Source organism: Acomys minous (genome assembly GCF_964271855.1).
Source record: "Acomys minous genome assembly, chromosome: 17".
In the NCBI taxonomy this organism is placed as follows: Eukaryota; Metazoa; Chordata; class Mammalia; order Rodentia; family Muridae; genus Acomys; species Acomys minous.
In genome coordinates this window covers 8,034,226-8,156,121 of record NC_140500.1, presented here as the reverse complement: position 1 = coordinate 8,156,121, position 121,896 = coordinate 8,034,226, and the positions used below count along the sequence as shown (strand labels likewise).

The window sequence follows — 121,896 nt, the reverse complement described above, 5'->3', positions numbered from 1 at the left end:
TGGAGATTCACTGGAGAGTCACATGCTGGACCTCTGCTCCCTAAGCCCTGCCTTCCTAAAAGCGGCTAGGGAAGGCCAGGGGCAGAGTTAATCTTCTCTGAGACCAGCGACTGGCAGCTGTGCTAATTCAGTAAATTGTGGACTAAGAGAGTCAAATATGGCTGCCTGTCAACTAAAAATAAAAATTGTCTCCGATTTCTTTTTCTCCTCTCAAAAAAAAAAAAAAAAAAAAAAGGATTGCTTTTTTGTTTTGATGTTGGACCATATATAAAACTTAACCTCTGTTAATCAACTTTTAGATAAAAGCAAGTTTCATTTTATTGTATCCTGGTTCAAAATGTTTCTTATTTCAAGGTTATATAGGTCTATTTCAAGATTATGTTTTTGTTTCTAATTTATGTCTTTACTATTTCCTAGACAAGTAAATAAATGCTGTTCCTTCTGTAACCGTCAACCACTCTGGATTCAACTACAGGCTTCCTGGCTGATGGATTTGATACAGTTTCTAAATTATTTTATAATGTTCTGCTGTATTAACATTTATTTGTTTACAATGTTAAAATTTAAATCACTGCCTTAAAACACATTTAACCTAAAATACTAAATGTAACGTTATTGATTATACAAAAAAAAAAAAACTGTTCTGCTGTCTTTTTGGACTGTGCTTACTTTTAATACTCCAACTTAACAGTGATAAAGCCTAAAGTCTCAGTCTTAACTATTAAGATAAACTACAAACAAAGTTTGTTTATCTAAATATTCTTAAGATAGACAAGATTGCGGTCTCGATTCCATCTTAACTGAAAGGCTGAGGATGTTTCCTGAACCCTCATATAGGAACTGGTAAATGTTTAAAACCCGAGAGGAGTGTTCTTCACAGGGTTTAGCCACTACACCTGAGGGAAGAAAATAGAAGTCTGCAACAACCCCTTCTGCCAGTGTCCATCCTGAGCCAGCTCTGTGAGGACCTGTTTCAGATGCAGCCAAACAGGAGACACTCCTTTCACAGCTGTTGCATCCATAATGGGACACGAGTCCCATGGCCTTGACTGTTGGTAAGATGCTCACATGCGGGCTTGTCCTCTGTGCCTAGCCATTGGACTTTTAACCAGCACAAGAGCTATAGATACTTCTAGCCTTCAAGCTCCTTGGCCTAAAAGTACAGATGGCTTTTAGATTTAGCAGCCTTGTCAAACCCAGGGTAATGCTACAGATCTGTTTTAACCGCATACTTGGGCTACATAGTCACATGACCAACTTCTGTCAGGTGAGGCTTCAGATACCTCCCCAGCCCTCTTCATATGCAGGAGCGCAAACTTTTAATTGTCATGTCTAGATACAGTCTACCTTGCTACCATTCTTTTAGCTAAAGGACAGTGACTACTTACAGCAATTTCACCTATGTCTTAAAGCTTCCAGAAAGATGTCTTATGAATGCTAGAAGGTCTAAGAAAGTGTTTTAAGTTGGTAGTTGCAAATTGTAAAGGTTATAATGTTTAAAATATGTTTTGTTTCTTCTTGATATTGTTGTATTAACTGTTCAGTGTTGACACTGATCAATGGAGCTCTTATTTATTAGTCCAACTATGGTAAAATATTCCACTATATAATGCTACCATAGTTCCAAGCTCAAGATTTTAAATTTCCTTTTTTTTTTTTTTGTCTTTTTCTTAAAACATTTCTCATTGTGCTAAAGTTATATACCTCCAATCTTTCATGACGTGTAGTGATTCTAAGGTGAGCTTTTGCCTTCTGCTTTACAGGAGGTTTCTGTCCTCCCTTGTGTTTCACAGGTGTCACATAAGTTCCATAAGGCTTCTCCCTTTCCTAAGCTCACCTCAAAGAGTATTTGTGCTTTTAACACTAAGTTCTTTTCCCAAGCCTCTGCTATGCTGTATGTCTACTGCCTTTCCCCCCAATGTGTATATGTCTAACAATGGGTGTTTTACTACAAATTACAAACAGTGACGATGCTAACATGTCTAAAATTTATCTCCCTTTATGAACTTAGAAGTTCATAAAGTTCTCAGGTCAAATGGAATCCAGATAAGTACTGCCAATCCACAGCCCACGTTTCTCACCTATTGCCTATCTCTAAGGGTAGGATTCCTCCCCATTTCACAGGTTTTGGGAGTCCCCTCACCTAACTACCTGATTACCACCTTTCTTCACCCAACACCAACTGAATTCTCCCTTCCTAGTCACATAAATGCTTCCCTTTGTCTGAGAGGCTGTTGATACCTCTCTGGTTCACTGGGAGCGAAGTTACCCAATTCCAGTCTCCATGACTGTGGCTGGTTCTTCTTGCTGACCTATAATTAGGACAGTTCCAACTGACACAGTTGACTCTGATACAGCTTGGCCCCGAAATATTCCTAGTGTACTAGGTAGGTTGCTGTGTCCCCAGGCTAGCCCAGCAGCAGAGCAGCTGAGCTCTTTTGGTTGCTGCCCAGTACTGAGGAGTAGCTGGAACAGTCTGTGCACCTGTTCTTTTAGTCACTATCCATTCTGGGGACATGCTAACAGATTATTGGCTTCATCTCCCTATGGAAGATGTCTAAATGCCTGTTCCTCTTAGCATGCCTTTGGGATGTCTTTTAGAGAATTTCAAATCCCTATGCACACATTAAGGGCTGCTAATCTTACATTCCTCTGCAACCAAACTTAGACAGATCTGAAACTAAACCATTTTAATTATTGCCAACAATCAGGTAAATTGGAAGGAAGTTCCCCGTGTTAAAACTTTTCTTTGCTCTCCCAAAATTTTCAAGTATTGACAACATTGTCTCTCACATTACTTTCAAGCTTTTTCTCTTTGCTCTCCCAAGAGTTTCAAATGTCCACCTAGAGGGAACTATCTCCCTAACCGATTAACTTTGTCTTCTGCTCACATATATGTTCTAGAATCCTGCTAGACTTCCTACATCTAGGACATTGACAAAACAGCTACCCACAAGTGCTCCAGTCCAATCTCACAGATCGTGACAGCTGGACTTGTATTGTTCCTCCTACCTGGGCCTGCATTGCCCTTCCTAGCCACAGATGTTCTTAGACCCTGGACAGTAAATGCAACAGCTTGTTCTTCTATAACCTGGCCAATATTTCAGCCTTTTAATGTCCTGTTGCCGCCCTACTGTCAGCAGGAAGTAGTTAAGATGATTACTTTCCCCTTTTATCCATTTACAAAAGACTGAAATGGTGTGCTCCAGACCAGGGACAAACAGTGCCAACTTCTCCCAGAACTCTTTAGGCCCTACCTGCTGCAGAACATGGCTGACATACCCCATGCTCTACCCTAAACTGTCAGGGAGAGGGTCTCTTTCCTCTTCACTATATAATATGGATATTTTGTTGCTATTCCCCCCTCTCTTTTTCCCCCTTACCTACATTTATATATTTAAACCTACCTTACATAAAAAAAACAATCCAACATCCTAATTTTTTAATTATAGGAAAAGGGAGGCATGTTGGTATTCTGCTTCAGTCTGCCTACCGGTGATGTCATTGGCTACCTGTCATGGGAGCGTGGCCCAGCCCAGGGCTATGTAAAAGGACAGACCCTTCTAGTGGCTCTCTCTCTCTCTCCTCTCCCTCTCTTACCCTTACTTTCCCTCTTACTATTCCCCTCTCTGTCCCTGTCTGTCTGTCTGTCTGTCTGTCTGTCTCTCTCTCTCTCTCTCTCCCTCCTTCTTTCTGTCTCTCTGTCTCTGGCTTTCTCTCTCTTTTCCTGGGGTACCCCTCCCCCTTTCCTTCTCTCCCTATGCTCATTTAATAAATTCCTCATCTAATATCATATCTGCTGCCTTGTACCTTATTATTTTATTGTCTTATATCTTCTCTTAACCATAAAAGTTATAATTGACTTTTATTACAATGATACACTTGCCTAAAATGTGTGAGAGGCCCTCTGAGAGGCCCCTATCCTTACAAAGTACCTTTGAAAGAACTGACTTTCCCAAATACTTGCTCTTAAGAAAGAGTTTTGGCTGGGCATGGTGGCACACATCTGTAAACCCAGCACCCAGGAGGCAGAGGCAGATGGAGCTCTTTGAGTTTGAGGCAAGCCTGGTCTGTAAAGTAAGTCCAGGACAGCCAGGGCTATTACACAGAAAAACTATGTCTTGAAAAGTGAAAAACAAAACAAAAAAGTTACATGACCACCTTTGAACTGATAAGGAAACTTCCATCAATCTTTGCTACATTATTTTTTAAACTTTTTATTGATTCTTTGTGAGTTTCACATCATGCACCTCAGTCCTACTCAGTTTCTTCTTCCCTCATATTTGCCCTCATCCCTTGCTACCTTCCCTGCAAATTAAAATACACACACACACACAAGCAAATAAAACAAAGCATAGGAAACATCTCATCATAAAGCTGTAGTGTATCACGGTATGTCCCACAACCTGATTAATTCGGTCAGTGCTCTTAACAAAATGATCAATTGTATGACAATAGTAATGAAAGAAGGGATTTTCAATGACACATTAATGATTAGAAGTCTAATCTTGGAAGCATTATGTCTATAATAAAACAAAGAGAGTTAGCAAATCCTAAATAGATAAAGACAGATGCAGATGTCTTGGACATAGAAAGAATAATTATTCCATTGTGGCACAACCAGGATGCTTATTTTCAGCTCTAAATACCTCCACTATCAAACCATAACATCAGTAGAATTAACTAGTGTTTTGTGAATAGAAAAAATTTAAAGCTCTTTGAAGTTATGTGAGGAACACAGACTTCCCTTGATTGAGTTAAAAAAGAAAATGGTATTTGAATATGAAGGCTGTTTTACAGGATAGTGTTATAGTTACCATGGAAGTCTTTCCTTAGAAAATCTTAAGTTCTACCCCAAAGTTCTGAAAATGCTATCAGTAGCTATTTTTATCATGAATAACATAATTTTGAGGTCCTTAAAGAAAAGAAAATATTTCCTCTAATATCTCTCATGATTCAAAGCAAGTGAGATGTACATTCTCTTCATGGGTTTGCACAGGTCAATAGAAAACTCACTATAGTTTGGTTTTCAGTTCTCTGACATTCTCAACCTCCGGACTTTTGTGCACATCCACACATTTGCTTTCTTTCTCTGTGAGCTTCATCTCTGTAAGTTCAGTTTCTGAAGAGTTGATTTCTCCAGGGAGTTGGATCTTCTTCATAAATCTTAGGATGAAGAATGCTGGGAGATAGCTTGATCCTTTTAGTGCTGCAGGTACCCCCAGGTAAATGCGCCTATTGAAAAGAATTAGTTGAGTTGGGCATGGTGGTGGTTTATGACTGTAATCCTAGCAATTGGGGAGGCAGAGGCAGGCAGATTTCTGTGAGTTCGAGGCCAGGCTGATCTACAAAGAGATTCCAGGACAACCAAGGCTTTACAGAGAAACCCTGTCTCAAAAACAAACAAAAGCCAAGAACAAAGAAAAGAACTAATCTGTATTAAATCTTAATGTGTTTAGTGAAAGCTAATTTTGTATATTCTTACAGATCCTTTATTCTTTGAAGAAAAACATCTGGTGATTATTTTTCCCATGTACTTTACATAATCTTTTTTGGAGAGATAATAATTACGTTTGTTAAAAATGCCATAAAATGACTTCTACCACCAAAGTTTAAATGCATTTTTTCATGTTGGTGATACCAAGTTTCCATTGTCGACCTGACTGGATTTAAGACCATACAGAAATACATCTTGGGGGCATCTAGGAGGATGGTTTAGAAAGGTTTAGCTTTAAAATATGGTCTGCTGCATAGTGATGTCAATTTTAGACAATCTAGAATTATAGGCCACCAGGCTATGTGACTACCTTAAGGGTGGCAGAGGTGAGAGTCACAAGGCTAGATGCAGGCCCATAACAGGGAGGGAACAGCTCTATTCCTGACAGTGTCATGACAAGATTTTCAGGTTTGGATACATCTTGAACTCACTCCTGCTCCAGGCCAGCTCCACCAGTTTCACAGTTCAGCTGTCACAATTTTAGACATACAAGGGTTTCAATATCACAAAACAATCTATTTGTGGAACACAGCATATCAATATTTTTTAAAATACGTCCTTTTTCTTTATAAGGGGAATGTCCAGCAAAGCACCTAGAATGCCTCTTCATGCAAATGAAACATTCCCAGCACCTTGGTCCCAGCCAATGATGTACCCTCACCTTGAAAACCCCTATCCACTCACCAAGGTTTATAGAGTCCTTGTCCTCCCTCCAATAAACAGAGCTCTTTCAGTAAAAAAAAAAAAAAAAAAAAAAAAAAAAAAGTCTCCAGAGGTTATTTCTTTCAGCACTCATGCCAACCAAATCCTGTGTCCACCCACCTGGCCCAGCTACTCTTCAGCGCCCCCTAGTGCAGCCAAGTGTGCAATGTGCCTGGATACCCTTAGTGGAAAAGCAGACCTGGGCTGCATAAAATATGTCCTATTAGTCACTGTCATATATTAGTAGATTTGAGTTGTTCATTTTCATGTATAATTTTTCAGGTTTAAGCATGAAAACTGTACAAGCTTCCTGAAATGAATTAAGTAATTGTTCCTTTTGTGATTTTTTTTCAGTAACTTATATACTGTTATAAGGTACCTATTCTTTGTAAATTTGATAAAATATGCCTTAATGATTTTGGAAGTAGTGTGTTTGGAAAATAGGTGTTTTTGACATGTGCACATTTCTAAATAACTATGAAAGTCTTCCTTCATGTTCACAACATATTTATAGTAAAGTATTGTGTCCTGTCAATATACAATTTAGAATATCCTGGAAAGGATGTGTGGATTATACTGACTTGTGAAAATGACCATGGGACATTTTCTGATTACATTAATTGAGGTGAGAAGATCTAGACCACAGTGGGAGGTAACACTCTTCAGATACAAAATTCAGGACTATATAAGAATAGAAAATATTCACGGCTATTTTTATGGAAGGAATATATAATTACAATATATATGTATAGATGCTCAAGACTTTAGATATAACAGTCTAGAAATATAATTGTCTTTTTTTTCTAGATGTATAATAGATTAGGAAATATCTTAGTTTATTTCCTTGTCACTGTTATGAAAGACCTTGATAATTTGTCTCACAATTCTGAGACAGTCCACCATTGTGGGGATGTCAAGGCAGCTGAAACTTTAACACAGAGATACACTGACTGCACTTGAGTCCTTCTACACTGTTGCTATGGGCATACCAGGCCAGGAATGGAACCTCAGCTACTTCCGGACATACACACATTGGAACAGGGTATTAACCAGCACTTCTCCCTCTCTCGCCCACCAGAACTGTTCAGTATAATGCTCACCCTGAAACATCAGGTGGGAAAAATTCCTTTTGGCTGAAGAGGTTATAGAAGCAAGAAGGAGTCTTTGCTACAATACACTCTGTAACCAATTTCCTCTGCTCTCTTCATTGGGAATGCAGCCTTAGAGAGCAACAAGGTAACAGCCAAAGTCTTCTTCAGGATCAGCCTGTCATAACCCCTAGAGGTGGGGCAGCAGTGATGCCACACAGCTTTTTCAGTGTACTGTTAGTGAGGTCCCTGCTTAGCTTGGAAAGTGGTGGAAACCATGTAAATAATAGCTTTTAGAGCAAACAATAGCATGAAAACACCCACAATTGGATGTACCCCGATCTCAAATGGTGGGTACCCATGTGTCTTGATTCTTCAGGGTAATGGCTCCAGGTATTTCTATCTGTGGCAAACTACTCACTCTTGTGACACTCTCAGTGGGTTTTTTCTTTTTTCCCACAGTCCCTCTTCTGAGTTAAGTTGTGTTCATAAGCAGCCAACCACTAAGTGCAGTATAGCATATCTATAGGTTCACAGAGATGAGACTGTTGGTCAAACGTAATAAGTTCCCTTCTCAAGATAGGCTTTGCCTACAGCACCCAGCACAGTTTTTTAAGCTGCATGGCCCTGTACAGATTTCGGGTTCTCATCTAGTTAGGCTGCAAGCATGGGAGGGCTGTGAATTTTCCAGGAACTAGATGCCAGAACCATGCTGCATGAATCTTCTGAGAGTCTGTCTTCCCAACCACTGCAGAAGGGAAAAGTCCCTTCTCTCTGTCCATAGGTAAAGGGCAGTAGGAAATATGAGATTTTGTTCCCATCTGTATTATCCTTGCCCCAAGTCCTGAATCTTGTTCTTCTATTTATCTCTTGTGTTCTGCCATGCTAACTCAGCTCAAGATGCAAATTTCCCTTCTACTCCAGGGCCTCTATGCTGACACCTGCTCCCTTTCTAAAGTATTCTAAAGGGATTTTTAGGAAACCCACTCATGATTAAATGTATTAAGCATTGAAGAAATAATGTAAAAATATTAAAACATAAGTAAGGAAGTTATACCACCTATGTGCATTCTGAAAATTAAGTGAAATATAATTTTATCACTTTAGAAAATTTAGATGTGAATAACGGCATTTTATGCTACAAAACTTGATCTCAAAACTTATCATTACCTGAAGCGATTTATATCATACATCCTGCATGCCCCAGGCTCACCACATTTCAGAGTTCCCCAATGTAAACAGGTCCTGTCTACTAAAGCACCAAAGTAAACAGGTGCAGGAATGCCAGCTGCAATGAAGAGAGAAAAAAGAAATAAACCACACTCCAAACAAATCAACAACAACAAACTTAGCCTATTTATAAGAAGAAAGAAAGGAGAAAGAGAGAGAGAGAGAGAGAGAGAGAGAGAGAGAGAGAGAGAGAGAGAGAGAGAGAGGTGTAATTTTACTTGGAATCACATCACTTTCCATATTTAAAAAGAACAACATAACAATTTATGAACCAAATGTTGTAAACTTACTTTTAAGAACCATAAATTAATGGAAAGTTTCTAGATCACAACAAATGAGAGCTATATATAAGTTGAGAAGAATATATCATTGAGTTCATGATTATGACACTCATGCATTTTCTGAAATGTCTTCTATTGGTTTTCTGTATATCCAACTAACAAAATCCTTTCCAGCCCCCTTTCTCTTGAATCTACTAAGAAATGAAAGGCATAATTAGAGTCAGGTAAGGTCTTTAAAGACAAGGGGAAGCGTTTTTCATCTGTGCAGTTACTTCATTCTCAGACTAATTACAAGAAGCTTTTTCCAAACACAAGTGCTTGTACACTGACATTCAGCAAACACTGGGTAGAAAACACCCTCTATTAAAGATGCTACAAGGTCCTTGGATCTTCCTGGCTGTGGACAGTTGGGATAATGCAGATCCAGAGACAAATTATCTATACCTCTCATATTGATCATTCCTTGCCCCATCTCTGTGTCTGAACACATATCCGTGTCACTATCACATGAAGCCTTTGAGGGTGTGTTGACTGAAGAAGTCACTAGCCTCCACCCACACAAACCCTAAGAATGCCATCAGATAACATCTGAGCTTACAGCAGAAAATATTTGAGAAGTGCTTTATTCTTGGGTTCCCTTGTTCTCTAACTATAAATATCACTAAACAGTTCTTATATTGTGATGTGATATTTTGGTGACCTGAATCTGTGTACCCGTGTCATGGTCACTCGTGCTTGATTCCAGATAAGCCCTATTCCCTTTAAGGCTAGAGTTGTATTTTGGGTTGACAAGATAATTGCTTTCTTCTTATTTATGAAAAATTAATTGGTTTACTAAACACTTAATATTTGTCTTATTGTTGGGAAATTCTTCATACCAAATACTCTCATGCAAAATGTATGTAATCCAATCCCAAGTGACTTCTCTTCAGACTTGATGCACCTGAAAAATACATATATACATATGAACATACATACGTGCACATACATGCATTCCTACATACATACATACATACATAAAAGTTCATAACACAAATACAAATCTGCCTTATCATCCTCCTATGACAGTGAATGATAGCTCATGATTCCAATGCTTAAGCTTTTCATCCTGAAGTGATACTGGCACAGCTCTACCTCTGTTAAACCCACACAGGGGAAGGAGAGTAAGGACTTCTGAAAGCTGGCCTCTAACCTCCATATCTAAAGCATATATGAGCCCATTAACAGAGATTGTTGCTAACCTAGATTAATAGTTTCCTGGTTACCATGACAAACACCATGCCATGCCTACTACGATGGACCAAAACCTTTGAAACCACAGACCAGATAAATCTTTACTTTTCGAACGTTGTTTGCCAGCTTTTTCTCATGTTGATTAAAAAGCAAACACAGGTCACATAACAGTTCAAGATATGGTAAATACAGTCCCATAGATAAACAGAGAATGTACCCTTTATGTATGCTATGAAATTAAGAAAATGACTTTGCTATATGGATTTAACAACTTTAGAATTTGTCTGTTCTATTCCGCCTAAAAGAATAGATTTGAGATGGTTTTGATAATTACATACAAAGGGAGGCCTATAAAACCGTGAAGATAAAAACTGAAAAATATGCTTATAAGTTAGGACTATGGAAGACCTTTTAAAATGTGTTCTTTTTCCTGACCAAATACACCCTTAGGCAAGAAAATAATTATATATAACTGTTTGGATTTCATTTTAGAAATAATTCCATGAATAATATTTTAAACAATCATACATTAAAACTCATACAGCCACATTTTCTTAGACCCAGTTGAAGAGTCAGCTTTGAAAGTAAGATAACTGAGCAAGTGAGTGCGGGATGGAAGTGGGAGCAGGTGCACAGCAAACATGAAAGCGTCTCTCCAGAGCATGTTGGGAGGCTCTAACAGGAGGGTTCAGCTGCTCATGTGCCCTTCACCTATGACCATTCTCCTCTATGATGAAAAGTCATCCTTACCAACTGAGCATGCGACTTTGGAACTGAGGCATCAGGCGTAGTGAGGAAGAAAGGGGACACCACTGACCAACAGCAGCTGAGTCTGCCTGGCATGTGATGGGGTGACAGATGTCACAGCCAAATGTCCCTCCCTTGCAAGAACTTAAGATGTAAGAACTAGCAATACTTGGTGCCTTTATCTGTTCATGAACCTATGAACTGAAGCAAGGAATAACCCGCGTCTCCATTTGTATGAATATAAAATGAATACAGAAGGACATATGTCTAGCCTATTCTACTGAGGGTGTGTGATGAGCAGAAGCAGCTAAAAGAAGAACTGAGGAGAAGGGCAGGAGGAGAAGAGAGAAGAGGAGGTGAGGGGTGGGAGGGAAGGGGAGAGTAGGGGAGGAAAGAGAGAAGAAGAGAAAGAGAAGTGTGAGGGGAGAAGAGGAGAGAAGCAAAGGAGGAGAAAAGGAGGAGGAGGAGGAGGAGGGGGCACAAAGGGCCCGTGGGCAAGGAAACGAAAGAGCACAGGGAAAGGAAAAGAGACGTGAGAACCTTGGTGCAGTGTGTGACGACGATCATAGCTAATGCAACTTTGCTTCTGAATTCCAATGAGAAAAAAAAATGTAGAGCTGAACCTTTTCCCCTTGACAGTGTGTGTGAAGTTTGCTAGACTGGAAAGAACACCTGATAATAATAATAATAATAATAATAATAATAATAATAATAATAATAATAATAATAATAATAATAATAAACCTTTGAAATGCAACTTCCTCCGTTTGTGTTAGAGAGATGAATATCTACACTGCTTTCATGTACCTCCTGTTAGAGAGGATCGATTAATGCATTCATGTTTTCTGTTAAAGACAGATTGAGAGCAGAATGTCAAGGGGGCCTGGTCTCTTTTACACAGAAAGTTTCACACTGCCAGTCAGTTAGCTGAGCCATAGGGAATGAGTGCCAGGCAACTAGTGTCTAGCTGCAAAAAAAGAAGTCTGTTCACTTAGGGTCAATAAGGGGAGAAAAATGGACAAGGACAGGAAGAAAAATTTCAGTGAACTTTAAATTACTGTTAAATTTGGCAATGTTTAGCATAAGGGTCTTGATAAAGGTATCTTAAAGCCCTGATGTTCTAGGAATCATGACTCCAAAGGCCTTTATTGGGAAAGGTAATAAGATAAAATGGCCAAACATATCTAAATGACATCTGTGGTGTGGCTCAGTGGGTAAATGTCCTTACTCCAAAAATTCGATGACCCCAGTTCAATCCCCAAAACCCAGGAACAGATGTAAAAAAAATAAAATGGAGAAGTCCAAATCAGTGACATGCATCTATAATCCAGGCATTCTCACAGTGAAGTAGGAAAGAAAACAGAATTTCTTGGGACCTTGAGGCCCAGATAGGATGAGTACACAGGCAGCACATCAGCAGAAATACCAAGAGAGACCCTGCCACAGATAAAAAATGCAACTAGAGAACTGAATCGCCAGCACTGTCTTTTGAACCAGGAGCCCACATCCACATCCACACACACACACACACACACACACACACACACACACACACACATACACACATACACACACAAACACACACACACACACACACACACACACACACACACACATGCAAGCAGGCACACAGGCACGCAGACACCCACGCAGGCACAAATGCCCACATGCATGCACACACATATGCACACTATGAAGAAGGAAAAAGGAAAAGCTAAATGAAGGGGCTGGGTTACTTATTACCTCAGGAGAACCATGTACCCAGGTATGGCTGATAGAGAGTAGATGAAACTGAGAATTACTGTCAGGATTAAATAGTACTGCAGCATCTTAGCACAGTCAGGGCCCTTGTTACACAGCCCGAGGACAGCAGATGAATTTCCTGATGAGCGAATGCAGCTGCAGTTTTGAAACACCTGTCAACAAACAAACGAAAGCTAGTGTGCTATTGAAGGAAGAAAAATACTGGGACAAAACCTTCATAATTTTCTACACAGCTAGTTAGATTAAATGGAGAGTGTTGTGGCCAATGACACAGTTCAAAGGAAGAGCACTCATACAGTTCAAATGAGGACCCGTGTTTGACTACAAACACCATTAAATAATAATACTGATAAAAAGGAGGTTCCTTGTTTATTTCTGTGTTTCTTCTGCTATCTCAGAAATCATAAAATATAAAAAGGTATATATTTGAAAATAGTATTATTCTTCTCTAAGTACACTGAACAAATGTGCAAAAATTCATATTCTGAATTCACACCTTATTTTATTTTTATTTGTTTACTTGGTTATTTTTGTATCTATGTGTGCATATATGTGTATACGTGTATGCATACATCTGCATGAGTGTGTCTATGTGTGGATATGTGTGTGCCATGGCATGCATGCACAAGTCACAGAATAAGTTACGAGACTTAGTACTCTCTTTCTACAAAGTGAGTCCCAGAATATAATTCTGGTATTAAGGCTTAGTGTCAAATACCTTTACCCATTGCTCCAACATTATAACTTGCACATAATCTTTTTAAAAAGCAAAAAAATATGCATTTTAACCTACTACTAAGTACTCAAACAAAATAACTTTCAGAATGTTGATGGAATAGTTAGTTGCTTACTAATAAACAAAGTTATGTCAACAAATAAGTGTTTATTTAAAAAATAAAGTCAATTTTAAAAATATATTTCCACTAACTCTAAGTATTACAACATGTTTAAGTCAAGAAAACTGCTTGGCTCTTTATCTTGCTAAACTCTCATGACAAGCGCCGGGCAGGTGGAACAGTCAGTAAAGTCCTGCAGAAGCATAAGGACCTGAGTTCGCATCCCCAGCACACATAGGAAAATGCGTGCGCAGAGGATGTGCTTGCAACACTGGTGATCTGAAGGTGAGGACAGGTGACTTCCTGTGGCTCAGTTGCCAGATGGTCTAACAGAAGCCACAAATTCCAGGACAGTGAGATCCTGTCTCAAAAGCACCAAGTGCATGGGGCCTGAGAGTCAACAGCTGACGTTACCTTGTGGCCTCCATATGCACAGGCACCTGCACACCACTAAATAAATAAATAAATAATACATATTGTGATATGAAAACGTAAGTGTTCTGTCCACCTCAACTACACAGCAAGCTTGAGGCCAGCCTGGGCTTTGTAAGTTCCTACCACAACAAAGGTCAAGTTCTGTCCAGAGTAATTTACAGTTTCAACTTTAATGTGGATTTACGTGCATGCTCCTGGATCTGTGTGTACACAAACAGGTGCATGTGGGTGCCTGAGGAGGACAGAGGAGGGTGTCAGATGGCCTGGAGGGTGTCAGATGGCCTGTCCATCCTGCCCAGATATTTTAACTCAGATCACTTGAACAATGATCTCAGCTGCTTTGAAATTACAAAATAATGCTCAGACTCTGTCAAGGCTTTACATAATCTCTAAGAATTGTAACACCAAGTATGAGTATACGGATTAAATTGATTTGTTCACAAAAATATTAAACTATTTTAGGCATGACTATTTTTGCTTCTTAGCAGATGTAGGCTTAGATCACCACACACGTTAATGCAGTACACAAACATCAGCCCAAACACTGAAAGGGTGTTTACCATGTTGACTCCTGTTCCAACAGACTTCTCACAGCCCGCAAGGCAGGCTGACATGTACGCTATGCCATTGTCACCACACACTGGATCCCATGTTTTTGTTAAGCAGCTACACCTGGTGTTGCAGTCAGCAAGGACCTTATTCTCCACATGTAAAGGCTGCTGAGTTCTGAAATAATTTAAAATATTGTTATGGATACTGAAAACCCATTCAAACCTTTATTATTTTTCTTCATTCAGCATGTACACACATACACACAGAAAGAGAGAGAGAGAGAGAGAGAGAGAGAGAGAGAGAGAGAGAGAGAGAGAGAGAGAGAGAGAATCTTATTCTACCCCATAATAGAAACAAAATCATCCAAACAGTAACATGTGGTCTTTGTACTGTTTTTGGCACACAAATTATCTACTTCAGTGGTTGCATGACTCCTTTTTTCAATTTCGTTAAAAGTAAACATTAATTGTCTACACTATAAAACCCCTACCCAGATCTAGTCAATGGTCAGAACATTCTCCACAGTTGAGTAGAGAGTGGGATATGACTTTCTCACATACTCTGGTGCCTCACATTTGACCATGTCCCCTGGAGGGGGAGACCTGGTGGCACTCAGAGGAAGGACAGCAGATTACCAAGAAGAGACTTGATACCCTATGAGCATATACAGGGGTAGGTAATCCCCCCTCAGGAACAGTCATAAGGGAGGGGAATAAGGGGAAAATGGGAGGGAGGGAAGAATGGGAGGATACAAAGGATAGCATAACCATTGAGATGTAACAAAAATAAATTTAAAAAAAGAAAATATGATGACATTAAAACTAAATTGAAGATCACTAATCACACACTGACTGCATGATGGAGAATAATGAAAAAGCTGGCCTGAACAAAATTACTTATTTTATTTGAAATCATTTCAATATTACAGTTCTTAAGAATTTTGAATTTTTTTTTACTTTTAATTTTTTTCTTTCATGTGTGTGTGTTTGTGTAAGCACACTTGTACAACAGCACACATGTGGAGGTCAGAAGATAACCTTCCACCTTGCTGGAGGCAGTGTCTCTTGTTGTTCACTGCTGCAAATGCCAGACTAGCAGGCACATGAACGTTCAGGATTTTCCTGCCTGTGCCCCTCAGCTCCTCAGCTCACAGTAGGAACACTGGGGTCACACGGACCCCACCATGTCAAGCTTTCCACGGTTTCTGAAGATCTGAACCCAGGACCCCCTGCCAGCTCAGCAAGCACTTTACCACTGAGTCCTCTCTCTAGCCCTTTGAAAGGAACCTCCACATGTATGGTTTATTTCATTTCAATTGATTGTTTGATCTTATAACTATGTCCTATACTGTTTTAACATATTCATGCTAATATAGAATATGATCAGGGAACCCTTAAAATGTGAAATCCAAGACTACAGAGTACATGAGATATAACTATACCAGTGACATATATGTATATATAGATGTGTGTGTGTGTGTGTGTGTGTGTGTGTGTGTGTACACACAAGATAGGGGACGGAAGAGATGGCTCAGAGGTAGAGTACTCTTCCCAGCAACCACAAGGTGGCTCACAACCATCTATAATAAGATATGGTACCCTCTTCTGGCATGCAGGCATGCATGCAGGCAGAACACTGTATGCTTAATAAATAAATCTTTAAAAAATGAATACATTAATTGACTTATCATGTATTAGATTCAATTATGCTAAATTTGAGCCCATTGTGGAAACATATGAAGGCCTGCTGGCCTCATACTCAACTTTTAGTGCTAACTGTGGGAGTATAAAATACATGGGTAATGTAGGCTACAAAACCTAATTTTTTACACTTTACTACACTTTTTGTACACTTTAAAGCACAGTAGGATATCACCATGCTACCATCTGTATGCCTGGGAAGTCATAAACCTAATCACTAGCAGTTCTCAGAACTTGCTTACATTTGTATGAGCTGGTATAGAGTTTATGAGGGGAAAAAAACCTATAAGATAACCATGGATCACGCCATTGAATCATTATTAAATTATCTTCTTATATATAACTCTTGGAGAAGTTAGGCTAGCAATTGTGAAAATAATTTGCTCTTTATGATTAAACAACATACCTGTCATAAGAGGTAGTTAGGCCTGCAACAGGGAAATTATCACAGGTCAATATAAAGTTGCAGAGTGAGAGAAGAAGCTGAGAAATGGATAAGCAGAACGCTATGCATGCAGCTTTCTTGATAGTAATCTTGAACTTCTTCATAATAAAGCCACCAATTAAATATCCAAAACATACTGGAGGTAATGTGTAAACACCTATAAATGCAAGGAAAATTGTATTTAGAAAAGGCATCAGAAAATAAATATGTTATAAACTTGTTCAGTACATTTTAGGAAACTGTTTATCTTGAATATACACTGATTATAACCCCTACTCCCTCACATATTATATAAAAAGTTTTCAAATGCCCATAACCTAACTTTAAAAAACTGCTTAGTCAATTGCAGTAGGTCATAAGCACCTATTGAGTATTACACACACACACACACACACACACACACACACACACACACACACACACACACACACACACTTCATTTATTTCTTTCCACTCTGTTTATTGGGAATTTGACTTAGCTCCAGGTGATTTTAAAGGTTGTTGCCAAGTCCATGCTTATCAAGTGCAGAACATGTTTGCCTATTGTTGATGTTGACCAGCACTCTGCCTCCCTGACTCTCTTTCCACAGCTAAGATCAAAGGAAAAAAAGGAAAGGAAAGAGAAATTCTTGGCCAGGTTGCATTCACACAGTGTCAGCACCAAGCTTGGAAGAAGGTAACCATGCTTTGCAGCTCTACACCTTGACATTTAACTTTATATATCTGAGTGTGAGTACTGGGATTCGGACTTTCAGGAAACTTTATACAACACGGTTTCCGGCAACAGGTGACTCTCATTTTTCAAGAGTACAATGAACCCAGGAAAATTCCAAAGTTGCTTATAATCCCTAAGTTTAGTGCGCTAACAAGAAGAACAGACTATGGCTACAGAGACTCCTCAGACCCACCAGGGACTGAACAACCGACTTAGGAGGAATGAGGCAAGCAAGAACGGAAGCCCAGAGGTAAAATCTGGGAGTGAGACACAGAGTCCCAGGGAGCTGACTCTCCATCCCACTTTGAATTAGTATATTCCCACTCTGAAAATTGACCCATATGAGCTTCCCTAAGACTTCCATAACTGCGAAGATTTTTGTTCAGATTGAAGAGAACAGAGAGGGTAGTTCTGGCTTCTTCCCTTCCTTATAGATTCTTGATTTTACTGGAGACTGAAATGAAAAAAAAATTTAAAGAGTATCCTAAGATATACAAATTGTACTGTAGTCACCCTGTCACATTATCTTAGTGTTTATCATGTCCTTGGGGGTAGTTTTATCATGCTATTGTCTGAGCAGGAAGTGCTACTATGCAAATGATGGGAGCACATACCTATGAGAAAGATGGCCTCTGCATTCGACTTTCCATATTGCTGCTCCAGGAATTTAGGCATGAAGGTAAACGTACCGACAAATACGTTGATCTGTATCACACTTGTAAGAACGAAAAGCATGTAAATTGGGTTGCAGATCAGGCTCTTCATGAACGGCAAGAAATCTGAAACAAGGGAGTGTAGAGACTGTCAAGCTAACTTGCCCTTGCATTTTGTGTCCAGTGCTTTCCCAAAATCTTCTCACAGATCCTGTGCGGTAGCACAAATACATTTGACAAATCATTAGCCCTTGGGGATAAAGTTCTATATCATACTTTAAGTCCCTTGGGGAAGTTAGTGACACAACTGGCTACAAAAGAACCAGAACCCGATTGTGTCGGTCAAGCAAAAGTATAAGAAGATAGAATTGTGTCTTTGGCCATACATTTTCATTTCTTTTTCTCTCCTTTCCCTCTATTAGTATCCTACATTCACTAGAAGTGACTAGTCTGTTCTCTGGAATCTATAAGGGACATGCTTTGATGAAGTTTGAATTCAGACACTGATGCTATCACTCCTTTATGCAAAAAACAGAAAGTGTAGGAAGGCTCCAAGAATCATGTTGTAGTGCAGACAACCTCAGCATCTTGCCAGACTTCTTGGCAGAACAAGCATCAAAAGCACCTAGTGATACTTTTAAACATCTCAATAGGAAGGTCTTACTGTAAAGAATGCCAACCATTTGGTGTATATCAGGAACCTCACAACTCTTCTCTGTTTAAGAAGCCGAAAGTCACGTTTGTAGCCTGTCTCTAGTGATTGGATTGGATCTTATTGAAGAAAATTTGGCTGAAATTCACACTTAGCAGTATTTTTCATTTTCATGCCTTCATGGGTTTTGTCTTGATTTCTAATTTTAGAAATAGTCAGAGCACTTTAATGAGAAAAAAAGTGGACTCTAGTGCTAAAATCCATCTTTATGAGTGAGATGGTGGCAGTCAGAACTCCCGAGAGCTTTTGAACTCAATCTTGTTTGTTGACTCCCCTGTCCTTCTAAATGAGTCTCCACAGTGCTCGGTTACTTTCTGTGTGTCTTCTTCTCTGCTCAGCTCTGTCCTATCTTTGAAATCGTGTTGATCTGGCAGATGACAAAGTCACATAGAGGAGTGAGTATTGGCCCTTCAGGAGAATTGATAACATGATCATGATTCTAAGAATTGTTCAAGTCCCTGCAGTGGCTCCTACTGTGACTGGACCCACAGCCATGGTCTGTAGCATTCAGGGAAGACCTGTGACTACTCAGCGTACATAGGTGTGTAGGCTGTGAGTGGTGGACCACATAGCAATGTCATCAATGAAGTGCCAGGACACTCTGTTGTCCCACCGTAGCTTCTCACAGAGCCATCTCCACTCTGCATCATAGGTTGGTAATATCCCCACTTGTTTAAAACAGTCTGTTCTAAGGGACCAATTCTCCTGAAAACTGTCACACACCTTCAAAGGTAGATGATTATGTCATCTGTCATGATTCCTCTTGAAGTCATCTTGATAGTCAGTCTTGACTTCAAGCATGCTCACAGCTAAACTAACATTTTTCTTATCAAACCGGCTTTTCTTTGCCTTTATGTTTAGCTTGAATCTATGATTATTAATATTTTTAACTTGATTATTATTTCTTGTAGAATAGACATTTGAAACAGATGGGTAAATCTGTTTCTTCACTGAGTGCTCAGATTGACATGAAATTTTCATAAAGTCTAATGTAAGGTAAGTCAGGTTTCCTATCATGTCAATTGTTGCCAAGTGGTAGCTGTGGAAGAAGTTCATCACAGCTGATTAGGGACGATTAGTGACAAGCTACCTTAACTCAGCACAGTGTGACAAGTGCCCACTAACCACAGACCAGTTAAACCAAATAGAGTTTAAAGATTTCCTGTTTGCCTTTAGTGATTCCACGTTTTTCCTCCTTGGCTCTTTCTCTGTGCTTCTCTTCTCTGCCATTTTTAGTCTCATCCACATTGTCCTCTGGTCCTTCCTTTGGGAGAGTTTTGGGAAAAAAAAAGAAGGGGATGCTAGTGAGGAAATTCACTCCTGCACAGATCAGAAAGCCAATCCACCAGGCACCGACCCAGCGTGTGTCAGCAGGAGTTATGGTCAGGTCGTCTGTAAAGAAATGTAGATATTGTATTAGCTTGCATAATTCCTTTCTCTCTTAACTGAAGAAAATTATTAATATCCATAAATTCATCTAAACATAAAATTTGTACATCACTATTCACTATTCACACATTTGTTCTTGTTTGTGCCTTGAATTTGTTATCTTTTATGTCTTCCTCCCAAATTCTGGGATTACAAACATCTAACACACTACTGGACTAGTTCTTACTTGTAGAAAATCAATTTGGTGAAGTTAAAATTATAAGAAGAGAAGGTTCTAGAGCACTACATGGAAAAAATAGTTGAACTTACATTAAAAAAAAGACATATTTAAGAAAATAGCTTTAACCTGATATATTCCTGTCTCAAAGCATCACAGTGGGTGAGGAAGGGCCAGGAGAAACAGTTCAGGGGCCAAGAGGTAGTAATGCTTTTGTAGAGGTCCTGAGTTCTCTGGAACTCACAACTTCCTGTAACTATGATTTCAAGAGATCTGACACCCTCTCTGACTTCATCAGGCAACCTCTTTTTCCACACCAATACATAAATAAAAATAATTAAACAAAATACCTGATATCCTATTATTTTTTGGTTTTGTATATTCATTAGAAAACTATTTGGAGGAGGAGGTGGGCTTGGGAGCAGGAGGCATGAGGTGGGGAGAAGATGGAGAGAGACGGTGTAGGGAGAGACAACTGGATTGGGTGGAGTATCTGTGGGACAAGGTAGAAACTAGGACAATGAAAACTCCCAGAACAATGAAAACTCCCAGGAATCTATGAGAGTGATCCTAGCTAAGGTGTCTATAACGGGGGAGGGGGCAGTATGTGGAACCTCAACTGGCATCTCCTATAACCAGACAATACTTCTAATAGAGGACACAAATCAAGCCACAAAACCTTAGACTCACAATTTGTCCTGCTTACAAGATGTGCAGGGGTAAAAGATGGGGCAGAATTTGAGAGAATGGCCAAGTAATGACTTGCCCATCTTGACAGCCATGCTAGGAGAGGGCGTGCACCCTTGAAACTACTAATGATATTCTGCTATACTTGCAGACAGGAGCCTAGCATAACTGAGAGGCTTCACCCAGCAATGGATGGAAACAGATGCAGAGACCCACAGCCAAACATTCTGTGGAGATAGAAGAATACTGTGGAAGAGGGGTAGGAATGGCCAAAAACACAACAAGAAAACCTACAGAACCAACTAATCTGGGGCCCATAAAGCCTCATAGAGACTGAAGTGCCCAGCAGAGAGCATGCAGGGACTGACCCAGGCCCTCTGCACATATGTAACACGTGTGCAGTACAGTATTCGTGTGGGAGCTCCTAATGCAGGGGCAGGGCCATCTCTGGCTACGTTGCCTGCCCTTGGATCCCTTTGCCTAACTGAGATGCCTTGTCTATCCTCAACAGCCTTACTGAAACTTGATATTCCAAAGCTGGATGAAATACATGGGGAGGAACTCCCCTCTTCTTAGGAGAAGGTGAGGATGGGTGAAGGGGAGGTTTGAGAGGGAGGTGAGAGGGAATGACTGGAAAGAGAGGAGGGAGAGAAAGCTGCTCTTGGAATGTAAAGTAAATAAATAATAAAACTAACGAAAATACCTAATTTTATTTATCAGTATGTGGTGAGACATTTTACAACAGTAAATGATATTTTTATGTCTGTCATGTGGAAACTTTATAAATTGGTGTCCAGTACATAACTGACATATCTGTTTTGTTATCCACAGTGACTGTCTCATTGAAACTAACCTTTGTAAGTAACATTTTTAAACCAAAACTGTGCCTAAAATGTGGCTGGAGAATGGATTTTGCCACAGAAGGTGGCATTTTATCCTTACTCCTCTTCCCTTAGGTCTGCCATCTGTAAGTAGTGTTTACCTAACTGACAATCAAAGGAAACAGTGGCATAGCATTCCTGAACATTCTCCCATACTCTAGGGCCTGGACTGTATAAATAAATTGCATTGTGTTGTTACCTGTGTTCACAGAACCAATGTCTACATAAATCCTTGCACAGAAAGATCCCAATAAAAGTGCCATTATTGGGCCGAATACCTTTCCCATTTCTAAAATCCCTGGAAGTAAACAAAGACAAACATTTATATAAGTACACATGAGTTTTCATGCACAAAAGCCTTGAGATTGAATAATTTATAATCTTAGATTTCCTTTTCTTCTTTTTAAGAGCTTGGTCTATCAAATGCAATAGGCTAGGCAAGAGCTCTACTACTGAGCTACATACTCCACTACCTCAGATATTTTTACATATTCAACACATAAAGAAATTAAACTTTGTATCAATATTACATGTACATGTATATGCTATATGTACATATATATGTTACATGAATATGCACTGGTTTCTATAACTATTGAGAAAGAAGATGATCCTATTGTTTCAATATTGAAAGTTCCCAGAAGACGATATGTTTCAGAGTTGCTTCTCAGGATGGCTCCACTGCAGCTGGTAGAACTTTTCCTCTGTAGGGCATGGTGCTTGGTCTTTAGGTCACCTGGAGTAGATTCAAGGCCTCTTCCATGTTTTGTTTTGCTTTCCCATCACAGGATGAATAGTTTTACTACACTCATCCTTACACCATAATAAGCTGCCTCATGAGAAGCCTCCAAACTACACAGTCCAGGGACACAGACTAAAACCTCTGAAGATATGAGTCAAATGAATCCATCATCTCTGGAATTTATTAAAGGGAAAGAAAGTTGACTGACATGGAAGCCTCATTACTTAAAGCCACATTCCAAATTCTCTTTTCTGCTGAGTTAAAGGCAAGGCTGTACTCTCACAGGCAGTCCCATCAGAGCTATGATGTGAGAAACGCCCTTTGATGTTCCCACAGCTGTGTTTTCAAGTGTCCCTTTGATGGTTATCTTTCGTTGTCAACTTCACACACCATAAAATCACCTGTGAGGAGAATCTTAATAAAGTACTGTCTACCCTGGGTTTACATATGGAAATACCAGTAGAAGATTTTTTAATAAGGAAATTGATGGTAGAACACCCAGCCCACGGTGGGCAGCACCATTCCCTCGTCAGGGAGTCCTGAACTGTGGAAGAATGGAAGAAACAGCTGAGCACAACCATGCAAGCAAAGCATATCATGCACTCACTCTCTCTACTCTTGTGGGTGTGACCAGTTGCTTCAAGCTCCTGTTAATGCAACTACTTTGTTGTGATGGAATTGTAAGCCAAATGAGCCCCTTTCCTCCAAAGTTGCATTTTCTCATAGTAACAAAAACTGAAATAACCACAGTTTCTAAATGAATGTGTGCTTTAATGAATTTCTTTTAATGCATCCTCATCATGAGGCTCCACCCTTGGAACTTCTTCCATGGAAAGAATGTGTCTCCACTACAGCTCTTTTCTTTCATATTATCCTGGTCTTCATTCTTATCTTAATTATTTTACTTTTCTTGGTTCGTTCTAACCACACTTTGTTTCTTTGAAACCACCTCCAACATCTCCCAAATTATCTGCAGTTCACAGTCTCGCCTGAGTCACCATTACTCACACAAAGCCCAGATATGAACCACTTCAACTTCCTTCCTTCTATCCACTTTAAATTTTGTCTTTTCCTTTCTCCATGGTTTTTTGGGTTAGTCTCCCTTGTTCCCTCAAACACTCCCTTCTGTTTGATGCTCTGTTGTCAGATACATAAAGAAAAGTCATGGAGGCTTTGCTTGACAAAGTTCCAAAGAGCTACAGCAGATCATCACTGCTCTTAAATATTATCTATAGCACAGGTCTAATTTTGCCTAAAAACTACTTTGAAATCTGGTTTTTTCAACTAAAACTGCCTTCCTGTTTATTTTTCAGCCCAAATGAAATTCAGACTGGAATTTTTTTCCCACAGAAAAACTTGAAAGAAAGCATTTGGTGAAAGGCTTGAGACAATGAGAGAGTTTCGGCTCTGACTACTGTGACCTCCCAGGCAGAAACTGTTTGAAAAGAAAGTTGGGACTTTGACATACAGTACCTGGTTAGATATTGTTAGCTGTAGAAAATTTAAACTTGTTTTTTAAGAATCTGCTTTGAGAGCAACAGAAAGTGGTCATGGAAGGTCATGATTTACAAATATTTTACAATAGACCACCCCTTAGCTTAGGCTTTTATAAAGATGAATAGCACACTTGTTGGTTTGGGATGGGAAGTAAGTTAAGTTTTTTTCTGTTAAGCACATTTAGTTTCAAGCTATGTTGCTATGACATTCATCTAAACACAATTGCTTTAGCCTGGGGAAACTTTGATTGAACTTTCATGAGTATTGTTTTAGAAATAATAATCAGGTCATGTTCACCATTATTGCAGTTTATATAGAAACTTTTAGATTTTTTGTTAGATTATTTTCTTGCTCTGTTGATTTTTAAATGCTCTATTGATTATAAAAGAAAAAATGGCATAATCTGTAATGAAAAAAACTGAACTTCACTTTAAATAAAATACTGGAGTTGGCCCAAGGAAGATAGCAGAAGGAAAAATAAAGTTCTCCTGAGCTAGAAGACCCTTCAGTTTTGCACCACAATTTATTTCTGGTCATCAATATTTCTTCTTAATCTCACCTCAACAATTAATTTCTCTGACAAATTGTTCACCAACAGTTGTTCCCTTTGGCCAGCTGTTCCCTGCCTGATCAATTCTCCCTGCTGCAGAACCACCAGGAATTTCTCTTCTTTCTTCCTGAAGCTGGGATCCTGTATTCAATACTTCCTACAGGATTGCCAACCTCTACTGGGCTCTTTCTTGTCCTACATTGTCTACCTGGACTCCTTGGCTCTCATTATGTTCAGACAGATGCTTTCTGATTCTAAGATGCTTTCTTGGTACAACCTGTGTATTCTATCATGAATCACTTTCTCTATTTTTGATATTTATTCTCTTAACATATTTAACATTGCTGGCCAACTTCTCTTCTGTCAGCTTCCTCCTAACACCTTCTCCAAACTATATGTTTACAGTTCATTTTGTTCCCATAGATACACCTTGTTGATTTTCCTCCTCTTACTCTACCAGTTAAATAGAACAATCCCCCAGTGTGTGGATCTACAGATTCTTAGCACTTATATGTCTTACCAAGGCAACCTCATCTCTTTTTGTTGTTGTTGTTGTTTTGGTTTTTTTTTTTTTTTTGCTTTTCAAGACAGGCTTTCTCTGTGTAGCCTTGACTGTCCTGGACTCACTTTGTAGACCAGGCTGGCCTCGAACTCACAGTGATCCGCCTGCCTCTGCCACGCCTGGCTTGCAACCTCATTTCTTATATATTTAACTTATTGTCTAACATAAATAACTCTTAGTTTTTATATGTGTCATCTATATCTATTTAACTATAGAACCATATATCTTAGTTTAATTGTTTTATGGTTATTTGATTATGTACACAGACATGTAATATCTCTAATATATATAATTATATGGTTATTCACTTTAGAAAACTATGCTATTATGTACTAAACATAAGATATACCAATCATGTATCTTATTTACCTTAATATATTTTTATGTTTAATATGTTTATATAAATAATTTGTCTCTAGATTTTTTTTGATAAAGGGATCCATATTTTAAGATCTTGTTGTAGAAAAGTGCTTGTATTTTTCTCCTTAGATGTCTGTGAAAAGATCTAAAAAGAACAAAGGAACAAAACCTATTTTTAAAATTTAATTCATCTTCATTAATCCTAAGCCTCTTGTTTTCTCTTACCCTCTTTGATTTTTGTTTTTGTTGTTGCTGTTGTTTGTTTTTCTGTCTTCATTAATTTAAAAAAATCTCATATACCAGGTGCTTACAACATTTCTTATGCTGCAATCCTTTAATACCATTCCTCCATAAAATTATTTTGTTGCTACTTAAAAATGGCAATTTTCTATGAATCATAATGTAAATTTTACTTACATTATGTGTTTCATTATGGTTTTGTATGACCCCTGTGAACACTCCACCCCCAAAAGAGTTGCCAATCATAGGTTAAAAATTGCTGCATATGCAAAATTATGGATTTATAATCAACTACAGATTGATTTACTGAAGAACATGAACACATTATTCATTATAAATTCAGATCCTTTAGGAGAAAACATAAGAAGATGGACACTAAATTTCCCCTACTCTGGAAGATGCACAGATTTTTTAAAGATAATTTCAAGGACTATTGTAGTGAAAGTTTTGGTTTCTTTTATGTAATTTTTTTTTGTTTTGGTCCCAAATGTGGAATGTGGAAATGTTTTTAGTTCATCCTCAGTTGAAAACCAACTCATGAGGGGGCACATGATCTTGGTCAGCTAAAAACAGACTAAAGAGAGGCGTGTGACCTTTGTTAGCTGAAAACAGACCCGTGAGAGACATGTGATGTTTTACTGGAAGCTGTCTTGTGAGATTGCATGTGATGTTTGCTGAAAACAGACACATAAGAGTCCATATGATGTTTTAGAAATAAGATACATAGAAGCCCACCAACAGTGAGACAATGGCATTGCTTCAGTGATCTTCACTTTGCAGAGAAAAATGTGCCAGACAGTTTCTTTTGGTACGCCAGCTGATTCTGGCCACTTAGGCTCACTGGTGCCAATTTGGCAGAGTCCAGCTGTTTCTGCTGGCTCATGCCCCTGCTGCTGATTTGTGTTGCTGGTTGGTGTTTTCTATTTTACTCTACTGCTGGTAACCTGACAAGGAAGAAGTAATTGCTCCAAGGAACTACTTCTAAAAGGTCCACAATCCCCCCATTTCCTATTAACCATCTTTGTCCTCTATATCTGGTCAGTAGGTTAGAAGAGAGGAAGAAGTATTTGAGAACCCTGAATAAAGTGGGTTTTTTGAAAAATCTAAGCCTATGGAATACACCAAGCGAATGAATCCAGATATTTGTTCAAGTGATGATAAAACCTCTCTTGGCTGCAGGGTCATACGGAAGGACACTGTACCATTAACTTCATAGAGAAGCAGGGTGCAGAGCCCTGAGTAGGAAAATAGAGCAAATGGTAAATAGAAAAACTGTTGGTATGGTGAACATGATAAAGAAGACATAACTAAAAGAGTGTTTATTAAGGCTTACACTGCAATGCTTATGAGAACATTAGTAGAGAAAACTACAGGGCCAGCCAGATTGTTCAGCAGATAAAATCACTTGTTCACCAAATATGGTCCAAGGACCCCAGTTCAATCCCCAGGCCAACTCCCAAATGCTATCTTCTCACCACCACACAGACATGCAAGTGCACATATATGCACGTGTTGCACACACACACACACACACACACACACACACACACACACACACACACACGGGGGGGGGGGGGAGAGAGAGAGAGAGAGAGAGAGAGAGAGAGAGAGAGAGAGAGAGAGAGAGAGAAAGAAAGAACAAGAAGAAGAAAGAAAGAAAGAAAGAAAAGAAAAAAGCAAAAAAAACAAAACAAAACAAAACAAAAAAACAGAAAACAAACCCCAATTATATCTAAAGAATAATTTTCAGGAAATGTTGGTGAATCTCTCAATGGTTTAGAGACAATGTGACAGCATCAAAGAACTGGTGATATAAAGACAACAGGGCTCTCTAACAGTGAGATGCTGCTTGATGAAGTGGCCTATCTGGAGCTATTTGTCAATTCCTCTATTGAACAATTTTATGACCAATAGTGCTGTAGCACTCTGCTCACTCTTTTGAATATCACAAAACATCAAAATAAATCATTGGTTTCTATTTTCCTAAGGCTGAATTTCAAACTTACCAATGTATAAAGGGGAATTTTCTGATTTGGCAAAATCTTCTATGTAGGAAATACCCAAGGGTGTGATGGGAGTTTCACCCATTCCACGAATAATGTTTCCTACCATTACATAGATCCACATTAATGATTTAATTTTTTTCGTACACTCTGCATTAAAAAAGAAAAAAAACACATGAGTATTTGACAGTCAAGTGTTACTAACAATTAATTCAAAAATTTCTGTAAATGCTTCTCAGGTCAGTGTTTTATTACAGCAACAGAAAACTAAACTAGACCAATCACATAGATGACACTGTGTCTAAATCCATCTAAGCCATTTTCCCTGTGAGACTAGCTCTGCAGTGGTGTGGGAGTGGCTGTCTTTGGCTTATTTTTTTAATACCCACTTTAAGAAAGAAAGTCTTTGGGAAAGAAAATTCTTAAAATGTATATTCAAATTCAGGTTGGAGAGTATTCTAGGTTATGAGATAACTCCCTTCCCTGAGGGAAAAAACACATTTTGCTTATTTGTCTTCCTAATAAACCCTGTGTCATAGTCAAAGCCCTTCATAAAAGAGTATTCTGTGGCCGAGTCTGTGAGCAAAAATCAATGAGAAGCACGGATCAACCTGCTGGGTCCTGCGTTGGCTTTACGGTCTGAATTCTGTTTTCCACACACAAGAAGCTGTCTGAGGACAAGTTGCTTGCAGGTGAGATCGTTGTTTCATATTCATATCTGTGTGGACACAGGAAACACTCACCATAAGGGGCTGAGTGCAAAGGGAGCATTTGCAGATTGATGATGCCTGGTTCCCTGAAAGAATGCTATCCAGAGCCAGTAAAAACTTGTTTCGTCAGCAGTCACTTCAGTCATCCTCAATAATGTGATAAGGACAGAGTTCAGTCCAGTAACCCACATGCAAACACAAATGTGACACTCATGCATATGCACACATACACACAGGTATACACATGTGTACACACACAAATAAATAAATAAATAAGTAAATAGAAACAGGAATCTGTATCACCAGGCTGGACATGCAACTCTAGATTTAAGGTCTAGAATACATGAACTAAGTATGGTGGCCCATGCCTGTTTCACTAGATTGTACACTGAGAATACAAAGGCCAAAAAGAAAGGTCATTATGTTTTTAAAACTCAGCATACTAAAAGGCTGTAGTCTCCCTTTTCCTGGCTTGTAAGCCAAGTTTCTACTTCCTTAGCAAGAGCATAGAATTCTTGCCTAGGACCATAAGTTATATATATATATATATATATATTCAAGGTAGCTGAAAAGTGGCCAGTCCTGCACAATCATCTTTCAGTCCCTACTCAATCACCTGTTGCTCATTTTTATCCTCTCTTAAATATTTTATTCCACCTTAAGTATGAATAAATAACCAAGGCCATCAAGGGAACACTCTATGACAGTGAAGCCAAGGACAAACAAAAGCTACATTTAAAGGAGCCAGAGACAATGGAGGCAGATGAAAGCCACCCAGCAAAAGACACTGAATCCTTGAGAAAATAAGATTTTCTTCAGAAGAGACATTTTAGGTAGAGAGGTGTCCTTGACAATGACAAACTTAAATATGATAATATGAGTGACAAGCCCACTCAAGAGACTGGATGACAAAGTTGTCTCCAGGAAGCACAAAGGAGAGGAGAAGACATGAAGTTACAAAACAAAGATGGCAAGATATGAAGGAAAACCATGATGCGAGTGCTGAAGTCACAGCAGCAAAAGGAGGAAGGAAGAGGAGGAGGGGAGGAAGGAAGAGATGTCAAGAGGAAAACAGTGTGAGAAACGTAACAAAACGTCCTGCCTGAGGTGGCAGAGTACTAACATGAATCATCATTCAGGCTGTGGATCTAAAAGAAAAAAGAAAAAGGAAAAAAGAAAAGAAACTGGCCACAGAGGTTAGACTACTAATTCTCATTCCAAAGCTCTCAAACTTTGAGAATGTCTTCGCAGTCTACAGGGAATTTTTCCTCTACAGCATGAATTCTGGGAGAGTAGAGGATAGGCTGCTCCTCCAGTGGGTATTTAACAGCAAGGGAGAGACAAAGGAAGGGGGTTGTGGTGGCTCGTACTTATAGTAGCAACACTTTCAAAGCTGAGCCGGGAGAATCTCCAAGAGCCTATACATAGTAAATTCCAGACAAGACTCGACTCTATAGCAAGACCCTGTCTCCAAAAGAAAAGAAAAACCAGTCTGGAGAAATGACTAAGTGGTTAAGGACACTTGTAGCTCTTGAAGAGGACTTAGATTCATTTTTCAGCACCAACATAATAGCTGACATTTTTTTCTGTAACTCCAGGCTCAGGAGATCCAACACCCTCTTCTTATCCCTGTTTGCACTAGACACACACATGGTACACACACACACACACACACACACACACACACACACACACACACACACACAAACACACCTAAAACAAATGAAAGATCTTTTTTAAAAAGAAAAGGAAAGAAGAAAGAAATAATGAAAAAGAGGAGGGGGAGACAGGAGGAAGAAGATGGTGAGGGAAAGAAGTAAAACAAATTCATAGTGAATTTTATAACAAAGAATAATGCTGGGTGGTGCTTTTAATCCCAGCACTTGGGAGGAGAGGCAGGCAGATCTCTGGAAGTTTGAGGCCAGCCTGGTCTATAAAGCAAGTCCGGGACAGGCAAGGCTACATACAGAGAAACCCTGTTTCAAACAAAAACAAGAACAACAACAAAAAAAAAAACAACAAAACAAAACAAAACAAAAACAAACTAACAAAAAACCCAAAAACAAAACAAAACAAAAAACCCAAAAACAACAAGAAAAAAGAGTATTGTATTATAGAAACAATTTTTATAGTCATGCTAATGTAAATATTACATTTTATATATGTTTTGACACAAAAAAGTACTCAGGCAAAAAGAGGAAAGAATTGAAAACTGTCCCAAAAAGCAGAAAAGGAAGTAAGAGATAAATCAACATACTTTCACATTTACAATTTTCTGTATTTTGGTAAGCATGAAAATAAAAATCAGCCTTGACATTGCTCTATTTCTTGGTGAACCAATGATTATATTAAACTATAGGCCACCTGTAACAAAAATATCAAAATATCCCTGATGAAGGACCCAGCACGAGGGTAGACAGATACAGAGAATTACTTCTTATGTTTCAACTTCTTGAAACAGGTGTCTCATGTCCCCACTTTACAAATTGACTGGATGGGACCTTAAATGGACCTGAGGCCACAAGAGTCACAAATCATACTGGCAGACCCGACACCACATCTTCTAATTTCCATATTAGCCTTCTGTGCTTTAGGGAGCATTGCTCCTCTCAGGGAAGAATTCTGGGGCTCATTTATTTTAGGTGAAAGCTGAACCTAAAATATTATCAAGGACAGGAATACTCACAGGCCCATGAGGAAATGAGGCAGAGACATTATGAAACACCCTAGGCCCATAAGTGCACATCCAACACCAATCATGATAGGTCTGTGCATTTTTCTTCCAAAATAACTCACAAATATAATCAACAAAAGGTTTCCTGGGAGGAGGAAAAAGAATACTTGTCTCAGTAAAGTATTAGCAGTTCTTAGTCAATAACCACTCCAGCATTTGGACTTAAGGGATCATTGCTTAACAACCACCTTAATATAGGGATGTGTGCTTAGAATGTTTTGTGTATTGTTTTAATATGTAAAGCAATTATGACCCTGATAGAAGGTTCTCCTCCACTCTGGAGAATATTAAACACTCTATTCAGAGTTATCTTGTTTTTGAGATTAAATACAAAACCTGGTGTCGTCCTGCCCTCTCCTGTCATGCCTACTATATGAAGAAGCAAATGGATTAAATTTTTTTTTAACTTACAATTTAAAAACACCTTTAGTACTCAGCATGGCCAAGCTGTATTTTTGCTTCTTTTGTTATGCCTTTCCTTAAACAAGGTGATACTGTTAGCAGAGAGATGAGAAGAGTCCTCATCCTCCAGCTAGTTCATAGGTCTACCCAAAATTTCATCCTTGTATTTTAGGAGAAAGCTTTGGTGTAAAGCAGGAAGCCCTGTTCTTGACAGAGAGGCCTTTGACAAACATGTTTGAGACTTGAAAGAAAAACAGGGGCCTGAAGCCACAGACCTGTCATCCCCAGCTTCTGGGAGGTCAAGAGAGGCAGACGGCAAGGTCCAAGGTGACCTGGGGTACAGAATGAGTTCAAGACCATTCTGGACAACTTAGTGAAAATTCCTGTAAAAAAATTAATTAATGGGCTGAATACAGAGTGAGAGAATGCTTGACTAGTGTGTGTGTGAGGCCCTAGATTCAATCACTAGTATTATTCACACAGAAACAAGGTTGAAAAGAACCAAATATATAAGTAAGTTCTCTACAGACTACATAAGTTTAGTTTGATGAGAATGTTTACACTGTTCATGTTATACATAAAGGAAAGATAAAAAAAAATCCAAACACTTTTCTTTGATGACTTAGCAGATATTTAAATAATCTTAGCTATTTGTAAGATATTTGAAGATTTTGTGTTTTCTTCCAGTTTTATTTCTCTCTAGTCTGCTGTCTAAGTAGAAGAAACGTGTTGGTATTTTAAATGTCTTGTGCTTTGCCTCTCTATTCTTATTATCCTTCCTGCAGCCTGTCTTTGCTTCCAAAGACCCTGTCATGGATTTCATAATGCAGAATACTCATTGTTTGAACTAGTTCTGGATCTTTCTAGCCTATGGCTGTGCACCCCTGAATGTACATGATCTTGTCTGAAACAGTTATTGGGAAGAAAAACATTCTCTCTTCCCATTAGGGTGATTTCATCTTTTCCATTGCCTTGTTATATTTCTCAAATTATCAGTGGGCGAGAGGTAAGGTGCTGTTCCGGCTAGTGGGAAGTCACTTGCAAAACAATTAGGGAAATGCCTACCAAATGTTGTTTTCATCAGCCAAGGTGAATTCCTTTCTCTCAAAACTTTTTCTACTTAAGACATCCCCTTAGTCACCTGCCATGGCCAGTGGTAGTAAAAAGATTTATTTTTTCTTTGAACAGGAATTTCTAACCTTTAGTCTAAAATCCATGGAGTTCAGAGAAACTAGATTTTTAAAATTTGTTTATTTTGCATGAGCGTGTGAGTGTGTGTCTGTGTGTGTGTGTGTGTGTGTGTGTGTGTGTGTGTGTGTGTGTGAACTTGAGTGATAATTATTTCTAATAATCATTAACTTGACATTAGCATTTCTGTCCTTAGTAAAGTAGGAAGCAGTAGTGACTTGAGCAGCCATGATTCTGTCACCATTAAAAGTATAAGCAGTGGCTTAGGACATCATGGTTGTTGTAATGCTGCAAAATGACTTGAAGACAATAATTACTTGAAAATAAGATTAGTTAATATTTACCTTGTTGTTAAAAAGTACAAATATTTCTGCCTGATGGCCTGTTTAAATGTTCTGATAATTTTACTTCAGTGTAATCAGCTTATTCTTTGCCTATATGGTTTAGTTTTTGCAAGTGAAATATTATCCTAAAATCAAATATCATTGGGTTTTCAATATGAGTCCTCAGGACAGTCAGATCAATATTCTATTCCAACCTCATAATGGCTCTCAGCCACCACCTGAGAGGTAAAATACACAGTCCAGAGCAAGCTACGGTCTCTATCCACTTCTCATCTCTGCACATCTCTCCAGGTTCATGTTATAACAATTTCCTATAAACTGGAATGGCTCAATGCCCACACAAAACCTTTGATGTTTCACCCTCTGTATAAATCTATCCTTCACATTAACCTCTCCATTTCATTGCCTGGGAAACCTTTAACTCCTCAGGGCCACACCTGCTGCACATAACATATAGAACATTAATAGAATATGTGTGATGTCTATCTAAGGCATTCATTCTGACTCCAGTTGAGGCCTAGAAGTGACTGGAATAGTATGCACTAAAGATCTTGACCCTAGGAGACAGAATGGAGCATCCTCAGTGTGGGTGAGCTTCTTCTCAATTTTGATTTTCTTTGCCACTTTGATTAAATACATCAAAGGCAATTTCACCATGAAAGAAGGAAAAATTATGATTAAGCTAGAGAAGAGAGACACCAAGGCTTCCAGATCACTCTGTTTATAGAGAAAATATTTTCCTCTCTCACCCTTTGTACACGCATATCCTAGATCATCACCCAAAAGCAGATTGACCTTCATCTATTCTTCTTAGGAATTGTGTATGACACACTGAGATACAGGCAAGCTCCCTCATCTTCCGTAGTGACTAAGAGTGGAGAGCCATCAGCCTCACAGACACAGGATGGGAATAGCTGCATTTGCTCTCTCCTTTGAATACAATTTCCTCTAGGCCCCCACAGCAACATTCCAAAACTCCAAGGAAAGTCCCTTAGCTTCTCTTTGATTTATCAAATGATAAAATTAGATGTTAATACTTTAAATTTTCTGCAACTCCCCAGGGGAAAAAAAAGATAGTGACAGGCCATGCAGCAATACTTAGGGACTATCATGAAGATATTTAAATAATTGACTCCTTCACATCAAAATAGGCTCTTCAATCAACACCTGGAAGTATGTAACTCCATAAGATTAAAATGAGAAAATACAAATATATAAAGATAAGTATCTGTAAAAAAAAAAATAACTCACCAATCTCAAAGCTTCCAGAGATAAATCCAACTATATATGTGGGAATATCGAATTGTCTCTCTATTTGGGTGAACATAGAACTCATGTAAACTCCCGATAGTGCTTTGGAGAGATATGCACATGTTAATGCAAACAGAAATATCTAGGAAGAGAAATGTTTAAGAAGAACAAATGAGAACTTTGTTTTCTGATTATATATCTGTCATCTAATGACCAAGCAGCCAATACCATGAGGCGGAGAATTGTACCCAACATAAACAGCCTTTGAACATACAATAAATTTTAAAGTGTAATCTCTCTTCTGTTTGTCACCATGTCCTCACTCTGAACATGCAGTTAGAATATTTTGTTAGCAGCGATGAATTTTTATTGATAGTTACGGGTTTACTCTCTTACTGGTATACCTTACTCATACAGAAAGATATCACAGATATTTGTGTTTTATTTGGATATATATATTTGATACAGGGTTTCTCTGCGGCATTATATTCTTATCTGCAGAACAAATGTTCTCTTTAAAGAAGAGAAGGGACAGAGCACAGAATTACACCAAGGCATTGTCTCTTCAGCAAGCCTATCATGCCTTCTCTGCAGAAATGACAGCTCTTTGGATGTCCTGGGCCAAATCAACACAACACCCTGTCTTCTTTTTCTACATTCTTGGACACAACAAAATATGTTCTCACCACTGGAGGCAATGGCCACAGTAAAGTGGCCTTCATATTTTTTGTCTTCATGGTGCAGTATTCTTTGTAATACTTTATCTCAGCAGTCCAAGCAGTGCTCATGGCCTAGAAGCCCAGGGCAGAACATTTTTGTAGTTCTTCAGGTGCAGGATAAAGTCTGTGTGCTGATAAGACTCCTCACTACCTGCCTGTGACTAAATAACTCTCTTTTGAGTGATGTAGTGATTGAGCTTCCTGTTTCCCTCAACTTATCTTCCAGCAGCTGGTTGATGGTAAATGTCATTATTCCAGCTTCTCAATCTTCTGTACTATTTCAGCCAAAGAAAACAAAATTATGCCGTGTTACATTAGTATTTTCTGCTTATGAATTTATTGTTACAATTACCAATTAATTTGGATAAGCCAGATAGAAAACATATACAAGAAAGGAAGAAAGGCAGACAGAATGAAAGAAGGAAAAAAGAAAGAAAGAGAGAAAGGAAGGAAGAAAAAATGTAATAGAAAATTTAGCATCTTTAAAAACTGTTATGTAAACATGTTCTTTGTTTGTTTCATTTTTTTAAAATCCTAGGTGTGGGATATGAGGCTGATTCAGATTGTCCACAGCAACAAACTATCTGCTTCATGTGGGCTCTCTGAGGGGCTCATTGACAGCTGCAGAGAGTTTAATTATGAGGACTCTCAGGAGAAATAATAAATTTCAGATTCCAGAGAGAGGGAAAAGGAGACAGAAAGGTTCCAAGGAGGAAGAACACTGCTGCTGCTCCTTCTGATGCTCCTGGTTGCTGTTGTTGTGATTTGAAAAGATGAAGAAGTTGAAGATATTCTGAAACAAAGATTAGACTTGCCCCAGGGAACCAGATGACCCTATACAGAAGGAAGTAGCAAATGAGACCTATGCTTCCTTTTCACACTAATCTTCTTTCTCTCCCAGCTAGTGATGGGGGTTTGAAGGTTTAGGGTGGATAAGGGTGGAAAGGGAGAAGGGAATAAGATATATAAGAAATACAAATATAACAAATAAAGATGCCTACAAGTGGCCACCAGATGTCTCTAGGTATAATGGGAAACTTGGTGTTTAATTCTGTAGGGGAGACATCAGAGCATGAAGGAATGAAAATACTGTTTCTGCATGTGTGCTAAAAGTTTATGGTGGGTGCTGCTGTGTTTTCTCCCAAAGGAGATTTTCTGGTTTTGCTTTGTAATCTTCCTACATGTTGTTTTACAAATGATTGGGAGAATTGCTGAAAAACCAGAAGTGTCACTCAATTCTCTTGTTTGTGAAAGGATTGCAGATTGGATGTGCAATGAGAGAGTTTATAGATAGGGATGGGAGTGTTTGGAAAGCAGAAAGTGTCAGAGAGAGGAGAACAAAAGGGTTGATACCTACTAACTGCGAGCCAGAGTGTCTCACAGCTGACACCCCACCCTGTTCCACGCGCTTTTGCTTTCAGGTTCCTGCAGCCCCTTCATGAAGTAAGGGACCAGGAAGAGCAGAGGCTGTACAGAGAAAAAAAGGGTTAATCTTGAGCCAGGTGCACTGCCAGAGGAGTTACCTAGAATAACGAAGTCACATCAGTTTTCTCAGCAATTGTGCAGCACATGCCTGCTAATGATGTTGATCATGAATATAATGAGATAACATGATGTCCAATAGCAATGTCAGATCTAAAGCAGTTTAAAGAGTCTGGTGTTTCCTATATAATGCATTCCCCTTCTATTAAACAAATATTAAGTAATTAAGCTACTTAAAACATAATTATTCTCCAAGATTGGAAGGGCTTTGTTTCAGCTGTGCTGGAAGCTGGTTAGCAGTTAGGATGGTTATCTCCATAAAGGGAAGAAAACAGAACAATAGAATAACACAAGAGGGATAAATGTGGATAAAGATCAATTACTTGGTAAAGAGTTACAAGACCTACAAGAGCAAATTCTGTCTGTTAATGTTGTTTTAAAATGCTGCTTGGCAGCATTAAGAGCTTGGGCTATGGCTGAGGAGCCTGGGGAAAGATCTACTTCTTAACTGGGAGGTGGTGGCATACCCCTTCAATCCTAGCACCCATGATTCAGAGTCAGGTGGATCTCTGTGAGTTTGAGGCCATCCTCGTCTACAGAATGAGTTCCAGGACAGCCAAGGCTACACAGAGAAACCCTGTCTCAAAAACAACCAACCAACCAAAAAGATCTACTTCATTTACTAAGATACTACAAGGCTCTAGAGAAATCTTCACAGATTGGTTTGAGCTGTAAACAAAGCCATATCAAACCTTAATGCCAGACAGGTGTTGATAGAGACCATAGCATTTTAGAGTGCAAATGTTGAATGTACAAGATTAGACCATTAAAGGGCCAAGCAGCCCCAACAAATGAATGAAGAAGAGACACAACTGATATTGACTCTCAGAAGTATCATGCCACTATCATGGGACAAACCATAGCTAGAGGTCTCAGATATCAAAGTACTTGGTACTTCAATTGCAGTGAATTTGGCCATTTACAAAGAAGTTGTGAGGATAAAACCTCGGAGCTCAAAGTGGCAGCGGCATCACCTCTAGGGAATATGCGCCACTTTCACTCTTAGATGAGAACAAACGGTTTCTGGCTATAATGGGATATCCAAGCTTCCCAGGGTTTGTAGATACTGCGGCTAAAGGCATCATTTGGCTAGTGAATGTACGACCAAAAGGGATATATGAAGTGACTTCTTGCTGTCAGGAAATAGCCCTGGAGACCTAGCTCAAGGCTCTGTAGCAAAAATTATGAGCCAGTCCAGATAAGGGCAGTTGAGAATTACTGAATTACAGAAGAAACTGTTGATCCAAAAGTGTTTGGTTTGTTGATAATCTCCTTTTAAGAAAGCAAGAACAAACCAGTCTCATTCATGTAAGAGAAAAAGTCATTTTTAAAAGTAAAAGGGGGGAAATATAGTGAAAGGTTTGATATATTTAACGACTCAGTTACCTTATGTAAACATGTTTTTGCTTTAATCTCAGATGTGGGATATGAGACTAATTTATATTATCCACAGCAACAAATTATTCGCCTCGTGTGGGCTCTGAGAGGGGCTTTTTGACAGCTGCAGATAATTTAATTTCGAGGACTGTGAAAGGTAATAAACTCTAGATCCCAGAGGTTGGGGGCTGTCACAGAAAGTCTCCAAGGAAGAATAACACTGCTTCTGCTGCCCTCTGCTGCTCCTGATTGCTGTTGTTGCAATTTGACAAGAAGAAATGGAGATATTTCGAAATGAAGATTGGACTTGTCCCAAGAAACCAGATGACCCTAACCAGCAGGAAGTAGCAAAAGTGACCTATAGCACCTTTCCACATTAACCTTCTTTCTCTCCTACCTACTGTTGGGGGATTAGAAGGTTAGGGTGGATAATGATTGGAAGGGAGTTTGAGACATACGAAATCCTGATAAAATAGATAAAAAAAAAAAAAACAGCACTGACAAAGAAAGAAAGAATTGGATGGGAAATGTGAAAACCAATTTAGTGTAGATCAGAAGTATAAACATTTTGTTCTTTCCTTCCACAGCAATTCTTTCAGAGGATGTGATTGGCATTTCGTGATTTGAAAACTAGTTTTATAATTCAGGTCCTGTATTTAATATCAAAGTTTACCACATTAAAAAAAGTCAGATTTGGAAAGATCATTTATTCCATCTGTGTTTTGAAGAAGAAAGATAAATAGGCATTGAGCAACTGATCTTTCTACAAAGTATTTGGTTCTGTGGAGAAAGTAAAAAAAAAAAAAAAAAAAAAAAAAAAAAAACGGTGACCAAGCTGATTCAGGTCTACTGCTATAACAACTGTATTTATAAAGCTAACTATATTGATTTTTTTCCTTCAACATTCCAGAATCTCCAGAGAACTTTTGAGCAGTCTTTTATGCTTCCTTAGGGAATTTTCTTTTTTTTTTTCTTTTCTTTTTAAAAATTTCATCCATTCTTTCTGTTTATATGTGTGCAGACTCACGTGGGATGAGTTCATGTATAAATATGTTTGTGGAGAGATAAAAAGACAACCTAAGGTGCAATTATTCGAGACTTATACATTAAAGAAAAACATGGATTCACCCAGGAGACAAGGCTGGCTCATTAGTGAGCCCCAAGTATCTGCTTGAATCTCTCTCCCCATGCTGGGATTACAGTTTTATGTTGACATGCCTAGCTTTTATATATGCTTTAGGGACCGAACTCGGGCTCCCCTGTTTTAAAAACAAATACTTTACTGATTGAAGTATCTCCCTAGTTCCCTTGATACATTTTCTTTAATAATCCTTATTGAGTACATTTACTGTTTGATGATTTTATACAGGCATGTGTATTTGGATTATCACTTTCTTCCTCTCTCTTGCTCACCAAAATCCTTGTTCCCAGCAGTCCTTTTTCAGGACTCATGAGATTTGGTTTGGCTTTGTTGATCTTGTAGTTTAACCATGGCCATCTGTGTGGCCACTGGGTTAGAACCAATCATTGATGCCAGTGCATGTATGATCGAAGGCAATGGAGTCCATGATTTCCCCTGTCCTGGAAACTTTGTCTTAATGATTATATGTCTAAACTCAAGAAGCAGAATCTTTAGTCTGGCAATGTAGACCTTTTGATCATCTCAACTTCCTATATAGTTCTAAATTCAGAGGAGAGGAATGTAATTATTTTCAAACAGTTACCGCTAAATGTTGTCATATGAATTAGTGGTTTGAACATTTTCCCAAACATCCACACTGATATATATATATAATTAATAAACTCCAAAGTAACTGTGGTGGGTTGAATAAGAATGGCCCTCATAGGATCACAGGTTTAAGTGCTTCGCCACCAGGAACTGGCACGATTAGGTGTGGTCTTGCTGGAGTAGGTATGGCCTTATTGGGTGAACTGTGTCATTGTAGATGGTCTTTGAGGTTTCAGAAACTCCAGCTAAGCCCAGTGACATACACTTCTTACTGTCTGTCAATCTTGATATAAAATTCTCAACTCCTCTTCTGTCACCAAGTCTGCCTACATGCCACAATTATTACAGCCATGGTGAACCAAAACTCTGAACCTGTGATCCAGGCCCAATTAAGTACCTTTTTTATAAGAGTTTCAGTGATCATGCTGTTTCTTCATAGCAATAAAAACTCTAACTAAAACAGTTAAGAAAGATAAACATCTTTTCTCTACAAATGTTCTCTAGTAATCACAATAGTAGTCATTCTTATCCAAAGACTTGAAACTGGAGATGTGGTGCAATGGTTAATAGCCCTGGCTGCTCTTCTTGAGGACCTGTGTTAAGTTCCCTGCACCTGCATGGTGGCTCAAAACCACCTGTTAACTCTAGTTTTAGGTGATCCAACACCTTCATTTTTCCTCCAAAATTACAAGACACACAGATGGTGCACCAGCACGCACAAGGGCAAAACACACATATAAATAAAATAAAACATATTTAAAGAAATTAAAGCATACTAAAGGTCTAGGAGGAGTTACAGATCAGAGAAAGAGAAGTTGCCTGGTGCAGATGAGTGCCTGGGCTAAATCTCTCATATCAGTAGTATTAGGTAGCCTAAAGGTGAGCACACACACACATACAGAGACAGACACAGAGACAGACACAGACACAGACACAGAAAGACAGATATACATAGAGAGAGAGGGCTCAGACTGATTTTTTTTTAATCTTAAAATGTAATACTACTATTACCCTTTTCAAATAAAACCTGAAGTATAAAAGGTTGTACAAAGTGTGCAAAATGGCACATCTAGTAAGTATCTGGAGGTTAGGATCCAGGGAACCTGGGCTCCTCAGAACTGAAGGAAAACTTGGAAGGTTTTGCACAAGTTCTGGAGGCTGAGTCTGAAGTCTTTTTTACATTAATATATACTTTCCAGTAAATGTGAATAAACACTAAAATGAACATTTAATAGGATGACTTAGGAGGCAGCATCTTAGAGATGAATATTTGAGGGACTGGACTGTGCAGAAACTAGGCCAGTGCTCCAATTTCTTGCATTTATATTTTGTGATGTAAATATATTCATATTTTGTGATGCCTTTGGAGCTATGAGAACAATTGTTGTCTCTAACATACTAAAAATCAACCAAATAGCTAACAGAATGGATTTGTTTCTTACAAACAATGAATATTACATTTTCAATGCTTGAAAAAATATCTTTCCAAACAAGTCATAAAGTCACCACTGCATATTAATAAATGAAGCACTCCTGTTCGTGGAACTAATTTCTAGTTCTGTCAGGAACCTGAAGGCTGAGCACTAGATTGCCTATGTCCTCAGATGAAACTCTACTATAACATAATACACACCAAAAACATTTAAAACCCATTCCTCTTTAAAAAACCTCTAGAGTAGTTCTCAACCTTCCTTGTGCTGTGATTGCAATCCCTTAATACAGTTCCTCATGTGGTGTTGACCCAGCCATAAAATTATTTTGTTGCTACTTTGTAACGTTAATTTTGCTACTGTCATGAATCATAATTTACATACCTGATATGTAAAATATATGACATGCATTTTCTGTGAAAGAGTCATTAGACCTATAAAAGGGTCTTGGCTGACAGATTAAGAACCATTGTTCTGAATCATTCTAAGATTCTGGAATGAATAATCCTCGATAGACCTCCATAATTATAAATTCAACTTTTTAAGGCAAGATATTAACAACACATTGGGTAAAATGGCATTTGTAATGGAAAACTTCCTGTAAGATGAGCAATATTACAAACACTTTCAGTGCTTTGTTTGAAAGACTTTCCTCTGTATACACTTGCATACATAAAAACAATCCCTACCTTGATACTGGAAAAGCATCTGACCCCATGGGTTGCAACCCTTTTCTCAGGTTCTTCCATGTTGTTCTTCTGATTGTTTCCAGATGTCTATGCTTTAAATATCTTGCTGCTATCTTTGTAAGAAAACAAAAAAAATGTTAAATAAACTGTTTTCTGAACTGTAAGAAGCTATCCAAAGAATCTGTCTTAGGGATAGGGTATCTTAGGCAGAGTTTCTATTGCTGTGATAAAATACCAGGACCACAAGCATATTAAATGGAAAAGGTTTATTTTATCTCAGAATGCTACATCACAGTTCATCACTGAGAGAAATCAGGTCGGGAACTCAAGGCAGGCACCTAGATTCAGGAGACAATGCAGAAGCCATGGAGGAATGCTGCTTACTGCTTTGCTCCTGAAGGCTTCCTTAACCTGCTCTCTTATACAGCCTAGGACTACCTTCCAGGCATAGCCACACTTCCAGTGAGCTGAGCCTTCCCAGATCAACAATCAATCAAGAATATGCACCGTAGACTAGACTGTAAGAATATCCTTGGGCCATTTTCTCAAATGAAGTCCCCTCTTCCCAAATTACTCTAACTGGTGTTGACTTAGTGTAAAACTGTGCAGCACCACTGGAGAGGTGTCCCAGTGGGTAAAGAGTTTGATTACTAAGCTTGAGGTCCTGAGTTTGAATTCTTAGTAACTATGGAAAAAGTTGGGCTTCTATGTACCTGCCTGTAACTCCAATACAGGGAGACCTCAGACAGCAAGATCAATGCAATGTGACAACCTAGCACTCTAATTTAATGAACCACTAAGTTGACTGAAGGGACCCCATCATAAGACATAAGGTGGGACATTCTACAGGAAGACATTCAGCATTGACTTCTAGCCTCCATAAAATGCACATGTGTACATACTTAGGTATACACATACATACAAACCCATAAATACATATATTCTGCACACACACACACACACACACACACACACACACACACACATACACACACACATGAATAGGAACAATTTTACCTGTATCTGGAATACTATAACAATACCTAGAAAGATTTTTACTCTGACTGACCTTATAAATAACTTCATAGGATAGGATTGGGTTTGTTTGATATCTATTGAAAAAACCAGTTCAAATAACTACACGTATTCTTTGGTGATATTAAAGATAGCCTTGGAGGAGAGATCCAAGCTGGTGGCGCTGAACATGCATGGTATCTGATTTGCAGAAAAAATACTAGGGACTCTGCTGGGAGCTACAGACTGAAAGACTTGGGGAACCCTAGGTGAGAGGGGTCTACACAGTGCAGAACACAGGTGGGTTTGGCCTTAGGCCACCCAACTGGCCCACGGAAGATGGGTGCCCAGTTCCTAGAATCTGGACCCATACACACCTGCAGGCTTCAGCTGTGCTTTATATCATGGCCTCAGTATCTGAGACTGAACTGTGGGTTATGAAGCACAAGAGTCTGGATATTATAGCCTTGGGAGAACCCAGGTAAATGGGTGGCTCTGATCTCAGACCACCCCATAAATCCACAGAAAGCTCCAGGGGCTGGTGACAATGCTGGAGCAGTATCTGAAGCCCAGCAGCCATGTGGGGGGCCCAGATGGCTGTGGACACATTCTCCAGAAACAGTTCTATAGCCTCCCTCTCCAATTGACTGATCTAAGGTGGCAAGGCTTGAATGGATTGGTCAGAAACCTAGCCAGTTGCTCCAACTCAGCAGGGGTTCCAGTGCTCTCAGGCAGGACTGAACTGGTCTGAATGGATCAAGCAGAAGCCTAGCCAGACTCCTCCACAATCCATTGGGGGATGTGCCACTCTAGGGAAGACTGAGCCCAGGCCCCCAAAGCCCCAGTACCGGAGGGCAGGGTTTTCAAAGCCCAGCCAAAGACAGGATAACTGGCTACACCTACACTATCTCATACTGATCCTTGGGCTGCAGAGGAGGAGCACTGGCCTCTGATGACCCAGTGGGGAGCCCAAGGTGTGGAGCAAAGCCCCCTGGAGCTAAAACCTGGTAACCTGCCTGATCCAGAGAAGAGGTGAAGATTCTTGGCCTATGGACAGTCACTAACGAACTGCTCTCAACAACCAGTGAAGGACACCAAAAACTACCTCCCAACATCAGAGACACCAAGATGACTAAAGACCAGTGTAAAAATGCAAACAACAAAAACCAAAATGATATAGCATCTCCAGAACCCAGCTATCCCAAAGAATTAAATCCTGGGAACTCAAAACCAACTGAAGCACAATAAAATTATCTCAAGTCCTTGGTATTGAGGATGATGATGGAGGAAAGTAATAACATCTGTAAATAAATGCAGGAAAATGCAGCCAAACAGATTGAGGACACGAAAGAGGCCTATAGAAAGGAAATGAAGAAATCACAGGAAGAAATTTAGGAAAACACAAACAATCAGATGAAGTAAACCAATAAAACAGTTCATGATCCAAAGATGAAAATGGAAACAATGATAAAAGCACAGACAGAGGAAGGCCAGGAATGAGAGAACTTAGAAAAGAAAGCAGGAAATTCAGAGGTAAGCTTCTCTAACAGAATTTAAGAAATGGATGAAAGAATCTTGGAGTAGAAGATACAATTGAAAAACTTGATGCAACCATAAAAGAAAATATTAAATCTGAAAAATTACTGACACAAAACATACAAGAAAACAAGAACACCTTAAAAAGACAAAATCTGAGGATAATAGTCATTGAGAAAAGAGAAGATGCCTGACTCCAAAGCCAGGAAAATATTTTAAACATAATCATAGAAGAAAATATCCCCAATTTAAAGAAGGAGATGCATATAAACATAGAAGAGGCCTACAGAACACCAAATAGAACAGACAAGAAAAGAGAACCCTCCCACCACATAATAATCAAAACACAAAATGTACAGAACAAAGAAAAGCATTAAAAGCAGCAAGGGAAAAGGCCAAGTAACATATCATGGCAAACCTACAAGAATTGCACCCATCTTCTCAGCAGAGACCATAAAAGCCAGAAGGGCCTGAGCAGAGGTCATGAAAACTCTAAGAGACCACAGATGCCAGTCCAGACTACTATACCCAGTGAAACTTTCAATAACCATTGATGAAGAAAATAAGATATTCTATGACAAAAACAAATTCAAACAGTACCTATCCAAAAGTCAGGCTCTATATAAGTTACTAGAAGGAAAATTCCAACCCGAAGTGACAAACTACAACCAAAATAACACAGGAAATAGATATCTTCACTGTTGCAAAACATAACCACACAAACACTGTATTGCAACCATCATCAAAATCAAGGGACTTAACAGTCACTGGTCATTAATATCTCTCAACATAAATGGTTCAATTCTCCAACTAAAAGACATAGACAAACTAAATGGATGCATAAACAACACTCAATATTCTTCTGCATTCAAGAAACACATCTCAGCCATAATGATAGATGTTACCTCAGAATAAAAGGTTGAGAAAAAGTATTCTGAGCAAACGGACACAAGAAGCAAGCTGGTATCGACATTTTAATATCTAATAAAATAGACTTTCAACCAAAATTAATCAAAAGAAATGAAGAAAGACACTTCATACTCATCAAAGGTAAAGTCAACCAAGATGATATCACAATTCTGAATATCTATGCTCCCAATACAAGGGTACCCACATTTGTAAAAAGAAATATTAACAAAGCTTAAACCATACATCGATCCCCACACATTAATAGTGGAAGACTTCAACACTCCACTTTGACCAAAGAATAGACCAACAAAACAGAAACTAAACCAAGAAATGATGACACTAACTGAGATCATGAGTCAAATGGATCTAACAGATATCCACAGAACTTTTCACCCAAACACAAAAGATTATACCTTATTCTCAACACCTCATGGAACTTTCTCCAAAATTGATCATATAGTAGGTTACAAAGCAAGCATCAACAGATATAAGAAGATTGAAATAATACCTTGTATCCTATCAGATCACCATGGACTAATGCTGGACTTCAACAACAATAGAAATAACATAAAACCTACACAAACATGGAAACCAAACAACTCTCTACTTAATGACAACTGAATCAGGGAAGAAATAAATAAAGAAATTAAGAACTTCCTAAAATTCAATCAAAATGAAGATATACCCAAATTTGTGGGATATATTGAAAGCACTACTAAGAGGAAAATTCATAGCACTAAGTACCTTCATAAAGAAATTAGAAACATTTCATATAGGCAACTTAACAACATATCTGGAAGCCCTAGGGAAAAAAGAAACAGTAGATGGCTGGAAATAATCAAACTTAAGGCTGAAAACAGTAAATTAGAAACAAAGAGAACAATTCAAAGACTCAACAAAATCAGGATCTGGTTCATTGAGAAAATCAGAAAGATAGACAAACGATTAGCCAAACCAACTAAAAAATAGAGACACTATCCAAATCAACAAAATCAGATATGAAAAGGGATACATAACAACAGATACTGAAGGAATACAAAGAATCATTAGGTCCTATTTGCCACAAAATTTGAAAAACTAAGGGAAATGTACAATTCTCTTGATGGATTTCACTTGCCAAAGTTGAATCAAGGTCAGACAAATAAATTAAGCTGTCCTGTTTTTCCCTACAGAAATAGAAGCAGTCATTAAAAGTCTCTCAACCAAAAAGCCCAGGGTCAGATCATTTCAGCTTAGAACTCCACCAGACATTCAAAGAAGAGCTAATACCAATACTCTTCAAGTTACTTCACAAAATAGAAATTGATAGAATATTACTAAACTCATTCTATGGGGCCAGAGTCACTTTGAAACATAAACCTCCACAAAGACCCAACAAATAAAAGATTTTCTGACCAATTCTTCTTATGAATATTGATGCATAAATACACAATAAAATACTCACAAACTGAACTCAGAACACATCAAAGATATTGTTCACCATGACCAAATAGGCTTCATTCCAGGTGTGCAGGAATGGTTCAATATACAGAATTCTATCAATGTAATGCACTATATAAACAAACTGAAAGAAAAAACCATATGATAATCTCCTTAGACCCCCAAAAAGCATTTGACTAAGTCTAACACCCATTCATGTTTAAAGTTTGGGAGAGATTGGGGATACAAGGAACATAATAATGCAATAAAGGCTAATACAGCAAGACAACAGCCAATATCAAATTAAATGGAGAGAAACTCAAGGAAATTCCTCTAAAATCAGGGACCAGACAAGGCTGCACACTTTCTCCATATCTTTTCAATATAGTTCTTGAAGTTCTAGCCAGAGCAATAAGAAAACAAAAGGAAATCAAGGGGATCCAAATGGGAAAGGAGGAAGTCAAATTATCCCTATTTGCAGATGATATGATAGTGTACATTAAGTGACCTCCAAAATTCCACCAGAGAACTCCTACAGCTGATAATCACCTTTAGCAAACTGGCTGGATGAAAACTAAAGTCAAAAAAGTCATTAGCCTTCCTGTATACCAACAGCAATCATGGTGAGAAAGAAATTAGGAAAACTAAACCCTTCACAATAGCCACAAGTAGTATAAAGTATCTAGGAGTAACTCCAACAAAGCAAGTGAAGGACTTGTTTGAAAAAACTTCAAATTTCTGAAGAAGGATATTGAATATGACATAAGAAGATGGATGTTGTTCATGCATCAAAAGAATTAACATAGTAAAAATGGCCATCTTACCAAAATCAATTTACAGATTCAATGCAATCCCTATGAAAGTACCTACACAATATTTAAAGACATTGAAAGATCAATTCTCAACTTCATATGGAAAAACAAAAAGACCAGAATAGCTAAAACAATCCTGTATAATAAAAAATCCTCTGGAGTGATCTCCATACCTGATCTGAAGCTGTGCTATAGAACAACAGCAATTAAAACAGCATGATATTGGCACAGCAATAGACTGATTGATCAATGGAATCTAATCAAAGACCCAGAAGTAAATCCACACACCTATGGATTTTTGACAAAGAAGCCAAATCTATTCAATGGAAGAAGGATAGCATCTTCAACAAATGATGCAGGTCTAACTGGGTCTGGATCTCTAAATGTAGAAAAATGGAAGTAGGTCCATATTTATCACCATGCACAAAATTCAAGTCCAAGTGGATTAAAAACCTCAACATAAAACCAGAGACACTAAATCTGTTAGAAGAAAGAGTAGGGAAGACCCTGAAACTCATTGGCATAAAAGACAACTTCCTGAACAGAACACCAACAGCCCAGGGTCTAAGGTCAACATTTAATAAATGGGACCCCATAAGGCTGGGAAGCATCTGTAAGGCAGAAGACCCTGTCAATAGAACAAAGTGACAGCCTACAGTCTGGGAAAAGATCTTCACCAATCCTACATCTGACAAAGGACTAATATCTAAAATATATAAAGAGCTCAAGAAATTAAGCACCACCAAACCAAATAACCCAATTAAGAAATGGGGCTTGGAACTAAACAGAGAATTTTCAACAGAGGAATATTGAATGGCTGAGAAACACTTAAAGAAATGTTCAATGTCCTTAGTTATCAGAAAAATGCAAATCAAAATGACTCTGATATTCCATCTTACACCCATCAGAACTGCTAAGATAAAAACTCAAGTGACGGCACATGCTGGTGAGGATATGGAGAAACGGGAAGATTCCTTCATTGCTGGTGGGAGTGCAAACTAGTATAGCCACTTTGGAAATCAATCTGCCACTTTCTCAGAAAGCTGCGAATAGGGCTATTCCACTCCTTGGAATATACCCAAAAGATGCTCTACCACACAACAAGGACATATGCTTAACCATGTTCATAGCAGCCTCATTTTGTAATAGCTAGAATATGGAAACAATCTAGATGTCCCTCAATCAAAGAATTGATAAAGAAACTGTGATACATTTACACAATGGAGTGCTGCTCAGCTATTAAAAACAAGGAAATCATGAAATTTGAAGGCAAATGGATGGAACTAGAAATGATCATCCTGAGTGAATTAACCCAGACCCATAAAGATACACATGGTATATACTCACTTATAATTGGACACTAGCCCAACAGGGACTTCCCCTGAAAATCTTCACTTACCAGGAGATTGGAATAGATGCTGGGACTTTCTATTGGGACTCCATGTGAGAGAAGTTTTGTAGAATGGGGAAATAGAAGGATCCAGAGGGTCCTAGAATCCTACAAGAAGACCATCAAGGCTGGCAGATCTGGACTCAGGGGAGTCTGCTTAAACTACTCTACCAACCAAGGACAATGCTTGCAGTAAACCTAGAACCCCTATTCAGATCTAGCACATTCTCCATAGTTGTGTGGAGAGCAGGGCCTGTCTCTGACATGAACACTGGTGCCCCCTATTTGACCATTTCCCCTTGGTGGGAGGTCTGCTGGCACTCAAAGGAAGGGTAAGCAGGCTACCAGGATGAGACCTGGTAGGCTGTGATCATATTGTGGGGGAGGAGGTATTCTTCTGTCACAGACCTAGGGGAGAGAAATTGGGTGAAAGAGGGAGGGAGGGGGAAATGGAAAGATACAAGTGAGGGGATAACAACTGAGATGCAATCTGAATAAATTACTTAAATAAAAAAAATAGCCTTGGAGCCTGTTAGTCTCTGTCCTCAAGCTAATGCCCATGTGGTTAAAATAAAGCTTTAAAATTCCTTAACCAAAGCAAAAGAGACCAAGGTGTTCTCTTTTTTAACTCACTTGAAGACTGCTGTGTTTGTAGTAACCTTTGCCTCACTGAAGCACAGGCTGTCTGACCAGGCTTCCTTCTTGAGCTCTTTGAATTTCAAAACTTCCCTGGAATTTCAGGAAGAGAAACATTTTCTGGGGCACTGCTGATTCACAGAAACCTAAGAAGACTCAGAATAATTTTAATCATTAAACTAACATAAGTAACAATAACAAGTCTATGATTTATAGAAGAATATAATTCCAGGTTTGAAAATGTAGCATTTATGGAAAGACTATACACATAAATAAAGGCCTATCAATAGTTATTTATGACCTACATATTATGCATGGGCAAACATGTCCATCTCTGTATAGGTAATATTTTAGTGTAAGTATTTATATGCAATGGGGAAAAATGAAGAGTTCTATTGAACTGTACCAGCCTCATTAAACTGTGTCTTGAAAGTAGGATATTTTTCATATTTATCCTAGGAAATCTACTTCAACATGCCTGTATGACTTCTCAGGGTATCCACAGCACTAATTTATGAAAGTCCTCTGAACAGCATCCATTTAACAAGTAATTTAGAATGACTATAAGTTTCTAAAACATTTAAATATTTACCACAATTCCAATTCCAGTTGCCACTTAGTGATTATGTATGATCCTACTTCTCTTTACTGCCTTGAAATTACAACAAATACCTATCAATTTCCTACTATGTGCCAGTTACTGCATGTAGCACCAATGTTCAACAAAAAAAAAAAAAGAAAGAAAAAATCAAGCTTGCTGTTCTATAGAAAAGTGAAGTCATTTAAGACACTCTATTACCAGATAAAGTCACTTGGACTCAGATCCCTAGGAACCTATGCTTTTCCTGGGAAAGCTAAAATTTCTTTAAAATAGATAGCAGATAGCTGATATTAGACAAACAGACAAACAGACAGACAGACAGACAGGTAAATAGATCAAACTACACTGGCATAGCATTGGGCCATGTAGGCTCTGGTACAGCTTACTTATTGTGTAAATAAGGCTGAAGATACACAGGATATTAGTGAAAATTATAGGGACTCTCTTGGCAGTTCTGAACAGACAAACCAATATGAACCCCAGACTTGAGGCTCTCACATAAAACTTCAAGTCCAATTAAGTTCCTGAGAGGACCATTGGAAAGAATGGTAGAATGACATGATTTCCAGGAGAGAATGCTCATGATCTAAATCTACACCAAATATAGATGAAACATCAAATCCTCAACTCTCCTCACATGCTTCCATTTAGTGCAATCTCTTGTTGGTCTTTCTTTCCTTTTGTTTCTCCTCCCCCATGCCTGAGCTGGCCATGGTCACCCTGCAAGCCCCTTGAGACATGAAAATGGCCAAGACCCTCCCATGGGGACCTCCAGTCACAAAACATTCTAACTAACCTAACAGCTGGACTCAAACCCTGCCTTACAGAGTAAAAAGCCCAGGCTCTGGACTTGAAATTCCACACATCCCCACCCTGGAATGTTCCTACCACAAAGAAATCCTATATAATCCCTTCTTTCTCCTCACTTCTCTGCTGCTTCTCTTCTGAGCCACGCTCCTGGATTTTTTACTTCCTAACAAATCTCTTGGGTGAGACTTGGTGTGTGATGTGACTTTGTGGTATTCCTTGGCTCTCACCTGCCAGGACACCTTTCCCCTCAGAACTGCAAAGCTGACATTGGTCTGTGACTCTGATAGGCTCTCCTGGCACCTGCCTTTCTCCTCATTGGTCCGTGACTCTGCTAGGCTCTCCTTGTGCCTGCTTATCCCTTGGGTTCTAAGCTGATCTCCACCTCACCAACTGCAAAGTCACCTCCCAGCTCACCAAATGCTCAGCATCTCATCAGCCAGTTTCTTCTTTGGTCAGTGTAAATGTTTCCCTGAGTACAAGGATGTGGCCGTTGGACATCTGGCCCTATTATGGTACTCTTGGTGATGAAATCACCTATAGCCACCGACTTTGTGCTTTGTCTGGCCCTCTTCACCCGACCCCATCTCCCTACCCTTGGAGCTCCAATGTTGCAGTTTCCTTAAGTCCAACCAGACTGTTGGCTGACTTACTGCCTTCTTCTCCTACCTTCCCTTTGAAGCTGCCTACAATCCTATATCTCCTCTATGACCTCTTCACTTTTATGATACTATTCTCCAACACCTTCCCATGGTTGAGATGCCTCCTCCTAGAGCTTGGTTTTTGTCCTTGCCATCTGGCCTCTTCACCTTCTGACATATGCAGAAGCTCTAGTACCAGACACCAAGTCTCTCCTTGGACTTAGCAAGGCTAAAGCCCTGACCCCCATGGGGTGGAGTGATGACACACTGAACAGCTGTGTCTTCCTCCATTGCTCCCTGAGTCCTAGGGACATTCATGCCTACAGGTTGCAGTGACATTTTCCCCTGCCTTTCTCATCCATGAGAACACTTTCTTCCATAATCTCTCACTCCCCTTTGGGATGCCTTCTAGGAAATCCCCAGTCTCTCCATCTCACAACTGACCTGAAGAGCCATACATAAGATATGGCCTCAATTCCCCTTAGATAGTCAACCTAAGGAGCTACCTAAATGCACCCTGGATCCTAACATCATCCCAGACTTTCACAAATACTGGGAGCAATCATGAAAATGGGAAGAGACTCCCGATTCCCTATTTCTGTTTTCTCCTCTCCAAGCCCCATCTCCCTGACCCTCACACAGTGTAGACAAACTGTCTTTTAAGTTACCTGTGATGGATCTGTAAGTTTGCAAAGTAGGAGCATGAAGGTGACACTAGCACAAGACAGAGAAAGCAAAGGAGTAGGCCTACTGCAGCTTGCACACCCCTCTGCACGTATTCTTCACTGGCTGCTTTGTTTCTCTTCTCCATTGGCAGTGCCTTCTGTCTATATCCAGGGCTCAGACTTTCATATCTCCAAGCCATCTTTCTTCTTAGCTTAAAGGATTCTCAAAGCCCAAGAACCTCCTTGTCGCTGTTTCAGATGCAGTTGGGAGGGTCACTAGGCCCTGGGCCTGTCCAAACTCTCATAAACCATTCCAACCATGCCCATGGTGACACCAAGAGGTACTTTGGGTGACTGACTGTCCTCATATCTTTCAAGGCATGAGGACATCAAGCCCAGATCATCCTCCAGCCCTCTTAGGTCTGACCATGAACAACTGAGGAATCCCAGGTCTCCTTGATCCAATCACTTCCGTATCTAACAGGAAGCCCCAGGTAGCCATCACAGTATGAGTATCTCCTTTCCTTGGGAAACTGGGGCCTCTTTTTCTGTCCTGACAGAGTTTTGGGCATCCACCTCTCCTTCCACTTTGTTTTTTGCTAGATTAGGGGTATAGCCTTACCAAACCTCACCATTTAGATGTATTTGGGGGGGGGTATTCTCTTTACCCACTCTTTCCTAGTGGTACCAACGTGTCTTGTCCCCTTGTTGGGAAGGGACCTCTTAGCTGAAGTAGAAACCTCTGTACCTCTTGTCTTTTGCTCCATGCATCCTCTTGACTCCAGGCTTGCTACTTGTCCTCCTCTTCTTCCTCCTCCAAACCACACGATCTGGCACAATCTTTTCCCTTAACAGCTTCCTAGGTTGATTCCCAGATATGGGGTGCACACAACCCCTCTATAGCCAAACATCATTTCCCTCTTATTCTATTATAAAACTCTTTCATTGTTATCCAGGGCAAAAGGTGAGATGTAGCCCACCTCCCTGCTCCTGGTTGTTTGGAAAGTTGTGTCCTTTTCTTTTTTTCTTTCTGCAGATGGGTCTGTTTTCTGGTGTACCTATAATTTTCATTGTTAATAATGGAGCTGAGATGGAAATCAGTTCACGTTCAGTTGAATATGTGAGTGATAGTGGTCACTGCATGCTTTGTTTCTGACTGGTCTTTGAGTGTGTGACTTTTCTGTTATGTGTTCATTGATTTTGTTTTTTACTTTCTTTGCTGCTGTACACAGCCAGCCACTACTTTCTATGGCTGCTATGATGGTCAGAGCTCAAAATTCATCTCTGGAATTTCTGGTTACTGGACTCAGTTTATGAAAGATCGGCTGTCAAAGGCCAACTCAACCCCTACAACTCCCTTATCTATCTATCCTTCATTATTCCTCTTTTTTCTATGACCAAAAAGATTGCTATAAAAAGTGGCAATAAACTTAAAGTGGTTACCCACATCATTTCTGAAAATATCATGGGACAAATTTTGGCCATCCTAGTTGCATATCAGCTACTGAATAACACTCTTTCTGGTCACTTTGGAGAGTTTTCATTCAATCTGTGTCAAGTTAATGACCACTATAGTCTTACCCACTGGATTAGGATACTCTTTCACTTCACCTCTCATTGCCATCGGTTTTCATAAAAGTTCCCTTAGGATCTCCATGGGTGGCTATTCTCCAGGAAGAAATAGGCTGCAAATAGTGCTACAGAATCAGTGATGATTGAATTTATTAACAGCGATTAATAACAGGATTGTCACACTCCTCTGTTTAGCACTTTGAACCTAAATGTCTCTTCCTCGGGTAGGAATATTGCTTCTATGTCAACCAGTCAGGTATTGTAAAAGACAAGATCCAACAATGCCAGACAGATCTCCAAAACTGTAAGAAATCTCCATGCCTCTGGCCAGTGGCTCAATGAAAGTCCAACAGGGAGTTGGGTAATACTCTTCTTACCCTTCTTCTCCTTTTCTTAATCCTACTAGTCACATCCTGCATTATAAACCTCTTGTCTAGATTTCTTCAATAATAAATCCAAACGCTTTCTAACCAGACCTTGACTTATTTGCTATTTCAGGTTTGAAAGTCACTAGCTGTCAGAGGCTGGGGACTCCCAAATTATACTCCGGTGATGAAGGTCAAGTTTGTCCCAAGGACTTTGATGCCCGCATTCAACAGGAAGTAGTCTAATGATAATTTCTTCATACCATTTGCTGACTCCCTGATTGTTTAATTACAGTAAATGCAAAAAGGAATACTGTAAGCCCTAACAAATCCATTTGTGATGTGTGTTGTGCAGTGTAAGGTGTTGGCATTCCTTGGCTCTCAACTTTCTCCTCAAAGATGTAACATTTATACACACTTCTCATCAGCAAGACAGGGCATACTCTTCTATGATGTCAAAGCTGTCTTCACTTTCTTTAGTGGCTAAAAAATCTAAAGTTTATTTTTTAGCCAAGAGAAACTAGAGGCAGTCCCCAGATACTTCTGAATATTTCTTTTCATAAGTATTAAGTAACCATCTGGGTAGTGTTTATCACCATCTTGATGATTTCTTTCAAAACACTTTTGCTATGTCAGAAAAAATTTTTTTAAACAAACGCCTTAACTTTAAACAAAACATACAAAGCAAGGCACTTAAAAATAGATTAAATGTTAATAATTTAGCCCCCACCTTCCTCTAATGTGACAACCTTTTCTGTAGAAAACATTGTATCTTTCAGAAGCATCTCAAACACATCCGTAGAGGGAAAGAGGCAAGGCAACATCTAGTTCACTGATTCAACAAAACTATATACAACCTGCATAACCCAATACTGATTGTCACACTCCTCTGTTTAGCACTTTGAACCTAAATGTGAAATGCATATAGAGTAAGTAACAGCCAAGTGCACAGTGTTCTTGTTAGCACAGAATTGTTTAGGATCCTGCAAGGATCACACAGTATATGGACAAATCCATATCAATCATCAGTGATCATGAAAACAGCTCATTGCACTTTTATTAAGTAGACAAAAATATCATATGTCTCCTCTTTAGCATTCACATAAAGAGTAGGAGTATACCACACCCATTCTCAGGTAAACCCAGCTACAACTCTAAACCATTTTGCACTGTTTGTTTTATTTTAAAGATGTATGATAAAATGTCTGCCCTCTCAAATTTTTTAGGAATACAGTGCATAAGTGTTCAGTAGGTGGGTGAGCATACCACAAAAAAGATCTCTAGAGCAATAACCTCATTACAGTACTGACACTCTATACACACTGAGCATAAACCCTTGCAGGGGGAACCACTTTAGTTGGTGGTTCTTTTTTTTTCTTATATATATATATATATATATATATATATATATATATATATATATATATATATATATAACTAATTTATTCATATTACACCTCAATAGTTATCCCATCCCTTGGTGGTTCTTAATGAAGTCTCAGTCACAGAATACAGCTCTGCACACAGTGAACATGCACTAACTATCCACAGCTGGTGATCATCAGAAAATGCATGCTGTTCATTCCACCTACTCTGTACATCTGAGTTAAGGAAACATAGGCTTTGCTTTACCTTGGCCAAGCAAGAAGAACATATGTGAAGAAGCCTTAGAAGAAGGTCCTCTCTCTGGTAATGGAAAGAGTCACATCAGCAAGAGTCTTATGAAAAGCACTTATTTCCCGCATCCCCAAATTGCTGTATCAAAGACAGCCTATTGAGTGTCTTCCAGCTGAAAAGCTTCCAACCAATACCAGGCAAAGGAAGAACATAGAAAATCAACAGTGACTTGTTTGATTCCTAGAATCTTATTTTACTTTGACCAGCTTCTTGCAATCAGAAATCAAGAGACAATACTAAATTTCACATGTTTAGCCTGAATACACACACACACACACACACACACACACACACACACACACACACACACACACTTTTACTTCCTATATTTGAAGTACGGTATGTAGAATATGCCTTTCTGGGGAAAACTTATCCAGACATCAATAATGCTACCCCTTTGTGTGCTTTTGCTATGCAAAACAAGACAAGAACACAGACAAACCCTCCACCAGCAATCTAGCCAGTTTGTGAGTTTGGATGCATTTTAAGACCAGACTGAGAAGCTGAACAAGAGGTTCAAATCATGAGTTATGCCTTTAACAGAGTCAGCTGTGAATAGCACCAGTGTCACTTCCTGTACCAAACATATCTAGAGAATGTGGAGATGATTACAGGAGAAGTAGTTTTCCACACATGAGACACTTGCCTTGACTTAAGCCTTTCCAGAAAGCTTAAAGCTCTCTAATATACAGTCCTGTTGAAATTCCGTTTGTTCCTCTTTATCTCCTCAGTGCACTTTGTCCTCTGGCTGCTTGCTTCTGTGTTTACTAGATTGCAGCACAGGAGAAATACCTGTTTAATTTCTTGCTTGATGTTGCTTCATTTGGTTTGGGTATTGCTTTCCTATCTGCTTTTGGCCAGAACTTTAGCAAGATTGGTTTCAGTGAAACATTGTCCTTCCATTTAGTAGAAACATGGGGACTCTTACATCCTCTCCCAGCTATTAACCCCCCTCTCTAGGAACAAACATAGGTGGTTTGCTGTTTAACTCTGTCATCTTTTAGTAAGATATGCTATAGATACACAGCTCTTTATATGTTCCCATGCATAATTCTTATATAAGAAGGGGTAGTGGGCTACATCAAAGAAAGGAAAGCTGAGGCCAGAAAGATGGCTCAGTGGCTAAGGGAACAGCTGAGCTTGCAGAATACGTGTGTTGAATTTCCAACATGGTATATCATAACCACTTATAACTCTAGTTTCAGGGGATCCAACACCCACTTCTGTCCTCTGAGGTCACTATACACACATGACAGACAGACAGACAGACATGCGGGCAAAATAACCATACATATAAAAGAAATAACAACTTTACAAATAACAGTAAGGGAACAATGAAGAAAATTTGAGGTAAAGGGATGTAAGAGAACATGCTCATGGCATCGTTCTTTCACTGAAAGGAACAAAATGACCTACAGAAACGAAAGTGAGCAAGGCATTGTGGACCAATCAAGGAAAATGAAAAACACTAAACAGTCACCATGAAGATTTAAAAAAAAAAGATGTTAAATAGAAGAGAGTGAGGAAGCAAGGAGTTCAATTGACTTTCGGGTCTGAGAGTATGGATGAGATGTGTTTGCAAAGCAGCTAATCAAGAATATAAGTGTGCAAGGAGTATTTAGTTGACTGGAAAGGAGGAGATGGGTGAATGCAGGTGTCCACCTTAATCTACAAACTAACAACGTTGGTTTAGCATGGAAACACAGAAGAAAAAGAATCTATGTATGGGCCCAGTCAATAAAACTTCAAAATATCACCTGTGAAGTCAATTGTCTTTGTTTTGTTTTGTCTTTCACTTTTGTTTTTGTTTTTTTGAGACAGACTTTCTCTGTGTAGCCTTGGCTTCCCTGGACTTTCATTGTAGACCAGGCTGCTCTCAAACTCACAGAGTTCCACCAGCCTCTGCCTCCGTAGTGCTGGGATGACAGGCATATACCACTATACCACTACCATGGCACATGGTTAGGAGTCAACTGCTAATGTAGGAATAAAAAAAGTTATTTAAAAATCACAGGGAGTTCATGTCAGATATGACACATATGATAAGCTGATTAATTAAGGATAGTGAAGAATTACATTAATACATTAGAATCCTACTGAAATATATGAGGAAGAATTTCCTCGTAGAAAATAGTAAAGGAAAGGAAAGTGTGTGTGTGTGTGTGTGTGTGTGTGTGTGTGTGTGTGTGTGTGTGTGTGTGTTTAAGTGTGATCACACTTCTAAAATCACATGTGTAGGCATGTGACTGTATTGCATGTGTGTGTGTTTTGTCATTCACACCGTGTATACTGAGACAGATTCTCTCAAGTTAAGCCCATCTCTAGTCTAGTTAGCCAGTATGCCAGTGAAATACTCTGTATCAGGGATTATATGCCATCTTTTTGCACCTGCCCTGCCTTTACACTCATTTATGCTTGCTTGGAAAGCACTTTATCTACTTGTTTCTTTCCCTAGCTCAAAAGCAGCAATTGTTTAAGATAAAAAGGCCAATGAAAGTTCTAACATGTTTGTTGGTTGGTTTGTTTGGTTAAAGTGCCAGTGAGAACACAGTGAAGTAGAAATTTCAACACTGATAGTGAGTGAATGGTTGTTTCACAATGTATGCCGTCTTTTTAAGCAAAACAAAACAGTTTCCAAGCAGACCTTCTGGAAATTTTGCATTATAAAGTTAGTATTTGCCAAATATAGTTAGCATTTGACAAGCTGCATACTCACCTGTCCTTTGCAAAACCCACATCTTAAACTGCCTTAATACCCACCTTACTCTACCCCCCATGCCTGTCATACAAGAGTCAATCAAAGTTTAATATTTAGCCATAGTAAAGCTAGCATCCTTCTGGTATAACTCTTGAAAGCTCAGGAAGGCAACCGTTCCCATGAAATAAAATGTGAAGTTCAAAAATTTCAAGGGAGATAATAGAGAAGAGACCATTTTAAAAATGCAAAGAAGTGGATCTTCTCCAGAGGACATACAAACAAGATCTGACAGCCCTCCCTCTGTCTGTCACTGTCACTGTCACAATTACACAGACATTTGTTCTCAGACTTGGGTTTGGTTCCCAGTACCCATGTGGTGGCTCATAATGGCTTGTAACTCCAGTTCCAGATGACACAGTGCCTTCTTCAGGCCTCAACAGGTACTGCGTATGCATGGTACACAAAAACATACATTCAAGCAGAACACCCACATACATACATAAATAAAATATTGAAAAAACATTTTAGGGCAAGGCTCTATGAAACTCAAGTGCAGATTTAACTCTGAAAAACAACAGAAGATAGTGGGCAGCTTAGGTAGCACAAAGAACTTGGCAGAATTGTAACAAACATCAAGTTCAGCATCCTCATACATCTGTTGCTGCCAGTGAAGCAGTGCTGATGAGTATCTAATTACATTTTTAATGTTTATTTGAATTCACTCTTTTCATTCAAGACTGTTGGATTTCACCAAGGAAATGGTCTTTTTGCTATTGGAGTGCTGGAAGAACAGTGACCCACACAGTTAGAAATATGAAGGCATAAGAGACCTAGTTAAAGTAGTTTTTATAACACAGTCACATGAGATAACTCCTATTAATTAGAGTGATGAATTGCTCCATTCATACAGGAGGAATCCAATTTAGTGACTTCTCCCAGATCAATTATCTCCTACTATCTCATGATGGAGATTAAGTTTTCATATAAGACATGAAGGGGACAAACCATGTTCAAACCCTTACAGTTAGTGTGTTCACCAGTGGAATGTGAATTTCAGACAGTTATAGGGGCAGGTTGTCAAATGTGAATGGGTACCAAATTACTAAGTCTGTGCTATCAAGACACTAAAGATGGGTTATCAGGAGGCTGGAAACACCATTTCTAATAGTGTTAAAGATCTTTGTCCAGTTTTCCTGCCTGAGTCATCATTTAAACTGTAAAGTGTAGAAAGGACAGCAGGCTTGTGTTTTACAGTTATGGTAAAAGATTGGTGACCCAAACAATAGCATAGAGAGGAGGATAGAAATCTGAAACAAGTTTCGTTTTCTCTTTTCCACTTATTTATTTATTTATTTACTTATTTATTTAATCACTTTACAGCCTGATTCCAGCCCCCTCTCTTTTCTCCATCCAGTTCTATCCTCACATCCCTATCCCCAGTTTCCCTCTCTCATACTTCTCAGAGAAGGGAAGGACCCCATGGGACACCAACAACCCTGGCACCCCAAATTGCATTAGGACTAATCATGTTCCCACATCCCCTCCCACTGAGGCCAGACAAGGCAGGCCAGCTAGAGGAAAGTCATCCAAAAGCCGATAACAGTGTCAGGGAAAGCCTCTACTCCCATTGTTAAGGGACACACATGATGACCAAGCTACACATCTGCTACATATGTGTAGGGAGTATAATTATAGTCTGGCCATGCTATTTGATTGGTGGTTCAGTCTCTGAGACTATTTTTGTCAATAGAGCAATGGAAAAAGATCTTCACAAACCATGTGGGGAAATGCAGCAGTGCTGGTACTGACCATTACTTGTTTTTCTCTGCAGTTGAAACATTGTGCTTCACTGGTTGCCTTCATTTTCCTTGTTTTGAGTCTCATTATTTGGCCCTTGGTTTGCCTCCTCTTGGAGAAATAGGCAACAAGAACAAACATCAGTCCTAGAAAGTGTTTATGTGTTTTGGAAGTAAAAAGTTGGAAATGTCTATAGATATTGAGACAAAAGGCTGAGACAGGAATGAGAACTTTTAATTTTAAAAGCTCGGATTTTGTTCAAGGAAGGTGTAAAGAATGGATACTGGCAAGGTGGTTTAAATTGAGATGTTTATGGGTTGTGTGAAAGAAAATCTAAGTAGATTATTTGGTGGGGCAGAGTTGGGCGTTTTTAAGGTGAGATTTGGTAACTCGTGGAGCTGAGAAAATTGAGTAATGAGGTAGAATCAGCCTCTTGGCAACTGAAGAGGGAAGGACTAAAAAGGGGGAAGGAAAGTCCGGTGCATAATCAGTGCCTGAAAGGCAATTATATGAAGGGAACCGTAGAGCAGAGAGGGACAATGGGAACACTAGCAGAGAGAAAGTCTTGAAGCAAACATAAAAGTTTTACTAGTTTTTTTTTGACTACCAATAAGGGAACATTGTAGGGTGAAGAGGTTACCCATAGAAACAGTTTGGATAAAAGGTGTTGACTAATGGGTTTGAAGCCTCAGAGGCTGGCTAAGGGTAGGTAGTGTCAGGGTTTAGAGATGTAGGCAAAGGGTCTTTCAGTGTAATAGAAAGAGGTGTATGATGTGCAGCATGGGAAGGAGATATAGTATGGGTTTTGGCTGCTCATTCAATATCACATCTTGAAAGGATATATTATAGTAGGAGGTATGATCTGAAAGGCATATGTATGAATTAAAATGTCAAAGACTTTTTCGTTATCCACACAGTTGTCCTAGAATCCTGTGGTCTTGATGGCTGGACAGTGGTCATAGGTCTTCGGCTCCTACACAAAGCAGTGAATCCTTGGCTCTAGGACCCATGTCTGAAAGAAATTTTTTCTATAGGGGAGAAACTTGGGGAAATTGTCCTTAATTTGACAAGGCAGAGTATGGGAATCAAGACAAAAGTGTTTACAGTTTGAACTGAGCCCTGAAGCAGGCAAGGCATGAGGCAGTTTTACTTGGTGGTTAGCATTACCATAATCTAGATGAAATAATTACAGTGCCCTATCTGTCTTCTTTGGAGACACTAGGGCTTATATTAGGCATGAATAAATCTCTCTAATGGGAGGATGATCATTTAAAATATTATATTAAGGAGATATCTGAAGAGTGTGAGGTTCATTTGTCTAGTATGATTTTAGGCTTAGCTTTGTAGGGTTTGTCTAGTCCAAGGAAGGAGGGAAAGTGTGGAAAAATGAAACTCCACTGAACAAAGTAAGGACATGAGGTAGCCTTGGAAGTTTAGAGCATAATTAAGATATAAGAGATTTGGGGTCCTATGTTTGTGTAAGCTGTAAGGGGAGTTTTGTCAGAGGAAAAGATGAAGCAGGAAGTTTAGAACAGGAAAGGGTTAAGATGAGAGAGTAGCTGAAGAGGAAAGAGAAGGCAGAGGTAGGTTTGGTATAACAAGACCATAAAGCTGAGTGGCCACCAAAGAGAAAGGAAAACTGCCAGTCAATCTGACCCAGACAGAATGTGCTAACAGTGGTCCACAGGAGTCCACCATGGCTGCTGTGGTGTGGTGCATTGTTCCACCTCCAAAAGACAAAACAGGGAAACTCAACTCTCATCATTTTATGTCTTGGGGAGTGGTTAGGATGGGAACTAAGGGGAAAACTCACCAATTAGCCACTATTGGACCAAGTGAACCAGTATCAGCAGTATGGAAAGTGTAAAAGCTGTTTTTGGGATACTGTAGACCTTTTCAAGTTATTACTCAAGTCACGGAAGCACTGAAAGTGAGATCAACCTCCAGGAACCAGTACCACACATACACAGATGCCGAATTCTTAGTACAAAGAAGATTTATTACCTCTGAGTTGTAGAGAGTGGTGGAGCTGCAAAGGAATCATCATCATCAGCAGCAGCAGCAGCAACAGCAAGAACAAGAAAAGCAAAAGAGAGTTAGAGACTGTTTCTGTAGGAGTGCTCTTTAAAGGGGGGAAGGGGGATTGTGTGTTAGGATGAGGACCTTAACCATGAGGACATATTAACCAAATGATGAGATTTTGACTCATGGACCTTGGTAGTTGTTCATAATTGAGTTAGTGGACAAATAATGGAACAGACCTTTTGGACCAGTGTTAGGAATATAGTGGTTTTATGCTAGGGAGAGGAAAGGGGTAAAGGGGCAAAATCCATCTGCAATGTTTGCCCTGGTTGGGCCAGGGTTTGTACTCTCAGCCCATTGTGTGCCATGGTTGGGGCTGCTTAGTGCTCCTTCATTTCTCTGTGCATTTTGACTGCTTTCAATAAACTTGAAGGAAGTTAGCATTGGCCAATAATTTTCAGTATTTTACAACTTTAAAAATATACAACTACAAAGAATTAAAAAACAACAACTACAAACAAACAAAAAACAGCTCTTATGGAACATGCCTGTAATTCCAGTACTCCAGAAGCAAATACAAAAGGATTCCAGGAATGTCAAACCTTGCCTGGTCTATTTAGTGAGTTGCTCATACAATCAAATGTCAATAATAAAACTACATCTTTATACAAAACAAGAATTTAAAAGGAACCCTCTGTCTAGCACAAACAAGAGAAACTTCTGCAAAACTGATGAACTAATTAGAACTGATTAGATCATTGGTAAGTGACTGTGGGAGGTATCAATGTTGCAGGACAAGATACAAATAATCTGGGGACATTTTTTACCCTCTTATAGACATTTTTAAAAGGGCAATGAGTTATTTTTCTCTTTATTTCTCTTCCTGTTTTTTCCAATTTTTTGACAATGAGCATTTATTATACTACCTTTTAAGTTTAAAAAACTTTAAAAAAAATTAACCTTTAATACATGAAGCCCTCTGAAGGAAATATGTCCTTGTGGGGCTGGCCTTCAGGTTTCCAGCCTGTCCCTACTCTTCCCATCACTTTGCTCATTCACCAGTGGCCCACTCCTGCATCCTCCGCCATGAAACTCTGTACTTTAAGCCATTGTCTGAAATAATCTCTTTTTCCCCTAACTTCCTTCTTGTCTGGTATTTGGTTACAGCAATGAGAACAGGAACTTAGTTCATCAAGAAACACACTGTAGAGACCAAGCCAACACAATTTTCAGTTCAGGGCCTGAGCACTTGACTCTCCCCCCAACCTCTGCCCTCCCTAGAGTTTCCAGGGAGAGCCACAAACACATAACTAGTAACTGTTCCTAGGATCTTGCTCCCAGGGCCATCTAATCAGAGCTACAGGTCACAGTGACCAGAACAAACAAAAAATTTCCTCCTACGGTCTGGCCCTGGTCCCCTTGCTTATCCCTGGTCTTGCAGCCTATCAACTTAAAGGTCACCCTGTTAGCCAATCAAGTTTGTACTAATCACTGTTGCTGAAGTCTGCTTCTCTAAAGGGTATGAAAAAGACACTGCTTTTGCTGCTTGGGGTCTCCTCCTTCCCAAAGGCAGGCAGACTCCGTTGCAACAAATCAATAAAAGCCTCTTGCATTTGCATGGATCTCAGACTTTGTCTCTCATTGGGGCTTCCAGGAAAAGACTCTCCTAACATAAGTCTTACAAGACGTAACAAGTGTAAATAGTTACATATTGCTAGTAGTTAGAAACAGTCTTCTATTCCAGCCTCTGCTGGTCATTGGATGACAACACTGCACACATGGAATAAGTAAAACCCTCTATTGGTCCTGTGCTAGTGATGGAAGAAGAGAAAACAATGCACTCGAAATATTACTAAACCCTGCAACATCCATGAGAGAAGTAAGCCAGTCCTACAACAGCACTAGTAGAAAAGCAGCATGGTTAGCCTATAAGACCTAGTTCTTTCCCTCCTTTCCTCCCTTCCTCCCTCCATCCCTCCCTCCCTCTCTCCTTTTGTCTCCCTCTTTCTCTTCCTCCCCCCCACCACCTCTCTCTCTCTCTGTGTATGTGTCTCTGTGTGTTTTAATAAAAAATTATTTTAATTGTAGAAAATTATAAACAATTGTAAAGCAGAAAATTTAGCACCTATGGGTTGTCTCAGCAGGTACCAGCACTTACAGACAAGCCTGAGACCCTGAGTTCTATTCCTGGGAAGCAGACACTGGGAGGAGCGAGATGATTACTTTGGGTCACACATATGTTGTATATGTGCCACTAATATAAATGCCCGCAAGCAAATGCAGATAAATAAATACATAATAAATCAATATAAAAAGGTAAAATAACTAAAAGTTTAGTCCAAGAATAAACATGTCAGATTTACCATATTGAAAAATATGGTAGGCACTTCCATGTGAGATCCAAAACCATAGCACTGATCTAATTAAAACAGCATCTTTTGAGCACAAACAGGGTGCTGAGACAAGGCTGGATTCAACCAGAACCAGGACTAATGGGCACATAATATGTAAATATAACTCAACATGAAAAGTAAAGCTTATTAATAAATGATCTTGTCCTTACATCTAGGCCCCCTCTGGCAAAATAAGAAGAGAAAGCCCTGGCCAATATGATGCTCTGCAGTTCCAGTGGTTGGTGGATGCCAATCATGTGGCATTCACATGGGTGAGCAGCCATGTGGATGCTTGGAACCAAATCCTGGTCACTGAATAATCTCCCCACACCGTGTGAATCACTTTGAAAGCTCTTTTATTTATAGTGGGGATTCAAGCTGCAATGTTCTTTGAAAAATTCTAGAAAGGATTAATTAACACAAACCTGCATGTGTGCTTAATAAAGATTATGAAATATTGAGAATAGGTTCTCCAAGATGGTAGCAGCATGGACCGTGTTTAGAAGAAGCTCCAGTAAACTATTCAGGGAATGTCATGGAATTCTTAACCAGGAACACCAAGCTCCGTACTGCACTACAGCAGGAGTACTCTACAGTTTGAAAGGATCAAAACACAGAAAACCTGCATGCCTCTGAACATAGGAGGAGCGCAGATGCTCTAGTACCATAGCTGCAACAGTGGCAGCTGAGGTTGGCAGCTGAGAACCCTCCAGCAGAGGCAATTGGCATGGTGACCAGTGGGAGAGGGGATTCAGTGCAAGATTTGGGCCCTGGGACCCAAGCGCAACTTGGCATGCAGCTCGTGCTCTGAGACCCAAACTGGACTCAATGCGCAGTTAGGCCCCTGAGACTCTGGGTGAGCTCAGAGCGCAGTTTGGGCCCAGAGTCCCTAGCTGAATTTGGCATATGGTCTGGGTCCAGAGAACCTAGCTGAACTTGGCTGGCAATTTGGCCCAGAGACTCTGCCTGAGCTTGGTGTGTGGTTTGGGCCCAGTGACCCAAACAGGACTCAGTGTGTGGTTTGGCCCCTGACATCCTGGCTAAGCTGAGTGCATGGTTCAGCCCCTGAGACTCTAGCTGAGCTCAGTGATCAGTCTGGGCCCAGAGACTCCAGATGAATTCAGCACAGGGTTTGGGCCCAGAGAACCTAGCTGAACATGATGGGAAGTTTGGGTCCAGCGACTCTAGTTGGACTTAGAATGTGATCCGGGTCCTGAGACTCTAGCTGAACTTGGTGAGCTTAGTGTATGGTTTGGGCCCAAGACCCTGGTTGGACATAGAGCTAACTGGACTAAATGCATGGATTGGGCCCGGAGACCCACTGGGGTCCAGAGGTGAGAACTAGACTCAACGTTTATGTTGGATCCATAGATGCTAACTGGACTCAGTGTGTGTGTGGTTTGGGCCCCATGACACTAACCTGGACTATGTGAGCAGTCTGGGTCAGGAAACGTTACCAGGAACCACAGACCAGAGGAGCATCAGAGTTCCAGAACTAAGGAAATCTCAAGGAGACAGGGAGGAGAGTGGACATCAGACCCCTGTGATCTGAACTGTGTCAATCCCTAGAGTGCTCTAGTGCCACAAGGGGACCCAGAAGGCTATGCACACTTTGGCCTGACCCAGCATGCATTCTGAGACTCAGGATAATTACAGAATCCACAGTACAGCAGAGCTGGGGATCACTGGCTGTGAGAGACACAAATTACAGGGATGGCTTCCTGCCATCCAGACCAGTGAAGCATTGGAGCTTCTAGCCTAGGGAAATAATAAGAAAATGGGCGAATCTTTCCTCAGACTCCCTCCACCCAACTCCAGAAGCTACCTCCCCAAAACATAGATGGCAAGACGACTAAAGGACAGAGTAAAATCATACACAAAAACAAAATAAAACAATGTGGTGTCTCCAGATCCCAGCTATCCCAAAGAAAACAACACAGAGAACACAAACATAATGGAAATACAAGAAAATGACCTCAAATCCTTAGTAATGAGGATGATAATGGAGGAAACAAATAAAATTCATAATCAAATGCAGGAAGACACAGCCAGCAAGGAAGACATAAAAGAGGCCTATAGAGAGGCATGGGAACAAATTCAGGAAAATACAAACAACCAGATGAAGAAAACCAAATACAGAACACCAAATTTAAAAAAACTTCCTGTCACATAATATTCAAAACACAAAATATACAGAACAAAGAAAAATATTAAAAGCTGCAAGAGAAAAGAGCCAAATAACACTTAATGGCACACCTATCAGAATACATCAGACTTCTCAGCAGAGACCGTAAAAGACAGAAGGGCCTGGACAGAGGTCCTACAAACCCTAAGAGACCATAGATGCCAGGCCAGGTTACTTTACCCAGCAAAACTATAAATAAATATAGATGGAGAAAACAAAATATTCCATGGCAAAAACAAATTCAAACAGTACCTATCCACAAATCCAGCTTTACAGAAGGTTCTAGAAGGGAAACTTTTCCCAAAAGGGATAAGCTACAACCAAAACTACACAGGAAATAGATAACTACACCATCGCAAAAACACAACCACACAAATACTGTACTAGAACTAACATAAAAATTAAGACTCTTAACAGTCACTGGTCATTAATATCTCTCAATATCAATGGTCTCAATTCTCCAATAAAAAGACACAGACTAACTGAATGGATGCATAAACAAGATCCAACATCTTCTGCATTCAAGAAACACATCTCACCCATAAAGATAGACATTACCTCAGGGTAAAAGACCAGAAAAAATATTCCAAGCAAATGATCACAAGAAGCAAGCAAATGTAGTCATTTTAGTATCTAACAAAATAGACTTTCAACCAAAATTAATCAAAAGGAATGAGGAAGGACATTTCATACTTATCAAAGGCAAAGTCAACCAAAATGACATTACAATTTTGAACATCTATGCTCCCAATACAAAGGCACCCACATTTGTAAAAGATCTATTAATGAAGCTTAAATCACACACTGATCCCCACACAGTATTAGTGGGAGACTTCAACACCCCACTCTCACTGAACGATATGTCATTGAAACAGAAACTAAGCTGAGAAATAACATCACTAACCAATGCCATGAATCAAATGGACTTAACAGATGTCTACAGAATTTTTCACCCAAACAAAAAGGAATATACCTTCTTTTCTGCACCCCATGGAACCTTCTCCAAAATTGATCACATCGTAAGTCACAAAGTAAGCCTCAACAGATACAAGAGGACTGAAATAATACCTTATATCATATCAGATCACCATGATCTTAGGCTACACTTCAACAACAACAGAACTAACAAAAAGCCTACACATACAAGGAAACCAAACAACTCTCTACTTAATGACACCTGGGTCAGGGAAGAAATAAGAAAAAAATTGAAGACTTCTTGAAATTCAATGAAAATGAAGAAAAAACACCCAAATTTGTGGGATACATCAAAAGCAGTGCTTAGAGGAAAATTCATAGCACTAAGTGCCTTTAAAAAGAAATTGAAAACATCCCACATAAGCAACTTAATGACACAGCTAGAAACCCTAGAAAAAATAGAAGCAGAAACACTCAAGAGGAGTAGACATCTGGAAATAATCAAACTCAGGGTTGAAATCAATAAATTAGAAACAAAGAGAACAGTCCAAAAAATCAACAAAACCAAGAGCTGGTTCTTTGAGAAAATCAACAAGATAGACAAACCATTAGCCAAACTACCTAAAAGGCAGAGAGACAGTACCCAAATCAACAAAATCAGAAATGAAAAGGGAGACATAACAACAGACACTGAAGAAATACAAAGAATCACAAGATCCTACTTTGAAGGCATATATTCCAAAAAATTTGAAAATTTAAGGGAAATGGACAATTTCTTCATCGATTCCACTTGCCAAAATTGAGTGAAGAACAGATAAACAAGCTAAATAGTACCATTTCTTCTGTAGAAATAGAAGCAATTATTGATAGTCTCCCAACCAACAAAAGCCCAGGGCCAGATGGTTTCAGTGCAGAATTCTACCAGACCTTCGAGGATGTGCTAATATTGATACTCTTCAAACTACTCCAAAAGACAGAAATGGATGGACCATTACCAAATTCATTCTATGAGGCCATAGTCACGTTGATTCCTAAACCTCACAAAGACCCATCAACTAAAGAGAATTTTAGACCAATTTCTCTTATGAACATTAATACAAAAATACTCAATAAAATACTTGCAAAACGAGTATAAGAACACATCAATGATATCATTTACCATGACCAGGTAGGCTTCATTCAAGGCATGCAGGGATGGTTTAATATACAGAAATCCAACAATCCACCATATAAACAAACTGGAAAAAAATACATGATCATCTCCTTAGATGCAGAGAAAGCATTTGATAAAATCCAACACCCATTCATGTTTAAAGTTTTGGAGAGATCAGGCATACAAGGCACATACCTCAACATAATAAAGGCTATATATAGCAAGCCAATAGCCAAAATCAAATTACATGGAGAGATACTCAAGGAAATTCCTCTAAAATCAGGAACAAGGCAAGGCTGCCCACTCTCTCCATATCTCTTCAATATAGTACTGGAAGTTGTAGCCAGAGCAATAAGACAACAAAAGGAGATCAAGGGAATCCAAATGGGAAAGGAGGAAGTCAAACTTTCCCTATTTGCAGATGATATGATAGTGTGCATAAGTGACCCCCAAAATTCCACCAGAGAACTCCTACAGCTGATAAACACCTTCAGCAAATTGGCTGGATAAAAAATAAAGTCAAAAAGTCAGTAGCCTTCCTATATACAAATGACAATCATGCAGAGGAAGAAATTAGGAAAACTACACCCTTCACATTAGCCACAAGCAATATAAATATTTAGGAGTTACTCTAACCAAGCAAATAAAGGACTTGTTTGAAAAAAATTTCAAAACTCTGAAGAAGGAGATTGAATATGACATTAGAAGATGGAAAGATCTCTCTTGTTGATACATCAAGAGAATTAACATAGTAAAAATGGCCATCTTACCAAAAGCAATTTTACAGATTCAATGCAATTCCTATCAAAATACCTACACAATTTTTAAAAGACATTGAAAGATCAATTCTCAAGTTCATATGGAAGAAAACCCAGAATAGCTAAAAACAATCTTGTACAATAAAAGATCCTCCAGAGAAATCTCCATACCTGATCTCAAGCTTTACTCAAACTGTCCAACAAGAGAAATCAAATAATACTTTGGATTTGTTTTAACCTGACTAAATGTAGTGCAACAGATAAGGAGGGATAGTCTACCTATTTAAAAATCTCAGCTAATAAATGATAAACAAATCACGTAACTCATCCATCTCTATTTTCCATTCTCAGTTGCACAGTGCTTTCAGGCAATCATTGGCAAAGTCTGTGGAAACCTGTAACTATTAATTGCAGTAACAAGTTCTTAGTAGTCAAGGTAATAGTTCTTCGGGGTAATCTCAACCTCTGAACTGATATTATAGGTCACCTGGTGTGACTGGTTATGAAGCAACTTCACATGAGAAGCATCTTTGCCAAAATAAGGAAACCTGAGACCATTCAATTGCCAACATCAAACTACAGTAGAGAGGAAATGAAAGTAAGAAGAGAATGCGTTAGATGGTGCTCAGGTAATACTGGAAGGGTGGCTTGGAGGGTCCATGCTTGTTGACCATTGTGAGGACCTGCTGTCCATTGCTAAGAACCTAATGGTGGGAGAGAGCACTGTACTTCTGACTTCCACATGCACACTGTAGTTTTGAATATGTACACATACGTGCACTAAGTAATAAATAAATAAGGAAGGAATTAAACTCTGTGTGCCTATGTACAATGAGGTGTCTCTAACTTCTGATATTTAGATATAAAATTGTTGATTTTACACTTTTGCTGTTTCCTTGGATCATTATAAATAACACTTGCTGTCTTTTTAAATATCTATTTTTATCCTTGAGCACTTCATACATTTATACAATATGCTTTGATCTAATCCATCCTCCACTCCCTTCCCTCCTTCTCCTCCCAGACTACCCCTCACTTCATGTACTACCTCCTAAATACCTGTACTCCTTTTTTAAAAAAAAATCCACCGAGTCCAGTTAGCTTTCCTTTTTATTTACTTTTAAAAATACTTCTCACTGTGGTATTACAAAATATATCTTAGTGTCCTTGGTTATAACTCTTCCATAAATTATTGTTTTATTGATACACTTAATTGTTGAAGTTTTCACTTTTATTCACAATAATAGAAACTCCAAACTGCTACTGCCCCTGATGCACCATTAACCACACAAAGGCACACAGACTGTGATTTGCTAATATTTACCCACATGTTAATGTGATGGTGGCCCACCTCCTCTGGTTGCCTATGAAGCACTTTTCATCTACAGGATGGAAATTAATGGCAGAGCCTGTCTGGGGACAGAGCTAAAAAAGTCAGGGATAGATAAGAGCCAGATTGTAAGTTACCAAGCCATGCATACAGGCTTGGGCTGTAGTTCCTGAAGCTTCTGGCTGTCAAAGAATTTTCTGGCACTGCTGACACTTACCACTGTAAGGTTAAGGACATGCTGTGCTTGGGAAGATATTACTTAGTAAAAGAAAAGCAATCTTAGTGTTACCTGTAGCACTTATTTCAGCAATGAGTAAAAGAATAGTATATCATAAATTCTCGGGTTTTTTTTAAATGAAATTCAGTATTTTTTTTTAACTATTTCAATGTTGCCAAGCATCAGTAAAATAACAGAGATCCTTGTAAAAATATATTTTGAATTTTCTTTTGAGGCTCTAATTTTAAATTGCATTAATCACAACTGAAGGAAGTAGCTTGACTTCAATGCTCTCTCTTTTCAGGGAACTTGAGAGTGATGTGCATCTCAAAGCTGCCAGCTGCCCTCCTCATCCTCTCTGTGGCACTAAACCACTTGAAAGCTACACCTGTGGGAAGGTTGGTACCCTGAGGATCTTTACTTCTTTTGAAAAGTGTGAGGAAATTATATTTCAGCACTGCTGCATAACTAACAGCCCTTAAATCAGAAAAGACAGAGATTATAGCAATTAATTCAACTTTCTGGGCTGAGTTGCCCCATGTCATCCATGAGTGAGTCTCTTGATCTATTATTTTATAGATGTTCCATTAGATGAGCCATTGATAAAAACTATGGGAGGCAGCTGTGGTAAGGTTTCCTGAGACACCCTTGATGGGAAAATTGTTGGATGTTATTTTAGGAAGTCTAAAATAGGATGTATTAGATGACGGTGTAGTATTTGTTCTATAAAATTAATTAAGCATATATATCATGATTCAGCATGCATAAGAAGGTGATTTAGCACTCGGGAGACAGAGGCAGGTGGATCGCTGTGGGTTCAAGGTCAGCCTGGTCTACAAAGGTGAGTCTAGGACAGCCAGGATTGTTACACAGAGAAATCCTGCCTCAAAAAACCTTTTTTTGAAAATAGGTGATTTGCTGGGTGTGGTGGCACACGCCTTTAATCCCAGCACTCAGGAGGCGGAGGCAAGTGGATTACTGTGAGTTCAAGGCCAGTTTGGTCTACAAATTGAGTCCAGAACAGTCAGGTCTACACAGAGAAACCCTGTCTTGAAAAGAAAAAAGAAAAGAAAAAAAGGTGATTAAGCTTTAGGCATTATAAGGAATAATAATAATAATAGAAACATTTTAACCAGATGTTTCCTTACTTTGAGTTCTCCCTTTAAGGATTAAAGAGGCACTAAAGAGGGATATAAAATAAGAATTTTTCTAGCTGTCACAGGTAAATGAATCCATTCAAGTGGCCCATTTTGCTAGGCGCATCCCAAGATTGTCGATAATTAATTCATTCTAATTGTTGGCTTGAAATCTCTTTTTGTACTAATTGCAGAGCTTGTTTTGCCTTCTAAGGGAGAGAGCATCAAGGAGAGTTCCCTCCTCAGCATGTCAAACAAAGAATTAAGCTCAGTAATGGCCATCTTTTAATAGGATGAATCCAATTTGTATCCCTTAAATGTATCTGAAAATCATTTAACATTGTTAAATGTTAAATCTAGGCTTAATTCTAAAGGCTAGTGAGTCACTGTTTGTGTCCTTAAAATATGACTCGCATAATTAAATGGAAGTTGTGCCTGCAACTTTTCTGAGGCCAACTTAAGCCCATAGGCTGACAACTGAAAAATCAGTTGTTGTAATACATCTTCTAGGTAGCCGCTGTCTTTGTGAGACATGAGGATATCATCAATAAAGTGAACCAAATAAACCTGTGAGTATTAATCTCTGATTTTTGTAAAGCCATATTTACAAATTTTTGATAAAGGCTAAGACTATTTGAGGTATTTTTTTTTTCAAATTTCCAGGTAATGGAGTCAACAGCTATTTCAATAGTGGCCCATAGAAAAAGATTTTTTTTATCAAATCCTAATACTTGTCTATTTTGATTTTGCTTAGGTTTTGTGGGTTCTGTGATACCATAACTATTTTTTCCCTAGTCCCTTATTGGGATCAAATTTCATTTTTATCATTTGAGCAGCAACTTTATCATTTGGACTTATCAAAAGAACTCCCATCTGTTTCAAAATGTCTCTTTCACATAATGTGTAAGATAGAGATGGAATCACATAGGGACAAAAGAAAGCAGAAGATTCTTCATCTGACCATGTTAAAATCTGAGCATTTTCTGCCACATTGGCACTTTTTCCTAAGCCAATTAAAGTGGATGGGGTATTTTAAGTTTGCAAAGAGGATGGCAAATTTTTTTCCAGCAAAACAGGACACATCAGTCCTTGTATCTATGATCAGCATTAATGAACCTCCTTATGGGATTGGCTTCAAATGTGGCAAACAAGCTACTGGGAAAAATGTCCTTGTTTCTGCCACAGACAGAATTCTGCCTAAAAATGGGTGAGCTTAGATGCAGGCAGAGTCAGCGGCCAAACTCTGCTAAGACAGGGTAAGCAAGTCCTCAATAATCCCTGCCTTGCAAATAAGTCTGTCAGAGATTGCACTAGAAGGCCAAAGATGATGCTCCAACATTATAGAGAGTGTTGGGTGACTGTTCAGGAAGTAAACTGTCTCAGTCATTTTTTTTTTCAGTTTGGAAGCTGCTAACCTTCACTTCTGGTTCATCCAGGTATTTAAATCCCTTCTCAAGTCTCTGATGAAGTTGGAGACCAGATAGTTTAGTCTTACAATTAAGCTTAGTTGGTTAGGGGTTAAGATATTTTTAGATCAAGATACATATTTTAAGTTAATAGAGATGAGATATGATAGATATTGATTTTCATTCAGAAATTTAGATCCTACATGATAGGAAAGATACTTTCTTAAAGTTTGACAAATAAAAATAGCCAAATGACTGTGAATGTAACATTTATACAATTCCTGATTGTCTCGTGGTTCTTCCTGCTGCATGTAGTTTATTTTATTCATATGTAACAATATTTGTATCTATTAAACTAATTTAAAAATTTTTACAGAGCAATTGTGCAACTCCCTGTCCCTGAAGCATAACTTTGATCTCTCCTGTACAATCTGAAGCAATTACCCTTAGAATGACCTCAATTCCTTATACTGAGGTAGAGATTCTTCCAAGAATAAATCCCAGAGACAGAGTGAGGAAACCCCCCAGCGTGTACAAGTTATGGTAGAATCTGAGGTTAATATTTCTGGGATGGTGTAACTGAGGTCCAATCCTACACTTCCTGGGGTAGTGTGAAGGAGTTGTTGGACACTTTGTGGTTGAGAAAACGGTTTTGTGAGACCCCTATAATTTGAGGCACCTGGGGTTGGCCCACTACCCAGTTTCCCAGCTGGCGTACTGGGATCCTATTCCTCTCATTAGCAGAGCTAGGTCTTTCTCCTTGTGTCCTTATAGAAAGGAGCAATGTTGCATCCTTATGATATTTGAAATAGCACTATCTTATCCAGTGAAGGCCCTTTCGACATCTAGGACATGTTGCTTTGGGCTTATTAATGAAAGTTATATTTGTCTATGGCATTCTGCTAGAGCTCAGGGCTGTCCCTCAAGTGTGAATCCTTTTTTTCTCTCTCTCTCTCTCTTTCTTTATACAGTCTCTTAGTAAGATGACCTCATTGGTCACACTAAAAACATGCTTTTTCCCTCCTTTGTTGGGCATAGTTTTCCTGACCTTTTAAATATTAACTCCTTGTAAATAGGAAGGGATGATCTCAGAACATACTCTAACAAGTTGATTAAGATCTCCTGATTTCCTAATTAGTCTTTTCTGGCAAGCAGAGTTTTGCATTCTCAAAAGTGAGCTGTTTAATAATAATTTGCACAGCTTCATCTTGAGGAACTGTTTTCTTCACAGGGATATTTTCATCAGCAGGGATAAGAAAACTTTGAAAGGTGCATCAGCCCTTTGTCTAATATTAATTAACGCTGTTGTCTTAACATCAGTGGAAGGGGGCCTTCTCGGTGCTGCTACAGTGGTAGCTGAATATTTGGTGAGACCCTGTCCAGTAAGATGTGGTTGATCTTTAACTAGAATCCAGACTCCACTTCCCATTAACATATCCAGAGTCATCCTAGTCCCTCTCCTGCCAACTTTTTTTGTAAGGTAGTTTCCTTTCTTGCTAATTCATATGGAGCCATCGATCTACTGCTCAAGCTTTCCATTAAAGTAATTGTATGTGGATAGGTGGGTCCATAATTTCAAGTAGCCTACTTAAGTTTCTTTTTAAAGTTTATAGGGTAAACTCCCATGAAGGTTTCTCATCCCTTTCATCATCAAAAATAACTGGTTAGTAGCCAATCATTTCTCTTAATGATTAGCTTCTTTAAGAGTCTCTCTAGTTCCTAGTAAAAAAAAAAAAAACAGGGATTATACCCTTTTTAGACTCATTAGCCTGGGACTGGGATTTAGATATCAAAAGAGAGCAATCTCAATTATGGAGTTTTGTGGCCTCTTCCTCTTAATATGTCTCCTTCTTGGGAGAGAGTAGATCACCCTCATCTTCATCCTCATTGTTTTCACTCTCGATCTTAGAAGTTTTGTGAGAAATGGCATATAGTGGGGGACCTATGTTTAGTCTTTGAACTAATGGTGAAGTAGTTTCTCTTTTGACTTTTGACTTTTCCTGCAGAGGAGCAGGGCAAGGTTTCCTTCTCTTGTTGCTTGGCAGCATCTAAAGCTTGCCTAAAATGGCTCCTAGTGTATCCCAGGTTTCTAAATCCAAAGTCCCATGTGCAGGATCCATGGAATATATTTCTGTGCAAATTTTAAGAAAGCAGTTGATTGGGAAGTGCTAACTTTGATTCCCCTTTTTGTTAAAGTATGCTGTATTATATCTATAAAGAGTCTTTTTCCTTTAGACTCCTTATGGCCAATGACTTATTAATAGCTCTTGTCTTTTTGCCTGTCTCTATCTGCTCCATTTCTTACCTAGGGGCAGCAGGAAGCCGTTGGTGAAGTCCTATCCTTATCACAAGTAGACTTATTTATAGTTCTTGCCTTTTCACCTCTCTCTACCTGCTCTATTTATTACCCAAGGGCCTGTAAAGCACTTCGGTGAAATCCTATTTTGCCTCATGTAGGCTTACCTCTATGAGTCTCTGTTGGGGGTGAGGTGGGTCCCTGTTCAGTTACCAGATGAGAGAGGGTGGCCATTCTATGGGCCATGCCCAGCATAAAGAGGAGAGTGAAGGGTGTTTGCTGACAGGGTAGCCATCAGAGAGGATAAGGAGTCAACGAGGAGAGGGAGTGAGTCACACACAGCAGTCAAGGGAATTTACCAGCTCTGACTGTTTAGCAATCAGTCCTCTAAGGTACCTCTGACTTCTCATAATCAAACTATTTCTGAAGCAGTTAGGTTTTTTATAAACATTTCACAGAACAGAGACAGAAAAATGATTATCCAAGTGATGTAGAGTATCTGTTTGATTTTTCATTACATGCCCAGGGTTATAAGTTTAGTAACAATTAGAAAACACAAACAGACTTAAAGTCTCAATAGGATGTCCTCCCCTCTTACCCACTTTCCCAGTAGGTACAGTTTTTCATGGGGACGTACACCTTGGATTAGTGTCTCGATATAAGTGAATATATACCATTTAGCTCTTTTTGCTTCTGTGTGAACTCACTCATTATGACAATTTCTAGTTCAATCATTTGTCCACAAATTTTGGAAATTCCTTGTTTTTAATAGCTGAGCAGTATTCCATAGTGTAGATGTACCACAGTTTCTTTATCCATTCTTCTACTGAGGGACACGTAGGTTGTTTCCAAGTTCTGGCTATTATGAATAAGGCAGCTATGAACATGGTTGAGCATATGTCCCTGTTGTGTGGTAGTGCATCTTCTGGGTATATTCCAAGGAGTGGAATAGCTGGGTCTTGAGGAAGCCCTATTCCCATTTTTCTGAGAAAGTGCCAGATAGCTTTCCAAAGTGGTTGTACTAGTTTGCATTCCCACCAGCAATGAAGGAGGGTTCCTCTTTCTCCACACCCTCGCCAGCATGTGGTGTCAGCGGGTCCTGGAAAACTACAGGCGAGTCTGGGCCCTGGGGTCCTCCGCAAACTTTGGCAACAGCCAAGGAAAATATAGGCAGTAAACCTCGAACCCCTACCCAGACTAGCCGATGGACAGGACATTCTCCACTGTTGAGTGGAGGAGATCTAACTTTCACACAAACTCTGGTGGCCCATATTTAAACATGTCCCTTGGATGGAGATGCCTGGTGGCACTCAGAGGAAGGATAATAGGTCACCAAGAAAAGACTTGATACCCTATGAGCATATACAGGGGGAGGAGGTCCCCCTCAGACACAGACATAGGGGAGGGGAGTAGGGGAAATTGGGAGGAAGGGAGGAATGGGAGGATACAAGGGATGGGCTAACAACTGAGATGTAATATGAATAAATTAATAAAAAAAGAAAACAAACAGAAAAGATTTATCATCATCATCATCATCATCATCATCATCATCCAAATGACTCCAATTTAAGGAATGTTTCCTCCAAAGCAAACGCATTTAACATATGACAGCCTGCTTATAGGCTGGCAATGTTTGTAGTTTGCGAGCACTTCAGAAAAACAGAAAATATATGAACCAGTCTTTTTATGAATAGCAAATACCAATACCTAACTCCTTTTACTCTATGTATCATCATCTATGTTATAAAGTAAGAAAGATTTATATTAGTCAATATACATTACTGCCTGAATTCTATTCCTGCAGGGGTGTATCCCCGTATGACCCCATGTCTTAAGACAACCTTTTTAGAGACCTTTAAACCTATAATAAAAGGATGCCTTGAATCCGTTACCTATTTTCCTTGCACGTCAGGATTTGTTATTTGTCTTTACCCTACATCAATATACTGTTTGAGTTTGCTTAGGGAGAGATACTGTGAGAAGATTCCTGGAGTAACAGCATCATCTTGTTGTGTATTTATCTGTGCTCAGTGATCTCCAGAGCAGAAGGGAGACTTACAAATAATGAACAAATAAAGTTAATTTTGGGATTTTCCTAAAAAGACTCAGACATATTTTTTTCTCAGGAAAAGGCATAAATTGAATCATAATGCATAAAATCCCCAATAGTGTAACATGCAGAAACCAAAACCCAAAAGTCAGAGATAGCAAGCCAATCAGCTTTGATTGTGTAATGATTATCAATATTTACTATTTAATTATTATCTTAGTCAAATCAGTGGTTACTCCTTAGCCAGCATTATTCACAAATAAACACACAGAGAGAACAGGATCTATTTACCTAGCCTATAGCAGAACGATGCGCAAGAATTGCTCCATCCTAAACCTCCATGCTGGTGTAGTTCCCTCCCGTTCTGATTCCCACTATATACTTGCTTTTTCCTCATATGCTAGGTCCCGCTCATTCCTCCTGGTGATTACCAGTCTGCTCTCATGGCTCCATTCTTCCTCCCTTCTCGTTCCTCCCCTCACACACCGGATAGCATACCCTATTATCTGTTATTGGTCAGCATTGACCAGTTGGGTTTTATTGGTAACACAGAGAACAAATGGTGACATGTTTACACAAACTTGCAACAGGAGATAGTTAGAGTAAACATCGCAATGCAATGTCCTGATTGACCCAGAGAGTGGGGTGCAGAAATCAACATTTGAATTAACACAGGTAAACTGTACACAGTCCACAAGAACAGTTTACCAGCATTTGATGGAAGTATTTCAAGTAGCTGGGCTGGCTTCATGATTCTTGCCACATTAAATGAATATGGCTGTGCCAATAGCATAATTTGTAATAGCCATTTTACCCTTTCCCAGCATCCTAATGGTTATTTTCAATAATCTTTGCAAGCTCTTATCATCTTTAGGTGGAAGATTCCATGGAAGAAGTAATTTTCCGTCTATGAAACAAACAGAAGAACTCTAGCTGTGGTGGTGCTTTCTTGCTATTCAATAAGATCATGTTTTATTTAGAATGACTTAAGTTGCTGTTATTGCCTTTAAATCAGTTGTCAAAGTTGGCCCCATAACTCACCTGTGAAGGCCTCTACACTCTGCGCCATCACCGGCAAGAACATCTTCAAAGAGAAATCCACCTGCATTGGTAGTTCATGCTCTTACAATCTTATATCTATCAGTCTTTGTTTCACAGAGCAATGTCTAATCACAGCTGCATTTTAGAAAAATTCAACTTTACTTAAAATTTAATATCTGGTGTGTGAATACATTTCCAAAACTATTTAAAGCACTAAGCCATTTCTTTAGATATGGTGTTCATGTATGCCATGTCTTCAAAGAACAGATAATATTATTGAGATGATTACAGGAAAAAAATATAGATTTCCCCCAAGTTGTAGCACACATTTGCAATCCCTGCATAAAGAGGGAAGGTAGGAAGATAATGCTAGCCTTAGATTTAAAAGTGGGAACTTACTTCAAAACTGGAAACAAAAACAAAAACAAACCAACATTTGTGCCCCACAGTTGGCTTCTTTTGGCTACTGAGTGTTTCTTTATTGTATATTTACAAAAACAAAGGAAAGAATTGCTCTTTAGTATACTCCTCAAATGCAGACCAATTGGTTCTGTTTGGGAGTCTAGATATTTATTTGGAGAGACAAAGTGGGTATCAGTGTTAAGGGTGAGCTGACTCCGTTTTTCTTTCTTTTCCTAGTTAAACATAATGTTAGAATTTGATTTATTTCTGTATTGCTTCCTATGTTGTTTTTCTCTAGTCATGTCCCAAGCTAAAGCACAGCTTGTTTTTTTGACTTGTTCTTCCTCTATAATCTTATTGTCTACACATTGTAAATTGTTTCCATTGTTTCAGGTGCTAAGAACTGGTTGCCTATGAAAGCATAACATGTAGATGAATCATAAACTGTTAAAAAATCCATTTTTGTAATCATTTGCTATGCGTCTCAGGCTTGAGCCTAACTATAAAAAGAGTTCTCTTCTCTCCTACTTCTAAAGAGACTGGTAAGTCTGTAAAATAAAAATTTACCTTGCAACATTTTATATTTGCTCTGGGTTCTGACACCATAACTATAGAAGGTTTCACCAAGATCTGAGTGGTGTATTGGGGTAGGAAACTCAGGGGACAACTGCTGAGAGGTGTTTTCTCAGCCCTGGCCCTTCTTCTTCACTGTGGTCCTTGATCTCCACTGTGTTTCAAGGTAGGAGGTGTCTCTGGGTCTTCTTTCTGTTTTTTTCTATGTCGTCTCTGTGACATCTGTTCTGGGACAGCAGCAAGATTTTAGGTGGTAAGCTGGACACAGCAATATTTTCCATAGTCTATGGTTTCCAGAGATGTCTCCAGAGACCACGTGAACAGTGAGTCTAATTGTTTTTGTAAATTTGGACTCAGTCAAATTGTCTTAATTGTAATTCGATAAGATCCAACAGTTTTTTTCTGACCTGCCTTATAGCTCGGAGGGAACCCTGGTGATACTAAGAGCTGAAGACTAGGCCACACAATAGCTGAGGAACCATAGAGGTGGCCAAGTGGAGGGGCTAGAGAGGCCCAAAGTGGATCACTTAACAAGGGAACACTCGGGGGCCCAGCCTCTGGTTGATTTCTATCATTTGAGTTGTGCACTGAGGCTATAAGCCTTACATTTGTTTTAAAAAATTCTCTTAGCTAGACTACTGGACTTCTGAAGCAGAGGGCTCCAAGTGTGAAATGTCATTGTCTTGTGTTTTCTGCTCTCTGTCATAGGAGGCAAGAGATGAAGGAGGGGAGAAGAGCATCTCTCCCTTGTCCACTACACAGCCGACAAGAAGCACTGCCTGCCCTCCCATGCTCACACTTTCAGAGCTGGCTCACCTGCAATCCCCAAATCCAGGCCAGCTATACTATGCTGCCCAGGCTAAGTGCAGGGCTTGCTCTCCTGAGTGCTATAGTAGGTGAGGGAAAGGACAGCTCTTGCACTCTCTGATGACCTCGAGGCCAGCTCTCTTGTCTGGTGCAAGTGGCAAGGGGTGAGGGGGCCATCTCTTTCCTGGCCTCTGGCACTGCACAGCAGATATTGGCATCCCCAAATCTCCCATGCTTACACCCTAGGATCTGGTGGTTATTTTGGACAAAAATCTCAATAGTTTGATTTTACCAATGAAGATTCCGGAGCCAGATGCTGAGGTGAAAGTCTGCTAGCTCAAGGAGGCAGAGAAAGCATCCAGCTGGCCTTTCTCCTCAGCTCACATCCCTAAAAGCCTGCCCCCTCCTGCTACACCATCCCTAACAAGATTTCTCAAACTGAAAATCCTTCCATTCTCCTTCCTATGTGTCTATCTATCTATCCTCCTGACTTCCTCTTATTCTTTACGTTTTTTCCCCCTTAATAATCCTTTGTACACTTCCTGTCAACTGGCTGCTTCCTCTGTCTCTTGATCTAGGGTTGGCTTTATTTAATCATGTTTACAATAATCAAGCAAAAAGCTTCCAGATTAAAGGTGTGTGCTAAGGCTGAGCCACACAACTAGAAACAGGTTTTTCCAGGTTTTACACAGACTCTCAGTCTTTACAATGTGATCAAATATTCTGCAACATTTCCCCTATTTGGTGTAAATAAAAGGGAAGATCTTAACTCTAATATGGTAAAATATTTATAATAATGAAGCTATTCCTGCCAAGCTTTCCACAGTGCCAGGTTTGGTTGTATTAGAAAGTTTGGGGATTATGTATTTTTTGATCTAAAGTTCTTTAATATGTTTGTGTCAGTCTCATATAAACTTAGCAATTTGAATGTCCTGAGCAGATTGTAGTCTGCAGCTGGTTTTGGGGGTGGTGTTTGTCACCTTAGTGGCAATCCCAGCTAGACGAAACATAGCAGTCAACTGAAAAGTGTCCACTGTTTGCACAGAACCTGGTGACAGAAGAGGCATGGGGCAGTTTTACCCACTGGTTAAAATAACTACAATCCATGTGGATCCATTGTTTCATAGTCCCATCATCTTCTTGGAGAGCGCAAGATTTACTGTTAGAAACAGTCATGGTTGACTGTAGAAAACTTAAGCATTTTAAATGCCATATTCAGAAGATCTCTGAAAGGTTTGAGTACCACAATCTATTAAGTACATCCAAGGTACCCAAACTTTTTTCTCAGTTACCTGCTTCAGAGTCAAATCTGAAAACACATACAGGAAGCGACAGGAAGCTTATTTCTAGAATTGATTGGTTAGTTCTCTGTATGAGCACTGGCATCATGAGAGAAAGCTTATATGCACATAATAATCTTACAGATTTTGAGTTAATGTTTATACCGAAAATGTTTTAGAAAATAAAATGAAAATCAAAAGACTGTGAGATCAGTGGCAATACAATAGTTCATTTTCTTTTTCGATTTTTCCCTCGGTCTAATACCAGGTGACTTGTGACATGCAACAGAGATTCTGTGTTTTTCTTCAACAATTATCCATAGGTTTAGAGATGGAGAGAGCCATGTTCCAACCCCAAAGCCAGCTTTCAGTTTTTAATTGAGTTGGAGCCACATAAATATCGTTTGTCATTTGTATCCTCCTGTTCCTCTCTCCCTCCCGCTTTCACCCTGTAGGGGGCAGCAGAGACAAGCATTTGAGAATCCTCCACGAGCAGGCCATCCTGATGGTGGGAAGAAAATAGGAAGCTCATCAGAGTCAGTCCTGCTTTCCATGTAACTGTGGAGAATGTCCTGTCCATCGGGTAGATAAGAGTCGGAGTTTGATGGTTACTACTTGTATTGTCCTTGGTTAGTGCAATAGTTTGAGCAGACGGTCCCGGGCCCTGATCCACCCGTCAAGATGTTCTTCTTGTAGGCTTCTAGGACCCTCTGGGTCCTTTTATTTCCTCATCTCTTATATTTCTCTTACCTAGAGTCCCAGAAGGATGTCCTCCCATCTGTCCCAATCTCCTGGTAAGTGAATATATTTGACCACCTCCCCTTGGGGGGGAGACTTGATGGCACTCAAAGAAAGAATGAGACTTGATAGCCTATGACCACATAGTGGCAGAGGAGGTACCCCTCGGTCCTTGGGGAGGGGAATAGGGTGAAAGCGGGAGGGAGGGAGGAACAGGAGGATACAAGTGATGGAATAATAATTTAGTTGTAATCTGAATAAATTAATTAAATTAAAAAAAACTTTCCAGGAAAAAAATTAAAATAAATTAAAAGAAAAAACTAGGAAACACACACCAGAACTGTCCGCTCACTGGCCCACATCCGGTGGATGTCCTGAGGGAAGGGGCAACTGCTTAGGCAAGATGGTGGCTTGGGTGCCAGCGCTAGAGCAGGACCCCGAGCTGGGATTTTGGGTCATTCAGCTGGAGGCGGGAGATACCACTTGGCCAATTCACTATTTTTTCCTTGGAACGTTTTCTCTTGATGTTCTGTCCTTTTTCTTCAGATATTCCACTTGTCCAGTTGTCTCCAGAGTCCTTTCTAGGATGCTTTTATTCTCCTGTAAAAATAAAAATAAAACCCTCCTTCAACCCTAACTCTGGGACGGTACTTTGTTGTTGGGGGAAACTTATATCTTTCCTATGGCTAGTTTTTTTGGCAACAGAAAAATTATTATATTTAATTAAAATTTTAAAAATCTTTTGAAAATTTGAAACTGAAGATACTTTAATATGTGTGGATAAATTCACATATATTCTCATTTCTCTTCATATAAAAATTCAAGGTTTAAGTTATTTGTTTTTAGACCACAAAGGACATTCACTTTGAATTTCAGCCTTCCATTTGCAAGTAGCTTTTAAACTTAAATCACTGTAACACGTTTGTGCCTGCCTTTGCCTCCCAAGTGTTGGTATTAAAGGCATGTACCTTCCAAATGCTATCATTAAAGGTGTGAACCACTGCCTGGCTTACACCAGGCATTTTCATAGGGTTGTCCTGGTTTAATTTTATTTCCATTTCCCCTTATTTTTTAGTGTTAGCAGTAAACATTCAAGTTTTTCAAATATGCAGTATATCACTCTTGTTGATTTATTCTTAATTTTTTCCCTGGCAAAATTTCATATTCTAGTCTTAATTAAACTAGTTAATTATCGGTTTGTCCATTATTTCATTATTTCATTATTTTCAGATGCTTCCTATGCCTTGCATGTATGGGCTACACAAAATTTGAAGTCTTTGCTACATTTTGCTAGGTTTTATCATTTCTGTTCATGTCTCTCATGATGAGACACCTTTGACGTTTATCTGTTGGCAGTCCCCATGAAGGAAGAACTGCAGTAAGCAGCTGAGCTTCCTGGAGATGGTCCACCATTTTGCATGGCTGCAGTGGGTGTATCCTGGAGAGGCATGGCCAAAGGGCCTTCATCTCCAGGTTGCTTCCTGCTGCTGGCATGCCTTTTCATTCTTGTCATTTCTGTATCCTCATATTTCTGTCATGGTGTGACTGGGTGTGGGGAGACTCTCACTGCCTTTAGTCTGGCGTGATTGATTTCCGGGTATTAGCCTATTCTGTTGGGCAGGTCACCTGCAGATCAACATGAAGATGTACTTTTATGAACCAACACTGCTGAGATGAATTCATGATTTTGTAATACCTGATGATGACTTCATGATTATGTAATTCCTGGTAATTTTATACGATTCCTGATTTAAATCAAGTATTTTTAAGAAATTAAAAGTTTAGATAATTGATAGAATCTTTAAAGATAGAATCAAAAGTAGAATAGCAAAGATTATAAAAGTAGTTTGGTGAGCTCTCATCCACCATAAGCACATAAACCACCTGGAAGAAAAATACATTTGGGACAGATGAGCAAGGAAAACATTCACTCTAGGTTAGGTCCAGGGATGAGATCACAGATATCGGTGTGCATCATGATAAGAAAATCCATTAACTAGGTAGGGGTAATTCTATTATGAGTGTAAGAGCAGAGAATGTATGATTAGCAAGTTTAGCTATACAAGACTTCAAAAATAAGACTAAGATAGATGACCTGTTTCTTGGTTTAAAAAAAAAACCTTGTTAACCTATGGCATAAAACAATTTTGCTTTGAACTTATAATGAGCTTGTGGAGTGGAACATACATAAAAACCAATTGCTTTGAATTTATAATAAACTCTTGGAATGAGAGAGAGATAAAAAATATTTCTTTGGAAGCTAGATAAAGAATGTTTGCTTTGGTTCACGTTTCGGTAGGAAAGCATGTGATCAATAATCTTGCTACAACTCCCTCTTAGGTAACAAAATGTATTTGTTGTGTGATAGTTGCTTTCAGGGTTATGGGCTAATTTTTCTTATTATTAGAAAACTTTGTTTTCAGAAGTATACAAAGCTAAGAGAAAAAATAAATTTTTGGATTTGAAGCTTTGCTCCATCCACCATCCACTAAATATGAGTGAATGTGTGTGTGTGTGTGTGTGTGTGTGTGTGTGTGTGTGTGTGTGTGTGTGTTTCTCTTTTACCATCTGGCCATTATCAGTGGCCTGCTAACCACCAGCAGTGGCAGCCTAAGCCAAGAGACATCAGCACTAGCTTGTATAGAGTCTAAGGAGTTAAAGGAGTTTAGAGCTTCTTACCAGCTAGAAGCAGAACTGGCCTACAGTTGCCAGGAGCAATCAGCTCTGGGCCCTGAAGAGTTAAAAGAGTTTAGAGTTTCTCTATGGAGGCAGTTACAATCTGTTCTGGCCTATGCTTGCCAACATCAGTGGAAGCCCCTTTCAGTAACAATCAGTTCCAACCATCGAAGTCAGGTTTTTTACCCTCAGAAAAAAAGTCTGCTGGGTGGTCAGCTGCTGACTCTACCCCTTGCCTCAGTTTGCCCTGGCTTGTTGTGCCAAAGCTGAATTTCAGCGATGTGCCAGTTAGTAGGCTCTCCATTTTGATGACCTTATAGCTACACCATTGCACCATGAGCTGGAAAAGACAGAGATGTTCCCTTTGTTTTCCTAGTTATTTGTCTTACAGCCGATACTGCTACACTGATTTTGGGGTCCCTTCTTCAATATGGCCATTCCATCCTCTGGTCTATAGGATGCTACTTTCTATTAGTTTTGGTTCTATTAGTGGTTGATGAACCATCAGTAAGCCATGTGCTAGCTAATTCCATTGGTCCCCACAGTTCAGTAGAGGCCTCTCTGCAGGGACGCATGAGCACTTTAAGTTACTGATCTATTTCCTCCCCCCCCCCTTTTGTTGTTGAAAGAAAAGACTTTTTCCTCTAACATCAATAAACTATATACTATCTGTTAAAAATTACATTCACAATGTCCAGTTCATTTGTACTAAGCAACCTTGGAGATAGCATCCTACTGTCGACCACATATTTGTCAGTCCAAACTTATAAACTTAAATCACTTACTATCATAACTTGCATTTATCAACAAAAAAACTTCTTTAAAATATTTTCTTAAATCCTAAACAATGTAAGCTTAATTGTGAAATTGAGATTGGGGTATTGTTCTCTTAAAATTGCTTCCTACTGATTTGGCATGTAGTTTTCTTAAGGGGCCAAACAAATTGAGAAAGAGGTCAAGTCTTAAGAAAGTTAGCTGTAACATTTGCTGTCCAGTCTCTATGTGTAGTGAAAATTCAGGCTTAAATGAAGTCCTGTCTGGAACAGTCAATGAGACTGGACCATCTTTTCTTGCCATTTTGAAGTTTTTCTGGAATCAGATTTTTGAAGAAATAACTATTGAGTCAGTCTGTGAAGCAGGATCATCTGGGATACTTGTCTTGGGGGATGTGCTTTCCTTTCTGGTGAGTTATATCTTTCCTAGGACAAAATGTTTTTTGGAAATAGAAAAGTATTCCTTTCAATCGAAAATTAAAAAAAAATTTTTTGAGTACTTGAAACTAGATATACCTTTAAGTGTATTTACTTTTTTATTGCAAAGGACATTCACCCTGAATTTGAGCCTGTCATTGGCACGTGACTAATTAAATCATTACAATGATTACAATTAAGTCATTGTAACACTTATGTGCCTTCCTCTGTCTCCTAAGCACTGCAGTCAAAGGCCTGTACCTCCCAAGTGTTAGGATTAAATGTATGAACCAACACTAACCTGTTCATTGCAACTCTAGCTATTTAAAACAATTAACATACAGATCCACCTTTCTCTTCTGGGGTTAAAGGCATGGGCTGCCACTGCCCTGCTTAATTATTTTATTTAAGCTTTAAATCACACCAATTCTTAGAGATTTAGAAAAACAGATTTTTAAATGCAGTAACTCTTTGAATTTTCTTAAAACATTTTAGATCTCCTAACTGTGTTTTTTAATACCAAATAACAAAAAAAATATCCTTTTAATTGAATAAATAACTTTAGTCTTTATAAGTTAGTTTGGACTAAGTGACCAAGCTGTCCGATGATAGCTCCTGTTTTAATATAATCTTTATCAATTTTGATGGTATCCATAATCTTTCTTTTCCTGTAGAAACAAAAACAAAACCTCTTCCCCAATGTAACAGATCCTGTTTGCCATTCTGAGATCAACACACCTTTAAATATACAGGCTGATACAATTTGACTTTTTTTTCTAATGGCCAATGTCGCTCCACAGCTGCTGTGTCCGTGACTGCTCTTTTTTTTTTAATTTTATTTTATTAATTTATTCATATTACATCTCAATGGTTATCCCTTCCCTTGTATCCTCCCATTCCTCCCTCCCTCCCATTTTCCTCTTACTCCTCTTCTCTATGACTGTGACTCAAAGACCTCAACATAAAACCAGAGACACTAAGTCAGATAGAAGAAAAAGTGGGGAAGAGCCTGGAACACATTGGCACAGGAGACAACTTCCCGAACAGAACACCAACAGCCCAGGCCTTAATGTCAACAATTAATAAATGGGACCTCATGAGGCTGAGAAGCTTCTGTAAGGCAGGAGACACTGTCAAAAGAACAAAACGTGACTGCTTTTGATAATACCTTTTAATATTTTTCTCAGGAATAGTCTTTATTTTATGGTTTGTTTCTGAGATTGGAGGAATGCTAATCTGTGTGTTTTCTACTGCTGCAACAAATCATGTCACAATAAATTCATGACTACATTAGCCACATATGGCTTTAATTTTCCTACTTGTCCTCTAGCCTTATACACTCAACCCCATCTTGCACATTGTTTTATCTGAGATAAAGTTCTAATCCCTAGAAGCTGGATATTTACATCCTGAAGAGGCCAATCTTGATGCCAAGATTTTGGTGAAATTATTGTTACATCTGCTCCTATGCCTCTTAAACCTTCTATTTTAATGCCAATTATATATACTTTTTTTTTAAATTTTTTTTTAGCTTAGATCTCTGGTCATTTGTATCAGCTTGCCAAAATACTTTTTTTTTCTGATCTCTCCTGAATTCTTTGTTTTATCTATTAAAACTGTTCTGTCATTGATTACATCCAGAGCAGTGCTGTTTTTAACAAGAGGCATTAAGTCTTTTATTTGTGGATGAGTTTCTCTGACACTGAAGGGGATGATTGAATTAAAATTGATATTGGAGCCTTCAGAAGGCTCCATAGGGAATTTTCCAATGGCAAAGGGTTACCTTGCCAATCTCTTGTTGATCTGCATTCATTAGTCCATTTCCAGCCTTTGCCATACCTTCTGCCTATCCAGAAGGCATATCTTTGTGATATATAATATATATATAATATATATATATATATATATATATATATATATATATATACATTGTTCCTAGTAATACTTTGCCTATAATCACTTTTCAAATGGCCTTGCTGACCACAATTAAAATATCTGATATTTAGATTTTTCCTAAGTGTTTTAGAAATTACTTCTCCTATCTGTTTAGCATCATAAACATGAGCTCCAGTATCAGCCATATCTCTAACCCATTCCTCTATTAGTACTGATCTTGTCTCTAAAGGTCTAATCACCCATTTGCATTCTGAATCAGCATTTTCAAAAGCCAAAGATTCGATTAATATCTGTTTTACTTCTGAATCTGATACTATTCTAATTATAGCCTCAGTGAATCCGTGCCCCCCCCAAAAAAAATTAATGAAAGCTTCTTTTCAGCCTTGTGTAATTTTAGTAGGTATCTCAAACCTCTTTTCTGATATTTCAGTCTCATCCCAAGCATTTAAAGTAGCTAAATGACATAGCAGGAAGGTGTCATCATCCATCTCAAGCTGCCTTTGTAGTTGACCTCTATTTAGGAACTACTTCTTAGAAATATTAATAGCTCTGGATTCCAGTTGTACTCTGTTTCTAGCTTCCTCTATCCACCATTTTCCCCATCGGAACTGAGGATCAGCTTCCAATATTGTGTTGACAAATCTTTCCAGCCTTGGGGATAATTCTGTTCTGATTTGCCTATGAATTTATTAACTGCTTCATATAAAGTAAATGCATACCATATGCAATGATTGCTTCCTTAAATCTCCCCATTCTAACATTTCCATAGGATTCTATTTAGCTTCTTTACGAGCTTGGGGGTACCTATCATCTGCTGGCAGTTCTTGCATTGTAACCGGATAAAGTAAGGTTGGTTGTTTAAGAACCTTGGGTTACCCCTCTTCATTTACATCATGCAGTGATATGGTAGGTTCTTGCCTCAGCTCTTCTGTGTATTAGTATATTTCTTATTTTTCACTTATAAATCTATCTAGGGCTTGTATCTGATTAACTCACTTTTAATATTTGACACAGTTATCATATCACTTTTATACTTAGCACAAAACCACTATGACTATTAAGGATAAACCATGAGTTACCAGACTGATTGGCTATCAACCTCAGTTAAGTCATTTGTCTTTTCATTTCCTGCTTCTATTCTCAAGACAGCTAAAGTAGCACTATACAGGGTCCTAATGACCTGTGTCATGATTTATCCTTAATAAAGGAAAGATTTTTTTCTTTTAATATTACTTAATTCTCTCCTAAAGGACTTTCAGATGTTTTACCAAATCTGATGCCTTCTCAGTTTGTCCTCAGCTGGAATGATTTCTCTGTCCTTGTGGTCAGGCCACATGTTGGAGTGTGAAACATTTTGTTTTTTGTTTTTAACTCCATTGTTCGAGTTTACTAATAAAGACTACCAAGCCAGATGCTGGAGTGTTGCTTTTAAGAAAACCTCAATAGTTCGATTTTACAAATAAAGACGAAGACGAGGGAGCCAGATGCTAGGGTGAATGCCTCCTGTTCAATACAACAGAAAAAGATCACCCAGCTGAACTTTCTTCTCAGATGATGTATCAAAAGGAAAAGGAAGTTCTCCCTCTCCATACTATCTCAAAAAAACCCTCCAACTGAATGTTGCTTTCTTCTACTTCCTGTGTGTCCCTCTGTCCTTCTTTCTGACTTCATCTTACTCTCTGTGGATTTTACCTGGTTCACTCCCTGTCAACTGGTTACTTTCTCCACCTCTTGACCTAGGTAGGATTAACTTTATTTAATCCTGCTGACAATATTCAAGCAGAAATCTCATGGATTAAAGGTTTATGCTAGGGTTGAGCAACACCACAAGTAGAAACAGATTTTCCCAGTAAATAACACAATCTTGGAATTCACAGTGATCAAATGTCCTGCAACACGATGGCTCACCTGGGACCCTGCAGCTAGGATCTGCTCTACTGTGATGCCCAGGTGAGGTTCAATTATCTGGAGTCCTGCAGTTGGTGAGGGATAAGAATAGCTCTCCTGCTCTCATGATCCCAGAGCCATGTCTCCCACCTGCTGCAAGTGGTTAGGTGTGAATTTGATGGAGATCATCTTTCTCACCCATGACACTACATTGAAGATTAATGGAAGGGCCAGGTCTCCATACTGATATGGATTATATTGGTTCACATACAACTTCTGGGATGTGAGAGGTCTACTCTTCCAAGTACTGCAGCTGGCTGTGGGCAGCATCAGCACTCCTGGTCCCATGTCCCCAGAGCCAGTTCTCCCACAATGTCCAGGTGAGGAATGGGGCCAGTTATGAACAGTACTCAAGCATCAATATGTCCCCAGGCAGAACACCACACAGAAAGTCTTGCTGTTCCCTAAAAGCTCTTCATTTTTATCACCCACAAAATATAATGACTTCTGCATCAGTTATTTTTTACTGTTGTGATTAACCACTACAAGGCAACATATAGAAATATTTATTTTGGCTTCAAATTCCAGGGGGATAGACATTCCTCAAGACAAGGGGGCATGACAGCAGGTAGCAGGCATGGTGACCAGAGCAGCAGGCAGAGGTTTCATATCTTCAAGCAAAATAATAAGCAGAGAGTGAAATGGGAGTAAGGTGAGGCTTTCAACACATAAGCCAGCCCAGTGATGCACTCCCTCCATCAGAGGTGCATACGCTAATCCTCTCCAAGCAGCATGATCAACAGAAAACCAAATATCTATTGCCTGAGCCTAGGAGGGACATTCCTCATTAAAACCACAACATTGTGATTTTGTTTTTAATGCTTACCTTGAATTTCATCGATACCAATTTTCTAGCAAAAGACAGTCTTTAAAACTTTTTAATCCTTATTTATATGTTTATTTATTTGCTTCATTGATTTTGGGGTGTGTGGCCTGTACACCAAGTACCTGTGTAGAGGGCAAATGACAACTTTTTGTTTTGGTTTTTCAAGACAGGGTTTTTCTGTGTAGCCTTGGTTGTCCTAGCTGTGCTTTGTAGACCAGGGTGGCCTCAGATTCACAGAGATTCATCTGTCTCTGCCTCTTCCTCTGCCTTCCTGTGGGATGGATGATGAAGTTATTTTTATATAATTATGTTTATTTCTCTTAGTTTATTTCTTAACCCAGCTATCACACAAATATCAATACTATTTTAATTGGTTTATAAAGCTTTACAACACAATCTTGATCAGCTTAAGTCTGTTCTTAACCCTCTATTTTGTCCTGACTACTTCTTTTCCAAAATTCCCGAGTTACTTGTTTTTAGTCCTTTCTTTCTCCAGATGAAGCTTCTTTACTTCTCCTGCATCTCTGCCTGTGGGTAAATCCCCTACTTCCTCTTCTAACTCCTCCTCTTCTGGCAGGGAGGAAGTCCAGCCCTATTCTCTCCCCTGCTCAGTGATTGGATGTAAGCTGCTTTATTGGAATATCAGGAGATAATTGGGGAGCAGTGTTTGTGCAATATTGGGACAGGTGATTCTTAGAACAAGGATTACAACCAGATATGGAAGTTACAGAAATCATTATTTTAATTATGCAATGACCTTATGACAATAGCTGGGATTGCAAATTTAATCCACTGGGCCCAGCTCAGGACAATGTTCAAGAGTTGTTTCTCTCCTTTTACCATGTTGGTCCGAGGGATAAAATCCAACTTGTCAGGCTTGGTGGCAAATACTGGTTTCCACTGAGATATCTAGCTAGCACCTCTTGAAAGGTTTTACTCTATGATGATCATGAAAGTTAATAGCCATGCACTCTGAGGACACATGGATACAATGACATTGTGCCTAAGATGCTTCCTGCATATGAGAAAGTAGCCTTGTGATAACATCTTATTCTTTGTTCAATCTTGATTTATTTTACTTTATTTTATTTTGCCAGCATGTTGCTATACCTTGGGGCTTAACCCAAGGCCTCCCCTGTATTCAGCATCCATTGTACCACTGAGATACAACCCTATCTCTCCAAATGCCCTTTGAAAGGACTGGCTTTCTCAAACTCTTGCTTTTAATAAAAAGTTTAATGGCTAGCTTTGAAATGTTAGAAAAAAAGTTGAAACTTTTTGCTACATGATTTTAATCACATGATTAAATCTGTGCTGAAAACAAATGATCAAATGTGTAACATAAGTAATGAAAGAAGGGAGGACATATTAATGAGAAATCTAACCTTAGAAGCATCAAAATCTAGAATAAAAAAAGAGAGTTAACAACTTCTAAATTGTTAAAGACACATACAAACATTTTTCATGTGGAAAGGATAGATTTGAACAAATTATTTTAATGTGACTTGACCAGTATGAACATTTTTCAGCTCTAACTATCTTCAATATTGAACAGTAAATTCAATGAAAGTAGAGATTTTGGGGAATAGGAAAATTTTAAAAGTGATTTGAAGATAAGTGAGAAGCAAACACTTCCCTTGATTGAGTTTTAAACAAATAAATTAATGAAATGCAATTTGCAAATCCTTGAAAATAAAAGCAGTTTTAAAGTTCAGTATGGGTTCTCCAAAGAAGTCTTCCCAGAAAAATATTAGGTGCTACCCCAAAGTTCTGAAAATGCTATCAGCGGATATTTTGATCATGAGTAAAAATAATTGTTGAGGTCTTTACACATTAAAAAAAAAATAATTCCTGTAGTACCTCTTATGATGCAAAGCAAGTGAAATGTACATTCTTGGCATGAGCTTGCACAGACCAATAGAAAACTTACTACAGCTTAGTTTTCAGTTCTCCATCATTCTCAACCTCAGGACTTCTGCGCTCATCTAAGCATTTGTTTTCCTTCTCTGTGAGCTTCATCTCTGCAAGTCCAGTTTCTGAAGAGTTGATTTCCCCAGGGAGTTGGATCTTCTTCATAAATCTTAGGATGAAGAATGCTGGGAGATAGCTTAATCCTTTTACTGCTGCAGGCACCCCAAGGTAAATGTACCTATTGAAAAGAATTAATCTGTATTAAATCTTAATGTTTCTTGAGAGCTAATTTTGTATATTCTTACAGATCCTTTATTCCTTGAAGAATATTACATGGAGACAATTATGCCCAGGTATTTTATATAATATACTTTACTGATTTATTACTTTTGTTTGCTAAAATGTCAAAAAAAATCCATAAAACTTTACACATATTTTCTTCACGTTTGTTTTGGCTCATTTCCATTGTCATCCTGACTGGATTTAGGATCATTATAGAAGTATATCTCTGAGTTTGTCATTGGGGATGTTTTCAGAAAGGTTTGAATGGCATTGAATTCCCATCATGAATCTGGGAAGCACTCAATGCTTCCAGAAAGAACAGTCAACGTAACCAGCCTCCTCAAACTTAGCCACCTGTGCCTTTACTTCACACTCTGCCACCATGCCTCCCCTGCCATTATCACATGGCCTCTGAAATACTGAGCAAAACAAATAAGCAGAAGCATTCTAAATTATGCTAAGGGAACTCCTTTTTTGATTACACTTGTATAAAACATCATAATGTCACTTTTAATGTGGTCTCTCCTTAGAACTGGTGTGATATTGCAATTCTTATATATCTAAAATAATGACTCAGTCATTTTAGTTAGCAAATTCAATTTGTTAATTTTCATACATGAATTTGGCATGTACAGGATTCAATTTATCTTATAATTGATTTTATTTTAACTTATGCATTGGTGCTTGCTATCTGAATATATGTATGCTCATGAGTCCTAGGAGTAACTTCAACCTGGGAGTTGTAGTAAGAGGTAGTTATGATCTTCCCAATGTGGAATTGAATTTATGTCCTCAGCAAGAGCAATATGTGTTCTCAAACTCTGAGCCATCTTTTTAGCCACTAATTCTTTCATTTGAAGAACTTGTCCAGTTTAATCACGAAGACAGTACAAGCTTCCTAAAATGAATTAGGTAATTTTTAATTCCACCATTTCTTAGAAGAACTTATATACTGTTATAAGAATCTGTTCTTTGTAAATCTGATAAAATATGCCTTAAAGTTTTTTTATTTCGTGTGTTTAAATTTTTTTGACATATGCACATTTCTAAATAACTATGAGAGTATTCCTTCCTGTTCTCAACATGTCTACACTAAAACCTGGTATGATGCATAGTTGTCAACTCCATACAATCTAGCATATGCCTGAGTGGAGTATGTTAACCTGTAAACACATCCAAGGGACATTAATTGAGATGAGAAGAGCCTGCCCAGAGTTGGTGTTACCATTTTAAACCTGGACTGCATAAGAATAGAGAAAATTTAGCCAGGGCTTGGTAGTGCAGACCTTTAATCCCAACACTTGGGAGGCAGAGGTTGCATAAGAATAGAGAAAATGTAGCCAGGGCTTAATGGTGTAGACCTTTAAACCCAACAGTTGGGTGGTGGCATAGATAAATATATCTCTATGTACTCAAGGCCAGCTTGTTCCACAAAGTTAGTTCCAGAACAGCCAGTACTATATACAAAGCAGCCAAATATTGAACAAGGAAAGCAAGCAAGCAAGCAAACAAACAAACAAACAAGAATAGAAAAAATGATCAGGTCTCCATCTATAGAAGAAAGTATAAATAAAGTATATAAGTGCTGATTCTTAACACTTTAGATATAACAGTATAGAAATATAATTAATTTTTTTCTAAATGGATAATAGATTAACAAATATCTTGGTTCATTTTCCTGCCACTATTAAAAAAAACAATTTACAAAATCAGTTTATGGGAGAAGCGTTAATTTGCTAACAATTCCTGGATACAGTCCACCATTCTGAGGAAGTCAAGGCAACTGGAACTTTAACACACACAGATATGCTGACAGAGGTAGTTGAGTCTTTTCACTATGTTACTATGGGTATCCTAGGATGAAAATGGGATCTTAGCCAGCCACAGCCATAAACACTTTGGACAGGGCAACGACCAGCACTTTTCTCTCCCAGAATTTCTCAGTATAGTGCTGACTTTAAAAAAAAAAAAAAGAGTAAGATTTGCTCATACTTAAAGAAGGGAATAATTTCTTTGGACCGAAGAGGCTTTAGGAACAAGGATTCTTTGCTACAATGCAGTCTGTAGCAAACAAAGTTACTCTGTAGGCTTCCTTGGTCTTACTACCCTAGACAGAAAACAGGGTAAGAGCCAGAGTTTGTTTCAAGGTCAACCTGGCATTATCTTGGGGGTGGAACATCAGTGAACCCAGAGTTCGTTCACTATACTGTTAGTGGCATGTGCCTGCTAAGCAATGAGAGTGGTGGAAACCATGGTAGCAGCTATTTTTAGTCCAAGCAGCAGCATGCGATCACCCACCACTAGATGCAACCAGATCTCAAATACTAGGCTCCTGGGTCTCCTGGTTCTTGATGGTGATGGCTTCAGTTATTTCCGTATGTGGCCACCTCCTCTCACTTGTGACACTATCAGCTTGTACCACAATCACTCTATGGAGACACATTGTGTTGCTATGGCAGCTAATCTCTAAATGCAATCAGGAATTTTTGGGTTCACAGAGATGAGACTATTGGTCATAATTAGATGAACAAAGTCTCCAGATAGTCCTCTGGCTACTGCACCTGGGACACTTGGTTAAACTGCATGGTACTACACATATTTGGGGTTCTCATCAATTCAGGCTGCAAACATGAGAGAGCTGTGAGCTTTTCAGGACTTAGAGTGCCACAATCCATGCTGCCTAAATGTGCTGAGACTCTGTGATCCTAAGCCCTGCAGAAGAGAGGAGTCCCCCCTCTTGGTCCATGGATGTGGTTTGGTAAGTGCTGAGAGGTTTTGTTCACACCTACAACACAGCTGTCCCAGGTCCTGAATCTTGCTGTCCTGTTTATCTCTTGTGTTCTGCCATACTAGCTCAGCTCAAAGTACTTCTGGCCCTGCTACTTCAAGGTATCAAGTGTATCCAGCACTTTGTAAAAATGGGGAAATATTAAAATATATCAATAAGAAAGCCATACCATCCATGTGCATCCTGAAAATGATGCCATATGTAATCTTACTACTCAAGAATATGTTGTATATGAATGTGGACATTTTAAGCTCCAAAAGTAGGTCTTAAACGTTATCTTTACCTGAAGTTATTTATGTCATACATCCTGCATGCCCCTGCATCACCACATTTCTGAGTTCCCCAATGTAAACACGTTCTGTCTATCAAAGCACCAAGGTAAATAGGTCCTGAGATGCCACCTGCAGTGAAGAGAAAAAAAAACACCACACCCCAAACAGATTAACAACAATAATGACAAAAGACCCACCCCAATGGTAGAAAAAAAGAGAGTAAGAGAAAGATATTATTTATTTGGAAGCACTTCAATTTCCCTAGTTTTGAAAGGGCAATATAATGAATTACAAATCAAATGCTCTAAACTTGCTTTGAGGAATTATGCCTTAATATAAAGTTTCTGGATCACAACAAATGAAATCCATGTATAAGATGCTAGGAAAGTATTGATTTAGTTCATAATCATGGCCCTCATGTATTTTCTGAAATCTCTTCTATTGGTTTTCTATACACCCAACTAACAAAACCATTTTCTTCTCATTTTATTGGTGTATCTACTACAAGATGAAAGGTATAATTAAGTTCAGGTGAAATCTTTAAAGATAAGGAGAAACAGGTTTCATCTCTATAGTTACTTCATTCTCAAACTAATTACAAGTGGTAATTTCCAAACACAAAGGCTTGTAACCTGAAGTTCAGGGTAAAGAGGTCAGGGCACATCTATGTTAAAGATGTTACAAGGTCATTGGAACATCCTGCACGTGGACAGTTGGGATATTGCAGATCCAGAGATAAGTTATCTTTACCTCTCTTATTGATCATTCATTGCCCCATCCCTGCATCTGACCACATGTTCGTGTGACTATCACAAGGAACTTTAGTGATGTCTTGACTTAGGAGGTTATGAGCCTCCACCCACCGAAGCACTAAGAGTGCCAGCAGATAGCATCAGGGTCTACAGCAGAGCATTCCCTGCTTCGCTGTTACTGCCCTATGTCATGTTCTCACTGGTATATTTGAGAAGCACCTTGTTCATGGATTCCTTTATTCTCGAACTATAAACATCCCAAACAGCTCTCATTTTACAGCATGTTCGAATCACCTGAATCTGTGTGCCCGTGTCATGGTCACTCATGATTTGATTCTAGAATAAACCCGTACTCCGTTTAAGACAAGAGTTGTATTTCGAGTTAACAAGATAACTTCTGTCTTCTTATTTAGGCAAAACTATTTGTGTTTACTAAGCACCTAATATAGGTCTGATATGTGGGGGAACTTCATACCAAATGTTCTTGTGCAAAATGTATGTAATCCAACTCCCAATGACTTCTCTTCAGATTTGATACACCTGAAAAAATATATGTGATATATACATACATATATACATAAAATTTCATCACACAAATCCATATCTGCCCTACCATCCTCCAGTGACAGTGGTAATTAATGATTCTAATGCTTAAGCTTTTCATCCTAAAGTGAGAATGGTACAGCTCTGCCTCTGTTAAACCCATACTGAGGAAGGAGAGTAACTACTTCTAAAAGTTGTCCTCGGACCACATCTAAAGCACAGCTGAGCTCCTTAACAGAGATTTTTCTGCTAACTTAGATGAAGAGGTTTCTGGTGACAGTGGCAACCACCATGCCAAGCATAACATAAAGGACCCAACTTTTGAAACCACAAGCCAAACAAACCTTTCCTTCTCTTAAGTTGTTTATCAGGCTTTTTCTAACATTAATAAAAAAATATAACATATGCCATATAAAAATTTAAGGTATGGTAAGTGAATTCCCACAGATAAAAAAAGAAGGAGCCAATTACCCATGATATGGCTTTGAGAAAATTACTTTGTTATATGGATTTAACAACTTTAAACATTTTTCTCCATTATACTGCCCACAAATATAGACTTTAGATAGTTTTGAGAATTACATTCAAACGGGAAGCCATAAGTTCATAAGGATAAAAACTGAAAAAATATTCTTATAAATTAGAAATATGGAAGCCATTTTAAAATATTGTCTTTTCCCACCAAGTACATCCTTGGGTATGAAAATCAAAATATTTGAGGTTCTAACAGGAGAGTTCAGCTGCTCATATGTATAACTGTTGGAATTTTGTTTTGGAAATCATTTTATGGAATACTTTAAGAAAACACAACAGACAAGAAAAATAATGATAGTATGTAAACAGCAGTGCTATATTTTCTATCATTTATATTGAAAGAATTAAATTCAGCAAGAAGGGGCAAAGAAATATAAGAAAAATAATTTCAATACCCCTTGCCCTCATTACACCAATGAAGCACACATTGGGTCCTATAAGATGGCTCAGTAGATAAAGTTCCTTGACACTAACCTTGGTAAACTGAGTTCAGTACCTGGAACCCATGTGGTGCAAAATGAACCAACTCCTGGGAAATGTCTTTTCATTTCAGTATGCATGCCATGGCAGAAGAACACGCACAGGAACACAAAAACATACCATGCATGTTCACACTAGCACATACACACAAAATATTTTAAATAGTAATACATTAAAACCTCATCCAGCCACATTTTCTTAGACCTAGTTGAAGAGTCACCTTTAAAAGTAAGATAACTGAGCAACTGAGTGTGGGATGGAAGTGGGAGCAGGTACGTAGCAAACATGAGAGCGTCTCTCCAGAGCATGTTGGGAGATTCTAACAGGAGAGTTCAGCTGCTCATGTGCCCTTCACCTATAACCATCCTCCACTATTGGGAAAAGACATCCTTATCAACTGAGCATGCAGCTTTGGCATTGAGGCACAGGGAGTACTGAGGGAGAAAGGAGACAGTGTTGACCAACAGCAGCTGAATCTGCCTGGCATGTGTTGGGGTGACAAACGTCACAGCCAAATGTCCCTCAGTAAAAATGAGAATTAAAAAGTATCAATACTTGGTGCCTTTATCTGTCCATGACCAATAAACTGAAGAAGGGCATATACCACTTCTGCATTTCGTGAGTATAAAAATATATCATCTTACAAGAGAAAATGAACAAATAAGGACATATATCTAACCTATTCGAGTGAGTATGTGTGAAGGGTAGAATCAGGGGAAAGGAAGAGCTAAGTGGGAGGAAGGGGTGTGTTGGCAGTCAGGAAGGGACAGAAAAGAGGAGAATATGAGGAGAGAGGAGAGGAGGGAAAAGGAGAGGAGAGGAAAGGAAATAAAGAAGACAAGACCAGAGAAGATGAGAGAAAATAAGAGAAGATAAGAGAGGAGAAGAGGAGTGTAATGGAGGAAGAGGAGAACGGAAAAAAATAAGGAAAAGAGAAAAGGATTTGGTAAAGAAGGAAGTGGAAAGGGAGACTGGGCAAGGAATTGGAAAAGCACAAAGAAAGAAAGAATTGACAAACATGGTCCAGTCGATAAGGACATTGTATTTTATACATAAATTAATCACACATCATGGTGAATTCAACTTCGCAGCTAAATTACAATGAGATAATAAAAGGCAGGTAGAACTGTTTTCCCATTGTGAGTGTGTGTGGAATTTTCTAGACTGCAAAGAACACCTGCTAAGAATATAAACTTTGAAACGTGGCTCTGCCACATCCTCATTTTATGTGTAAGATCTGAACATCTGCCATTGGCCTCATAACCCTCCTTGTTCCAGAGTCTATGCTAGTGCACTAATGCACTTCCTGGTTAGAGAGCATCTGCCATTGACCTCATAACTCTCCTTGTCCAGAGTCTATGCTAGTGCACTAATGTACTTCCTGGTTAGAGAGCATCTGCCATTGACCTCATAACTCTCCTTGTCCAGAGTCTATGCTAGTGCACTAATGTACTTCCTGGTTAGAGAGCATCTGCCATTGACCTCATAACTCTCCTTGTCCAGAGTCTATGCTAGTGCACTAATGTACTTCCTGGTTAGAGAGCATCTGCCATTGCATACGTGTTTCTTTATAAAGACGGTTTGAGGTCAGGACGTGAAGGGACCCTGGTCACTTTTACACAAGATTTCACACTCTGCCAGTCAGTTGGTTGAGCCACAGGAAGTGAGTGCTACCCAAATATTCTCCACCTGTCAAAACATGGTGTGGCTTCATTTAGGCTTAAGCTATAAAGGTCAGAAATAGAAAGGATGGGAAGGAAATTTCTACCAAATTTTAAATTATTGCTAAATTCAGGAATGTTTAGTATAAGAGTCTCGATAAATGTATGTTTAGAGCACTGAGGTTCTAGGGACCAATAACAAGGGCCTCTCTTGGGAACATTAATATAAAAGAACAAAAATCTAAATGACAACAGTGGGATGACTCAGCAAGTATAGATTTTAGCCATAAAGACTTGGTGATCTGAATTTAATCCCCAGAACCCAGGAATATTAGTAAAATATTAAAATAAATACACCCAAGTCAGTGGAATGCATTTGTAATCCCAGCATTCCCAGTGAAATAGGAGGAGAAAAGAGGACTGCTTGGCACCTTGAGGCCCAGGTAGGCTGGAGTGCACAGGCAGCACAGCAGCAGAAATAACAAGAGAGACCCTGCCTCAAAACAAGATGAAGGAGAAAACTGAATCCCCAAAAATGTCTTCTGACCTCCCTGTGTTCTTAGTGGCACACACACACACACACACACACACACACACACACACACACACACAATTACATGTGTGTACACTATGAAAAAGGAAAGAGAAATATAAATGAAGGTCTTACTTATTACCTCAGGAGAACCATGTACCCAGGTATGGCTGCTAGAGAGTAGATGAAACTGAAAATTACTGTCAAGATTAAATAGTACTGCAGCATCTTAGCACAGTCAGGGCCCTTGTTACACAGCCCGAGGACAGCAGATGAGTTTCCTGATGATCGAATGCAGCTGCAGTTTTGAAACACCTGTCAAAAAACAAACAAACAGAAAACAGTGTTCTATTTAAGGAAGAAAAATACTGGGCTTAAACCTTCTGTATTTTCTACACAGATGTCGGATCAAATGGAGAGTGTTGTGGCCAATGACATAACTGAGAAGAAGAGAACTTACCTAGGATGAATGAGAACAGAGTTTGAGCACAAACACCATTAAATAAAAAATACTAACTAACTAAAATGGAGGCTTCCTTTCCTCTTTATTTCCAGCTCCTTTTTGTATCTCAGAATTCTATCACAAAATATGAGCATGTAGGTTTTTAAATGACACTACTTTTTTAATTAAACAGATTAAATTTACAAAAATTCAATTACTCTGAATGCACTTTATTTTTACTTATTCAGTTGGTTGGCTGGTAGGCTGTGTGTGTGTGTGTGTGTGTGTGTGTGTGTGTGTGTGTGTGTGTGTGTGTGTGTGTGCATAAATGTGTCTATGTATGGATATGTGTTTGTCATGGCATATAAGTAGAAGTAAAGGAATAAGTTGTGAAAGATACTTTTTACCTTACACAACATGGGTCCCAGCATATAATTCTTGTGGTGTAAATAAATAATGTCTTGTTTGATATATTTTACCTAGTACTAAGTACTACAACAAAATGTATTTCAGAATGTTGTTGGAATAATTAGGTGCTTACAATTAAATAGTCATGTCCCCAAGAAAAGAGTTTATATAAAAAATAAAGTTGATATTTTTTTAATTGTTCTGTTTCCAGGTCTGGTTAGGAATCAAAATTTATATTTAATCTTGCTTATCAATCAAGAAAAGTGCTAGACTCTTTATCATGATAAACTATCATGTTTAGGGACTGGAGAGATGGAAGTCAGAAAACTCTTACACAAACATGAGGACCTAAGTTTGCATCCCCAGCACACACATGAGAAATACATGCTTAGAGGATTTACTTGCAGCACTGGTGCTCTGAAGTTGGGAACAAGTGGTTCTCTGGGGCTCACTTACCAAGAAGCCTACAAGAACCAGCAAATTCCAGGCCAGTGTATTGGCGTAACATCCTTGTGGACTGTGCAGTTAACCCTGGTTCATTCAAATGCTGATTTCTCTACCCCACTATCTGGTTTCAATCTGGACATTGGATTGTGATGTTTGCTCTAAGTATCTCCTGTCTTGAGTTTGTGTAAGCATGCCACCATTTGTTCTCTTTACTGCCCATAAAAGCCAACTAGTCAATATTGAGCAATAAGAGAATAGGATGGAACATACTGGTCAGTGAGAGGAGGAGAAAGAAAAGGAGTACAAGAGGAATGCATGCGGAGGAGACTGGGAAACGTGAGGAGAAATGAGCTAGACTTAGGAAATGAGTAAAAAGCAAGTATAATGTGGGAAATATGAATAGAGGAAAATATACTAGCTTGGAGGTTTATAATGGAGTATTTATTGCACAGTATTGTGCTCTAGGCTAACAAAATTAATCTTAGTCTCTCTGTATGGTTAAGGAGTAACCATTGATTTATAAAAAAATTACAAATAAAATTTAACATTAAATATTAATAATCTTTCAACACCTGTGAGTTCCTGTCTCAAAAGGACAAATTACATGGGACCTGAGATTTAACAGCTTAGGTTATCTCCCGTCCTCCATATGCATAAGCACCTGCACCCATACACAGACACACACACACAGAGAAAAACACACACACACTCACACTAAATACATACATACAAACATGCATACAACATACATACGTGCATACATAAAAATAGTTGAAGCAAGCTCATGATATGAAAAATATAAAGTTTCTGTCCACTTCACCTACACAGCTGTGGGCCTTTGTCTGTAGGTGGAGGAGACACTCCCTTCCATTAAGCTTTGTGCTTGGAAATAGATGGGTGTACAAGGCTGGCAGACCCTAAAATGTGTAAAAGGTTAGATCCATGCAGGGATACTTTCTTTCTTTTTTCTTTTTTTAAAAATATATTTTATTGATTTATTCATATTATATCTCAATTGTTATCTCATCTCTTGTATCCTCCCATTCCTCCCTCTCTTTCCCATTTCCCCTTACTCCCCTCCCCTATGACTGTGACTGAGGGGGGCCTCCTCCCCTGAATATGCTCATAGGTTATCAAGTCTCTTCTTGCTTGCCTGCTATCCTTCCTCTGAGGGCCACCAGGTCTCCCCATCCAGGGGATATGGTCATATATGGGGCATCAGAGTTCGTGTGAAAGTCAGACCCCAATCTCCACTCAACTGTGAAGAATGTCCTGTCCATTGGCTAGATCTGGGTAAAGGTTCAAAGTTTACTGCACGTATTGTCCTTGGCTGGTGCCATAATTTGAGCAAGACCCCTGGGCCCAGATCTACCTATCATAATGTTCTTCTTGTAGGTTTCTAGGACCATCTAGATCCTACTATTTCACCCTTCTCCCATGCTTCTCTCACCTAGAGTCCCAATAGGATGTCCTCCCCTCTGACCCACTTTCCTGGTAAGTGAATACTTTCATGGGACATGTCCCTTGTGTTAGTGTCCACCTATAAGTGAGTATATACCATGTGAGTCTTTCTGCTCTGGGTTAACTCACTCATTATGGTCATTTCTAGCTCAATCCATTTGTCCACAAATTTCAGGAATTCTTTGTTTTTAATAGCTGAGTAGTATTCCATAGTGTAAATGTACCACAGTTTCTTTATCCATTCTTTTACTGAGGGACACTTAGGCATTTCCAGGTTCTGGCTATTATGAATAAGGCTGCTATGAACATGGTTGAGCAAATGTTCTTGTTGTGTGCTGGAGCATTTTCTGGGTATATTCCAAGGAGTGGAATAGCTGATTCTTGAGGAAGCCCTATTCCCAGTTTTCTGAGATAGCGCCAGATAGATTTCCAAAGTGGCTGTACTAGGTCGCACTCCCACCAGCAATGAAAGTGTGTTCCTCTCTCTCTGCATCCTCACCAGCATGTGGTGTCACTTGAATTTTTGATCTTAGCCATTCTGATGTGTGTAAGATGGAATCTCAGAGTTGTTTTGATTTGCATTTCCCTGTTGACTAAGAACGTTGAGCATTTCTTTAAGTGTTTCTCAACGATTCTATATTCCTCTGTTGAGAATTCTCTGTTTAGTTCTGAGCCCCATTTCCCAATTGGGTTATTTGGTTTGGTGGTGTTTAATTTCTTGAGTTCTTTATATATTTTGGATATTAGACCTTTGTCCGATGTAGGGTTGATGAAGATCTTTTCCCACTCTGTAGGCTGTCACTTTGTTCTGTTGACAGTGTCTCCTGCCTTACAGAAGCTTCTCAGCCTCGTGAGGTCCCATTTGTTAATTGTTGACCCTAAGGTTTGGGCTGTTGGTGTTCTGTTCAGGAAGTTGTCTCCTGTGCCAATATGTTCCAGGCTCTTCCCCACTTTTTCTTCTAACTGACTTAGTGTCTCTGATTTTAGGAATTACTCTAACCAAGCAAGTAAAGGACTTGTTTGAAAAAATTTCAAAACTCTGAAGAAAAAGATTGAAGATGACATGAGAAGATGGAATGATCCTCCTTGTCCGTGGTTCAGGAGAATTAACATAAAAAAAGATTGAAGATGACATCAGAAGATGGAAAGATCTCCCTTGTTTGTGGATCAGGAGAAGTAACATAGAAAAAATGGCCATCTTACCAAAAACAATTTACAGATTCCATGCAATCCCTATTAAAATACCTACACAATTTTTCAAAGACATTGAAAGTTCAATTCTCAACTTCATATGGAAAAACAAAAAACCCAGAATAGCTAAAACAATCTTGTACAATAAAAGATCCTCCAGAGGAAACTCCATACCTGATCTCAAGCTGTACTATAAAGCAACAGTAATTAAAAGACCATGGTACTAGCACAACAATAGGCTGGTTGATCAGTGGAATCGAATCGAAGACCCAGATATGAATCCACACACATATGGTCACTTGATTTTTGACAAAGAAGCCAAATCTATTCAATGGAAAAAGGATAGCATCTTCAACAAATGGTGCTGGTCTAACTGGATGTCTATGTGTAAAAAAAAAAAAATGCAATTGGACCCATATTTGTCACCATGCACAAAACTCAAATCCAAGAGGATCAGGGACACTTTCAAAGCAAACAGCGTAGACTTTAGGCTAAAAGGTATCAAAAGCTGAATCTTTGAAGAAAAACATATCAAAGCTGTCCTGGAGACAAGCGTCCAGAACTGTCTAGGGTGTGGCTCCTGCAATTCAGATACCTTTGGTTTAAAAATCCAGAGGTCTGAGGTGGGGGTCCTCACTCCCCCATTTCTCCCTGCACAGCTCCCAGTCTTTGTCTTTCTTTTATCATTAAGTTTAGTGAAGTAATATCTAGTTCTTTGACTCTTTACTGTCTTTATTTTAACCAAGTGCAGTTGGTTACCTGACCTTTTACAAGTCTGAGGCTCCCTTCCCCGACTAGACTCCCATTGTATCAAGCCCAGCTAAGACACTCAGTGCTCCCAAAAGCTAGAGGATCTGAATGGAAAGTTCCCTCACTGCCAAAGAGGCCTCATGACTGGTTCACCAGACAGAGCCTTCTTCAGCTAGTCTCCAGAAGGATGAAAAAAAAAAAAACTCTGTGATCAGATTCTTAGCTCAGCCTCCCGGAGAAAGGAACCCACAGTTGGCACCTAACATGGGGCAACTTCTTCATCTACTGCTAAAAAGTAAAAATACCAGTCACAACAAAGGAGGGTGAGTTTTCCCATGCTTAAAAAGTCTTGACGGGGGTAAAAATCTTTATATCATCTACTTTTCCTACTTTTCTCTTCTGGTCAGACTCCTTGCATGGGTCCGATAGAGTTTGTGACTGAAGCCTTTTGATGAGGGCAACTCTCTGACACTGGTGGAAGACTCCCTAACCTAACCTCTGGACCCTGACTGCTCAACTGGGTGTGGGAGATGACCTTATAGCCTCTCTAAACAAAAACTGGTTACACAGCAATCAAGCAAAAGACATCTGGGGCGGCTGCCAGTCCTGAAACTGCACTAGGCTGGTGTTTGGTGATGGCAGTGAATCCCTCTAACAAGAAATTGTTTAGGGAACATTGACCATCCTCAGCAGCATTTCCTGTCTTTTTCTATCACCATGGGAAGCAGTTCTTCACATAGGAAGGACCCTTTTATGAGCACACACAATATTTATAACCCTTATACATGGTCCTAAGTTGCTTCCGTTGTCTAAAATATAAATACTCAGGATATAATAACATCTCCCCAATTTCCATGTATCTTAAGTATGATCCTCCAATGTTTCAAACTAATCCAATATATGACCCTTCCTAAATCTTCCCCAAAAGAATTTCTATGAGGGCTACATACTGGACAGCCTTACCTACCTTATTGTATGAGGGCTACATACTGGACAGTCTTACCTACCTTATTCCCCCCGCCTCAATTCAACCACCCAGCTACTCACAGAGTTCTACTGCAAACACAGGCTGCCCTCATTCCATTCCCCTTCCAGTGAAGAAAACAACCCCTGATTCCCAGGCTCCTAGATAGAACCACCCCCTCAAAAGCCAGCCAACCAATAAATAAATAAATAAATAAATAAATAACAAATAGCCAAGTAACTCCATGGCCTCTCATCTCCTACCCTATACCACAGACCAGCCTTATAATCTCCATGATTCTGTGACAAGATCAAAAACTCAGATTAAATTCCTGACAGACTCTGCCACTTCTACTCATGACTCCTTTGGGGACCAGAATTTCAAAATTTCCCAGTGTTCTCATTCAGGAAAAATCAGACTCAGATTATACTCCCTGGGGACTCCTTAAACTTTTTAGCCAAAACCCCTTCTTTACAGAGTTGCAGAAGATATTTTGTTGTACAAATTGTTTCTGTACAATCCAAACTAAAAATAAAACAATCTCTTCCCCTGACAACACCTGTTTAAAACCATATCAACCAGTCAACCTTAGTGTAAACAAACTCATCTCAGTCCCCAACCACAAATCTAAGTGCCTACTGACTCATCTGAGCTGGGCCAAGAAAGAGCCAATGCTCCTAAGCTTCAGGGCTCTAAATGTGCCCCCACTAAAGGCCTCTACAACTGAATTATTCAAGTCAGTGATGATCCTGTTTGTCCGAAGTAAAATCCACAGGAGTCTCTGCCATTTTCAGCACAGAGGCAAAACTAAGTCCCGACCTTGCCCACAACTTTTCCAATCTGGCTTCAGGCTACAAAAGTTAAGCTCAAGGGTGTCAGATCTAATAAAACACTGGCACCTTTTCCTGGGGCTGTGCCCACCCAAGGTAAGTACTTCCCCTAGACTGTCTACCCTGGCCAGCCCAACACTGGGAGAACTCTAGAGCCTGGAGGTGTCCAGTTCTCTCCCTGGCTTCTCTCTATTCCCACCACTCAAACACCCAAAACAAAAAGGACAGAGGTACAAAGACAGGCATAAAAATAAAATTGACAAGGACCTGCCCTCTGGCTGGCCACAGGCTGGCTGCCACTACATGCACTCTCTGGGATGGCTGGGAAAAGGTGGCTTGTGGTCTTCACTCTGGTGGTTCTTGACTTCACTGACAACAGCGGATCTCCCAGGTCTGAGGACTGCAGCCTCTGGACAGCTAGGCTCAATCCTGGAGCCCGGGGAGTTGTCGGTGCCCTCCTCCTTCCCAACTTAACAACTATCCTTAAGCTTCCTTATCCTCTAGAATTCAGGACAGCTCCTCAACAAAACAACTTCCTGCATTTTAAAGCAAGATTCCTCTCAAAGGTTCCCTTGGGCCCTCCCCTTTCTCAGAGAGATCCAGTAGCTCAACTGACAAGGTTTCAAACTCTGAAACAGAAAGTCCAGGGTTCAATTTCTTGCTAATTAAATGTCTTTTTTTCCTTTAAGATTCTAAATAATCAGGCTACCAGCCTAAATGTTTTCTGGTGCCCGAGATTTAACAGCATAGGCTGTCTTCTCTCTGCCATAGGCAAAGGCACCTGCACACACACACACACACACACACACACACACACACCTTATATATAAACATGCATACATACATACTCACATGCATACATAAAAATAGTTGAAGAAAGCTCATGATATGAAAAAATAAAGTTTCTGTACACTTCAACTACACAGCAAGTTTGAGGCTAGCCTGGGCTTTCATAAGATCCTATCACAACAAAGGTCAAGATTTGTCCAGAGTAATTTACAGTTTCAACTTTAATGTGGATTTACATGCATGCTTCTGTATCTGTGTGTACACAAACAGGTGCATGTGGATGCCTGAGGAAGGCAGAGGAGAGTGTCAGATGGCCTGGAGCTGGGCTTGTGAGCTGCCCCATGTGTGTGCTGGGAACCAAACATATCTTCTGAAAGAGCAGCAAGTGCTCCTTATAGTGAGCCATCTCTCCATCCTGTCCAGACATTTTAACTCAGATTACTGGAATAATGTTCTCAACTGCTTTGAAGTTACAAAATAATGCTCAGACTCTGTTGAAGCTCTACATAATATTTAGGAATTTAAAGGGCAAGTGTGCATATACAAAGTAAATTGAGTTGTTCACAAAAAGTATAAATCTAATTTTTAGGCATGATAACTTTTGCTTCTTAGCAGATGTAGGCTTAGGTCACAGCACATATAAATGCAGTACACAAACATCAGCCCCAACACTGAAAGGATGCTCACCATGTTGATTCCTGTTCCGACAGACTTCTCACAGCCCGCAAGGCAGGCTGACATGTATGCTATGCCATTGTCGCCACACACTGGATCCCATGTTTTTGTTAAGCAGCTACACCTGGTGTTGCAGTCAGCAAGGACTTTATTCTCCACATATGGAGGCTGCTGGACTCTGAAAGGATTTAAAATAATGTTACAGATGCTGAAAATGCACCCAAGCACTTTAATTTCTTCTCTTCATCTCAGCATTCATATGTTCACATGCACACAACCCAGAGAGAGACAGAGACAAGGAAACAGAGAGAGAGAGAAAGAGAGAGAGAGAGAGAGAGAGAGAGAGAGAGAGAGAGAGAGAGAGAGAGAGAGAGAGGGACGGACGGACAGACGGACAGACAGACAGACACAACATTTTTGCCTTCCCAGAACACAGTCAGATCATCCGAATATCAATGTGAAGTCTTTAAACTGGTTTTTGGCACACACATGATTTGCTCTACTGGTCTCATGCCTGCTTTTTTCAGTTACATCAAAAACAAACACTAAGTGCCTACCCTATAGGAAAGTGATGTGCTGTTAGAGCTAAAATGAAGATGGCTAATCTTTCATTGTTCTACATGATATGAAAAAAAAAATGACAGAGTTGATTTAAACAAAATCTGCAATTTACATTTATAACATAGATTCTGCATTCAGTCCCCAAAACAGGTTGGTTTGGCTAACCAGCCATGCTCTTCTGAGATATACAAAGTGCTCAGAACTTACAATGGGAATGAAAGAAAAAAATGTTGAGTCCAGTGGCTGAATTAAACCCTGTCCCTTAAATACAGTGTGCAGTCAGCATGACTGGAGATGAGCTCAGTACGTACAGTTCTACTTTGGTGTTGTTGAAGCTATTTAATGTTAACTCACTAATTCCCCTAAGTTTCAATTTCTACCTCTACAAAGAAAATGAAAATAAGCCTGTCTTAAAAAGAGATTCAAACCAGATGATATGTGTCATATGTAATATATTATTTATGATTCATATTTTAAATTATTTAAATCTTACAATTCTTAAGACTTTTGAAAGATTTTTTTACTTTTAATCTCTCTGTTTCTCTGTCTCTCTCAGTTTGTCTCTGTCTCTGTTCTCTCTCTCTCTCTAATGTGTGTGTGTGTGTGTGTGTTTGTGCGCGCGCTCACGCGCGTGTGTGTTTAGGCACACTTGTACAACAGCACACATGTGGAGGTCAGAATATAACCTTTGACCTTGTTAGAGACAGAATCCCCTACTGTTTGCTGCTACAAATGACAGATTAGCAGTCCCTTGAAATGTCAGGGTTTCCACGCTGTGCAGCTCAGTTCACAGTAGGAACACTGGGCTTGCATATACCCCACCAAGTCAAATTTACCCGGGTTCCAGGTATCTGAACTCAGGAGCTCCTGCCTTCTCAGCAAACACTTTACCACTGAGTCCTCCCCCCAACCCTTTGAAAGGAACATCCAAGTGTATGTTTTATTTCATTTTAGCAGGCGAGTTGCTTATATAACTCTGCTCTAATATAAGTTTTAAATTTCCTGTTAATACAGAATATAAACAGAAAACAATTAAAATGTAAAAATCTAACACTACAGAGTATATGAGATATAAGTACACCAGTGACATATATAAATTTATACATAAGTTGATTTACCATGTATTCGATTCATTTGTGCTAAATTTTAGCTGATTGTGAAACTTATGAAGGTCTGCTGGCCTGTGTAGTAAACTTTTAAAGTTATCTGTTGATGGGAGTATAAAATACACAGATAATCTAGACCAAAAGCTCTGTTATCTTCCTTTATTATACTTTAAAGCAGACTAGGGTATCACCATGGCAACCACCCATACACATGTGGAATCATACACTTACTCGCTGGTAGTTCCCGCACCTGTTTAATAAGCACATCACTTGAATGGGCTGTGATAGGACAGATGGGTGGGGGGAAGGGTAGATGGAACCATGGATCATTGCCATTAGGTTGTAATAAAATGACCTGATCACATATAACTCTTGGACTAGAGGTCGTGAAAATAGTATGGTTTTCATTAGGAAACAACATACCCATCATGAGAGACAGTTAGGCCAGCGACAGGGAAATTATCACAGGTTATGAGAAAGCTGCAGAGAGATAGAAGGTACTCAGCCAGGGACAGGCAGAACGCTATGTACGCAGCTTTCTTGACAGTGATCTTGAACTTCTTCATAATGAAGCCACCAAGTAAATATCCAATGAATATTGGAGGTAATGTATGAAGACCTAAGCATGTAGGTAGCATAATATTATAAAAGAAAGCATAAAAATAAATATTATAAATTTGTCCAATACATCTTACTTAAGAAGCTAGTTAGTTGTAATATACAGTAATCCTAACTCTACTCACATATTACATAAAAAGAGGCTTCCAAATGTCCCATGAGGTCAGCTTAAAAATATAGTTAGCATTTATTAATAATTTATGGCAGGCTATAAAGACTTTATAGGCAGCACACACACACAGAAACACGTGCACACACACACACACACACACACACACACACACACACACACACACTATTAGATATTTTATGTAGTTGTTTGACTCTGTTTAGTGGGAATTTGTCTCAGCTCCAGATGATTTTAAAGGTCATTTCTGACTCCACACTTATCAAGTGTACAACACTTTGTGCATTGTCTATTGGCCAGCATTCTTCCCCCAAGACAATCTTTCCAAGCTAGTATCAAAGGAGAAAAAGGAAAGACACAGGAAGAGAAAACCCTGGCTGGGTTGGAATCACAGTGAAGCACCAGGCTTGGGACATAGTGACCGTCCTCTGCAGCTCCACACCTTGGCACTTAATGTTACACAGCTCAGGGTGAGGACTGGCATTTGGACTTTCAGAGAACTCTGGGTGAGGTGGATGCCAGCAGCCTGTGGTCCTCAGTTTTCAGGAACAAAATGAACCCAAGAAAAATCCAAGTTGCTTATGATGCCTGAGTTTAGTGAGCTAACAAGAAAAGCAGACTGTGGCTGCACAGACTCCTCAGACCACCAGGGACTGAGCCTCTGACTGAGGAGGAATGAGGAGAGCAAGAACGGAAGCCCAGAGGTAAAATCTGGGAGTGAGACACAGAGTCCCAGGGAGCTGACTCTGCATCCCTCTTTGAAGTGACACATTGGTGTGTGAAAACTGACTGGTGTGAGCTTCCCCCAAGCCTGCCATAGGTGTGAGGATTTCAATTCTGACTGGAGAGAGAACTAGAGCACATTTCAGGCTTTTTCGTTTCCCGTTCTTTTCTTGATTTCCCTGGAGACTAGGAAGAAGAACTTTACAAGAATATCCTAACAGATTTCAATTCCACTGTAGTACCTTAGTCACATCGTTTTATTGTTTATCATATCTTTGTGGTACAGGGAAGTGGTACTGAAGAAATCATGAAAGCACATACCTATGAGGAAGACTGCCTCTGCAGTGGATTTTCCATATTGATGCTCCAGGTATTTAGGCAGGAAGACAAGTGAGTTAGTAAATGCATTGAACTGGAGCACACTTATAAGGATGAAAAGCATATAAATCCGGTTGCAGATCAGGCTCTTCATGAATGGCAAGAAATCTGAAACAAGAGTGTAAAGACCACCAAGCTAATCTGACCTTGCATTTTGTGTCCTGTCTTCTCCTAAAATCTTCTTACAGGTACAGTGCTGTGACACAAATGTATTTATAAATCTTTATCCTCTTGGGGATGAAGTTCTATGTCACTGTTTAGGTCACTTCAGGAAGTTACTGGCACAACAGGATATGTAAGAGCTAGAACCCAATGACACGCATAATGAGAGGAAAATGGAGTCAAGTGTGTGGCCACACACTTCCATTTCTTTTTCTCTCCTTTTCTTCTATCGCTATTCTGCATTCTCTAGAGAATGACTAGTTAATAATCTATAATCTGCAGAGAACCAGCTTTGATGAAGTTTGAGTTCAGAATCTGACGCTATCATTTTTAATGCAAGAATGGATAAGTTAAAAGCTTAGGAAGGCTCCAGGAATCATGCTGCAGCCCAGACAGCATCACCAGCTCACCAGCACCTAGTGATATTTTTAAACATTTCAACATATCAGTCTCACTGTAAAAAAAAAAAAAATGCTGACTCATTTGGTGTATACCAAACACCTTCAAAGTGAATTTTTTTCTCTCTTTAAGAAGCTGAGAATCTGCAGAGCTTGGTGGCACACGCCTTTTAATAGCCCTTAGGGAGGCAGAGGCATGCTGATCTCTGTAACTTTGAGGCCAGCTTTGTCTGCAAAGCCAGTCCAGGACAGCCTAAGCCAAACAGAGAAGCCCTGTCTTCAAACAATAAAAAATTAAAAATTAAAAAATCAAGAAGGAAGTGGAAGAAGGAGGAGGAGGAAGAGGAGGAGGAGCAGGAGGAGAAGGAGGCAGAGAAGAAGAAGAAGAAGAAGAAGAAGAAGAAGAAGGAGGAGGAGGAGGAGGAGGAGGAGGAGGAGGAGGAGGAGGAGGAGAAGGAGAAGGAGAAGGAGAAGGAGAAGAAGAAGAAAAAGAAGAAGCCGAGATTCAAGCTGTTTAAGAAGCAGAGAGTCAGATTTGGATCCTGTCTCTACAAGGATTAGATCTTACTGAAGATAATTTGGCTGCAATTCACATTTAATAGTCTCTTTCTTTTATCCGCTTTCATATCTGCTGCTTTGAATTTCTAATTTTGCACCATCCTTAATAAATAGCCTAGAATTTCACTGGGGGGAAAGTATCAAGAATAAATGATCTAGAAGTAGAAGCAGAACAATTTAACTTAACAAATGGAGTTTAGTGGTAAAAATCCATCTTTATGAGTGAGGTGGTTGCTGTCAGAACTCTTGTGTGCTTTTGAACTCAACCTTGTTTGTTAACTTCCCTGTCCTTCTAATTGAGTCTCCACAGGGCTCGGTTACTTCCTGTGTGTCTTCTCTGCTCAGCTCTTTCCTATCTTTGAAATTATGTTGATCTGACAGATGACAAAATCTCACAGAGCAGTCAGCACTGGCCCTTTAAGGAGAATTGCTAAAATGACCATGATTCAAAGAATGTTCAATCCCCTGCACTGGCTCTCAGCATGACTGGTTCCTCATCCATGATCTGTAGTGTTCAGGGCAGATTTGTGACTATTTAGTGCATATAGATCTGGGAGGGTGTGAGTGGTGGAGCAAATAGCAATATCCTCAGTAGAGTGCTCCCTCCAGCAGTCTGTGCCAGGACGCTTCGCTGTCCCATCCTAGCTTCTCACAGAACCATCTCCACTCTGCATCATAGGTTAATGACATCACTGCTTGTTTAAAACAGTCTGTTCTAAAGGACCAATTCTGTAAACTATCACACACCTTCAAATGTAGAGCACTTGTCACCTGTTATGATTTCTCGCTCAGCCTTGACTTAAGAATGCTCACAGCTAAATTTACATTTTTCTTATCAAACAGATTTTTATCTTTATCTTCATCTTGGATTTCTGATTGTTCATGTTTTTTAATGAGAATAACATTTTCTATTAAATAGATTTTTCAAATAGATGGGTAAATATAGTTGCTCACAGAGTACTCCGATTAACTTGAATTTTTCATAAAGCCTAATCTAAGGTAAGTCAGGTTCCCTATCATGTCAGTTGTTGCCAAGTGGTAACTGTGGAAGAAGTTTATCACACATGATTAGGGCCAATTAGTGACAAGCTACCTTAACTCAACACAGCATGACAAGTGCCCACTAACCACAGACCATCTGAACCAGTAGAGCTTAAAGTTTTCCTGTTTGCCTTTAATGATTCCGTGTTTTTCCTCCTTGGCTCTTTCTCTGTGCTTCTCTTCTCTGCCATTTTTAGTTTCATCCACATTATCCTCTGGTCCTTCCTTGGGGAGAGTTTTGGGAAAAAAGAAGAAGGGGATGCTGATGAGGAAATTCACTCCTGCACAGATCAGAAAGCCAATCCACCAGGCACCGACCCAGCGTGTGTCAGCGGGAGTTATGGTCAGGTCATCTGTAAAGAAATAGAGATACTGTATGAGCTTGCATCATTCTTTCCTGTAAACTGTAGAAAGTTTTTAAGCTTCATATTCCATCTGAGCATAAACTTTGTATGTCATTTGTTCTTTGGACCTTGAACTTATGATCTTCTGCCTCTTCTTCCCGAAGCCTGGGATTACTGGCCTCTGCCACTCCACTGGGTTAATTCAGACCTGCATAAAAAGTGCCTGAGGCTCATCAACTAGGTGAAATTAAAGTTAAGTAATAAGAAAGGGTTCTGGAGTACTATGTGCCATAATAGTTAAAACTATGTTTCAAAAAGACAGAAATAAGACTTGAAACATACTAGCTTTAACCTGATTTACTCTGTCTCAAAACATTACAGGAGTAGAGGAAGAAGGCTGTAGAGAGTTCAGAGGCCAAGAGATACTGTTGCTTTTGAATATGTCCTGAGTTCTATTCAAAGAACACACATGGAAACTCCGTATTTCCTATAATTCTGATATCAGGAGACCTGACCTCCTCTGACCTCATGAAGACATGAAGACACACACACACACACACACACACACACACACACACACACACACACACACACACACAGAGTTAATAAGATAAAATGAGAAAAATGCATGTTAGCCAATCAGTCTTTGTATATCTATCAATTTTGTATATCTATTTTAGAAATTAACTAATTTTATCTAGAAGCATATAATCGATATGTTCTTAGAAGCAAATGAGTTTTTCTATTTGTCATGTGAAACCTTTATAAACTATTCTGTTATCCAATATGCCTCATTGAAAAACCTATGTATGCAAACTTTGTAAACCAAATGCATGGCTGAAATATGGTGGGAGAATGGTGGATTTTGAATCAGAAGGTGACATTTTATCCTTATCTCTGCTCCCCTTATATCGGTAAGTGATGTATATATAACCAAGGATCAAAAGAGCCACTGGTACAGCATTTCTAACCATTCTCCCACACTCTCGGAACTGGACTGTATAAATAAAATGCATTTTGTTACCTGTATTCACAAATCCAGTGTCTACGTAAATGTTTGCACAGAAGTATGCCAACAAAAGTCCAATCAAAAGGCCGATAATTTTTCCTGTTTCTAAAATTCCTGGAAGTAAACAAATACAAGAGTTTATATGAACACACAAAGAATGTGCTTGGACAAATAAAGCCTTGAGATTAAGTTATTTTTAATCTTAGATTTCTTTTCCTCCCTTTGCAGAGCTGGATATCAAATCCAATAGTTCAGGCAAGTAATCTTTCAATGAGCTACACACCACACTATCTGAGATATTTTAATTTATTCAACATATAAAGAAATTAAGCTTGGTATATTGTAACATATAGATATACATTACATATATATGTGTATGTTACATGTACATTGGGGTTTTTATAAACATTGGGAAAGAAGCTCTAATTGTTTCATTATAGAGTGTTCCCCAGAACCTTGTGTGTTATAGACTTGTTTCCTAGGGCAGGGGGGAGGGGGAGGGGGAGTGGTCACCACTAGAGTCTGATGGAACCCTTCAATGCAGGACATGGTGGTGAGTCCTTACGTCATTTAGAGTAGAATTATATCCCCTTGCTCATTATATTAGCTTCCCAGTAATAAGACGAGTGGTCTTAATTCACACCATAATTAGCTCCCTTGTGACAGGTTGCCAAACTCTACAGTCCAAGGACATACAGTAAAACCTCCAGAGCTGTGAGCCAAGCAAATCCTTTCTCTTTATCAACCACTATCTCGGGAATGCATTGAAGTGAAAGAACTTTGACACAGAAGCTTCATTACTTAAAGCACCTTCCAAATTCCCTTGTATGCTGAAATGAAGGCAAAGGCTATACAGTGACAGGCAGCCCCGTCAAAGCCATGATGTGAGCCAAGTTTCTAGTGTCTCTGTGATGGTTAGCTTTAGTTGTCCACTATGCATAGCTTAGAATTACCTGGGGGGGAGACTCTTAAAGAAATATGGTCCACATTGGGTTCACCTGTGGCCATGTCAGTAGGAGACTATCTTTATTGTGTTAAATGATGTGAGAAGACCAAGCCCATTTGGGGCAGCACTATTCCCTAGGCAGGGAGTTCTGAATTGTGTAAGAGTGGAGAAAATCGTGACCACAACTGTGCAAGCAAAGATATAGCATGCACACACTCATTCTCTCTGTTCTTGTAGGTGTGACCAGCTGCTTCAAGCTTCTGCCACTGTGACTTCCTGTTACGATGCAATTGTAAGACAAATGACCCTCTTTTCTCCAAGTGAGCCCCATTTGTCTCCAAAGTTTTATTTAACTAACACAGTTTCTAAATGAGTGTGCGTTACAGTGAATGTCCTGTATTGCATCCTTATCAAAGCTCCGCTCTTTAAACTTACTTCCACAAAAGAATGTGTCCTCCTTACAGCGCCTCTCTTTGATGTTATCCTGGTGTCCTTCCTCACACTGATTATTTACACTGTCCGGGTCCTTTCCAACCACACCTGGCTTCTTTGAAACCGTCTCCAGCATCTCCCAACTGATCTGCAGTGTAGAATCTCTCCTGAGCCATCTCCACCGACAGAAAACTCAGGTCTGAACAACTTCGACTTCCTTCCTTGTCTCCACTTTAGATTTTGTCCTTTCTTCTTTCTCTGTGTTTCTATGGATTAGTCCTCCCGTGTGCCTGGCTTTTCAATACCCAACCCAACACTTCTATCTCTCCTGTTCTCTCAAACACTCCCAGCTATTTGATGCCTTCTACACAATGATTCCTACAAGATGTCCAGGCTCCATGACATCTTTTCTTCGCATGTATGCTCTTTGTTTGACTTTTCCTCTTCTCACTCTCCCCATTAAGTACAAGAATCCCCAGTGTGTGGACCTGTGAATTCTCAGTACTTATATGTCTTCCCGAACCAACCTCATTTCTCTTGATTTTTACTTCTATCTAGCAGAGATAACTCTTATTTTTATATTTGACTTTTATATATCTTCAGCTATAGAGTGATATATGAAACTATATTCTTTATTTCTTATTTATTTATAGTTATTTGATTATGAATATGCACACATATATAATATTATCTGATTATATAGATTTTCATTTAGAAAACTAAGTTAATTGGGTACTAAGCACATACATAAAATGTAGTGAGAGTTTCTTTAACAACCTCTGGTTGTGTTATGGGACTATGTTTATCTCATGCTCTGGCAGCCACAGATAGTTTGGGTTTGGAATTCTGGGGACTTTTCTGAGGGTATATAATTGCCACAGGCCCAAAAGAGGCAGCAGCTGCTACTCCTTTTGTAGCTGCTTAATGCTTGCTATTGGCTGGATTGCAGGTTGCTGGCTGCAGATATCCTGAACAATATCAGACTTGCCCCCAAAGAACTCAAGCCCTTAATCAGCATGTAGAAGCCTATGATAATGATGCCCGATTTCCCCTCTAACCTTTCTCTCCTACCAAGTATCTGGAGACTGGAAGGAAGTGGGGCTATATAGAGAGGTTGGAAAAAGAACCCAATAAAGTAGCCAAAGGTCCAGCTACATGAAATCTACCTTTTCATATTAATAGCTATTATATATTTTTATAGACTTATGCATGTAATTTGTCTCTAGAGTTTTGATGAAGAGATCTGTATACTAACAGCTTATGTTAGAAAAGTGCTTGCAATTTTTTTTCTTAGATTACTGTGAAAGGATGTAGAGAGAATGATTCGATTAACACTAAAAAAGAATATTGCCAAACTAAAAAGTCTCAAAAGAGGACAAAATAATTTTTAATTTAATTAATCTTGATTAGTTCTAAGTCTGTTCCTGTGTTTTCTTACCCTCTTTGTGTGTTGGGGGGGGTGGGTGTAGTTTTGTTTTTGTTTTTGGTATTTTTAAGTAATACTTTATTTTTTTATATTTTTTTATTTATTTATTTGGTTTTTCGAGACAGGGTTTCTCTGTGTAGCCTTGGCTGTCCTGGACTAACTTTGTAGACCAGGCTGACCTCGAACTCATATCAATATGCCTGCCTCTGCCTCATGAGTGCTAGGATTAAAGGCATGCGCTACCACTGCCCAGCATAATACTTTATTTTTAAGTCTACTTTAATTGAAAAATATCCTACTCATCGGCCCTTCTCATCCTTCCCAATGCTTTGGACCCATGGTATGGTAATCCTCAATCCTAAAGTTTATTTTTTTGTTGTTGTTGCTACTCAGTAACTGTAAATTTGCTAATGTAATGAATCATAAGGTAAATATCTATGGTTTAAGATGCTCTTAGGCAAGCCTTGTGAAATGGTCACTTGATCCCCAGAGGGTTACAAGCCACATATCCCAAAACACTGCTAAATACAGTAATGCATTTATAATCAAGTACAGGTAGATTTACTCAAGAACATAAAGGAAATTATTCATAATAAACTCATTATTTAGGAGACAACATAAGAAGATGGAACTAAATTGCCTCTCGCCTGAAAAAAATGTATGGATTTTTATGAAAATTTCAAGGAATACAACAGAAGGATAAATACAGATATTTATTAAAACAGTGAAGAAATCTATCTGGGAAGGAAACTTTACAAGTGATGTCATAGAGATGCAGGACGCAGAGCTCTAAGTAGAAAAGAGGTAGTCTGATGAGTAAGCAACCAGTTGCTATGGTGACTATGACAGAGAAGACATGATTATCACAGTATTTGGTAAGGCTTACTCACTAAGGATGATTATGAGAACATGGAAAACACCACAGGGGCAGCCAGATGTTTCATCAGGTAAAGGCACCTGCCCACCAAACCTGGCCCAAGGACCACAGGCCACACTTCAATCCACAGCCCAACTTGTAAAAGTTGAATTTTGACTACCACATTGACATGCAAGTGGACACGTACACAAACACACCCACACACCCCCAGTCACAGAAAGAGGGGGGGGAAATAAAAAAGTAAAATTATATTTGAAAATACTACAGACACAAAATGGCCAATATTAAAGTCGTAATAACTGAGAGATAAAAGAATGAGAACCTAACAGCAGAAAAAAAAAAAAAGACTCTAAGGAACATTTCCAGGAAATATTGGGGAACCTTTAAAGGATTTTGAGATAATGTGGTGGCACCAAAGGACTCTCCACCAGTGAGAAGCAGCTTGATGAAGGGCCTTGCCTGGGCTTCTACTAAATTTCCCCATTGAGCAATCTTATGACCAACAGTGTTGCAGCACTCTGCTCACCCTCTGAAAACCACAAAGCATCCAAATCAATAATTGGTGTCTGCCCTTCTAAGGATGATTTTCTTTTCTTTTTTTAAAATATATTTTATTAATTTATTCATATTACATCTAAATTGTTGTCCCATCCATTGTATCCTCCCATTCCTCCCTCCTTTCCATTGTCTCCTTACTCCCCTCCCCTATGACTGTGACTGAGGGGGACCTCCTCCCCGTGTATATGTTCATAGGATATCAAGTCTCAAGGATGATTTTTATACTCACCAATGTAGAAGGGGGAGTTTTCCAATTTGGCAAAATCTTCTATGTAGGAAATACCCAAGGGTATGATGGGAGTTTCACCTATTCCACGTATGACATTTCCTACCATTACATAGATCCACATTAAGGATTTGATTTCTTTCACACAGTCTGTGTTAAAATAAGAGAAAACAACATTTTGACAGTGTTACTGACAGATAATTCAAAATGCTTAGTATACATTTCTCAGGTCAGTGTTTGATTCCAGCAATGGGAAACAAAACCAGACCAACCACAGAGGTCGCGTCATGTCCCTCATCCCATCCACCTGCATCATTTTTCGCTATAAGACTAAATTTATAATGTTCTTAAGAAACAACGGAGCCTCATTAAAAACATTATAACTCAGGAGGGAGAGTATGCTAGGTTATTAGATAACTCACTTCACTGAAGGAGAAAAATACATTTTGCTTATTTGTCTTCCTACTAAACCCTGTGTTGTAGTCAAAGCCCTTCATAAAAGAGTATTCTGTGGCCAAGTCTCTGAGCAGAAAGCAATGAGAAGCACTGATCAACCTGCTGGGTCCTGCGTCGGCTTTACGGTCTGAATTCTGTTTTCCACACACAAGAAGCTGTCTGAGGACAAGTTGCTTGCAGGTGAGATCGTTGTTTCGTATTCATATCTGTGTGGACACATGAAACACTCACTCTGAGGAGTTAGCTGGGGTACAACGAGAGCATCTGCAGATTACTGAATCCTGCTTCCCTGAAAACATGGCATCCCGAGCCAGTAAAGACACGTTTCCACAGCAGTCACTCCCATCATCATAAAATCCCACGGCAGGGCCAGCCAAATGACTCAGCAGGTAAAGTACTGGCTGCACAAGCCTAATGACCTGAGTTCAATGCCTGAAACTCACATGAAGGTGGAAGAAGAGGAATACCTCCATAGAGTTGTCCTGTGACCTACACATGTACACACACACACACACACACACACACACACACACACACAGAGAAAGAAATATAGAAATCTGTATCATTAGGCTGCACATTAGGCTGGCATTAAATTTCGGAACAGCACTAATTGCATATGATGTCCCGTG

At 39.2% G+C, this 121,896-nt stretch overlaps 3 protein-coding genes across 17 annotated transcripts in view; 1 reads left to right on the top strand and 2 right to left on the bottom strand.

Annotated features, from left to right (window-relative positions):
* Positions 1-889: 889 nt before the first annotated feature.
* LOC311588530 (solute carrier organic anion transporter family member 1A5-like) lies at positions 890-62,479 on the bottom strand. Of its 12 annotated transcripts, none has more exons than XM_084766258.1 (19): positions 62,377-62,477; positions 56,520-56,833; positions 55,833-55,882; positions 49,547-49,642; positions 41,834-41,946; positions 34,348-34,489; positions 31,115-31,247; positions 28,330-28,436; positions 27,722-27,868; positions 21,964-22,062; positions 19,761-19,982; positions 17,840-18,004; positions 16,472-16,667; positions 14,374-14,539; positions 12,522-12,694; positions 9,677-9,741; positions 8,458-8,575; positions 5,017-5,235; positions 890-1,153 (listed from the first exon to the last, which is right to left on the bottom strand). In XM_084766258.1, coding segments are annotated over exons 5-19 (2,013 nt in total). In that variant the 5' UTR covers positions 41,894-41,946; positions 49,547-49,642; positions 55,833-55,882; positions 56,520-56,833; positions 62,377-62,477; the 3' UTR covers positions 890-1,152. The 12 variants fall into 12 exon arrangements, with proteins under 12 accessions (XP_084622384.1, XP_084622391.1, XP_084622382.1 ...); XM_084766265.1 differs by lacking the exon at positions 890-1,153 and adding an exon at positions 46,737-46,856 and having other exon boundaries at positions 4,232-5,235; XM_084766256.1 differs by lacking the exon at positions 890-1,153 and having other exon boundaries at positions 4,232-5,235.
* Positions 62,480-71,663: 9,184 nt separating this feature from the next.
* Positions 71,664-121,896, top strand: part of IAPP (islet amyloid polypeptide) — a gene marked incomplete at its 5' end in the record, with an annotated part of 432,665 nt that continues 382,432 nt past the window's right edge. Inside the window, one exon of the mRNA XM_084766284.1 lies at positions 71,664-71,743. Coding sequence (XP_084622410.1) covers positions 71,664-71,743 — 80 coding nt within the window. The remainder of the gene's footprint in view (positions 71,744-121,896) is intronic.
* Positions 91,276-121,896, bottom strand: part of LOC311588533 (solute carrier organic anion transporter family member 1A5-like) — a 40,032-nt gene continuing 9,411 nt past the window's right edge. For 2 of the 4 annotated variants that reach the window (XM_084766272.1, XM_084766274.1), the window contains 12 exons: positions 121,367-121,473; positions 120,815-120,961; positions 116,362-116,460; positions 115,125-115,346; positions 112,778-112,942; positions 111,412-111,607; positions 109,334-109,499; positions 101,507-101,679; positions 98,090-98,154; positions 96,874-96,991; positions 93,540-93,758; positions 91,439-91,880 (listed from right to left, as the gene is read on the bottom strand). In XM_084766272.1, the coding sequence (XP_084622398.1) occupies position 91,880; positions 93,540-93,758; positions 96,874-96,991; positions 98,090-98,154; positions 101,507-101,679; positions 109,334-109,499; positions 111,412-111,607; positions 112,778-112,942; positions 115,125-115,346; positions 116,362-116,460; positions 120,815-120,961; positions 121,367-121,473 (1,678 nt within the window). In that variant the 3' untranslated portion in view covers positions 91,439-91,879. Of the gene's footprint in view, positions 91,395-91,438; positions 91,881-93,089; positions 93,759-96,873; positions 96,992-98,089; positions 98,155-101,506; positions 101,680-109,333; positions 109,500-111,411; positions 111,608-112,777; positions 112,943-115,124; positions 115,347-116,361; positions 116,461-120,814; positions 120,962-121,366; positions 121,474-121,896 lie in introns of those variants that run through there. The other 2 variants (XR_014776237.1, XM_084766273.1) reach the window with 2 other exon arrangements.

Bases quoted from the DNA above. Each gene is read 5' to 3' on its own strand.
- LOC311588530 (XM_084766262.1), bottom strand. From the start codon at position 41,893: ATGGAAGAACCTGAGAAAAGGGTTGCAACCCATGGGGTCAGATGCTTT. The intron at 34,490-41,833 runs GTAGGGATTGTT...TTCTCTTCCTAG, and splicing joins GATGCTTTTCCAGTATCAAG to ATATTTCTGTTTGCATTAAC. The intron at 31,248-34,347 runs GTGAGTTATTTT...TCCTCCTCCCAG, and splicing joins CTCTGGAAGCTTTGAGATTG to GAAACCTTTTGTTGATTATA.